This window comes from Nomascus leucogenys, chromosome 10 (genome assembly GCF_006542625.1).
Source record: "Nomascus leucogenys isolate Asia chromosome 10, Asia_NLE_v1, whole genome shotgun sequence".
NCBI classification, from domain to species: domain Eukaryota; kingdom Metazoa; phylum Chordata; class Mammalia; order Primates; family Hylobatidae; genus Nomascus; species Nomascus leucogenys.
In genome coordinates, this window is record NC_044390.1 from 75,596,194 (window position 1) to 75,738,001 (window position 141,808).

General features: G+C 47.2%; 4 protein-coding genes and 1 long non-coding RNA gene across 7 annotated transcripts in view; 2 read left to right on the top strand and 3 right to left on the bottom strand.

Moving 5' to 3' along the window:
* LOC105740388 overlaps positions 1-6,637 on the bottom strand; it is a 14,681-nt gene extending 8,044 nt beyond the window's left edge. The window contains exons 1-2 of the long non-coding RNA XR_001116417.1: positions 6,503-6,637; positions 5,954-6,138 (exon numbers count right to left, since the gene is read on the bottom strand). This is a non-coding gene — a long non-coding RNA (uncharacterized LOC105740388). The remainder of the gene's footprint in view (positions 1-5,953; positions 6,139-6,502) is intronic.
* Positions 6,638-46,431: 39,794 nt separating this feature from the next.
* FICD (FIC domain containing) lies at positions 46,432-52,462 on the top strand. The gene is made up of 3 exons (XM_003269986.3): positions 46,432-46,608; positions 48,163-48,521; positions 49,644-52,462. The coding sequence occupies exons 2-3, from the start codon at positions 48,221-48,223 to the stop codon at positions 50,717-50,719; spliced, it is 1,377 nt and encodes a 458-aa protein (XP_003270034.1). The 5' UTR covers positions 46,432-46,608; positions 48,163-48,220; the 3' UTR covers positions 50,720-52,462.
* Positions 52,463-53,825: 1,363 nt separating this feature from the next.
* SART3 (spliceosome associated factor 3, U4/U6 recycling protein) lies at positions 53,826-90,070 on the bottom strand. Its single transcript, XM_003269990.3, has 19 exons — positions 89,732-90,070; positions 79,066-79,192; positions 77,859-77,963; positions 75,102-75,286; positions 74,393-74,444; positions 72,996-73,120; positions 69,294-69,449; positions 68,413-68,551; positions 67,836-67,943; positions 67,057-67,134; positions 66,863-66,921; positions 65,706-65,815; positions 63,499-63,611; positions 62,480-62,556; positions 61,412-61,580; positions 57,369-57,823; positions 56,726-56,878; positions 55,583-55,773; positions 53,826-54,910 (listed from the first exon to the last, which is right to left on the bottom strand). The coding sequence occupies exons 1-19, from the start codon at positions 90,041-90,043 to the stop codon at positions 54,733-54,735; spliced, it is 2,892 nt and encodes a 963-aa protein (XP_003270038.1). The 5' UTR covers positions 90,044-90,070; the 3' UTR covers positions 53,826-54,732.
* A 283-nt stretch (positions 90,071-90,353) lies between these two features.
* ISCU (iron-sulfur cluster assembly enzyme) lies at positions 90,354-98,125 on the top strand. 3 transcript variants are annotated; one of them, XM_012510094.2, is made up of 7 exons: positions 90,354-91,637; positions 92,968-93,063; positions 93,187-93,300; positions 94,194-94,304; positions 96,064-96,142; positions 96,533-96,616; positions 97,587-98,125. In XM_012510094.2, exons 2-7 carry the CDS (start codon positions 93,025-93,027, stop codon positions 97,670-97,672), a joined length of 513 nt encoding a protein of 170 aa, XP_012365548.1. In that variant the 5' UTR covers positions 90,354-91,637; positions 92,968-93,024; the 3' UTR covers positions 97,673-98,125. The 3 variants fall into 3 exon arrangements, with proteins under 3 accessions (XP_012365548.1, XP_003270036.1, XP_003270035.1); XM_003269988.2 differs by lacking the exon at positions 96,533-96,616; XM_003269987.2 differs by lacking the exons at positions 92,968-93,063; positions 96,533-96,616.
* A 23,988-nt stretch (positions 98,126-122,113) lies between these two features.
* TMEM119 (transmembrane protein 119) lies at positions 122,114-130,447 on the bottom strand. Its single transcript, XM_030821321.1, has 2 exons — positions 130,299-130,447; positions 122,114-124,683 (listed from the first exon to the last, which is right to left on the bottom strand). Exon 2 carries the CDS (start codon positions 124,667-124,669, stop codon positions 123,818-123,820), a length of 852 nt encoding a protein of 283 aa, XP_030677181.1. The 5' UTR covers positions 124,670-124,683; positions 130,299-130,447; the 3' UTR covers positions 122,114-123,817.
* Positions 130,448-141,808: the final 11,361 nt, after the last annotated feature.

The window sequence follows — 141,808 nt, forward strand, 5'->3', positions numbered from 1 at the left end:
TCTGAGTCATATCTTCAACTGTAAAATGTGGATAATAATAGTACCTGCCTCCTAGGATTGTCCTGAGGATATATAGAGCATAAAACTACTGCCCCAATGTCAATGAAAAAAAGGAGCCCTTTGTGTAAGCAGACTGTGGGAAAGCACCCACAACCAAACTCTAATCAGACAAAGTGTCAGCTCTTTAGCCACTGGAGTCACCAGGAAACTTGGCCTGAGAGAGTAACCCTTCAATTCACTATTGCTTTCTAGCTAAGACAGGCTTCTCAGGGGTGCCATTGTTATCAGGGATGGGAAGGAATGGGACAGGGGACCAGTACCTTTTGATGAGGAGGAGAGTCACTGCTTAAGTACTGCTGGGGAAGTCCCAGTCAGGCAGTGAGATGCTCCAGACACTAAAAAGACAGCATGAAACGGGCACACATACCACTTCTTCACTTGAAGTCCCAGTTTCTTCCTGTATCAAATCCACAGGCTATACTGAGGGTCTAAAGTGGCTGCCACAGATTTTAAAATGTGGAGACCCTGTGAGGTGTTATCATTGCTATTGCCAACATCATTACTGCATACCCTTCTCCCCATGAAAAGCCCTTACAGAAACTCCCCCGCCACCCCCATATTTTCTCCCTCAGAGCCTCATACTATGCGGATGGATAAATAAAAAACCAATGGTTTTCAATTTCCAGGACCCTCCTGAGATCATTATTCACTCTCCAAGAGGGTAGCTTTCAATTCTGCTATAAATGAGAGGCTGGCCTTTAACTCCCCGCTCTCTGTTGTCATGGAAACTGGTGCACTAGCAACTTGGTATGGAAACAAGAAATGGGTATTCTTTTTCCACCAAGAAGAGGAAAGGCTGGGAGAACTTCAAGGTAGGAGGTGGTGACCTTGCACTCTATGTGATCTGCCTTTGAAAAGGAACCACCCAAAAGATGCCAATAAGGAAATTCTTTTGCAGAGCCCTAGAACTAACTTCAGGACCATGGAAAGCTCCCTGAAAAGTTAAAGGTTGAGCCAGGAGCAGGAGAAAAAGTGAAGTCAGTAGCTACACCATATCCTCAACTTCTACAGAAGACAAAGTATAAAAGGCGGGGACTGTGCTGCAGAGGGGAGAAGCGGGGAGGGGAGCGGAGAGGAGTGGAGAGGACGGGAGGGGACGGGAGGGAGGGAGGGGAGGGGAGGGAGGGGAGGGGAGGGGACGGGAGGTGAGGGCGAGGGGAGGGAAGGGAAGGGGAGGGGAGGGGAGGGGAGGGAGGAGGGAGGGAGGGACGGGACGGGACGGGACGGGACGGGACGGGACGGGAAGGGAAGGGAAGGGAAGGGAAGGGAAGGGAAGGGAAGGGAAGGGAAGGGAAGGATCCCTCTGGCATTAATCCTTCTTAGTCCCAATCCCAAATTCCCAGGATAAAGACTCTACATGGGGAGGTGTTTCTCCTTTAGCTAATTTGCTATGAATAGGGAAAGTGGGACCTCACTGAACACATGTGGCCAGTGGGTACACATCCCAGGGACCCTGTGGATCAGAGAGGTGCGAGGAGCAGTGTTCAAGAAGATGGGAATGAATGTGAGCTGTGCGAGATCTCATAAATTCACCATGGCAATGATAGATCCTGGACCCTAAAAATAGAAAGAATGCATTCTCTAAAAGCTGAGAAATTTGGTCAAGGAAGGAAATGAGGTCCATCCTACATGGAAGCCAGTGATGGGGATGGGAGAGTTAAGCCAAACCCATGAACTTTAAAAAGCATCCAACTTCTACTCAGTAGTCATTGAAATGGTCTCCATAAAGCTCCGAGGCAAAATTATAGATCATCATTTTAATTGAGTGAAATTGGCTATACATTAATATTCATGATTATTAGAGCAGCTAATTTTCCTCTTTATAGAAAGTGAGTGGGGGATCATTTCAGCTGCTACTTACTTTTCCTCCCTTTGATTTCTGCGGAGGAGGTGAAAGAATAAAACACACAGCACTTGGAATCAGCCATCAATTTTGGAATGTTGGATAATTATCAAGGATTTTTTAAATTGCTTTGACCTCTTAGAGGGACTGCGTAGAAGCATTCTATGAATATTAAAAAAAAAATGCACCTGCTAGCCTCCAGGCCTGGTCCCTTTGGCCAAATAAGGGCAGGTGACCTAAATGACATAAGCACCCCATCCACTCCACTGCCCCACCAACCCACCAAGGATGAAAATAACAACAACAATAACAATAATAACAGTCATCAGAGCCCATGCTGGGTGCAGCCAAGATGGGATGAGAGTGCACAGGTAGGGTGACAAGGCTGTCCATGCATGGCAGGGGTGGCAGCTGAAACAGGAGAATAGTTACATTGACCACTAAGTATAAATGGATTTCTTTTTTCTTTTTTTTTTTTTTTTGAGATGGAGTCTTGCTCTGTCGCCCAGGCTGGAGTGCAGTGGTGCAATCTCAGCTCACTGCAAGCTCTGCCTCCCGGGTTCAAGCCATTCTCCTGCCTCAGCCTCCCAAGTACCTGGGACTACAGGCGCCCACCACCACGCCCAGCTAATTTTTTGTATTTTTATTTTTAGTAGAGACGGGGTTTCACTGTGTTGGCCAGGATGGTCTCGATCTCCTGAGCTCATGACCCGCCCGCCTCGGCCTCCCAAAGTTCTGGGATTATAGGCGTGAGCCACCGCGCCCGGCCGTATAAATGGATTTCTCACGGCTGTATAAATGGATTTCTCACTGTCAGAGAAAGGAGTCACAAATGTGGAAAGGAAGAGAACCAGAATGAGCTCTATGGTGATGGACTGGAGTCAGAGGTGTATCAACGTGACTTTCTGGTTTCCAATATGGAGAAAAAATCTAATACATATAGATGTAAACATGTTTGTACATGTGTATATCCACATACACATACATGTGCGCACACACACATGTACCCCCTAGATTTGCACACTAAGAGGACCTGGAAGCAGTGCTGCCCTAATAGCTATAAACATACTTTACACCAATATCTTTGTTTCCAGATATTCTCCACTAAATTGAATCAAAGTACTTCAGAGAAATGGCTGATTCCGGGGCTGGCTCCGAGAAAAAACAAGATAACTAGAATATCTTGTGCCAGAAAGAAAGAAAACATTCAAAGTATCATAGGGGTCACAACAAGGGACACAGACGCCAGCTTGAAGTGGCTCTCACCAGTCAAAAATGAGGTGATTTGAACATCAAAATAAACGAGAATAGTAATGAATTACAGCCCACTCAAAAAACTAGCATGGAATGAGTTCATACTAATATAAATAAATGAATGAAGTAAATGTTTGATAGCGAATAGGATATTTACATAATTTCAAAGACCCTCCCCAAAAAAAATACTGCGAAGACAGAAAGAGTAATTTTAGAGTGGAGAGAAGTCCCCTGTGGGGAGGGCCCCCCAATGAAGTGACCAGAGTGAATGCCAGCACTAATCACATGCCATCCAACAGGGTTCCATGAGAAGGACGCCACATCTTTCACATGCTATTCCTGCCCAAGATGCATGACCTGAATCTATTCACCAGGGAGCATCAGACACACCCACACAGAGTGACATTCCACAAAATGCTGGCTGTCCCCTCGAAAAGCGTCATGAGAGTCCAAGAGAGACTGAGGAACACTCCAGACTGGAGGAGATCCAAGAGACAGGACAGCTAAACCCAACAGTAGATGCTGAACTGGATCCTTTCACTGCAAAGGACGTTATTGGCACAAACAGGAACCTGTGAATGGGGTCTGAGGATTAGATGGGAGTAATGTTGCAGGGTTCATGTCCTGACCTAATAGTTTTACCGTGATCACTAAGAGCATGTCCTTATTTTAAGGAAATAGACTCTATTGTATTCAGGGGTGACAGGGCATCGATTTGACAACTTATTTTGAAATGGCTTCGGAGGAAAAGAAAGTGATCTGTATTGAACTTGCAACTTTACAATAATGATCATAGTAACTGCTAATTTGAATGTCTACTATGCACAATGCACTTCTTATAACTCTGTTTCTACCTTATAATAACCTTACAAAATCATCCTAATATATCCCCATTTCATAGATGAGAAAACTGAGGTTCCAAGAAGTCAAGCATCATGCACAAGGTCATTACTTCTTTTATTCTACAAGTATGGACTGTGTCTCTGGGGACTGTGCCAGACACTGGGCATATAGTGAGGAATAAAATAAGCATGTCCTTCCCCTAGTGAGGAATAAAATAAGCAGGAATTTTAAATCCAGGATGCGCTATGGGCAAGAACCAGGAAAACAAACAAGGAAATCATTCCTGGCAGGATGAGAGCCGTGAACGTACAAACACAAGGTTGTGGTGAAAGATAATATTGGGGAGCAGAGGATGAACCCAGTCTGTGAGCATTTATATGTCTTGGTAGAATTTGGATTTTATTCCAAATCAATGGGAAATCATGGTCATGATTTGTGCATGGAAATGACATGATCTGATTTGGGTTTTTTGGGGGTTTGTTTGTTTTGAGATGAAGTCTTGCTCTGTCACCCAGGCTGGAGTGCAGTGGCGTGATCTCAGCTCGCTGCAACCTCCACCTCCCAGGTTCAAGCGATTCTCCTTCCTCAGCCACCTGAGTAGCTGGGATTAATTGCAAAGGTGTGGTACCATGCCCAGCTAATTTTTGTATTTTTAGTAGAGTCAGGGTTTCACTATGTTGGCCAGGCTGGTCTCGAACTCCTGAATTCAAGCAATCTACCCGCCTCGGCTTCCCAAAGTGCTGAGATTACAGGTGTGAGCCATCATGCCTGGCCCTGATTTGTATTTTAAAGGAACTTCCTAGCTTCAGAGAGGGATTATCAGGGCAAGAAGAGACAATGTGGGGGCCAATGAGGTGCTAAGTTGCAGAGCCAGTTTTCCCCACCCCCAGGTCTCTCTGGCCTCACTCTCTTGCCACTCCAGCAGGTCCCCTGAGTGTCCTCCCCATCCCTCCACACTTACCTCACGTGGTTGCCCTAGGCAGGTCGGCATCGCCTGGAATTAACGCTGCCTATGCAGCTGGGAAAGCATCCCTCCAGTGATGATTGTAGAAGTTGCTGGGTAAATACATATTTAGCAAAACGAGCCACTTCATAGTAGCCTCTGGGATTCCACATTGCAGAGAGATTAAGGGAGGAGGGGGTGGCTCTAGGATTAAATAAGATCTGGGTTCTAAGGCCCAGGTATGCCAGTTAGCGAGAGACAGAGGTGAGAAGCACATGGGCTCCTTAAACTAGAGCTGATAATGATTCTCCCCACTTTTCTTGTTTGAATGTCTTCCATTTTAAGTCCCTCCACCCTATAGTCTACACCAGCTTGTCCTACAGAACTTACTGTGATGACGGAAATATTCTATATCTATACTGTTCATTGTGACAGCCACTAGCCACATGGGGCTACTGAGGACTTAAAATGCAGCTGGTGCAACTGAGACTGAATTTTTCATTTTATTTAATTGTAATTAATTTGAATGTAAATAGCCCCATGTTGCTAGTGGCTACCACACTGGACAGCACAGGTTGGCACACTGGGGACAAAATGCTAAGACACAGTCCCCTGGAATGGATACCTTCACCCAGCTTCTCAGCTCTAAAGAGAAAGGCAGCCAGTGAAAGTAGCAAACCACAAACCCAAAGGTGACCTGACCTTTGCCATATGACCTTTGCCCCTGGCCGCCAGGATAATTGCCAGGTTTACCACCCCTTTGTCCCATCTAAATGATGCTGTTTCCTTTCAAAGATGCATGATTATTTTAATGAGAACATACAACACTAAATTGCATTTCTCTTTCTTCTCTCCTGACACAATTCTCCTTCTAATAAGACTTTCCCTGGCTAACCCATTTTCGCAGCAGCTATTCTAAAAAGCCATCTTCTGATTGAGCTATGACATACACAAGTCAGGTGAGAGAGCTTGAAGCACAAAGCCAGAGGGATATAGGTCTATTTTCTTACCTCCTTGGGGAAAGCCAGATAGTATAATCAAGCCAAAGACTATTTTCCTAACACCTGCTGTGAGGCCAGCTGACCGGCATTTGCCATGGTCAGTCATAATGGATGATGCTGCCAGCAGAAGGCACCTTGGCAATGGGAAAGGCAGACCCAGGCCCCACTCTTCTCTTGCAGGAACTTCTTTAGCCCTGAAAAATGAAAGTAGAGATCCATTTCTTGAGCAAAGACAAGCAGAATTTATTATCTAATATCAGATTGTATGAGGAGCTTTCAGCCCAACTCATGATCTGAAAGCTCTTCAAGTGGTGAGTGACAGGGACCCTTAGCATAGATTTTTCTTTCTCTTATTCCTTATATTCATTATCAAGTGATGGCCTCTTTAGCTCCAAAATGTAATTGAATCCATTTCTTTCTCACCACCTCCACCACTACTACCCTTGCCCAAGCACCCAGAGTAACGGCATCAGGCTATTACTCTCAATCTCTCACCCATAGGAATGAAATAACCTCCTCCAAGCTCTCCTTGCTTCCATTCTTGCCCTTAACACCCACCATTCACACACCACCCAGAGTAACTGCACCAGGTAGGATAGGCCACATTATGCTGCAATGACAATCCCCAAAAGTCAGTGACTTATAACAACCAGGGTTTACTTCTTGTTTATGCTCCATTCAGCTGGGACATCTGCTCCAAGTCCCTGCTTGCAAGATTCAGCCACCACCTGCAACATTAGTGGTTGCCATGGCCCATGACAGAGGGAAAGAGTTCTGGAGCATCTTGCATCAGCAATGCAACGCTCTAGCCTGGAGGTGACATCTATTATTTCCACTCGCAACTCGCTGGATAGGACTAGTCACATGACCCTGCCCTATAATAAGAAGGCAGTAAGTGCAACCCTCTCCCATCCCCTGAATACGGAGAGAATGTTGAACTGGAGGGGATCTAAGAGATCATCAAGTTCAACGTGCTTGTTCCAGAAGCAAGGAAACAGGCCCAGAGAGGAGAGGGATTTATCCGCAGTCACAGAGCAGGGTAAAACAAAAAGGCTTCTCTGCTCCAAATTTATGTGCAGTCACAGAGCAGGGAAAAACACAGAGCTTCACTCCAAATCCAAGTATTCTTTCATCCATCCATTAAATAGTTATAAAGGACCTACTATGTGCCAAGCATGGCTCGGAAGACAGAAACGAGCAAGACCCACCTGGCCCCTGCTCCCCAAGCTCGCAGCCTGGCCAGAGAAGTGGATAACTAAACAGGCAATTACAGCCCCCTGTGAAACATGCTGGGTGTGCATGGTGTCGTAACACCACACAGAACTCTGAGTGGCTCTCCAATGAATTCTGTTTTTTGGTCTTTGTTTTTTTGAGGCAGAGTTTTGCTCTTGTTGCCCAGGCTGGAGTGCCTGGGCAATGGCATCTTGGCTCACTGCAACCTCTGCTTCCTGGGTTCAAGTGATTCTCCTGCCTCAGCCTCCCGAGTAGCTGGGATTACATGTGTCTGCCACCACGCCTGGCTTTTTTTTTTTTTTTTTTTTTGTCTATTTAGCAGAGTTGGGGTTTCACTATGCTGGGCAGGCTGGTCTTGTGCTCCTGACCTTAGGTGATCCGCCTGCCTCGGCCTCCCAAAGTGCTGGGTTTACAGGTGTGAACCACCATACCCAGCTGAATTGTTTGTTATAATAAGGTTAGTGTTTTTGCCAACAGGGCAGGGCTGAGCTCAGAGCAGGCCTGAGCCAGGTTTCCCTTGTTTATAAAAATGAAGGTATGATGTCTTGTGCACCCTAGCATCACGGGACAGATTTCTACTAATTTCCTGACTATGGATGAGTCCACTCTCCCCTTGGGGGTAGGTGTTGGGGTGTAGAGGCAGCCACGTTGCATCCACCAGCGTCCTTTGGTTGCAGGCAATGGATTGGCAGGAAATGTAATAGGTGCTCAGTAAGTACTTACTGGATGAATAAAAAAAAGAATGGTGGCCTGGCACAGTGGCTTACGCCTGTAATCCCAGCACTTTGGGAGGCCAAGGCAGGCGGATCACTTGGGGTCAGGAGTTCGACACCAGCCTGGCCAACATGAAAAAACCCCATCTCTATGAAAAATACAAAAATTAGCTGGGCGTGGTAGCACATGCCTGTAATCCCAACCACTAGGGAGGCTGAGGCAGATGAATTGCTTGAACCCGGGGGGGCAGAGGTTGCAGTGAGCCGAGATCATGCCACTGCACTCCAGCCTGGGCGACAGAGCAAGACTCCATCAGAAAACAAAACAAACAAAAAAAATACAGAATGGAAGGAAAAGCTGAAACACCAGGCTCCAGAAAGGCAGGGGCAGGGAAGCTCGGGGAGGTGGAGGAAGAGAAAGGTGTATTAAGTGGCAGGAACCAATGGAATACATATGGGATGTTTGCCTTGGCATTAATGAACTCCAACCATTTGAGGTCTTTGTGCTCATGATCCAAATTCCTGGGAGATAGCCCCTGATTGGTCCAGCCCAGAGCCAATGCCCTGGTTTGCAGCAGATGCAAACTGCTCTCTGAGACTCCCACAACCAGCCCCCTGCACATGGGGGCAGTCCCCACTTCCAGCTTCCACCATCTGTGCTTCCTTGCGTGAGGGTGCTCTTGCCCACATCCTCAACAGAAAGAATTCTAAGGAAGCAGCATCCCCAGGAGCAGCCTTCAATCAATAACTCACAGGACGGTACATGGTATATGAATACTCCACTCCCCATCTCAAATGGGAGAACCCTGAGGGGCATACTCTATACTGTCACCCTGAGCTCCTCAGCGGGATTAAATTACACTTGCCCACAGTGGTAATGGGCTTGATGATACACATTTTATCAGCTTCCTGCCCTTCCCTGTATCACTTCTCTCCCCAACCCTGGTATCTGATATTGCCTCCCAAATAAACAATTTGCACTCAAGTCGTTGTTTTAGGATCTGCTTCCTAGGAGAGAGGTGGTAGGAGTCCCAAACTAAGACACGATCCCTCTGATGCCACCTGTACTGGGGGGAGGAGAAGTATCCTAGGATAAAGCAGAGATTCTGGTACCAAAATAATAGAAATCCTGGGTGTGCAGAACGACAAAGAGTCACATAAATACTTGTCACACAGGGTCACTGTGGGCATAAAGTAGCATCTACTGCAGAGTGAGCCCTAATAGTTCACTCTGCCGCTCTGTTCCCCAAAGCATGTGTGAGGATGGCAGGTGAGTCCCGGTTTCTAAAAGAAAATGCTGGAGTCCATCGGCATTCCCCTGCCCCCCCAACAAGCTTCCCCCAGAACCCCTGCATGCAGCAGCCTGACACAGCCCATCTTTGACTTCTTCTCCTCCGGGGCCAGGCTGTGACAAAGGTCAGGAGGCTGTGAAATTTCTCAGGGGAACAAATTTCCATTTCTGTCAACTGCATTTAGGCAGCTCCATCCAGAGAAAATAAAAACAAAGGGTCACACTCCTTCCCCAATTTGGCACACTGTCCATTTTCACGGGGAGTCCACACCAGGAATGGCAAGATAGTGAGCCCTGAGCACTGGTTAATCTAATATTTTACTTTACAGTTATTAGAATTATGAAAAGGCAGCATTTGTTGGATAGGCTGCCCTGATTTCTTTAAGTGACAGGGTCTGGCTCTGCTACTCAGGCTGGAGTGCAGTGGTGCAATCACAGCTCACTGCAGCCTCGAACTCCTAAGCCATTCTCCCACCTTGGCCTCCCCAGTAAATGACATGACAGGCACACACCACCATGCCCAGTTAATTTTTAAATCCTTTATAGAGATAGGTCTTGACATGTTGCCCAGTCTGGTCTTGAACTCCTGGCCTCAAGCAATCCTCCTGCCTCAGCCTCCCAAAATGCTGGGATTACAGGCATGAGCCACCACATCAGGCCAGATATTTTATTCTTGAAAGGAAGATTTCACACTAGTAGCAGTCACCTCATAAAAAAGATAATTTTTTTTTTCTGGCCTGGCAAATGCCTATTTCACCTCCTTATGGACAATTGTCCTAGCCAGAAAGAAAGAGATTTAAAAGGTAGATTTTTTTTTTCTAAGCATCCTGAACAGAAGCCAGAGACCTGGACTTCTCTGTGCTCTGGTCACAAGGAGAGGAGAGCAGGGATGGAAGCCACATTGAGAGGCCTGGGGTACCTGTGTGGTTGCCAATCCCAGTTAGGCCAATTATTATCTGTGTGTAACTTCAATGGTCCTCAGTTTCCCCACTTGTAAAATGAGGATACAAATAAAGTTGTCTGAGGATTGAATGAGAGAGTGAAGGCAAAGTGCCTCACACGCAGTAGGCATTCATTATGATGCAGAGTTTTCACATGTGGGGACTATTTTGGCTTCTGACATTGGCGTCTTCCTTGTTTCTCTACAAGCCAACCAACACCCTTGCTTCAGGGCCACCTCCCCTGGGAAGCCCTCATTGACTTGATTTCCTCAGCCTGCAATCATCTTGGTCACCTGTGAATCTCTGCACACTACTTAAGGCTCAACTATAAACTCTAGATAAGTCTCTAGACTAGGCTTGATATAGGAGTTAAAAAGAAATTACTTAGGCAGATAGTGAGGGTACAGAAGTCCTTGGTAATGTTTTCCTTTTAATGAAAAGCAGCCCCAAATCATTTTCTTTTCTAACAAAGAGCAGCCTGTAAAATCGAGTGGCAGACATACATGCCAGCCGTTGTGCCAATCATGTTCAAGATGGCGGCTCCATCTCCCCTTCTCTTTGTCAGCCACGTGTACAGTAAGGAGCAGACAAGATGGCGCCAGCCAAGGGGCTGGTCCATTTGCATAATAAGATTAGAGTGGGGTGGGCAGCCTTCCCCAAATGCTATGTAAACGTCACACCTAATCCAGCCAATCTGTGGTACCTACCTAAATCAGACACCACCTCCACAAGCCTGCCTATAAAATCTGGCAAACTCCACTACTGGCAGGTCTTTCCTTTTGGAAGCCCCTCCCTCTCCCTAGAGAGCTATTCTCCTTTCTCTTTCTTTTGCCTACTAAACCTCTGCTCCTAAACTCCTCATGTGTGTCCGTGCACACATGGACATGTGTGCAAGTCCGTGTCCTAAATGTTCTTGGTGCAAGACAACGAACATCCCAAGTATTTACCCCAGACAACGAAGTCGCTTCAGTCTCACCTCCCCAGCTAGACCAGAAGTGTCTCTGGAGCAAGGCTGTGATTATGCTGGAGGCTCTAGGCAAGAATCTGTGTGCCACTTTCAGCTTCTGGTGGCTCTGAGTCCTGTGGCTTGTGACTGCATCACTGTAAACTCTGTCTCCATCTTCACATGGCCTTCTCTCCTATCTCTTATAAGGACATTTATTTTTTAGGGCCCACCTCAGTAATCCAGGGTGATCTCATTTCAAGATCCTTAATTTAATTACACATAGAAAGGCCCTTTTTTCTATAAGGTTGTTTTTACAAGTCCTGGCAGTTAGGACATGGACATACCTTTTTTCTCAGAGGGAAAGGCCATTCAACCCCTATGGCTTCTCATAGTATCTTAAACCTTTCCATCACTCCTCTAACCCCAGCTGGCAATTTTATATTTATTTGTGAAACTATTTGGCAATGCCTATATCCTTAGGAAGCTGCAGATAACAAGAGGACAAATTCCACATCTGCACTGCCCACCACTCTACCCCCAGCACACAGTAGGTGCCTAGAACGTGTTTGTGGAACAAACGGACAGCTGAGCCCGGAGCTTCTGGAGAATGCTTCTTGTCAAGGACACCACGCAGGCAGCCACAAGCAAGGCCTTCAGCGAGCGATGTGCTCAAGACTTTACGGCCTCATAAATCCCATGGCTGGTGGCGTGATTAGAACTGAGTAAAAATGCAAGCAATTTAATTTCCCAGTGCACAGCCTGCAGAGCCTTATAAACTCACCCCCTAAACCAATAGCCATAAACGTTTGATAAAACACCATGTGGCTTCCTGTTTCCCAGAAATAGTTCCTGGGCCCAAGGAAGAAGTGACCTCCAGCCCCCACTTGAGGTTACTTGAGCACTGTAATTAATGTTTGATAGAGGGCTTCCTAATGGCCTGAGCTCTTGGTGGCCATATCAATAATGATGACATTCATGCAGCCAACCTGCTGATGAGTCCAGTCCAGGGAGGAAAAGAAAGGAAAATCTTAGAAGCAGGCTTCAAACACATTACAGGGTAAAGCTATGTGGCAGTGGATTTGTGCGATGCTCTGAATTTTTCATCCCATATCCATATCTTTGATCTCACTTGATCTGTGCATTGGGTCTGAGGGAAGAACAAAGCAGGAACTGCTAACTCTATTAAAGGGAAGAGGAAAAGTATAATAGCATCTGCCACAAAAGTAGACAAGAAAGGGACCTTTCCCAAGTCATGCAGCTCATAAAAGCCTCAGGACCTACACCGGGCTCTTGGGACCTCTGACTCTTCTCACACCATTAGTGGTAGTAGTGGGAAAGATAATACCATGGCAACCCTGCCTACACAGCAGCAGGAAGGAGGGAGGCCAACTTCCAAGAAGACCTTCCTGACCATGAACATTCTATGACACTCAATCATCTTACCTGGCAAGCTCATAGATTGCAAAATCCTCCTCTTCTGCAAGGTTTAGGAGAAGAGAACTCATTTTAGGATTAACTGCAATCCTGGCCAGATGGAAGAGTCACCTGGAACTCCTTGATCCATGGTATGATCCATGGTAGAGACCAGCACTTCTCAAATTTCAACGTGCACACAATCAGCTGGGGACCTTTTTCACGTGAAGTTTCCATTTCAGTAGGTCTGGGGCAGGGCCTGAAATTCTGCCTTTCTAGCCAGCTCCCAGGTGATGCTGATGCTGCTGGTCTCTAGACCACATATGAGTGATAAGTGGTGAACAATCTACTAGGATGCTACAGGCTTGGTAGCGTCATAGTTGGGTAAAAGTCCTTCTTGTGTAGCATTGGGTTTGAGCCACTCAGAGAAGCGCTGTTGATACAGAAGTTGATACACTATTGATACGGTGCCCTCCTCCTCAGATGTTTCATACTCAGGGACTTTGGGCAAATGGCCCCCATCTTCTCAAGCCTCAGTTTTCTCATCTGTAAAATGCAGAGTTGGACAGAAGATGCATAAGATCTGAGCTTTTGTCTGGCCCTAACATCCCAGGACTCTAGAAATGAAAACCATGGAGAGCCCCTGAGCTACTTCATAAGATCCATCCATAAGATCCCAGCCTGGCCCTGGAGGCGAACGTCCGTTCTTCATGTCTGCTCAGCGCCCACTCCCCATTCCTCTGGCTTCAGGGCCCCATTTCCTGTGCAGCACCTCTACCTCTCTTACCTGGTGATGTTTGGATGGGGCTAATCCTCCTCTCAACTCCAAGGTGGGCACATGTCCCAGGCATAGTCAATCAGAGTGGTTCAGGGGTGAGCATATGACTCAAGCTAAGTCAATGAAATTCAGCCATGAGACTTTTGCTAGAACATCTGCAGAGAAAGCGCTCCCTTTCTGCCAGTGTTGCTAAGCTGGTAGGATAAAGATCTGATACAACTGGTGGTCATCTTCACCATCATGTGGGGAGAGGCTGCCTGAGAGCACAGGTCAACCTAGAGGAAAGCAGAGATCAGAGACCGAGACTGAGTCACAATGCCATCTGATGGACACCTGGATTCAGCCATGCCTGAAGCCAGAACCCTAGATTTTTTTCAGCCCCTTGAGCCAGAAAATTATCTTACTTCAGCCAATTTGAGCTGAGTTTCTAGGGCTCTCACTCAAAAGAATTCTAATTCACACACTCTGGATTCTGTCCCTAAAACGAAGACAGGAAATTAGAGGAAAATCGTTTATGCTCAGACACACAAGGACATTATTGGCTTCAATAAATTCCAGAATGTCAGGGCTGGCAGAGGCACCTCATTGTACAGAGGAAGAAACGGGGGCCAAGAGAGTGACCTTTCCATGAATACCCAATATAGGGGCCAAACCAGGACTTATAACCCACGTCAGATTTCTTTTCCTTACATGCAGACAACAAACATATCCAGGTAGATGACCTGACTTAAGGGAAAACAGTACTCCCCAAACACGTACCAGACCAAAATGACCTCCCCACTTCTCATCACACTACCTGAAATGCCACCATTAGAGACCTATCCCACACTGTCTGCTGCCTCCAAGATGCATCTAACAAATGTAGAAACCCAGGGAGGGAATTTACTGTTTAAGCTTATTTATAGAATTATACAGTAAGAGTTGTGGTGAATTATCATTGGGTAACTTTACAGATGGGAAAACTGAGGCTAAGAAAGGAAATGTGACTCGTCTTCCCACTTTCATGGAGAGATCTCTCTACAGTGGTCTGAAAGCAAAGCTGCCATGTTGCTATGGTCTCAAGGGTTATGTTCCCCCAAAATTCATATGTTGAAATTCTCACCCATAAGGTGATGACATTAGGAGGTAGGCCATTTGGGAGGTGAGTAGGTCATGGAAGAGGAGCCCTCATGAATGGGGTTATGTGCCCTTATAAAAGAGCACTGAGACTGGATGCAGTGGCTCACGCCTGTAATCCCAGCACTTCGGGAGGCTGAGGTGGGCAGATCACTCGAGGTCAGGAGTTTCAGATCGGGCTGGCCAGCATGGTGAAACCCTGTCTCTACTAAAAATATAAAGATTAGCTGGGCATGGTGGTGGGTACCTGTAATCCCAGCTACTCAGAAGGCTGAGGCAGGAAAATTGCTTGAACCCAGGAGGTGGAGGTTGCAGTGAGCCGAGATTGCACCACTGTACTCCAGGCTGCGCGACAGAGGGAGACTCCATCTCAAATAAATAAATAAATAAGCAAGCACTGAGAGATCCCTCGCCTCTTCCTCCATGTGAGGACACAGCTAGAAGGCACCATCATCTATGAACCCTCACCAGAAAACAACTCTGCCCACGCCCTAATCGTGGACTTTTCAGCCCATAGAACTGTGAGAAATAACTTTCTGTTGTTTATAAGCCACCTAGTTTATGGTATTTTTTTTCTAGCATCCTGGCTAAGACATGTGTCTTTGGGAAGGACGCCCAAGGAGAAGAGGGAGGTGGGAAGACCCCAGGGTCAAAGGATGCTGACTTCCCTTTTTTTTTTTTTTTTTTTTTGGAGCTGGAGTTTCACTCTTGTTGCTCAGGCTGGAATGCAATGGTGTGATCTCGGCTCACCACAACCTCCACCTCCCAGGTTCAAGTGAGTCTCCTGCCTCAGCCTCCCAAGTAGCTGGGATTAGAGGCATGCGCCACCATGCCCGGCTAATTTTATATTTTTTAGTAGAGACGGTGTTTCTCCATGTTGGTCAGGCTGGTCTCGAACTCCCGACCTCAAGTTATCTGCCCGCCTCGGCCTCCCAAAGTGCTGGGATTATAAGCGTGAGCCACCGTGCCCAGCTAGGATGCTGACTTCTCTAATCTACCTGACCGATGGGCCAGCTGGGAGCACACAGATCTCTAATCTGACTGGGACACAGGCTCTAGACCACACTCAGCTTCCTTTAAGAGTCTAGAGAACTAGGGCCAGGCGCAGTGGCTCACACCTGTAATCTCAGCACTTTGGGAGGCCAAGGCGGGCGGATCATGAGGTCAGGAGATCGAGACCACTGTGAAACCCCGTCTCTACTAAAAATACAAAAAATTAGCCGGGCGTGTGGTGGGCGCCTGTAGTCCCAGCTACTTGGGAGGCTGAGGCAGGAGAATGGCGTGAACCTGGGAAGCGGAGCTTGCAGTGAGCCGAGATTGTGCCACTGCACTCCAGCCTGGGTGACACAGCGAGAGACTCCGTCTCAAAAAAAAAAAAAAAAGAGTCTAGAGAACTGGCAAGCTCTGTTCACTCTTTCTCTGTAGTGAGAAGGGAAGAGAACCTCATATTTTGCCCTGAAGATATGGTTGTTGACATCTCTTTATATTATTAGAGAAAATGCCCAGCCAAGAAATAAACCACCAGTTTTATTTACAGTATATTTCCCAGAACTCAGAGAAACATTGTGCTGTTTTACGTAGGCCTAAAACCAAAGTGTAATTTATAACAATACATCAAACTTTACAGTACATAAAACTCTCCCTACCTTATAAAAACATACAAAGAATTGCTCACTCTTTACATAAATTACTTAAGAACATCCCGGGTTTACACATCATGTTGAAAGAATTCACATTATGGGGAAAAGCTGTTGCTACCAGTGGTGATCTTTGCAGTGGTTTAGGGAACAACTAGAATGGGAAACACAGAAATTGTAACAAAGTACTCTGTGGGAAAGAAGCTCATACCAGAACTGCTTGGAGTAGATGAAATTAGTCACTTCCTTATCGGACTTCAGCCTTTCAAGCTCTACAATAAAACCAAGGACAATATTTTAAACCAGGGGTCCTAACCCCCAGGCCATGGACCGGGACCAGTATCAGTCTGTGGCCTGTTAGGAACCAGGCTGCACAGCAGGAGATGAGTGGTGGCTGAGCCAGCATTACTGCCTGGGTTCTGCCTCCTGCCAGATCAGCAGCGGCATTAGATTCTCATAGGAGCGTGAACCCTACTGTGAACTGCCCATGCGAGCGATCTAAGTTGTGTACGCCTTATGAGAATCTAATCATTTTCATCCCGAAACCATGCCCACCCCCAACCCCACCCACCGTCCGTGAGAAAATTGTCTTCCACAAAACCAGTCCCTGGTGCCAAAAAGGTTGGGGACTACCGTTGTAAACAGCCTAAAGGCAAGAATCATATCTAGTTTCACTCTGTTTTATCCCTCACACATAGTCAGTGTTCAGTAAATATGGGCTGGAGAGAGAGAGGTGGGAAGGAGAGAGGAGGAAAGAGGGGGTGGCATACAGCATGCAAATGTATCAGTTATCTACCACCACAATAATACTGTATAACAAACTACCCCCAAAGGCTCAACTTCAAACTATTCCTTTTATTACTGCTCACAAGTGGGAAGGCTGCCTGGCAGTTCTTCCAGCCCCAGCTGAGCTCACCCACATGTCTGGTGGTCTGCTGGTTGTTGGCTGATGGCCTCAGTTGGGTCAACCAGACTCTCTCCCATCTGTCTCTCTCTCCCACGCATGTCTTTCCTATTCCCCCAGGAAGCTGGTCTGGGCATGTTTTCCAGCTAGCCTGGGCACATTCTTATGGTGGCTGCAGAGATCCAAGCAAGCAAGTGGAAATACACAAGCACTTTCTCCAACCTCTGCTTGCATTATGTTTGCTAAATGCCATTGGCCAAAGCAAGTCACATGCTCAAGCCCAGAGCCAGAATAGGGGGCTAGGGGATTAAGAGTTATAAGACAAAGGGCATAGCTATAGGGAGAAATTAACTGGAGCTATTAATGCAACCAGCCTACCACAATAATGATACCCAATTCCCACCAGCCCCTACCCTCACCCCAAGCCCCACTCCACATTCAATTATCTAAAGCCCATGCAAAAAGAATAGAAAACAAGATTCTACCGACTCCTTTCTCCATATGGGAAAAGTGAGAGCTCTAAGTCAGGCTCTTCAATTAGAGTTATATTTATTTAAACCAGCAGTTGCAAATCTTAATACCTGCAGGGAATAGGCAGGTAATAAATTACTGAATCAGACCAGGCAAGGAACAGAGGGCACCAAGAAACACTTGCCCTCTCTCTCCAGGGGTGGTAGCTACACAGCTCAGGCCAATAGACACCTCACAAGAACGCAGGCCCAAGCTGCCACCTCATCTAATTATTTCAAGAGAAGCTGAAAATAGGTATTTTTCAGTGAAATCATATTTAAAAGTTAGCCACCAATTAAAAAATAAATAAGCACAAGCCAGGTGTGGCAGTTCATGCCTGTAATCCCAGCACTTTGGGAGGTCAAGGCAGGTAGATTGCTTGAGGCCAGGAATTTAAGACCAGCCTGGGCAACATGACAAAACTCTGTCGCTAAAAAAAATACAAAAATTAGCCAGGCGTGGTGGTATACACCTGTAGTCCCAGCTGCTTGTGAGGCTGAGGTGGGAGGATGGCGTCAGTCCAGAAAACGGAGGTTGCAGTGAGTCATGATGCCACCACTGCACTCCAGCCTGGGCAACAGAGTCAGTCCAAAAAAATATATCCATGAGGCAGAGCCAGTTTTTAGGGCTGAGTGTACTAGCTCTGATTTTAAACACCGCACTTGGGATCTTGGACCCTGTCTTGAGCTTATTGATTTTGCTTCACCATGGATGAGAGAAAATGAAGGCAGGAACTGTGTCTGTCTTGTTTAGCACTCTGTTCCCAGCCTAGAACAGTGCCTGGCATATAATATTGGTTGGAAGAAAGGAAAAAAAGAAGAGAGGAAGAGAGGGTAGAAGGGTGGAAGGGGAGGGGAGAAATTAACATTTATGGAGTATCTATTTGCATTAGGAAGCATTTTACACACATGTTCTCAATTGAACTGTGCTATCAGCAAAATTCATCTGTTGAAGCCCTAACCCCCAATGTGACTGCATTTGGAGATGGGGCCTTTAAGGAGGTAATTAATGTTGAAGCAGATCATAAGAGTGAAGCCCTAATCTAATAGGACCAGTGTCCTTATAAGAAGAAAGAGAGATACCAGATGATATGGTTTGACTGTGTCCCCACCCAAATCTCATCTTGAATTGTAGCTCCCATAATTCCCATGTCTTGTGGGAGGGACCCGATGGGAGATAATTGAATCATGGGGGCAGTTTCTCCCATACTGTTCTCGTGGTAGAGAATAAGTGTCATGAGATCTGATGATTTTATAAGGGGTTTCCCCTTTCACTTGGTTCTCATTCTCTCTTGCCTGCTGCCATGTAAGACATGTCTTTCACCTTCTGCCATGATTGTGAGGCCTCCCTGGCCACATGGAATTGTGAGTCTATTAAACCTCTTTCCTTTATAAATTACCCAGTCTTGGGTATGTCTTTATCAGCAGCTCGAGAACGGACTAATACACCAGACATCGCTCCTCCTCCCCATGTGCACACAAAGGAAAGGCCATGTGAGACATGGCGGTAAGACAGCCATCTGCAAGACCAAGGAGGCAAGCCTCACCAGAGACCTATCCTGTCAGCACCTTGATCCTGGATGTTCCAGACTCCAGACTGTGAGAAGATAAATTTCTGTTGTTTAAGCCACCCAGTCTCTGGTATTTTGTTATGGCAGCCTGTCCAGACTAATACACCATCTCATCCAATTAAAAATATAAAACAAAGACATTGAAATCCACAAATCCCCAACCCATAGACAAACACTTTACATTTGTGTATTATTTTACTATTTACAAAGCCCTGAGGCAGGGGAACAAATTATTGCCTCTATTTTTCAGATGAGAAGACTTGGGCCCAGAGGGGCCAGGAGACTTGCCCAAGGTCACACAGTGAGAAGAGAACACCAAGTCAGATCCAGATTTTGAGAGCACAGACTTTAAGAACTCTCTTTCCAGGACATCCCAGCATCTCCCACCTTAAACCAGGTCTCCCGTGGGCAACAGTGGCACTCTGCCCAGATCCACTCAAGATTCTCTGTTACCTTTTCTGGATGTCCTACCATCGACCCCAGTGTGCATTTACCTTCAACAACCAGCTCCCAGAGTCTTCTTTGGAGCACTGTCCTTGGCCACTGGAGGCTCTCCACTGGCACCTACAGAAGGCCAGAAATGCCTGAGCATTTCTCCCAGGCAGCCCTTATCCAATGAGTGATGGGTGCACATGTAAGAAATCCAGCTCCCTTTGCTAAGCATGGACTAACTCTGAGATGTAACTCACACTCCAAGCTGTCCCCTGTGGAATCAGGCTGAGGCCGCCTTTCATAGGATTTTGTTTGAGATTGCACGCTACTTGGTTTCCTCCTCTTTCCTGCCCTGCTTCCACCACTCCCTGACCTACTTTCCATGGAACACATAAATCCTTGCCTCAGGGTCTTCTTCTGAGAAACCAACCCAAAACCATCCAGGTTGATTCCACGTCTTTGCTATTATGAATAGTGGTGTGATGAACATACCTGGCTAATTTTTGTATTTTTTTGTAGAAACAGGGTTTCACCATGTCACCCAGACTGGTCTTGAACTCCTGGGCTCAAGTGATCCACCCATCTTGGGATTATAGGCACAAGTTGCCGGGCCTAGCCTGAGCCACTGCACCTGCACACATTTTCTTTATCCAGTCCTTTGAAGACTCATGTAATCCCAGCACTTTGGGAGGCCAAGAGGGAGGTATATACCATGGAATACTACACAACCATAAAAAAAGAACAACCATGAAAAAGAACAAAACCATGTCCTTTGCAGCAACATGGATGCAGCTGGAGGCCATTATCCTAAGCAAACTAATGCAGGAACAGACAAGCAAGTATTGCATGTTCTTACTTGCAAAGGGGAGCTAAACATTGGGCACACATTGACATAAAGATGGCGATAATAGACACTGGGGACTACCAGACGGAGGAGGGAGGGAGGGAGAGGGGCAAAGACTGAAAAACTGTTGGGTCCTATGCTCACTACCTGAGTGATGGTATCAATCATACCCCTAACCTCAGCATCATGCAATATACCAGTGTAACAAACCTGCACATGTACCGACTGAATCTAAAATAAAAGTTGAAATTAATTTTTAAAAAGAGCTTTTACAATTCATAAAAATTGCAGAAATCTAACAGAAAAAAAAGTCAAGGGAAAGACATTAATAGGCAATTTCAGAAGTATAAAAATGGCCTCTAAACTAGTCATCAAAAATCTACAAATTAAAACTGTGAAGTGCTTTTTCCCTCATTCATGTGTCAAAATTTTAAAGGTTAATAATATTCAACATTGGAGAACTCATGGAATGCAAATTCCTGCAGCAGCTTTGTAGGGCAATTTGGCAATCACTATCAAACTAGTAAACGGGCAAACCCTTCAATCCAGCAATGACACTTCAGGGAATTTATTCTCCAGAATAATTTTCACAACCTAAAAAGTTTTAGGTACACCAGGTGTGATGGCTCATGCCTGTAATCCTAGCACTTTGGGAGGCCAAGGTAGGTGGATCACCTAAGGTCAGGAGTTTGAGACCAGCCTGGCCAACATGGCGAAACCCCGTCTCAACTAAAAATACAAAAATTAGCCAGGCATGGTGGCAGGCACCTGAAATCCCAGCTACTCAGGAGGCTGAGGCACGAGAATCGCTTGACCCTGAGAGGCAGAGGTTTCAGTGAGCAGAGATTATGTCACTGCACTCCAGCCTGGGCAATAGAGCAAGACTCCGTCTTAAAAAAAAAAAAAAAAAGTTTTAGGTACAAAGATGTGCATTGCAGCACCACTTATAATCATGAAAACTGGAAACTGTTTTACTGAAAGCAGTGTCCTTCCTGTGGGTCATTGATTTAGGAAGGTGCTCTCAGGGAGCAGGAACGAGGGCATGAAGGGCGAAGAGGGAAAAGCCAAAAAAAGCATGAAATATCTAGTTGGCCACTACCACCTGTAATTGCATGCTCCATCTATGGGATCTTTCAAAGAGTTTGTGAAATGTGTGTCAGAACTGTCCATCTAAGGGGAGCAGGGGAAACACACTATCCATCAGCTCCTGTCTCCTATTGGTCAGGACCACCCAAGGGGCAATGGCTCCCTCCAGCTTCAAGGTAGCAAGTGCAGAGGTTGCAATCAGATTCCCAGTGGAATTCCACATTGCAGCATCTGAGAAGCCCCATGGAGGGGGCAACTGAACAGAGTTAACTGAAGCCTGCTCAGAACTGTTCAGCACAGCCGTGGCTAGGATAAGAATTATGACTTCATATCATGAACCAGAGTAACCTGGCCTTCCATGCTGATTAACTTTGATGCAGAGACTGGCCATAGTACATGGTTATCCTTATCTCTCTGATGGCTTGTCAGTGAAGAAGCTACCTCCTATGGACAAGGGCCCCTGTCATGGAAGGGCTGTGGATCTACTCAGCTGAAAAACACAATGCCTGCTGGTGGCTTCTCCTCTCCATAGAGGGGCAGAATCTTTCTCTCCTGCATTGAGGTCCAGGGTGCTCCACTGTCTTAAGTGATTAGGATTATAGCTATGCAGCTGTGTCACTCCTTTTCTTTTCTCCAAATGGGCTTCTTTGATACCATCACCTCTTCCACCCAAGTTTCTCTCATTGCCTTGAACTACTGCAGAATGAGCTGTAATCTTAGGTTTTTCCCCTTCTGCTCACCCTAAAACAGGCATAAAAGTCTTCTTAATGCCTTTGTGCTTGCTAATACCCCTGGGAGGAACTGTACTGGACACTGTGATCTTGGTCTTCCCAATAGCCTCTTTCCTTGGAAATTATCCTCCTTATTCTATGTGCTTCTAGTGGAGCTATCACAGCTTCTATAGCAACAAGTATGGTCTATTAGAGAACCCTACCCTCCAGGCCAGGCTGGTTCAGAGGTAGGCATGTGTCTCCAGCAGGACCAGTCAGAGTTCTCCCATAGTCATCCTCTGCTGGTGCCATGGAGAAGACTATATTTTGCCTCTGGGGTCATAATGTTGGAATTTTGGTCTGCCAGCCACATGTTTCTGCCACTCAAGAGAAATCTTAAATAATAACATCAACACATAAACAGAGCCAAGAAATGGAGAAAGAGTCCCAAGTACATTGTTTGATCCGTGGCTTCTGTTGTGCCTATCAATATCTTCATGCCTATCTTCTTAGATACATAAACTAATAAAAACACTTCAGGAGCTTTAGCTAGTTTGGCTGAATTTTTGTCATTTGCAACAAAAAAAGTTAAACAAAAATAGATTGGGGAATTGGGGTAATGGACCGAAAGTGAACAAGATTTCAGGACCTCTTCAAAGACCCAGACAATGTCTTTCTCTGATCTTCACAGACATATACATGGAGCTGGATCTGAAATCCTGCCTTATTCAGCTCAGCCCTTTGGTCAAGTCTTGAGAGCCCTTTCCATTTTCATCTGTGAAAGTAAAATTCATCATCTTACTTTTTCCTACTTTCTTGTAATGGAGAGGAAAAAAATATGAATACAATATCATGGTGGATTCCCTATGGACTCAAGTGAAATGGCTGATATCTTACATGAAGCTCTTTGTCTTCTGGCTTCATGCCCTAATACCATCTTAGGGATTTCCCTGGAAATGTATCCATTAATTTTATGAGTACTGTACTGGCTTCAAGAATGGCCTTGATCAGATTTCATCAAAAATAGTAATTATTATAGCAGCTAATATATATTGAGCATTTACTATGTATCAGGAACTATGCTAAGCATTATCACACCTGTCATAGCAACACTGGTAGCAAGTACCATTATTATTCCAGCAGTAGCATTCTACAGGATTGCCTCCTCAGTGCTCCCTTCTTCTCCCCCAATCTTATGTCTACAACAGGAGCAGCCATGTTGCAATGTAATCCCACCCCTTGGCCACAGCTGATTGGTTTGAAGATGAGCACCTGATCCCAAACAGGCCAGTGATACCTTTCCCTGAGAATTTTGAATGTGGCACGATGTCAAGTCAGACTCTCTCTGAATGGCTGATGTTACTTTCATATAAAAACCTGAAGCCACAGCATCTGTGTTTTCCATCCTGTACACTGAAGAGCAGAGAAAGTTCAGACTGCAGAGAAAAAAAAGAATGACATCAATGCCAAGAAATAGGCAGCAATAGGCAGTGGAGACATGCTCTACAGATCTCTAGTCCCATCTCCAGTTGGTAGGATCTAGATGCTTCCTTGCCATTCCCCTAGCTTGACTTTTCAACTCTTCTTTGTAGTCAGGAGCTTTCTAATAAATTACCTCTATTAATGTTGTTTATTCTAATTAACTTGGGTTTCTGTCACTTAGAATGAAAACATATTAACAAACACAATCCCATGCTTCAAAAGAGGGACTAAGCTCAAAGAAGTTATATACATTTCCCAAGAATACATGGCTGGAATTGGATTTAAATCTGGATTTACATGACTCTGGAGCACCTACTCTTCACAATTTACTATAACAAAAGTGGAGAAGTAACTTGGATTACAAGCGTTCATTCAGAATGAATGCTCTAAATCCCAGAATCTGCTCTGAGGATTATAAACATAAGAATTCTGATCATCTTGAAGAGCTACTCATGACCCTAGAGGATGTTAAGAGTGAGAACTATGTCAACAAGAATTTAGTCCCCATGGTGAGACTCTCATCAAAGAAGAGGCTCTGGAGCCCTCAAGTATTTCACTGGCTGAGATAAGGAGCAGGGAAATCTTCTGAGAGAACCCTGGTGTGCTGACACTCCAGCCCTACATGTTGATTTGACTTGAAAACCATCCTGTCTAACAGTTGCTCACGGAAAAACAACCTCAGAGTCATCTCTGATTCCTCCCTCTCCTTTGCCACCACACCCGTGCCCTGTTGGTTTTAGCTCCAAGGTAGACCTCACTCTATCTGCATTTCTCCATCTCCACCACTATGACTTGAGGCACCATCATCTCTCACCTCTACTCTTGCAGGAGCTTTCATTGGCCCCTATGCTGAGCATTCTCTTTTTTGTGCTCAGATCCAATCCCTACCCTTCCCAGTCTTGCTCTACATCCCAGGGAACCATATTTCCCAGGCTCTTCTGGCTTCCAGATAAATGCAACCATTGGGAGGCACCAGTGGGAGACTAGAGGGAGGGATGAAGAGAGAAACCAGGGCATCTCTGGCCCTCCATCTATTTCAGGTGGAATCCCTGGGCAATATCCACACCTCCCCGGTGGTTTCACCTCCATGATCCCAGCTCCAGCAGGGCAGCCCAACCATGGTTCTCCTTCCTGCCAAATGGTTCCAGCTCCTGGGTTCTGATAACATCACCTCCCTACTTTGTCCATTTGGCCATAAGTAAAAAGAAGTCTTGATAGTAATCATTTCTGGGTCACCTCCTTGTCCCCTATTTGACTTCTCAGCTGTTTTAACACTTGTATAACCATTTCCCCGTATTAAGTCCCCTCTGTTTGAAACACCTAGACCAGACCCTGACTGGTGCACTTCCCTCTGATTCATCTTCTACCCAACAGCCAGAATAATCTTTTTTAAATATAAACTGAATCATACTACTCCTGCTTAAAACCACTCAATGGCTTCCCATCGCTTTGAATAAAAACCAAATTCCTCACCACCAGGTCCCTCAAGACCTGTCCCCTGCCTGGCTCTCCACCCCATCTCACACACCTCTCTCCCCATCACCCTGCCTGCTTTCCAGCCCTTCTGGCCTTCAACCAGTCCTCCCACATGCCAAGCCTTTTTCTCCTCCCAGCCTTTGCACATGCTATTCCATCTGCCTGGCAAGCTCTCTTCCATACTATCAACCTGGCTCACTCACTTCTTTTTCTCCTGTTAAGTGCAGCATAAATGTCCCCTCTTCATAGAATCCCTCCACCACCACCACCACCACCACTTATTATACTTATTATTGCCTGCTGGCCTCACTAGGTTATAAGTCTACGGGGCAGACCCGTATCATGTTCATAGTTTTATATCCAGTGTATCAGTCAGAATTCTCCAGAGAAACAGAGCCTACAGATTTATGTAGCTATATAAGAGGAGATTTATCGTGGGATTTGGTTCATATGATGATGCAGACTGAGAAGTCCCAAGATCTGCCATGCTGCAGCTTGAGAACCAGGAAAACCAGTGGTGTAATTCAGTCCAAGTTCAAAGGCCTAAGAACCAAGAGAGCTGATGGTGAAACTCCCAGTCCAAGGCCAAAGGCCTGAGAACTAAAGAAGAGGAGGGAAGAGGTAAGAGGTGGAACTGGTGTAAGCCCCAGAGTCCAAAGGCCCAAGAACCAGGAGTGCCAATGTCTGAACACAGGAGAAGATGAATGTCCTAACTCAAGAAGGGAAAAAGAGAATTTGCCTTTCCTCCACCTTTTTGCTCCATCTGGGGCCCTACAGATTGGATGATGCCCACCTACGTTGGGGAGGGCCATCTGCTTTACCCAGTGTATCAACTCAAATGCTAATCTCTTCCAAAAACACTCTCACAGATACACTCAGAAATAATGTCTTACTAGCTATCTGAGCATCCCTTAACCCAATCAAGTTGTCACATGAAATTAACATCACAGCCAGCCCTGGACCTGGCACATATTAGACACCAAAGATTTGCTGAATGGAAAAATCATCCAGTGAGATCATCTGGTTCAGTGGTCATCAAGAGGGGCTTATACTGCCCCCTGGAGACTGTCTTGGGCTGGGTGCTCTAGAAGTGGACTATGATAATAATTTGTGTAAAAGTCATTTATTAGGGTGTATTCCCACGACAAACCAGTAGGCAAAGCTCCACAGAGGGCAACCTTCACTCAATCCCTCATCTTAGAGTTGACCAGGTCAAAGATTGGGGAGCTGGAGCACTCATCCCCCACCCACACACCTGTTAGTCATTGGTTAAGAGCTTCCCATGGGGGTGGAGAATGAACATAGATTCCCAGCAAAGCAAGTTCTGGCAATCTGAAGACAGTCCACCCTGAAGAGACGCAGGTGCTGGCATTTGAGGAGGGAGGGCACACTGGTGGATGATGTGTACAAAAACAGTGAAGGGATGCAGGGATGTGAGTAGGGCACTAGCTGGGTTTGCTACAGATGCATTTGGAAACGTGTGGTGGTGCTTTTTGGTTTTCAGTAATTTGAAGTGTGGCTGACATACAATGCCCAAGGACCAGGCATGCTCAACATCATACACTACCTCGCTCAGTCCCACCCAATAAAAAAACTGTCCCACCCCAAATGTCAAAAGCGCCCCAACAGATGAACACTCATCTGCTTCCAATCTCTCACTTGACAGATGAAGAATTGAGGCCCAGAGAGGGAAAGTGACTTGCTCAGGGCAACACAGCAAGCAAGTCACAAAGCTGGGGCTAGAATGCTGGTCTCTTCATAGCAGTCCTGGAGTCTTAAATCCTCTTGAAACCTAAAAGAGAACATTCTAAACGCCAAAGTGTAAAGTCCCTTCTGGAATTCTAGAAGGGGGAGCCAATTCCCTCTCTTTCCTGGGTGAAGTGGGGAGAAATCAAACTTGAAGACATCAGAGGCTACAGCCGAAAGCAGATGTGCAAACAAAGATAAGGGAGACAGAGCTTTCACCAGACAAATTCACGCCCTGCTCAGTTTAGACATTAAAATGAACTAACTTAATTTCATGCCATATGCAAATCCTTACCAGCTGTCGGCTCTGTAATCACAGGAGACTTAATGTAATAACTAAACAAGAACAAAAACGCAGCAAATACAGGCTCTGGGCAAGTCCATTGACAGCGGGTTTTATGTCCCCGAGAACTCGGCAAGTGCAGAGCGTTTATGGCGGACATCTGGAAGGAGCTATGTGCCCAAACGCCTGCCATCTCCTTCACAAAAATGCCTGCAGCGATAATAAATAATGGCTAAGGACTGATCCGGCCATTGCGTACCCTGATCTTCCATGTACTGTGAACATCTCCCTCTAGACTCTACAGCTTTTCTCCAATTGTCAGGAGCCAGCTAGGTCCAGCCATCTGGACCAAAGCTCAGAAGTAGCCAATAAATGTCTCAGGCTTCCTGAGTTCAAGTCCCCCACCCAGAACCTAAGGGGTGGGAAGATGGCTGCTGTCTTGTAGTGGGGGGCTCCTCTGGCCAGAGGACCCCACATTCCTCCAATGGCCCAAGTTAATAGTCCTAATTGCAAACATCAAATGCTACTCACCGTGGGCCAGGAACCAAGCACACCACTTTCTATGCATTATGTCCATGTTACCCAAGGTGTGGAGGATGATTTAAGGTCATTCATTAATTCAACAAACAGTTATTAAGCACTTATTATGTGTCAGGCACTATGCTGGGAATATAGCAGCAAACAAAAATCTCTGTCCTCACGAAGCTTCATTTCTTGTGGAACAAACATTTTTAAGTACAGTTACGAGGTATGTTAGATAAAAACACTTTGCAGCCAGGCATGGTGGCTCACACCTGTAATCCTAGCACTTTGGGAGGCTGAGGTGGGTGGATCACTTGAGGCCAGGAGTTTGACACTAGCCTGGCCAACATGGTGAAACCCTGCCTCTACTAAAAATACAAAAAATTAGCCAGGTGTGGTGGCGCACACCTGTAGTCCCAGCTGCTCAGGAAGCTGAGGCAAGAGAATTGCTTGAAACCAGGAGGTAGAAGCTGCAGTGACCCGAGATTTTGCCACTGCACTCCAGCCTGGGTGACAGAGTGACACCCTGACTCAAAAATAATAATAATCTCTGTACAAATGCTAGTATTAAATTATTACCAGTATTAGTGCTTCTAGCTACTTCCCCAGGAGCCACATAACATATTAGGTATCATTACTAAGAGGCTCTCTCTGCAGTTTCTGAGGTTGTTTCGCTTCCCTTTGAATCAGAGTGCAAACTGTCATTTGCCCTCCCTTCAGGTTCCAACTGAGCCTCTCTGCTCCCCTCCCACTGAAAGTCAGAAGAGCCAGCACTTGAGATTTAACACTCTATTGCCTGCAATTAAATCCAGCCATATAAAGGGAAATGTCGAACAGCTCACTTTCTTGCAGCACATTGAGGTGCTGTGGCAAGAGCATGTGGGAATCCAGCCATAAACCCTTGACTCGTCCTCGCCTGGGAGTTTCTCTCTTTCACTCGGTTGGCTTCCCAGGTTCAGTTGGAAGAACTCTGGGGAACACCCCAAGATGCATGCTAAGAACAGCGAGGGATAGCCACAGACAGGGCTTTTATAAATGGAAGCTGTAAGATTCAATAAGAAACTAATCAGCTCCCAAACAAGGTGAGCTTTTCATGCTTAAACAAGTGCTCTGGCTGGGCGCGGTGGCTCACGCCTGTAATCCCAGCACTTTGGGAGGCCGAGGCAGGTGGATCATGAGGTCAGGAGATCGAGATCATCCTGGCTAACACAGTGAAACCCTGTCTCCACTAAAAATACAAAAAAAATTAGCCAGGTGTGGTGGTGGGCACCTGTAGTCCCAGCTACTCGGGAGGCTGAGGCAGGAGAATGGCGTGAACCCAGGAGGTGGAGCTTGCAGTGAGCCGAGATTGCGCCACTGCACTCCAGCCTGGGCGACAGAGTGAGACTCCGTCTCAAAAAAAAAAAAAAGTGTTCCATTCATACTGGAAATATCTGGGAGGTTTGCACTGTGTGCAAGATCTGCACTGGGGGCTGCCGACAAGGGCTGCCCTCTTGAGCCCATGGGATGCTGGGGAGGGAGATGTGACACAAGAATTTGATACAAGAGGGATGTATGCTCAGGGAAAGAACAGCAGAGCATTCTGACCACACGGACGATGCCCTCACCTAGGGTCTGGTGAGCCCCAAGGAAGGAGCTGAAACCTCTGAGATGAGCAAGACTTTGCTATGTGAAGCAGGGATGTGGGAAAGCACATTCCAGGTGAAAGGTCTCTGTGCAGCAACCCTTTGGTGTAAAGAAAGCTGGATGGGCTGGGCGCAGTGGCTCATGCCTATAATCCCAGCACTAAGGAGGCCGAAGCAGGTGGATCGCTTGAGCCCAGGAGTTTGAGACCAGCCTGGGCAACATAGCGACATCTCCTATCTGTAAAAAAATATTTTAAAAATTAGCCGGTCATGGTGGTGTGTGCCTGTAGTCCCGGCTACTCAGGAGGCTGAGGCGGGAGGATTGCTTGAGCCCAGGAGTTCGAGGCTGCAGTGAGCTATGATCACGCCACTACACTCCAGCCTAGGTGACAGAGCGAGACTCTGTTTCTAATAAAAAAAGAAAGCTAGATGGTCCCAGATATGCATCCAGTCCCTGGACTCTCTCATGGATTTTACTGCTATTGGACACCATCCCGCAGCACATCATAGCTGCTCACAAGCTATTTCTTGAGGTAGACTGGATAATCCAGGCACCTATCTTTTGTTCCTCCTAGAGTCTGAGGAACTCTTAAGAGTCTTGGGAAGGAGGACATGAAACCAGAGGGCAAATATTATTCTGGATAACAATAATGACAACCGCTGAGATTTACTTAGCACTTGATCGGAACTTTACTTATATTAGATTTTTTTTTTTTTTTTTTTTTTTTGGAGACAGGATCTCACTCTGTCACCTAGGCGGGCATGCACTGGTGCAATCAAAGTTCACTGCAGCCTTGACCTCCTGGGCTCAAGCGATCCTCCCTCCCACCTCAGCCTCCCGAGTAGCTGGGACTACAGGTGCGCACCACCAAACCTGGCTTTTTATTTTTCTTTTTTATTTTTGTAGACACAAGGTTTTGCTGTGTTGCCCAGGCTGGTGTTGAACTCCTAGCCTCAAGCAGTCCTCCCACTTTGACTTCCAAAAGTGCTGGGATCACAGGCGTGAGCCACCACGCCTGGCCCCTTACATCATTAATCCTCGTAATAGGAGGATAAAGCAGGTCTTGTTATTGTCTCCATTTAAGAGAAGGAACAACCGAGGCACAGAGCGGTGGTGACTCTTGTATGAGGACACAGGGCAAGGAGGTTGCAGAGCTTCATCATTGCATCCCTTATGGTGGACCATGTCACTCCTCAGGCTGATGATCACCAGATCCCTACATTGGGTCTTTGAGGCCCTAAGATCTAACCCTTCCAGGCCATCTTTCTGATCACATCTCCCACCCGCTCCCCGTCCCTCATCATCTCCAGCCCCCTTTGGCTTCCTTGCCATTCCATAAGTACACCATAAGCGCCTGCCTCAGGGCTTTTGCATGTGCTGTTCCCCCTGCCTATAACACTCTTCCCTCCAGACATCCACATAACTCACCACCTCAATCACAAACCACTCCTCACGCTCTTCCCTATTTTATTTTTTCCACAGGGCTTGTCAGCCTCAAATATACCATATCATTTACCTATTTCATTTAGTGTCTCTCTCCTCCACCAGAAAGTAAGCTGTGTGAGGGCAGGAATTGAGTCTGTTTTGTTTACTGCGGTTTCCCGGGGCCCAGGATGGGGTCTCAGTGGAAGCTTGTTAAGTGAGTGTATTCTGTTGCAGTGCTTGGTACTATCGCAAAACGCTCTCTCTAGAGGGAACAACAAGGCACAGCTGTAGCATGAAGTTGGTTAAGGTTTGGCAAAGTTTTCCGGGCACCCAGACGAGAAGCCAAAACTGGAGGGGACAAGGAGGGACGAGCAGGGGCTTTTTCAGGGATTGTCAGGCCAAATTACCAAGACGGGGAGCCTGGGCTGCCAAGTGGGCTATTACTTGTATTTTAGGGGGACACAGCCCCAAGAACAACACTGGGAAAGAGAGTGCCACCTTTTCTTCCAGCCACAGGGAACGACTGAACTATCCTCATGCTGCAGGCCAAAGAGCTGCCTCCCATTTTCCGAACTTCTCACCCGGGAAGTAACCCATGTTTTACTTAATCCTAGACCCAGATGTGCCAGAAATAACCAGAATTCCCAAGTGTCAGAGCTCCCTCGAAAGTCACCCTTGCAGCATGTCAACCCTCTCCCAAAAATGGTTATCTGACCTGGAGCTGAGGCCCCAGAGAGAGCTTGAGGGTCCCGCTCTTCCTCCTCTGGCAGAGCCCACCGCAGGGGTGAGCCGTGGCAGGGCAGGGTGGGGTGGTAAACTCAGAGGTCTTTGCTCTGGGATCTGTAGAACATTGAGGGAGGCATCAGCTGCTGCTCCGCCCCCAAATAAAGCCCAGGTGCTTCTTCAAGCCTCTGTGAACCAGCACTTCTCAAACTTCACATCAGCATTTCTTGAAGAGTTCCCAAGCCACAGATTCCTTGGGGTAGAAGAGAGGTAGAGGGAGAGACACTCATTTGGAACACCTTTTTGTATACCTCTGACTCCTAGAGCTATGGAAATATTTCACATGCCCAGAAAATCAATCAATAAATAATTAAAGTCAACCAAGATGTGGGGGCTTCCCAAAGCATGGTCTGTGGACCAGCAACTTCATTGGCCTCACTTGGGAGCTCGAACCCCTGGCCTTCATTTAAATTCATTAAATTTAGCCAGGCGTGGTGTTCCACGCCTATAGACCTAGCTACTCAGGAGGCTGAGGCATAAGAATCACTGGAACCTGGGAGGCGGAGATTGCAGTGAGCTGTGATCGCACCACTGGGTGATCCAGCCTGGGCGACAGAGTGAGACTCTGTCTCAAAAAAAATAAAAAGAGTAAGAACTTTTTCTTTTGAAAAATTTAGACTCAAAAATTGAATACCTAGAGTTTTTCTATGTCCTTTACCCAACGTTCCCTAATGTTGATATCTTGCATAACAATAGTACAACTATCTAAACTAAGAAATGAACATTGGTGCAATATGACTAGTCTATGGACATTCAAATTTCATCAGTTTTTCCATTAATGAACACTTAATTAAAAAAACTAAATTTTTTGGACCATTTTCTGGTCCAGGATCCAATCCAGGATTCCACATTGCATATAACTCTCCTACAGGACCATAATACAACCATCAAAATCAAGCAATTAACACTGATCTATTACCATGTTCTCCCCAGACCCCATTTAAGTTTCACCAACTGTCCTAATAAAGTTCTTTCTAGTAAAATACAATTCAGAATCAGCCAAATACTTAATTGTCATATTTCCTCAGTGTCCTCCAATATGTAATAGTTTTGTCTTTTATGATCTTGATAACTTTTGAAAAGTACTGGCCTTTTAGTTTCTAGAGTTTCATTAAACTTGAATTTGTCTAATTTTTTCTCATAATTAGCTTGAGTCACTGCACACCCAACATCAGAGACCAGTAAGCCACCAGCTGCCATGTGTTGAGCTGTATGCGTACCAAAATCAGTTGTTTGCTGCCAAACCTATTTATGCCAGTTTCACTTGTAACTAGTTAAGTAGTATGTAGCAGGATAAAATAGAAGGGAATGGCCAGGCGCAGTGGCTTATGCCTGTAATCCCGGCACTTTGGGAGACCAAGGTGGGAGGATCGCTTGAGCTCAGGAGTTTGAGACCAGCCTGGGCAACATGGCAAAACCCTGTCTCTACAAAAAATGCAAAAATTAGCCAACATGGTGATTCATGCCTGTGGTCCCAGGTTATCAGGAGGATGGCTGGAGCCCTGGAGGTCAAGGCTACAGTGAGCTGTGATTGCACCACTACACTCCAGCCTGAGCAACAGAGTAAGACCCCGTCTAAAAAAAAGAAGAGAAAAAGAAAAGTTGTTTCTATGAAAACTAAGTGTTTTGGATAGCCCTGAGAAAAGCAAGCTTCTAAACAGAAATTGATGACGAATTAGTTGTAAGAAAAAGATGGGAAGGGGAGGAAAATTATAAAAATCTGGAAGGGTTCTGTAGGCTGCTTAGCCAGTGTCTTTAAATTCTCATTACATTTAAAATGAATCAAAAAAGGAAATCACCTGATTCATGCAGGGAAGACAATGTGAGACTTCACTCAATTAACTCATTTATTAATCATCCATTAACCCAATATTAATATTAGTATTCACAGTACAGATTAGTATACAGAATACTAGTATGTGTAAGTTAAAAGATAAGATAAAATATTCATAATGTAAGGTTTTCTGTTTCTCTATTCTAACCAACTTTTTCAACTAAGCCTCGACACCAGTCAATGGTCAAAATATATTAGGCTGACCTTTCAGCTACACACAAGAACACATTAAAATGGAAAGCCGACTAGGCGCAGTGGTTCACACCTGTAATCCAAGCACATTGGGAGGCCAAGGCAGGTGGATTGCTTGAGTTTAGGAGTTCGAGACCAGCCTGGGTAACATGGCAAAACATCATCCCTATAAAAAAAAAATACAAAAATTAGCCAGGCATGGTGATGCATGCCTGTGGTCCCAGCTACTCAGGAAGCTGAGGTGGGAGGATTGCTGGAGCCCAGGGGGTGGAGGCTGCAGTGAGCTGAGATCACACCACTGCACTCCAGCCTGGGCAACAAGAGTGAGACCCTGTCTCAAAAGAAAAAAATAAGTGAGTACTAGGAGTATTATTCAGCCTTTAAAAGGAAGGAAATTCTGCCACATGTTACAACATGGATGAACTTTGAGGACCTTATGCTAAGTGAAATAAGCCAGCCACAAGAGGACAAATACTGTATGACTACACTTAAATGAGGTACTTATGCTACCAAAATGCCAGGGGTTTGGTCTAGATTCTGCTGCTTGCTGCAGAAAGCCAATACTGAGACAATGAGTATTGCCAGGGAAGAAGGCTTTATTCAGGTGCTGCAGCCCAAGAGATAGGAGATCAATCTCAAATCCATCTCTCTGACCAACTAAACTCAAGGGTTTATATAGCAGGGAGGAAATGTAGCTACATGCAGGAAAACAGGAATTCAGGAGGAATAAGGAAGAGGAGTTGGGCAATAGGAAGCAGGTGGTCAGTTAGGTAATCATGGCATCTTATTGTCCAGATATAGTGGCCTCATGAGTTTCAGCTCCTTGATCCTATCTGTGAGACCTGATGGTTGGTTTCCTGAGAAAGGAACTCAGATAAGACAAATGTAACTTTTTCATGTTTTTAAGACTGGGAGGATCAATTTCTATGCTTATTCAAAGAAACCATAAACATCAGTTCTATGGGACAATTCGGCCAGTTTCACTTAGTGTAGTTAAGATCATAGAGAAAGAAAGTACAGTGGTGGTGGTGAGGGGCTGGAGGGACTGGGGATGGGAAGTGGTTGTTTAATGAGTACGGAGTCTCAGTTTCATGAGATGAAAAGAGTTCTTGAGATGGATGGTGGGGATGTTTGCAAAACAATGTGAATGTATTTAATGCCACTGAACTGTACACTTAAAAATGGTTAAGATGCTACATTTTATGTTATGTGCATTTTACCACAATAAAAAATTGGTGGGGGGTAAGAGAGCTAGAGTGTTTATATCCCATTTTATAGGGTGTTCCAGCAGAATTTCAAATAACACACGAACTTCACTGCCCTTCCTAATATTTCCATTGCTGTGGGTTCTAGACAACCTGATGAGGTAAAACAGACAGTTTCCCAAAGGTAGGGCTTTTGATTTGGTTTTGTTTGACAACTGAAGTTTTTTTGTTGTTGTTGTTATATGGTCTGTCTCCATTTCCTTCTAATCCTTTGCCTGAGATTACCTGAGTAACTTTAAAAATATGGAAAAGCTACCATTTGCCCTGAAAAGAGACAATGCTACTTGCCAAGCCCATACAGCCAGAGACCAGCATGTCTTACTTTGCCTGCACATGGTAGGATATCAACATATGTTTGCTGAATTAATTAATGAACAAATGAACATTTCATTTCTTGGCTGCAAAAAAGAGAAGAAAAAGCCACAGGAAAAGTTGGGGAAAAAGAAAAGGGAAATCCGAAATTTACCCCAGTACATGTAGCGAAATCATCTATTCATGTTGTATTACTTGGGTTGGAAGTTGCCTGAAGAAGACAGAAATCATTTTAGCAGAAGTTTCTTCATCAGATGCAGCCCCACGACCAGCTCAACAGGTCTCAGGGCAGATGGTGAGGGATTCACAATCAAACCTCCATTCCCAACCCCAGCACACTGCCCCCTTATTTGGACCCAGTAGTGGTGATCAAGCCCCTTGCTGGTGGGTTCTTGCTTCTTGGGAAGCTGGGAGCTGATGGGAACCCTGGTCAAGAGATCCTACCCTGGAATACAAATTAGTACAGCCACTTATGTATATTTTAAGCCTATTAGAAAAAAAAAGGGGGTCTTTCCTCTTGGAAGTCTCCTCTCAACAGAGAGAAGGCTGTTTTTCTTTCTTTTTCTTCTACCTATTAAACCTCTGCTCCTAAACTCCGCTTGTGTGTCAGTGTCCTAAGTTTTCCTGGCTCAAAACAACAAACCCCGGGTATATACCCCAGACAAAGTAGCCACTTCATATTGGGGACCGCCTCTGGTATACCAAGGTACAACATTCACTGAAACACAACATCTGGTGGAGGCAAACCAGTGTTACAGACCATCGGAATAGCTGACAACAATCAAATTCAAAATGGTGCTACAGACAGAACCATGCATGGACACGCCTTTCTTTCGAGGACCCTTAGATTGACCCCAGGGAGAACCCTAGCTGCTCTTCCCCACACAATGCTACTTGTCAGCAGAAAGTAGCCAGAAAGAGTCATCATCCAACACCCCCTAACAGCAGTTAGGGCTACCACTCCAGAGTAGGGAATGATACAGGAGTTAAGAATAAATTACTTAGGCAGATAGCAGTGGTATGGAAGTCCTCAGAAAGGTTTTCCTTTTAATGAAAAGCAGCCCCAAATCATTTTCCTTTCTAACAAAGAGCAGCCTGCAAAATCAAGCGTCAGACATAGATGCCGGCAGTTGAGCCAATCATGATAAAGACAGCGGCTCCATCTCCCCTTGTCTTTGTCAGCCACGTGTACAGTAAAGACTAGACATGATGACCCTAGTCAACTGGAAAGCCTATTCACATAACAAGATTAGGGTGGGGTGGCCAGCCTTTCCTATGCGCTATGTAAACGTCATACGTGATCGAAACAATCTGTGAGCCCTATGTAAATCAGACACCACTTCCTCAAGACTGACTCTAAAATCCAGTGCATTGGTTCCTGGGCAGTCTTTCCTCTCGGAAGTCCCAGAGAGACAGGTGGTTTTCTTTCTTTTTCTCCTGCCTATTAATCCTCCACTCCTAAACTCAAAAAGAAAAAGAAAAAAAATGGTACAGCTACTATGGAGAACAGTATTTCAGTTCCTCAAAAAACTAAAAATAGATATGACAATATGATCTGACAATTTCACTAGTGGTTATATTTAAAAGAAAGGAAATAAATATATCAAAAAGACATCTGAATTCTCATGTTTACTGCAGCACTATTCACAATAGCCAGAATATGAAATCAACCTCAGTGTCCATCAGTGGATGAATGAATAGAGAAAATGAGGTATATATACACAATGGAATATTATTCAGCCATAAAAAAGGATGAGATCCTGTCATTTGCAGCAACATGGATGGAACTGGAGGTCATTCTGTTAAGTGAAATAAGCCAGGCACAGAAAGACAAAGATCTCGTGTTCTCACTCATATGTGGGAATTTAAAAGGTGGATCTCATGAAATTAGAGAGTAGGCTCGTGGTTAACAGAGGCTGGGAAGGGGCAGGGGGGCAGGAGAATGAAGAGAAGTCGATTGATGGGTACACATATGCAGTTTGATATAAGAAATGAGACCCAGTGTTTCATAGATCAGTGGGGTGACTATAGGTTACCATAATCTATTGTATATTTCAAAGTAGCTAGAAGAGAAGAATTTGAATTTTTCTAGCATAAGGAAAAGACAATATTTAAGGTGACGGGTATCCCAAGTACACTGATTTGATCCTAACAAATTACATGAATGTATTAAATTATTACATGTACCCTGAAACTATGCACATCTATTATGCATCAGTTTTTAAAAACAAAAACTTGATTATCTGCAAAGACTCTGTTTCCCAATAAAGTCTCACTCACAGATCTTGGGGTTAGGACTTCAACATATTTTGAGAAGCACAGTTCAACCCATAACACGTATTTGCACATAATAGAGTGCTTAAGAGCTCCAGATCCCCCTTAATCAGATCAAATCCCAGCTCCACCACTTATAGGCTGATGGCCTGTGACAAGTCACTTCACATCTCTGGGCTTTGGTTTCCTCATCTGTAAAATGGGTCTCATAACTCTACCTACCTTGTGGGGCATCAAAGGATTCAACAAAATCATGTATTTGTTCAACCAATGTCGATAACACTCCTGTAGCCTTCCAGCATCAGGCACTGGGGCTGTAGCTGTGAACAAAAGACAAATCCCTGCCCCTGTGGAGCTTATTAAGGACCAAGGGGCTGCAGAGACACTTTATATTTTAAAAAATAGGCCAAGTGCAGTGGCTCATGCCTGTAATCCCAAAGCTTTGGGAGGCTGAGGCAGGAGGATCGCTTGAGGCCAGGAGTTTGAGTCCAGCCTGGACAACATGGTGAAACCCCGTCTCTAACAAAAATACAAAAAGTTAGCTGGGCGTGGTGGCGCATGCCTGTAGTCCCAGCTACTCGGGATGCTGAGGCAGGAGAATCGCGTGAGCCCAGGAGGCAGAGGTTTCAGGGAGCCGAGGTTGCAGCACTGCACTCCAGCCTGGGTGAGAGAGTGAGACCCCATCTCAAAAAAATAAATAAATAAATAAATAAACAAGTAAAATATCTAGGCTTGCAGAGGGCAAAGAGTGAGATTATTTCTATGTGCATCATTTATGGCTGAAAAATAGAAAAATGACGCAAGTGATAGCCTCAGCAAAACATCTGCATGAAGTAAAAGAGGTGGCTGTTTAGTGAATCCCCATAAAAAGAGAGGGGAAAAAAGGTCTGTAACAATGAGATTATCCTAACTCATGGGATGCTTGCAGCATGGTGCCTGGCACCTGGTGATCTTCTGCTGCTTGTGATTATAACTATCCCGAGAAAGGAAGTCACAGGAAGCATGTCCACTGTATGCCAGTGTGAAGCCCAGCCAGCCATGCTCCCAAAGGGCCACTTTTCCCACCACAGTCCCAAAGCAGCCAGGAAGGCTCAAGAAGGAACAAGGAAGGCCAGGTTGGTGGCCTTGGAGGAGTCTGCTCCCTTTCATCCATCCCCAGGCTGGGGGTTAATTTTGCAGCTGCACCCCCAGCCAACGAATTGTTCTCAAAGTTCATGGAAATGCTGCTGTTGGAAAAACTGTGAAGAACCATAAGAGGGCTTCTGAAAGAAGCCAGACCCCAAAAGCCATCATATTATAGGATTCCATTTACAGGAAACATCCAGAAGAGAAAAATCTATACAGACAGAGAGTAGATTGCCAGGGGCTGAGGGAGGGAGCTTGGGGAGAAACAGGAAATTGCTACTAAAGGGTCTTTGCTTTCTTTGGGGGTAATGAAAATGTTCTAAAATTGGGGTGATGGTTGCACAACCCTGTGAATATATTAAAAACCACAGAATTGTACACTTCAAATGGGAGAATTGTGTGGTATGTGAATTATATCTCAATAAAGCTGTCATTCAGAAAAGAAAAAACAGTTGCCTTGGCTCTAAACTTATTTCTCCAATTCCTCTGAGAATGCCAAATCACTGCCATGTCTCTGATTAGGGCTGAATTCATTTCACAATAATTTTTAAAAGAGTATTTTCTCAACACCTGAAATAGGCACTTTGATGTCTGTCCAAAGCCCTCCTGGGAATTCTTATCTATTTAAAAGAGGGAATGAGTATTAAGAGCTTGGCTTTCTTGGCTAGCCAGACACCCATGTTAATTTCCACATCTCCACGTTACTATGGCAACAGAGAGCTTCCACTGAGAGCTTTTTGGGGGGCATCAAAATGGACTGCAATTTGGACTCAGGGAGGTCCACAGCCCCTCTGCCCAGCAGCCCCCAGACCCTGGCTACCTTGAATCAGGTGAAACAGAGAAATCAGAGAAGGGGGAGGATGTAGGCTCCACTGGGTCTTCACTCCATCCTGGCCCAAACTGAGTCACCGTCCCCATGCAGGAAGAGAAGTGTTAGTCACATCTTTCAGAGGCTGTGATCTAAAACAGCGTATTGAGCACCTGAGTCAGTCTCCATGTCAACATGACCATATTTTTAGGCAGGAGTAGGCAGCTTCTTGGGCCAATTAGAGTAGTACAGCTAGAAAGCAGTCAGTAAACAGCTGGGAGAAAGGCAGTCAGCCACTGGGAGTCCACTGTTCTCACAGAGGAGTCTCACAAATGCAGAAACTCCCTGCCTTGAGGTACCCAAAGAGTCCACCACACAAGGCCCATGAGGCCTGAAGTTCATCCTGTCAGGCAGAATCAATCACTGGGACAGAGAAGGGAAGAGGCAGTGCATAAGACGGGCAGCCTCGAAGATGGGCCCCACTGATCCTCATCTCCTGGTGAGCCTTATGTAACCCCCTCATACCTTGTAACAAGATTGATCTGTGTTGTGGCCAATAGAGTACAGCAAAGGTTAAAGTGTGCCTTCTGAAGCTAGATCATAAAAGACACCGCACTCTTGGGTCATTCATGCTGGAGGAAGCCAGCTGCCATGTTGAGAGGACACTCAAGCAGTCCTATGGGGCAGCCCACATGAGAGGAACTGAAGCCCCCAGCCACCAGCCATGTGAGCCACCTTGGAAATGGAGCCTTCAGCACCAGTCAAGCCTTCAGATGATTGCAGCCCCAAACACTGTCTTGACTTCAATCTCAAGAAAGTCTGCCAGCTAGAACCATCCAGCTAAACTGCTCCCAGATTATTGACCCACACAATATAATGTAAAGCAAAAAATGTATGCTGTTGTTTTAAGCTACTAAGCATTGGGGTTATTTGTTACACAGCAATGGATAACAGACATAGGGTGGATGTCAGAAATTGTCTCGAGAAGATGACTTTATGAAGATTTTTCCTCCTTGCTCCTTCCCCTACCCTCAAAGCATTTTTACAGTAGAAGGTGACATGTTAACGGGTAGGGAATCTAGAGACTTGGATTTGTATTCTGGCTCTGTCCTTAGTTTTTCCACCTCCAAAGCTGAGGAGCTAAAATGTAACCTGAGATCTCTGAAAGCCTAGGGTCTCATAATCATCAAAACCATAAGTTTTGAGTCAGGAAGACTGGTTATGAACCCTGGCTCTGCCACTTGCTTGCTGTGTGACCTCAGACTAATTAATTTATCTAAGCCTCATTTTCAACTTCTATAAAGTGGGTTTAATAATATCTACTTCATGGCATTGTTACAAAAATGCAATCAAATACCATACAAATTACTTAGCACACAGTAAGTGCTCAATTGTTACCACTACCAAAAATGAGACAGCATGGTGGGTACGATTATTTCCACTTGTAGCTAAGATACAGGAGGATCAGAGGAGCAGTTAGAGGATTTCGCTGGTCTGGAGCAAAGCCCCATGTGGTTGTTTTTCCAAAGCTCCCCCAAATGATTCTTTGAGAAACTTTGTCCTAGAGAAACTTCCACACGTGCCAAAAAATCATACAAGTATTTCACCGCAGTCTGTGATAGGGAAAGATTGGAAACAATACAAATGCCCATCAACAGGTAAATGGGAAATAAATTGTAAATGGAATGCTATACAGCACTGTAAAATTAATGAACCAGAACTATGCATATCAGCATGAGCATAAATCTCTAAGACATAATTCTGAACCCCAAAATGCAGAAGGATCCACACAGTATATATCATGCATAAAAATCTGCATAACATCATTATATATTATTTATGGATACATGCATATGGATAAAAGCAAAAAGCCATGCATGGGGGCAGCAGCACCACCAAATTCAACATGGTAGTGACCTCTGGGAGGGAGGGAAGGGCATGTGAAGGGGAGAAGGCCCATGGGGCTTCAGTGTATTGGTGACATGGTATTTCTTAAACTGGATGGCAGGTACACGAGTGCCCATTGCACTGTTGATGTCTTTTGGATATCAGAAATATTTCATCATTTAAAAATAGATGTGGCCAGTTGTGGCAGCTCATGCTTATAATCCCAGCACTTTGGGAGGCTGAAGTGGGAGGATTTCTTGAGCCCAGGGGTTAAAGACCAGACTGGGCAACATAGTGAAACCCCATCTCTACCAAAAAATATAATTGTTTAAATTAGCTGGTCATGGTGGCATGCACCTGTAGTCCCAGCTACTTGGGAGGCTGAGGCAGGAGGATCACTTAAGCCCAGGAGGTTGAGGCTGCAGTGAGCTGAGATCGTGCCACTGCACTCCAGCCTGGGTGACAGAGTGAGACCCTGTCTCTACAAAAAAAAAATTTTTTTTAATTAGCCAGTCATGGTGGCACACACCTATAGTCCCAGCTACTTGGGAGGCTGAGGCAGGAGGATCATTTAAGTCCAGGAGGTTGAGGCTGCAGCGAGCCGAGATTGTGCCACTGTACCCCAACCTGGGTGACAGAGTGAGACCCTGTCTCAAAAATAAATAAATGTGCATAGAGAAATATGGAGAATTGTGAATGCGTATTTTTTCTTTTTTTGTGTGTGGATTCTGTATCTGTAATGATCTCATGTTGTTTTTAGGAAATAAAATAGTTGTTTAACGGGTGAAAAGCAGTTATGTTTAATTTTTTTCCAAGTAAGAAGTACCACTTCCCCAAATGATTTGCTCTGAAAACAACACTCATCTGCATGTCTGAGTTTTGAAATATTGGTGTTTTGAGACCATATGACATAAGAAACGTCCTGAGGCCAGAACACAAGCCTTTAGCCCAGCGACACTCACATGGGGTCCCCCAAGCCCTGTTTCTTGGGGATGCCTCAGAAACTGGGTCTGACCCCACCAGGTATGTCTTTTTTTTTTTTTTTTTTTTGAGACAGAGTCTCGCTCTGTCGCCCAGCCTGAAGTGCAGTAGTGCGATCCCAGCTCACTGCAAGCTCTGCCTCCCGGGTTCACGCCATTCTCCTGCCTCAGCCTCCCAAGTAGCTGGGACTACAGGCGCCCGTCACCACGCCCGGCTAATTTTTTGTATTTTTAGTAGAGACGGGGTTTCACTGTGTTAGCCAGGATGGTCTCGATCTCCTGACCTCGTGATCCGCCCGCCTTGGCCTCCCAAAGTGCTGGGATTGCAGGTGTGAGCCACCGCGCCCGGGCCCCACCAGGTATGTCTTAAAAGGAGGATTAATCAGTAGCAGGGAGAAGGGCTGTTGGGCTCTCTTTTTCAGCCACAGCATTAAGTTAGAAAGAGGAAAAAAAGGGGGGTGGGGAAAGATGAGAGAAATGAAGAAGCAAGAACAGGTGTGGTGTATTTTCTTTTTAACGAAGTTGAGTCATTCTGCAGCCAACTCAATGCGATGTAGCCTCAAGCCGGGGAGTTTTGTTTTTCCTAAGCAATAGAATCTGACTCTGCCAGCAAGAAGCGCTTGACTGCTGTTCCTTAAACATGCAGAAGGGTTTTTTGTCTTGTTTTGTTTTGCTTTGCATAATGGACACATTTCCCATGCAGCCACTTTCTGGGTTCTTTGTCATGTGTCAAGGTAAGCGTTTAGAAAACTCCTCCGTGGGCCACAGGGAGGCAATTTTCACCTAATACAGAATGCTTAAGATGGAGAAAGCCAACTTTTCAATATCGCTTCAGGGACCATATTTTGTGTATTCAACACAGCTGAATGCAGACAAAGTCAAGAATTAAAATTGAGTGTAAACTCCTGACAAGGAGATTGAAGGAGGGAAGTGATGTCAGGTGAATTACTGCCCCCTGGTGGCCACACACAGTAATGGACTCATTTTGCTGTAATAGTCCTTTGAGTCTTTTCTTCTGTGTTCCCCTGCCATCTTCCACTACCCGCTACAAAGGGGTTACACTGGCGGCCCTGGAAAGCCAGCCCTGCAGCCATGCCAATTGCCTTAAAATCTGGAGATACCGCTTTAAAAATCTAGGCCTCACATTTATTTTGAAAAATTGAAAACTCTGTCCTCTTTTAGACTGCATCCCAGCTAATAAATATGGGTTCGAGCTGAGAAGCTGCTGCCCACTTTAGACAAGGCATGTGCTCTCAAATCCGCCACACTCCCCACCTCTCCCTATTGTCTCATGGTCAGGAAGTTTTACTCATTAGCAGTTCCTGCATAGCTTCTGGATTTACTACTTGTAGCCTAAGCTAATTAAAGAGCTAACAAAGAGAGGAGGGTGCCTTTAGAAGCAGATGATTACATTGCTTTATACCTGGGTGTGGACAGGGGTCCACAAGTCCTATAATACCCAGCTCAGTGAGGATAAGTGACTTGTTCAAGGTCACCCAGCTAGCAAGCGGTCGGCCTTGCATTTCAACGCACATCTGTCTGACCCCAGAGCTTCACTGTTTTCTAACATACTGTCACCCATAAGCTGGCTGCCTACCAGGCCCTCCTCTGGGGAAGGTTTTTACAATGACATTACTACTTGGGCCATCAGGAAGTGCAATTCAGAGGACTCCAAGAGAAAAATGTTCATGACCTTGGTTGAAAAGATTAAAAACAAGAAGCCACCAAAATAATCACCACCCTGATTTTGTTCCTTAAAAACTATGGATCTTCTGGCCAGGCGTGGTGGCTCAAGCCTGTAATCCCAGCACTTTGGGAGGCCAAGGCAGGAGGATCACTTGAGGTCAGGAGTTGAAGACCAGCCTGGCCAACAGAACGAAACCGTGTCTATTAAAATACAAAAAAAATTAGCCGGGTGTGGTGGCACACGCCTGTAATCCCAGCTACTCAGGAGGCTGACACAGGAGAATGGCTTGAACCCAGAAGGTAGAGATTTAAGTGAGCCAAGATCACATCGCTGCACTCCAGCCTGCGTGACAGAGCAAGACTCTGTCTCAAAAAAAAAAAAAAAAAAAAAAAATTAGCCTGTGTGTGCCTGTAGTCCCAGCTACTAGGGAGGCTGAGATGGGAGGATCACTTAAACCCAGGACATGGAGGTTGCAGTGAGCCAAGATCACACCACTGCACTCCTGCCTGGGCAACAGAGTGAGATCCTATTGCAGAAAAGATAGATAGGTGTCACATTAGATAGATAGATAGATAGATAGATAGATAGATAGATAGATAGACAGACAGACAGACAGACAGACAGATAGGGCAACAGAGTGAGATCCTATTGCAAAAAAGATAGATAGGTGTCACATTAGATAGATAGATAGATAGATAGATAGATAGATAGATAGATAGATAGATGGATGATAGGGCAACAGAGTGAGATCCTATTTCAAAAAAGATAGGTGTCAGATAGATAGATAGATAGATAGATAGATGATAGATAGATAGATAGATAGATAGATAGATAGTTTTCTCTGTGCCAAATGTATAGACTCTCATTTCACCCTCACATAAAACCCTGTGAAGTGGTAATATCATCACATTGTGCACAGTTTACAGAAAAGCCAAGACAGATGATCAACAAGGTCAAGTCACTTGCTGAATGTGATTCAGTTTGCAAGTGGCAGAGCTGGGATTTGAACCCAGGGCTGTGTGACTCCCAACAGTGACACCCCACAACCACCACCTAGCCCTGCCTCCAAGAGCAATACATGTCACAGAGGAGGTCAGATCTTGAAGCATCAAGCCTTCTGCAAATCCTGAACTGGATGCCAAAAGCAAGGTAGGCTGTTTGTCCCCATTTTACAAGTGGGGAAAGTGAGGCTAGGAGTAACGTGCCCAAGGTGACACAGAGAGTAAATGGCAAAGTCTGAATTTGAGCTCAGGTCTCTCTGACTCCCCAGAATCTGAACTGCTAACTTCTAAATGCTTAGCGTTTCTGGGGCACCTCCCTAGATGTTTAATTTCAGTATTTGTGGATTAAGATGGAGGTTTCAATTCTCTGCTTCAAGGAAAAAATTTCTCTCTGGGAAGCCAAAAGAACTAACCAGGTCCTTCTGGAGAGGATACAAATTAAAAAGTCAGGGAGAACCAAGCGGGGTGGCTCGCGCCTGTAATCTTAGCGCTTTGGGAAGCCAAGATGGAAGGAGAGCTTGAGGTCAAGAGTTCGAGACCAGCCCGGGAGACATAGCGAGACCCTGTCTCTAAAGAAAATAAAAAATCAGAAATAGGTCAGGCGCGATGGCTCATGCCTGTAATCCCAGCACTTTGGGAGGCCGAGGCAGGCAAATCTTCTGAGGTCAGGAGTTCGACACCAGCCTGGCCAACATGGTGAAACCCCATCTCTACTAAAAATACAAAAATTAGCCGGGCGTGGTGATGCGCACCTATAATCCCAGCTACTCAGGAGGCTGAGGCAGGAAAATCGCTGCAACCTGGGAGGCGGAGGTTGCAGTGGGCCGAGATCGCGCCACTTCCCTCCAGCCTGGGCAACAGAGTGTGATGTCGTCGAAAGAAAAGAAAGAAAGAGAAAGGAAGGAAGAAAGAAAGAAAGAGAGAGAGAGAGGAAGAAAGAAAGAAAGAGAGAGAGAGAGAGAGAGAAGAAAGAAAGAAAGAAAGAAAGAAAGAAAGAAAGAAAGAAAGAAAGAAAGGAGGGAGGGAGGGAGGGAGGGGAGAAAAGAAAAGAAAAAGGAAATTCGCCGGGCATGGTGGCATGCACCTGTAGTCCCAGCTACTCAGGAGGCTGAGGTGGGATGATTGCTTGAGCCCAGGAGGTGGAGGCTGCAGTGAGCTGCAATTGCTCCACTGCACTCCAGCCTGGGCGACACAACGAGACCCTGTATTTTAAAAGAAAAAAAAAGTTGTTTAAGTCAGGGAGGAAAAGATACAGAGAGGAAAAGAGTAAAGAAGAAGAAGGAGGCAAACTCAGCAGCACGGGGTGGAGGCTAAGAACAGGGGCTGCGCAGTCAAGGAGGCTAACCGGGTGAAGAGGTGAAAAGGTGTCATTTCACAATTGGGAAAAATGAGGCACACCACAGCGGCTCCGGGACGAGGAGACCCGAGGAAGGGACCGCCGTGGAACTTCCAGTTTCCAGGCCCGCACCTAGCTTACCCCAAATCCGCACGCCCGTCGGGTTTCCGGCACCTGCTCCTCCTGCCTGTGACCTAGGCCCCGCCCCTCACGCTGCTTATTGGCTGCTACATGAACGAGACAAACGCAAGCGACAACCAATGGGAGTGGCCCACGGCGCGTCTTTCCCGGGGAAGCCGACGCGGACGCGGGAACCCGGAAATGCGAGGGAAGGACAAGTGGGGAAAGCCAATCCGCCGCGACAAGGGCTGCGGGCGGTTCAATGGCGAGTCGCCGGGGGCGGGGCCAGAGGCCGGCGGAGAAGGAGGACCCGGGAGTCGGCGGCCCCGTGCTGGGAGTGCGGGGAAGGCGGTTGGGGTTCTGAAAGCTGCGCGCGGTGAGAAGGGGGCAAGCCCTAGGGGCTCGAGAGGACGGAACCGGGAAGGGTGCGGCGGGGCCGCGAGCCCTGGGCGGGGTTCGGGAAGGGAGGCTCTGCAGTCCTGGAAGGGACTCAGACCGGTCCCCTCCCCTCTCCGGGCCTCAGTTCCCCCTTTCTAGGGAAGTGTGGGGGAGAGATTCGCGCCTCCCGGAACGCACTCCTTCCCCGCACACACCCCTGGCACCGGCGAACCTCCCCATTGCCTGTACCGCCCCGCCCAGGAGCCTGTCCCCTCGGGAAGTCCGCCCAGACCCCTGGACCCGCGCAGCACTCCAGGCGCACCCCTATTAAAGCGCACCCCAAGCCATTTCACATGTTCTGTGGCAATGGGCCAGGCTCCCCATAAGACTCCGAACCCCGTGATCCATCAGTCATTCCCAAGTCAGGACCAGCCCAGAGCATGTGCACAGACCCTGCTTAGTAATAAGGTAGAAATCGAGACCTGGGGACCGGGCTCAGAGGCCCTGGGGTTTCCTTCCGGATGCCTCTGTTTACCTCCTGTGGGCCTTCTGGAATTTAACTTAAGCTCTCTGTGTCTTGGTTTCCCTTGTCTGTAAAATGGAGCTAGGGGTAGCTCTTCCTTCATAGGGTGGCATGAGGGTGAAATGAGGCAATGCGTGGCCAGTACACTGCTCAGCACCTAGCACACCATAGTTGCTTAGTAAGTGCTTATTGTTAGCATAGTGTTTGCATACCTGGCCCCACCTCCACTCCCACTGCCAGCCCCAAGCAGATGCAAGCCGTGTTGTCACTGAGGCCAAGCACTGTGGCCCACAGCCTGAGTTCCTTTCGAGATGCTCGAACTGCTCATCCTCTTGGTGGGGTCCCTTCTGGACAGGCCAGAAACGGAAGGCCAGAGAGGGGAAGGGCACTGTGGGAGCTGTGGCTGAATATCAGGGCAAGGGCAATAAATGAGGCCACCCAACAATTGTGCTTATCAAAGATTGGGCGTCAGAACTGCTGTGGCTGATCTGCATGGGTGTTTGTCAGTCATTTGTGTCCCAAATGTTTAACATATGTCCACAAATCCAGTGTTTGTGGTCAGAAGCCACAGGGATATATGGAAAGGGGGACACTTTAGAGCCGTGGGGTTCCTGAGTTCAAGTCCTAAGGCTGTCACTTGCTCCCGGCGAGACTTTGGGCAAGGGACTTCACCTCTCTGAACCTCAGTTCCCTCACCTGGAGAGTGGGGTGAAAACAGCTCAAGTCGTTGAAGATTGCAGGAGGTGACCCATGTGAGGCATTTGGTGCTTAGCACACGGCCTGGATTATGGCAAGTGATCATTAATTGTTGGACCACAGCAGTGTTATTTTCACATTCACACTGCCCAGGTGGTGGCACCAGTCCTTCCAGGCTGGTCCCTCCTCTAGTGAGATCCAGTCCTTGGCTTGCCCCCACCCCATCTCTCTAGTGAGCTAAAGGAGCAGAAGTCTCCAAACCCATCTTCCCGACTGAAGTCACACCATGTCCTAAACGTGTCTGTTTCTCTTGTGACCCTTGGCTCCTTGCAGATCCTGCTCTCTCTCAGCTGCCTGTGGACATGCGCAAAGGGCCCGCTCCTGAGTCCAGATGATGCTCATGCCAATGGCTTCAGTGATGGCAGTGACTGAACCGAAATGGGTCTCGGTCTGGGGCCGCTTCTTCTGGGTGACGCTGCTGAGCATGGTGCTGGGGTCCCTGCTGGCCCTGTTGCTGCCCCTGGGGGCTGTGGAGGAGCAGTGCTTGGCTGTGCTCAAAGGCCTCTACCTGCTCAGGAGCAAACCGGACAGGGCGCAGCATGCTGCCACCAAGTGCACCAGCCCGTCCACGGAGCTCAGCATCACCTCCAGGGGCGTGACACTGCTGGTGGCCAAGACCAAGGCCTCTCCAGGTAAGACAGACTGGCCGTCTTCCTCAATGCTTGTTAACTGGACAGACCGACATAGAATGTGTGTCGTGTCCTGTATGCGGGGCATCGGGGTATTGTGAACAAGTCAGCCCTGAGCTCCTAGTATAGACAAGGTGACGTGACTGAGACAGTGTCACAAGTGTAGTGATGGGGAAGCATAAAGGGCTGTAGGAGCATACCAGGAAGGCTCCCTGGAGGAAGTGACACCTGGGCTGGGACCCAGTTGTTAAGTAGGAGTCATCCAAGGTGAAGGGCATCCAAGGAAAAGGACTCCAGGCAGAGACCAGAGGTTAGTTGTCATAACTGACATAACTGTCGTAAGAGAGCCTGGTGGCATTCAAGGAACTAAAGGAAGTTGAATGTGTGGGGCTGATCCTCAGGTGGCCAAGAGGGGCCAGGACAGGAGGGCTAGGGCTAGAGCAGGCTCCCCACCTCCACCAGTTCTCTGTGGTTGAGACTGAATGTGCATTGTTAGATGGCGGTGGCATCCCTGGCCTCTCCCCATGAGATGCCTGTAGCACTCCCTACACCTCCTCAGTTATGACAACTAACCAGGTCTCCAGACGTCACCAAATGTCCCCTGGGGCGCACAATCAAACCACTGGGTTAAAAGAGTTAAAGAACAGTCCCGGGATGGTGAAGCCCCCAGGGTCTAGGAAGAGTGGGGAGTTGTTAACACCTTTGGGCCTGCAGGGGCAGGAACCTGTGTCACCAGCACAGGACGAGCTGGAGATGTAGGAGAGGGCCTACACTGGGAGCTGTGGCCAACAGGAAAGGCCCAGCAGAGAGGGCCCAGGCAGAGTAAATGCCTAGAACTTTCTATGTCCAGAAGGCAGGAGACTAGGAAGCCAAGGAGATGCCTCCCAGAATACAGAGTGGCTCTGGGGACACACAGATAGTGACTGGCATACCACCACATGGCTGGGGGAACAGAATGGTATCAGGCACGTTGAGTACACACGATGTGGCTGGAACAAGCTCCCCAAGGCCAGGGACCCAGGCTGGTCATCATGGTTTCCCACAGAGACCAGCACAGGTGACAGCCTCCCTGAATGTCCTCTGCCCCCTAGCCTCCCTCACAGCACTTCTTTGGCTCTCTTCCAGCAGGTAAGTTGGAAGCCAGAGCCGCCCTGAACCAGGCCCTGGAGATGAAGCGCCAGGGCAAGCGGGAAAAAGCCCAAAAGCTCTTCATGCACGCCCTCAAGATGGACCCGGACTTCGTGGACGCACTCACCGAGTTCGGCATCTTCTCGGAAGAAGACAAGGACATCATCCAGGCGGACTACTTGTACACCAGAGCATTGACCATCTCACCCTACCATGAGAAAGCACTGGTCAACCGCGATCGGACACTGCCGCTCGTGGAGGAGATCGACCAGAGGTATTTCAGCATCATCGACAGCAAAGTGAAGAAGGTCATGTCCATCCCCAAGGGGAACTCGGCTCTGCGCAGGGTCATGGAGGAGACCTACTACCATCACATCTACCACACAGTGGCCATTGAGGGCAACACCCTCACCCTCTCGGAAATCAGGCACATCCTGGAGACCCGCTATGCCGTGCCCGGGAAGAGCCTGGAGGAGCAGAACGAGGTCATCGGCATGCACGCGGCCATGAAGTACATCAACACGACTCTGGTTTCGCGCATCGGCTCCGTCACCATCAGCGATGTGCTGGAGATCCACAGGCGGGTGCTGGGCTACGTGGATCCCGTGGAAGCCGGCAGGTTTCGGACAACACAGGTCCTGGTCGGACACCACATCCCTCCCCATCCGCAGGATGTGGAAAAGCAGATGCAGGAGTTTGTACAGTGGCTCAACTCCGAGGATGCCATGAACCTGCACCCAGTGGAGTTTGCAGCCTTAGCCCATTATAAACTCGTTTACATCCACCCTTTCATTGATGGCAACGGGAGGACCTCCCGTCTGCTCATGAACCTCATCCTCATGCAGGCGGGCTACCCGCCCATCACCATCCGCAAGGAGCAGCGGTCCGAGTACTACCACGTGTTGGAAGCTGCCAACGAGGGCGACGTGAGGCCTTTCATTCGCTTCATCGCCAAGTGTACTGAGACCACCCTGGACACCCTGCTTTTTGCCACAACTGAGTACTCGGTGGCACTGCCAGAAGCCCAACCCAACCACTCTGGGTTCAAGGAGACGCTTCCTGTGAAGCCCTAACCCTAGAAATCCTCCCTCAGTGACACAGGCTGTCCTGAGGTAGGAAAAAAAAAAAGAAACAGCATTTCTAGAAACCTAGTCACTTCCTAAAGCAAAAGGAGAAACATTCTTTACCTCCAAATGTTTTAGTTTAAAAAAAAAAAAAAAAAAAAACTAAGTTATGAAGCCTTGTCTCTAAAATAACTTATAATTCAACCAAGCTATTTATTTTCTTCTTTGGAGCAAGCTAGTCAGTGTTGTGTGGTGTCTGCTGTGTCTTGCTGGTGGCCGCGCTTTAGGGGCAACAGTGCCACCGTGTGACCAGAACACACGGTGTTCTGGAGCAGAATTTGCACTAAGGTGGAGGAGCGGCCAGGAGGTGTGGGATAGGGCCCAGAGCCACTGACATAACTCCTCCAAGTGCTTCTCTGAAACAGGCTGAGAGGTTCTGTGACTGCAACTGGGAAGTCAGACCCAAGTCGCAGCTGAGAGAAATGGTTGAAAGCTCACTTTCTCAAGGTTTAGATTAGTGGTGACTAACTTCCAAGCAAACTTCATAGAAGAGAAAATGAATGCCGACATTCCTTACCTCCAGGAAGACTTTTTGAGCCATAGTTTGCAAACTTTAGTGCCAGCGGCTGTTTTTTTTTTTCCCATATTGAGACTATTTTTCTAATTAAGAATCGGGGGTAGCCATAAAAAGCTGTATGTTAGAGGGGGAAACATGGCAGGTGGGCAGTTTGGTTTTGTGTATCGGCGTTTCTCTCACACTTCATTTGTAGCAATTCAGGCCAGATGTTTTCGTCTAAAATTCTCTAGGCTTGTCATTCCACCTGTATCGTGCTGCAAACCAGGTGTTATGCTAGTAGGCATCTGCCCTCACCCCTCTGCCTGAGTTTTCTGTAGGCAGATGTTAACCTGAGAAAACAAGTGCCACGTGGACACCAAGTAAGCATTTTTGATAATGAATTAGAGCACCAGTTTCTACTGAACGGAGCAAAAACCTTCAGCCATGGCCAGGCTGCATGCCTTTGGTCCTGGAGTTTCATCTACTTACTGCCTGGACCCCCTTTCCACAGCCTTTGCACTGTCCCATGTCCCATCCCCCTGGGTAGGCAGAAGAGATTGCCTCGGAGTGGCCTTATTTTTCTCGCAACTTGTGAAATGATGCAGTGCTATATGTAATATGGCTGAGTTTCCAAGCTGTCATCCAATGGAAGTAGAATCTTCTCTTTCAATCATATGGCACAGGTGCCAATATGACTGCTGCTATTTAGAGTCAGAGTGGTGGAAGTCACTGGGTCCCTTTCCCAGTGACAGAGCCCATGATGTCTAACACTGTACTGCACTTTGTCAGTGTGTGAGTGACGGTGAATACACAGTGCTGTCTCTTTGATTTGGTAATTCCATTCCTGACAGTAATGAGGCCACTGCTCTAAAGTAGTTTATACAGTTCTTCAGTTGTATAAATAGCACAGAGTAGTTTTTGAAAGGTTAAGAAAAATAAGTGAAAAGATATATACGATATATGAAATGGCTCCAAATGATAATTATTCAAACCTTTATAAAATATGTTTTCATACTCTTACGCTGCCAGAGGTACTTCTTAAAACTCTTCTCGTCTTGGTTTTATAAGCACACCAAGGAGGTCTGACAGATGTGCTTGCTTCTACTATAGAGCAAGAGAATTTGCACTTTAGCTATATGTGAAGGATATTATTTTAACAAGTTCCTGATTCTAATAAAGTTATTTTATTACATGAATGCTTGAGGCTTTGCTGTCTTATTTGGGAGATGTTCCCATCTGTCAGTAAGGGCAGTGGGGGTATTCTGACCTTTAGCCCTATTCATAATACTGTTCTGGGAGAGCAGCAGATCCAAGACGGTGATTTCCATGGGCAAGAGACCCAGAAGTTGGATAAACCGCCTACCTAGGTGGATAAGGATGAATTACTGATTTTTTTTTTTTACTAAGAGTGAAGTAACTGAAGTACTTTTTCACGTTTCTATTTATCATCAGTTCTGGATTTTCTGGGGAAGACACACAAACCCACTCATGTGGTCCTGGAAATCCATTTCTAGAATAGTCAACACCTGGAACCTAAATTGGGTTCTGCTCAAGCCTGAAAAGGTTTGCCCCTGTAACAAGGCTGGGCTGACATCTGCAAGTATGACATTAAGGTCAGAATACTGGTTGCAGGCAAGAAAGCCAAACCGTTAATGTGAAGCAGCAAAAAGTAAGGCCACACTCACCCATAGTGATATTCATGGCTCTTCATGTGTCAGGTCCCCAACCATGAGGGCTCCCTCTGAGCTACCCAAATCATCACACCAGCTGAACAACCGAACAGCCTTCCAAGCAGCATCACAGAGAATACTGCAGGAGGAACGCGTGGGACAGCAAAGGTTCTTGCTGTTATCAATAGCCACCGTTTGAATTTAATTCAGAAGTAAAGCCTAGTAAAAAGTTGGTTTTGTATAAAAAAGAGATGGAGGGGAACCTACATTTTAAAAGACCTAAGAGGCTTACCAACCAATAATTTGCAGGGAGGAGAGCTGATATTTATAGGAAGGTAGAAATTTGAGTGGACAGTTGATGACATTAAGGGATTACCACTAATGTTTCTAGGAGTGAAGGCCTTTCAGTCCTCCTGAGACACCTGCCACAACATTACTGGATGAGCACAATGACATCTGGAACGTGCCTCAATATAACAGAGGGTGGAGGGGAAACAGACATGAAGGAAGAGGGGCTGGGAGTTGAGGAATGCTGGAAGCTGAATGGTAGGCACACAGGAGTTTATTTTACTGTTCTGTCTACTTTTTAATTGGTTATATTAAAAAATGTTAAGTTAAAAAAATATAGAAAACCCGACTGATGCACAAAAACTTAAACTTACACAACAGATAAATGAGGAGTTGATTCCCATGACATATACAAGGCTTCCCTGACGTCTTTCTCCAGAGTGTCTTAATAAAGCAAGCTTCCCCTACTGAACTGGCAATGCTGTTTTCAAAGCAATAAATATTATTTGATAAAAGATGTGAGGTAAAAAAGCTCAAAAGCTCCAGTGTCAAACTGCTATAAACTGAACTGTATAAAACTGAAGACACATCACAGCTGAAATAATTTAAATCAAAGTGACAATGGGATTTGACTTACAAAAGTTCTATTTACACATCTATTAGGTAAAGCAAGGTACACCCACTTCAAAACACATCTGTATGTGAATGCACATCTGAGTACCATTCAGCAAGAAGTTTTGAAGAGAACTTCAGTTTAATAAAGCTAAATGGGGAGAATTGAAGTTTGCATTTGACATGGTATTAAACAAAACCAAAGGGCTGAAACTCATGTTTAGACAACACAGGTCACTAGTCACTAGGCAAAGAAAACAGTCCACGGCAGGTGGCACAAATAATTCCTATACAAAACAAATGTTGCAAATATTCTGCTTTTAGGAAACATGAAACAATGGCTGACATGTCATTTACAAATACGTAATATAAAAATGCCCAGCCCCCTTGAACAAAACTCCAGCAAATGTTTTATAGCTGACTTCCCTCAGACCCACCCCCACAAGAGGCCATTCTGGTGAATTACTAGCATCTACCATTTCATCTTTTAAAATTAAAAGAATGACGGGCACATGTGCTGTGCAGGGTGTAAGAGAAGTGTCATACAAAAAGGGGCCGGAGCTGGCCAGAAACATTTGGACAACTGTGTCTCAAAAACTGTGTGTTCTCATTTTGCTTCTGTGCCTCAGTCTTTAAGATACAAAACTATCTCAGGACACCACATCCTGGGCCCAGCCTGCAGAGTGGTCACTTTTCTGCCACTGCCCTCAATATGAGGGAGCACTGAAAGGCTCTTGACTTAGAACCCCTTCCCCTTTCTGTCTAAAGCAGAGGAGCCATCTGTGGTTGCGAGCGGGCAGCACATCAGGCCTGTCCATCCCCAGTGCACCGCTGGGTGGTGGGAGGTCCGCCGGGCCAGAGTGAAGTAAGGCATTTCCTGTCTCCTAGAGTCCCGTTCACTTTCTCAGAAACAGCTTGGCAAAATCGGCATTGGACATCTTGGGTGCCTCGGTGGCCGCTGGGGTGGCAACTGCAGGAGCCGCGGCAGGGCCGTTCTCGGCCTGAGGAGCTGCAGCACCTGGGCGCTGCAGGGCACGAGGCAGTAGAGACAGCTGCGTCCTTCCCTTCCCCCTCCTAGAAGAGCAAACACTGAATGGACCTTTTGAAGCAACAATTCGTGGCCCCTCATTTATTTGTGAAAATAAGCCAAGACAGTTTTAATATAACCAGAAGTTAAAAGGTAAAAAAAAAGGATGAGATAATCCCTGCCTCCTTAATTCTGTCTATTAAGTAAAAACTGCTTCAACAGACTTGGCCTTGTTCAGTTTTGGCAAAGATCAACCCTGAGCACCAGTCACACTCAGAGAGGATCAGTGTGACTATCACCTCTCAGACCTCACCAGTCACCCGGCAATTCCGCTATCTCCTCCTCATCCCTAGCCGGCAAAAAGCACAGCTTACGTGGATCATAGCTAGGGCTGCAGACTGGCACACACATGGGTATGAGATTTCTTTTTAAACACACAGATCCAACTGGCAAAGAGGACTTTAAAATAATCACTGCCTTTAGTTCTGTCTGAAATAAATGACAAGTGTAAATTGGCCAGTACCAGGCAGTGGTCACTGCCTAGGCTTGCATCCTGCTCTGGACACCTTGCTCCAGTGGAACCACAGTGATTACCACAAGCCATCTTGGCTTTTCTGTCCTAACAGGAAGCTAATTCATTCCAGGTTAATCCCCCCGTGGTCCATGAACTGGTGCCAGCCAGGACAAAGTTTGCACTAGTCTACCATGCAAGCACTTACGCTCCATATGTCTGTGGCAAAAGCATGGGGCCACCTGGTGCCTTCCTGGTCTCCGGCTTCTCTGGAACCTTCCTCTGAGGAGGGTTGCTGATTGCCACTTTGATGACGTTCTCTTTGATAGTCATGCCGTCCATCTTCATCACAGCCTGCGACGCCTGGGATTCATTTTCATACTCCACGTAGGCCAGGCCCTGGAAGAGGCAAGATCCAGAACCAAGTCAGATCCCACAGACCGGGGACACAACTTCCTCCCGTAGGGCAGGCACTGGGCTTCCTCCCGGAGACCAGCAGGCTAGGCCACTGCAACCGACCCACCAACAAGTTACCTTCCCCACCGCTGCATCCTCTGTCTACAGGCTTATTTCCCCACCCTACTCTCTTTCCTGACTGCTGCTACACACTGTAACTTCAGATAACCCTTCCAAGTTCAGTACACCTTGTACGTGCTGCAGAAGTAGAAAGAAAGAAGGAAACAGACAGATGGACCAGTATAAATCCAGCAAATAAACCAAGAGGTGGATGGGACACAGGGCCAGCAGCCCAGGTGCCCAGGTGAGCCCTGGTGTTTCTGTGCCTTTATCCGCTCCCTCATTTCATCCTCTTTTTCTCTCCATTAACCTGGATAAAGGGGAGGGAGAGTGGGCAGTGGGTAGACAGTAATGAAACCACTTACTACTCAAAATGGGGCACAAAAGGACTTAGCAGGAGACTGAGGGGGCAGGAAGGAAAGACAGGAGAAGAGGCACTGCAATGGAGGGACTCAAGGGGCCTGGCTGGAGGCCCCAGGGAAAGAGAGGCCTGGGACAGAGGGAGGAGACTGCAGGAGGGTGCCCACCCGAAAGCCCGTGTGCTGCGGGTCACAGGGCTTCCCCCAAGCCCCACAGCCAGGGGCCATACTGTGGTGAATTCATGATCATCTATTTCCAAATGCCTTATTCTTTTTAGTACAATTAACTACAAACAGGTTAATCTGACTCCAAATACAAGTAGAGCTAAGTGTGCAGATCTTTCTGTGAAATTAACTTTTGTTTCTCAGCAGACAAACTAGGAACCCATTCTAGAGGTTAAATCATCTTTGAACAGATACAGAAACGAAGTTTGCCCAAGCCTTGAAGACAAGGCACAATCTGCTCTGACTCTGACCTTTGGTTTGCCAGCCCGGTTGGTGACCAGCCTGAGGTCCTTCACGGTGCCATGAGCCTTACAGATTTCTTCTAGTTCCTCTTTAGTACAGGAGAAAGGCAGGCCTGAGATGAACAGCTTGTGTTTCTCTAGGGAAGTGCTGTACCTGAACACCTATAGGAAGAAGGAAGACAGAGAAAAACCATGATTCGAGTCATGACCCAGCTCACCTGACTCCTCTGACACCAGCCTTGTCCCCAGAAGCAGCCCAGCCAGGCAGACTAGAGCCAAGCCATGCTCTGAAACTTGTTAACGGGGCCACCGGAGCCAGTCACTTAACCTCTCCAGGCCTCCGTGTCTTCCTCTGTAAAACGGCAAGAATAAAAGTAGCCATTCACAGAGTCTGATGAGGAGTCAATGAGCTGCCACACATAAAGCATTCAGCACAATCCCTTGTCATTACTAAGCACCCAGCAAGAAGAAGCCATGCCATGAGTCAGACCTCAGTGAACCAGCTCAGGATGGACCTTGGCTCACAAGGAAGTTTAGATCCGAACAGAGCGTAAAACTTCCACATCTATCCTAAATATCACTGCTGCAGGAAGAAAGTGCCTGTCTAAAGCAACCACAGATGAAAGGCATTCTTTTTTTTCCATAAACCTACCTTAAAATCGGGGTTTTTGCTCTTATCCACACAGGGGGAAACAAACATTGGCCTCCCTTCTACACTTTTCCGGTCCATCTCCAGTGCCTGAAGGGCTGATTTCTCTTCTTTAAACTCCACGTAGCAGTAGCCTCGGAAATCTCCACGGTTGCTAAAGATGGGTCGGATCTGGACCACCTCCCCACAGGCCTCGAAGAGTGGCCTGAGCTTCACATCCGGCTCCTGCATGCTGTAGGGCAGGTTGCTGACAAAGACGGTGATGCTGTCCTTGCTGCTGTCGTGCAGCACCTTGGGCATGTCCCTCTTCAGGGAGGCTGCCTTCTCCTTCTGCTTCGAAGGGGGCTCCACGTCTATGGCGGCACATTTCCCAGCAGGCCCTGCTGCTACTTCTACATTTTGTGTTTCTCCAGCTGCAGGGATGCTGTTCTCGACCCTTCTGCGTTTGGAAGGCTGCTCTACAGGTTTTCAAAAGAAAAGTAGCCATGGTTAACTGTTACTTCTCTTCAGGGAGCTTGAACAGAGGGGTGAAGTGAAAGTGCTGTGACAGCTGCATGTGACACTCACTCCCTCGCCAGACTCGGAGGGGCAAGCACCACCCCTGAGAAGCCTTTTGTGATCTGCCTGACCTGTCCCATGACTTTCTGTGCCCCAATTACACTCAGGTAAGTGGGCTCAATCAAGTGGAAGTAATAACATAAATCCCCATTGTCCACTCTTAATTATACAAAAGGCCAGTGGATCTCAAAGTTCAGAAGGCAAATTCCAGGGCCCCTCTCCTACAAAGCCCAGGTCAGCAGGGTTGGGATAGGACATGAGAATCTGCACTGGAAAAACACCCTAGTGACTGATACCTGTGCCCCAGGGAGCACATTTTGGAAAGCACAAAGGGTCTGTGGTTTCTAAAACACTTTCAATATGGCCTTGTGTCCTTAAGAGAGCTTAACCACAATCTGCTACTGCAGTCTGTCCTCACCACTGCCTCCAGAGGGCCAGTACTGAAGCTCAACAGACGTCAGCCTCCGGCAAACAGACCTCCCCGTCAGTTCACCCACTGCCTTTCCAATGCAATGTAAGCCCTGCACACTGCTACTGTATTCAAGAGTGTCCCTGGGCTGGGTCCAGCTGACTGGCCCACCTCCCACTCCAGCCTCCTTGACCACTGCCCCATCCCTCTCCAATGCATCCGAGTTCAAACCCAATTATCTGCTGCTCACAGAGAATGCCAGGCTGTGCTGTGCCTTCAGGCTGTACTAACATTGGCTCCCTGTCTAGCTCAGACCTTCCCTTCTCGCTGCCAGACGGTCACTAGGTCTTCACCCTGGATGCCGCATCTCTTCCCCCACAGTCTTCCTGGTACGAAGCTGACCCACTAGTGCCTTCTTTGGCCTCCACCAGTATTAACAACACCATCTCCCACAGTCCTGATCACATGCCATGCCCTGATCACATGCTACTGCGGTCACACATCACATTTGCCTTATTCTGCTAAACTGGGAGGCCAGTGGAGCAATGGGCCACCCTCAGTCATTTAGGAAAGCCCAAACGAGGTGTGCGAGCAAGGTCAACTCAATGATGGATGACTCCATTCCCAGTTCTCTCTGGCTCACACATCTGTATTAAGAAAGTATACAGAGTCCTTTCAAGTCCAGAGACAATTCTTTGTTTTGTTTTGTTTTGTTTTGTGTTTGAGACAGCGTCTTGCTCTGTCTCCCAGGCTGGAGTGCCAACAGCATGATCTCTGCTCATTGCAACCTCTGCCTCCCGGGCTCAAGTGATTCTCTTGCCTCAGCCTCCTGAGTAGCCAGGAAAACAGGCGTCCGCCACCACGGCCAGCTAATTTTTGTATTTTTAGTAGAGGCAGGTTTTCACCATGTTGGCCAGGTTGATCTTGAACCCCTGACCTCAGATGATCCGCCCACCTCAGCCTCCCAAAGTGCTGGGATTACAGGCATGAGCTACCGTGCCCAGCCACCAGAGACAATTCTTTACCTTGACTGACTCTCTGAAATAAATATGACCCAGAGCTGCCCGTCCCTGAAATTAGAAGGGTGAAAGAAACACTGCTGGAAAATTCCACTAAGTCAGAACCATTAAAAGCAGGGCCAAGGCCGGGTGCAGTGTCTCATGCCTGTAATAACAGCACTTTGGGAGGCCAAGGCAGGAGGATCATTTGAGGTCAGGAGTTCGAGACCAGCCTGGCTAACATGGTGAAACCCCGTCTCTACTAAAATATAAAAATTAGCTGGGTATGGTGGCTGGTGAACTGTAATCCCAGCTACTCGGGAAGCTGAAGGAGGAGAATCACTTGAACCCAGGAGGCGGAGGTTGCAGTGAGCCGAGATCATGCAACTGCACTCCAGCCTGGGCGACAGAGCGAGACTCCCTCTCAAAAAAAAAAAAAAAAAAAAGTAGGGCCAAGCCTGGCAGGTCTGTGCAGGGTGGGGGCTGCAGCAGTGGTACAGGATGCTAGAGCCTGAATGGAAGGAAGAAGATGGGCAGGCATGGGGCAGTGACAGGGACCCAGCAGCCTAGATCTGGAAGCCTGAGTGAAGGAGGCAAAGGTGTCCGTGCAGGGCCGTGCCTGGTCCCGGGTGTGGGAGACCAAACAGGGTGGGGATGGCACATATGAGAAGGGGAGGCAGGGACAGGAAGTTGATTACATACCTACAGGGGCCAGGTGGAGTAAGTGAGGATGCTGAGGATAAAGGGAGCCAAGTTTCTCAAGGTCAGAAAAGGGTGTGACACAGCTGCACATGGTGGCTCACACCTGTAATCCCAGCACTATGGGAGGCCAAGGCAGGCAGATCACTTGAGGCCACAAGTTCAAGACCAGCCTGGCTAACATGGCGAAACCCGATCTCTACTAAAAATATAAAAAATTAGCCAGGTATGATGGTGCGTGCCTGTAATCCCAGCTACTTGGGAGGCTGAGGCACAAGAATCACTTGAACCCAGGAGGCAGAGGTTGAAGTGAGCCAAGATCACCCCACTGCACTCCAGCCTGGGCAACAAAGCAAGACTCTGTCTCAAAAATAAATGAATAAATTTTAAAGAGAGAAGGGCGTTGCAAGTATGAAAGGGAACCCCGTGGTGTTAGACTGGAACTGGAGGTATTGGTGTGAAATCATGACTTTCAGTATACACAAATAGTTACAGAAATAAATATGGACATAAATATGTGTACACATGCACACACGCGCGCACACACACACACACACACACTCCCTACCCTCGACCACTCAGGCCTGGGAACAATAACCAACAGCAGTGAGCACAACTAGCACCTTCTAAATACCACTTATCACTCAAAGGAACCTTGGAGAAATGATGGATTCCAGGGCTGAACTATGGAAAGTACAAGATGACCCTTGGGTATTGTGTGCTAGAAGGTAAGGAAATGATCAAAGAACAAGGGGACAGGTCAAAGGGACATAGAAGCCTGTGTGAAGGAACTCTTGCTAGCCAAACCTGGGATAAGTAGAGCATCAACATAAATAATTATCAAAAGGGTTGTCACCAGCGATGGAACAAAGCGAATCACAGTCCACCTGATGGGACTCAATGGGCAGGCCACAGGAGCACTTGTGCACTATTCCTGCCCAAGATGCATGAGGGGAATCCAATGCTTAGGGAGCATCAAACACACCCAGGCTGAGGGACACAACACAGCAACTGGCCTGCCCCCTTCCAAGACTGCAGGTCATCAGAGTGAAAGAAAAGCTCAGGAATACTCCAGACTGAAGGAGATCCAGGAGACAGGAAAACTAAACACAATAGTGCATCCTGAACTGGATCCTTTCACTACAAAGGACATTATCAGGACAAATAGGAACCCATAGCTCATTGCTAACCCTGGCTCTGATGGCTGCATTCTAGTCATGGAGAAGAGGGCCCCTTGTTTGCAAGACATACACCCTAACAGTGATCAAAGGGTAATGGGTATCAAGCTGGTAATGGTTCAGGGAAGAAAGTTCTTCGTACTGTTTTCGCAACTTCTCTAACTTTAAGACGTTTCAAAACACAATTTCTCAAGAGCTCCTTACCTTCTTCATCATCACCCCACTCTTTCTCATCGTCCTCATCTGCTCCGCGCTTCTCTGGGCCTCTGATCTTTTTCTTCTTTTTCAACGCTTTCTTCTCGGCCCGAGCTCTTTTCCGTTGTTCAGCCTTTTCTTCTTCTTGCTGCACAAGGGCTGCTTCCTTCTCTGCAGCCTAGAAAAGTGGGAAGATGATGCATCGCTGGAAGTGGCAATTACATTCACTGTACTGATTTGTCATAAAAGGGGAGAGGGAGTGGAAATTCATTACTAAATGAAAAGCAGAGATCAGGAGAAAAATGTGGACAGGCTCACGGCTGTTCCACACCAGAGCTCATTCAGGTTCTTTGGAATTCTGGATCTGATGTCTCTGTTATATTAGCAATTTCCTCACCCTAATTATTACTCACCTAAAGGAAGGGAAAAAAATCCATAAAACTGGCTGGGCGCGGTGGCTCACACCTGTAATCCCAGCACTTTGGGAGGCCGAGGTGGGTGGATCACGAGGTCAGGAGATCGAGACCATCCTGGCTAACATGATGAAACCCCACCTCTACTAAAAAAAATACAAAAAATTAGCTAGGCGTGGTAGTGGGCACCTGTAGTCCCAGCTACTCAGGAGGCTGAGGCAGGAGAATGGCGTGAACCCAGGAGGCAGAGCTTGCAGTGAGCCGAGATCACGCCACTGCACTCCAGCCTAGGCAACAGAGCGAGACTCCGTCTCAAAAAAAAAAAAAAATCCATAAAACTGAAGCCCTAAATAAGCTGGGGTGTTCATGTTCCACTCACTAGGCTAAGTGAGGCTCTTCTTTATTCTTTTTCATCAATTCTCGTAAATTTTAGAGCCAAAATTCCCTCAATAAATGAAACAAGTACTTAATATTGGGGCTGATGTTTTAAAACAATCTAAAAATGACACGACAGGTTTAAGCATTGATCTAAATATTTTATAATTAATACTGAGTAAAAGACACTTAGGAAAATGTAAAATGTCTTGACAAGAAACATCCATACCAAACTGAGCCAAAATAGCTACCAGAGGTGCCAAAGACTTCAAACAAACATTGTCGTTACCTTCATTCTCTGCTCATTGACACGAGCTAATCGGGTTTCAGTTTTCTGAACAGCTACATCCCAATCTTCTAAAGAACCTTGAAAGAAAGAGAAGCAAAACTTTCACTCTTTAGGATTTTGAAGGATACAATCACATAAACTTTTCTTGATTTCTCTATACCTCCAGAAGAGATCTCTCCCATCAAACAGTAAGAAAATGTAATCCCTGCAGGCTTGAAGTTCAGAATTCAAACAGTCCTTCTAAGTGGGTTTAAAATGTCCCTTTCCTTTCAGGAGAGCCTTGAAAACCAGAATGTGATCTATTAAGGGCTCTAGATGGCAAAGAATATGAAAACGTTCTAATGCAAAAGTACATTTATATTAAGACTGAAGAATTTTAAGAGCTACTCAAATGTTGAGGCATTTATTTCTTATTTTTTGGTGGTCTTTGATTGCCAGTTCTGAGGGGTCCAAACCCAAAATCCAGACCAATACCCACAGGTAAGTTCACATTATTTTTCTATTGGTTCTAGCTCTCTAACACTGAAGGCTCTGAAATTTAACAAGGGATGCAAAGAACACATTGAGCCATTTGCCTCTCCAAGATCCTTTGTTGGACAGACGTTGTACTAGAGCACAGCGACTCTCAAAGGAGGGATCCTGCCCATCAAGAGACATCTGGCAATGTTAAGAGACATTTCTGGTTGTCATGTTTGGTCGCGGTGGGGAAGCTGCTACTGGCATTTCAGGGCTAGAAGCCAGGGATGCCCCTAAACATTGTATAACAGCACAGTCCCCCCCTACAAAGAATTAGAACCCTGTGCTACAGTGACATCACAGTCCTCCTCATAGCTTGCAGAATTTGAGAAGAGCTGCAGGAGGACTCATTTTCAGGACACTTGTGACAGTCTAATCATAGGGCACCACCTAAGTTGGCAGCGTAAACACAGTCTGTCCCCAGACTGTAACCAGATGCTCCTACTTGAGACCAAACAGCAAATGGGTTAGGCTCCAAGCCAGAAGAGAGCCGGGGGTCCCACCTTCTGTCCTCTCCATGGTGAGTAACACTTCGCAGACGTGCTCTGGATAGTCACTGGTGCACTGGACGGCCCGGTGCAGAGCCTTCCGGCAGTGCTGGGTGTCACCATGCGCTCTAAGGCAGAAAACAAAAAGTTGCTGCCACCAGGACACAAAGTGGAAGGCACTCGAAGGGAGAGGCCGTCCTCTCCCAGGCAGAAACTCACTCTTCAGTAACTCTAGCTTCTGAGAAGACCTTAGCTTTCAGATCTATCCATGATGCTTTCTCCTTCCAGTCTCTACAGTCACCTACGAAGGATTTCCCTGAAGCACTCTCTCCCTCAGCCATGTAGGGGCTACTGGAAAGCGTACCTGACAATGTGATCTGCAACCAGCATTCTGCCTTTACAGCATTCACGTGTGGCATATGTGATAGAATTCAAGCTTTCAAGTGAAAATTAGAATTTTGGAAAACTTGTATCTGCCACCACAAGTCTGACAGCTTCCTACTTAAAATACTTTTCTACTAAGATCAATACAGATATGAACAAATACGATTTTTTAATACTATAGGATGAAATATGTCAACATTGGAAGAGCTGCATGATTTAGTGAACTGGGATTTTTCCAAATGTCGTAGAATTATGGCATCATGTAAAAGATAAAATAGACAAATGGGTATTACTGTAACAGAATCTGTCAATATGGTTTCAGATTCCACATGCAACACTGAAGTTTTGCTATAATATGTATGAAAGAAGAATACCCACAATTATCTGAAAATGCTTCTAAAATACCTTTCTTTTCTAACCTCTTATCACACTCTTCAATGAAAACAACAGATCACAACAGACAGAATCGGTAACAGACATGAGAATTTAGCTGTCTTCTACTAGGCCAGGCTAAATATATTTGCAAAAATAGAAAACAATGCCACTTTTCTCACTATTTTATTTTGGGGTCTGGAAAACAGTCACTGCTCAAAAAAGATATTAGTGTTAAATAATGTTATATTTAAATGAATTTAAATGTTCTTTAGATTTCTCAATTTATAAATTATAAATATCAATAGATATAACTCACATACATGAAAGTTTTTTGGGATCCTCCGATTTTAAGAAGGAAAATGGATCCTGAGACCAAAAAAATTGTGAACTGCTGATCTAGGGGGATATTCAACAAGCTTTAACAGTGGTTATCTCTGGGGTGGGATTATAAGACACTGTCACTTTTAGCTGGATACGGTGGCTCACGCCTGTAATTCCTACACTTCGGGAGGCCGAGGTGGGAGGATCACTTGAGGTCAGCATGACCAACATGGTGAAACTGTGCCTCTTCTAAAAAAAAAAAAAAAAAATCCAAAAATTAGCCAGGTGTGGTGGTGCATGCCTGTAATCCCAGCTACTCAAGAGGCTGAGGCAGAAGAATCGCTTGAACCCAGGAGGCAAGGTTGCAGCTGAGATTGCGCCACTGCACTTCAGCCTGGGCAACAGAGTGAGACTCCCCACCTCCCCCGAAAAAAGAAAAGATTAACTGTCACTTTCTATCACATATTTTTGTAAATATTCTGACTAATTTGGGCACACAGTGTTTTTTAAATAGGGAAAAAATCTTCAAAAAAAAAAACCCCAGCAATATAGCAATGTTATGCAATGAACAACGTTCAAGACAGACTGAAAAGTTGGTCACATTCTTTATGTTTTCCCCATGTTATAAATATTGTTAGGCCTATCTTATTTCATTCAAATAGTTTTAAAGGCTTGTAACACATGTATGCTATGATTGCATTTTTATTACAAAAAAATCTAAACATAGAAAAGTCTCAAAGAATGGGTCATGGTTATGACTGGGTCAGTAATTTGAGTTTTTTTTCTCTTAGCTTTTTAGTATTTTCTACTTTTCTATAAAAGCAAATATAAAAAACAAATAGCTCCAAAAGGTCAAATAAAATATCATGCCCAAAAATCAAAACAAAAACAAATTAAAAGATTTTAATCTTTAAAATTTATAGCCGTAAAATTAAAACAGCTATAAGAGTTCCAGGCACAAAATATCATGTCTGGTTCTCTAGCCCTGCCCATTAAAAATGTACCCACTACTGAAAGAGACAGAATGAAAGAAAATAGCCCAGTTCTAAGGAGCTAGTCCAAGCTGGTAGGAGTCAGCCAGGAGTGAAGACAGGTGCACAGCTGACAAGCACTGCCTCCCTCCCCACCCCGAGATCAGTTACCTTTCCAGGTTGTAATACTCTAGCCACATGTTGGCATACTTGGCATTTCCTCTGGTCATGATGCTATCCCAGAGTTCCCGAGCTTTCTGCATGTTATTGCACAGTCGAGCCTAAAATGCATCAGCAGGCTGTTAGGAGACCTGAACTTTAGGACGTTGACACCCATCATACAACATACTTCCAACAGACACACATAAAAAGCACCCCACAACTATTAGTGTTACAGATGTCCCTGGACATTCCCCAGGCCTCCCTCCAGTGGTAAACAACCCAGCCCAAACACTTGAGCCTTTCTGCAGCCACAAGCTAATCTACCTATATTTCCTGAGAACCGAGAGAGGGAGCGCACGGTACTTACTCGACAGTACTGGATAGTCATGTTTTTTATTTTTATCAAGCTTAACTACAAGTGTTTGAGAGACAATGTTAAAAAAAAAAAAAAGGACTGATCTAGTATTAAATGCACACTCTGCTACTAATACTTACAAACTGTGACTTGGGCAAATTACTTAACCTGTAATTCTCAGTTTTCTCATCTTTAAAATGGTTAAAAGATAAGCATCCCATATAGAAACTACCTGACAAATGTTAGTTTCTTCTATCTGACGCTCCCTCAGAGGAGAAAACATGATTAGAATTGTTACAACTCTACCTGCTGATCAAGGGAGGTTCTGTGTCTTACTGACCTTGGTGTCCCTGACCCAGTAATGACATTCAAATGATCATATCCTCTAATTACTTGTCAAATCATCTGTCTTCTACATTAGATAGAAGCCTTACTAGCACAGGAATTCTATCTGTCTTATTCCCACAGTACCTAGTACAGTGCTGACAAACAGTACACGCTCACTGTGCTCTCACAAATGAAGCAAAGAGGCAGAGACAGAAGTAAATGAGTGAATACCTAGCATTTAAACATTTACTGCATAACTTCTAGCTGGGAGCTAATATTTTCACCAACACATTTACAAATATGTGTCAAGCTAAGTAAATAACATGAATCCTTGTAGAGCCTAGATCATTACCTAGGTAAATAACATAAATCCGTATACAGCTTGGGCCATTATCTGGGATTCTGACTCAATTTTAATTAAGGTTTAATAGGATGCTATTAAACAATGGTGGATGGAAGTGATAGATTTGCCAACAACATTTACCTCAATCCTAGCCCAGTTCTGCATAATCACACAGCTTGGATCACCACTCTCATTGAAACCTTCAAAAACAGAATTAGTAAAATTAGAAAGGAACTTGGAGACAAATAGCCTCTGGCTGAAAAGGTACATCAACCAGGAAATAGTACAGACCAGGAAATACAACTGGGCAAAACCACAGGCTGGGGCATACTTACGCTCTTCCACCTCCTGCTTCAGATACTCCAAGGCACGAGTAAAGGCAGCCCTCAACTCCTCCAGCTCTTTACTGGAGTCTAGTGGAAAGTGCAAAAAAAGGCTTTAGGAAACCACATAGCCTGGCTTTGTTTGATTTTTTATCCTATGCTGAAACTGCCTGGAGACCCATTATATACCTGGCATCATGCAAGGGACACAGAAATAAAATTGCCAATTCCTGCCCTCATCACATAGTCGGGGAGAAAGAAATTAGAACAGAATAGAGTATGGACAGCGTGGTGAAAAAGGCGAACACAGGGTGCTGTGGGGGGGAGTCTCCACCAGCTGGGGTGACACAGGCAAACGGGAGAATGGCTAAAGGCTACCTGTATGAGGTGACAGCTGACACGAATGTGCAAGTACAAGTTAGGGGTTTTCTGGTTGTTTTGGGGGGACATGAAGGGGCAGAGGATCCCACAGAGGTACAAAGATTTTTCTAAAACACAGCAGTCTCATTTCAAGAAGTATTTAGGATAAATAAAAAGACCTGAAAGGAGAAATGAGAGCTAAGACTAAAAAGGCTGGCAGGAGCCAGTATAAACAATTACTCTCTTGCTTTACAATCCACACCATGACTTGTTAAAGACAGAAACTGCTAACATTTCTGGGGGAAAAAGTCACCAATACCTCGTCTACATCACTTGCCCAATCACAATGTATCTGGGGAACTGGGACATCTTGCCAAAAGCTGTATTAAGAACATGTTCAGCTCTAAAGTGAAAAACATGTGCTTAAATACCTTGTTTGAAATCAACCCTTCTCCTCAGGTAATCAAGGTATGCCTGCCAAATCTCCACATAATCAGTGGCCTGGATGAAGCCGGCATTCAAAGCTTTCTCGAAGGTTACTGGAGTTGGAGAAAAAGTCAGGATTTCTTACCAATTCAAATGGAAACTAACAGAAAGTTACTACATTCTACTGACTATAAAACACTACATGACTTTAAAGACTAATAGATGCAACAGAATGAAATGAGCTAGACAGGAATGTTGAAGAGAGAAGTTGCTACAGCACTCTACAGACTGTGTTCTAGAAAAAACTTCTTCCATAAGACGCCCTGCAAGAAGAGTTCCAGATCAAGGAAGTTTGGAGAAAAGACTACAACTTCTTAGAAAATACAATGAATATAGCATGTTAAAAACCTCTAAGAAGTCACAAATATAACCAGTTCATCTCTCACTCAGAGCCCTTTTTGTCACTACACCCCATAACCCAAAGAAAACCCCAGGGAACACTGATGTAATGACTTTGTCACTGCTCTCTGTTTTTCACTTGGGACAAATAGCTTAGAAGTTCTCCCACAAAAACATCCGCACCAGAAATTACTTGATGATCAACTCCATGTCTCTCCATGGCCAAGAGGTACCGACTCCATAAGGCAACTGTCCAGGGGCAGTTTCTAACAGCGCGGTTATGTACAGATAAAACCAAATCCTTTACTTTCAGTTGTCGATCCTATGATAAAGAATTCCAGAGTTAGGAAATTAAACTTTATTAAGCATTCACCATCAATAAGACACTGCCAGCACAACCAAGTGACAAAAGAAATGTCCTTATAAACGTCTCTTGTGACCTGGTTTCCTCAACAACAACAAAAATCACTAAGGGGAGTGGGGGAGAAGGAGAGGAGCAACTTACAGGTTAAAACAGCCTTAAGAGACGTCAGCCAATCCTACTGGATAGACCTCATTTGGATTCTTTTATACATACATACTGAAATATTTTATATACACATACAGAAATATTTACCAACAAAACATCATTTCTGGATTTGCTTCAAAGTAACACAGAAGGGACAAGTAGGTGAGACTACAGATCAAAGTAAACTAAAGCTATAATTGTTAATAATTGTTGAAGCTGGGTGAGGGGTGCCGAAGTTTCATTTTACTGATCTGTCTTTTATATGTTTTTATACTTTTATATGTTTACATTTTTGCCATAATAAAAAGTTAAAAGAAAAATATCAATTTGTTATAAGTCCTCAACACAGACAATATGCTAATTTTACTTAGAGTTAGTGACCATTTTTAAATAACTTGAAACACTAAAACTTTCTAAACGAGCTGGCAAAGACGAGAAAAAGCTGATGGAGGAAAAGCAAGAGTAGGGCCGTATGCAACAAACTCCTGGCACTCTTACTGATTTTAAGTAGATTCTAAATTGGAAAAATAAAATGAAATTAGAACAGTGATCTTACTAGGTACTGACTGTAACGGATCCATAAGTCTGGGACAAGGCAGTTCTCGACCAGGGCACGCTCAAAGATCAACTGAATGCGAGCAGGATCGCCAATTTTCATCTCAAAATCGATATATGCTTGATATTCTGCCAGCCTTGGTGCCTCTGCCTGCAACTGGAGTACGGGTAAATTGTATTAAAGTTGAATTAGTTACTGGCAGGAAGCAAAACACATCTGCAAATAAAATAAATTTTGGCTAAACTGGCTACATTAACTACGAATCGCCAAATCCTCACTCTCAGAACCACTCCACTACAGCCTCTACAACTTCTTGAGCAAAACAAGAGTCTTCTCATCTGGTCCAAAGTGCCAGTTCATGGCAGTCACTACAAAGCCTCCATAAACCCTTTTCTAAATCCATTCCTAGACCACAGGGAATTAAGTGGCCCATCAATCAGGAACTGAGTGCCAGTGACCACTGTTAACCACCCTTCCAAACCAGAAGTCATGTTCTTGGGCTACTGAGTAGAGTTAATACAACCAAACTGGAAAATTCTGGTGCCTGATGCTATTTCAGGTTTCTTATTCCAAATATCAGTTCCTGGGAGAATGTAGGAAAATGCAGAAGACAGATGCAGCTGTGCTGAATGTTTAATGATCCAAAGACATACAATCAAATTCTTTTTAGAAGAAAATCTTATTCAACATGTTTCTCTTCAGGCTGATGTTTGCTGATGGCCATGACATAATTGAATGATTGAAGTTTTGGGAAGCACAGGTACATGCAAATCATTTACACATGAAAAAGAAAGGAAGAAGTAGTGCAGGAGAGTAAGAAAACACACTGACTCCGTACATAGAAAGGGGGTGTTTCAGAGCCTCCATTTCCAGTAACGAGGAAAAATTAGTTACCCAGACACACTGTACCATTCAAAACAACTAAAACTGCTAAATTAAATATAATATCTTCTTAAAAGTCATCAACGAACTGGCAAAGAAACAAGAAATACTAAGGACTAAGGACAAAATCTAAATGAGGGTGGCAAGCTAAGTAAATGTTAACCTTTTTTTTTGCTGGCTTGACGTATATTAAGAATTTGACCTTCACAATCCTATTGTTGGCAAAGAAAGATAGAAAAAATAGAGTCAAGAAGCCCAAAAAACCTCAAGCCAGTCCACACACGGACCTACTGCAATGAAATTAGAGGACAGCAAACCAAATCAATGAGATCTTAAAAGCAGTCAGAAGAAAAAACAGTGACTACCTCTGAAGAAGCAAGATTTATACAAACGCTGACTTCTCAACAGCAACAACAGACATCAGAAGACAGAAAGATACAATCAATTGCTGAGAGAACACGTTGTCCATCTAGAATTCTTTTGCTGTTGTTGGTCTAGAATTCTATAGCCTAAGAAAATAATTTTCAAGAAGGGAAGCAAAGACCTTTTCAAACAGAGAAAATCTGTTACCAGCAAATCTCCCTCGCAGGGGGCTCTAAAGGTCAAGTGTTGAAGACACTGGACAAATTTATATTATTATAAAGCTTCACAGAAAGACAAGATATAAGTAGCAGAAACCTATACTATGTTCATAGATTGGAAGATGTAAATTCTTCCCCAAATTGATCTCCAGGTTCAATGCAATTCCAATTAAAAAAAAAGATTTAAAAAATATAACTAGAAAAGCTGATTCTAAATCCGATGGAAGCACTGAAGGCAAAAAAAAAAAAAAAGCCAAGATCCTCTTGAAGAGGAACAATGTGGATGGGACTCACCCCATCCAAGAGCAAAACATAACTCTCATCATTACAACAGTGTAACACAAACCAGTGGGACAGGATAGAAAATCCAGAAGAAAGACCCACACATAAATGGACAGCTAATCTATGACAGATGTGGCACCAGCCTGGCCAACATGGTGAAACCCCGTCTCTACTAAAAATACAAAAATTAGCGGGGCTTGGTGACAAGGGCTTATAATCCCAGCTAATCAGGAGACTGAGGCAGGAGAATCGCTTGAATTGGGGGGCGGGAGTTGCAGTGAGCCGAGATCACGACACTTCACTCCAGCCTGGGTGAAAGCGAAACTCTGTCTCAAAAAAAACAAGTGAAAAGACAAACAACAAACTGGGGAGAAAATCTGCAACACACACAGCCTAAAATAAGACTTAAGACAAAGCACTCCCACAAATCAATTAGAAAAAAGATACATCAAAAGGGAAATTGGTCAGACTTTTTTTTTTTTTTTTTTTTTTTGAGACAGAGTCTCACACTGTTGCCCAGGCTGGATGGAGTGCAGTGGCGCTATCTCAGCTCACAGCAACCTCCACCTCCCGGCTTCAAGTGATTCCCCTGCCTCAGCCTCCCAAACAGCTGGGATTACAGGCGCCCGCCACCATGCCTAGCTAATTTTTTGTATTTTTGGTAGAGACGGGGTTTCACTATGTTGGCCAGGCTGAACTCCTGACCTTGTGATTTGCCTGACTCGGGCTCCCACAGTGCTGGGATTACAGGCGTGAGCCACCGCGCCCGGCCCAAAGACATTTTTTTAAGAAAGAGCGTTTTGCTTTGTCGCTCAGGCGAGAATGCAGTGGCATGATTACAGCTCACTGCAGCCTTGACCTCCTGGGCTCAAACAATCCTCCTACCTTCGCCTCTGGAGTAGCTGGGACTACAGACACAAGCCACCAAGCCCGGCTAATTTTTTTTTTTTTTTTTTTGGTAGAGACAGGGTTGTGCTACATTGCCCAGGCTGATCTCAAACTCCTAGCCTCCATCAATCCTCCCGCCTTGGCCTCCCAAAGTGCTGGGATTATAGGCATAAGCCACTGTGCCCAGCCTGAAGACTTTAACGCACACAAAAATTTGAATGGCCAATCCACATGAAAAGATGCTCAACTTCATTAGTAACCAAGAAAATACAAATTAAAACTACAATTTCAAATTCATCAAATTAAGTAAAATTTAAGTATGTCCAATATCCAAGATTGGCACAAGAAACGAGAACTCTCAGATACTGCTGGCAGCAGTGCAAACTGTTAACCTGGAAAAACACTAACATCACCCTATGATCCAGCAAAGTCATTCCTAAGTACATATTCTAGAGAAACTCTTTTTCGTGTGTACAAGGAGATACACCCAAGAATGTTCAGAGTGGCGCTGCTCCTCCTCTTAGCAAAAAACTGGAAATGACGCAACTATCCAGCAACATGAATAAATACATTGCAGTACACAGACAACTTTACAGCCGTGAAAACAAATGCACCGGAACTATACTTAGCAACATGAGTAAAACCCAAAAGCATGTTCAATGAAAATAAAATATACAGCATGATTCCAATATATAAAAGTTCAAAAGCAAGCAAAATTAAACAATATATTAATTAAGGATACTTTCATAGCTTGTAAAACTATAAAGAAAAGCAAGGGAATGATTATCACAAAAGTCAGGAAAGTGATTACCTCTCGGGAGAGGGAGGAGGAGGCAATCGGAGAGGGGCACATAGGAGACTTCTAAGGTACTGGCATTGTTCTATTTCTTAACCTGGGTGGTAGGTACATGGATGTTCACTTTATTATTAGTATGTAAACTGTATGTATACATTTATACACTCTATATATTTCACAATAAAACATTTTAAAGATACTGTTTAACTTGCAACTATCCATCAGGGAAAGGTTTGTAGAGAGACGTTTATTATAAAAGAAGCCAACACTTACCAGTGCTTCTTCATAGGGTTTATATTTCTCCAGCTGCTGTAGTGCTTTGTTATAGTTCTGAATTACTGACTCTGGTATTGGGTCTTCTGACCATTCTTCATACTCTGCAAATGTGGCCTCCATATCTATTGAAAGATGGATTCAGCCCCGTGGGTCTTGCCATTGGGCTTTATCAACCCAAACACAGATTAAGCCATGAGACTCAGGTACCACTAGCCCCTCCCACATCTGTGGCATGGCAGCTCTTACTGATCAAATTCTGATTTCTGCTGAGCCCAAACCTGCCTGTAGAATCTGTCTCAAAACAATGTCCCAGGCAATGCTCCCAGCTAATTAATCAGTCAATGACACTAGTAGCAACAATTTAACAACACTTACCCAGTGTTACCTATGTTCTACCATTTCACATCCATTAACTCATTCAGTCAACTCCACTCTACAAGGTAGTCTATTGTGATCCTCATTTTGCAGTTGAGGAAACTGAAGCAGAGGGTTCAGTTGCTCATCTACCATTAATGGTAGAGCAAGGCTGCGAACCCAAGCAGTCTGGCTCAAGTTCACATTCCAATCATTATGCTAGGCTGGTTCATGCTGGCAGGTGAAATCTGCAAGCTGGCTCAGCTCTAGTGTTTTCTGCATGATACCCAACCATTTGATTAGACGACTACTTTATAACTTGTTAAATCCAATAAACCATGAAGAGAAATAACGTGGGCTCCAGTAAAGTTGCCCAGAGGTTCTGAGTATGTACAACACATGCCCATGTCTAGGGAACAAACATAACAGCCATGCCACACTCTTCCCATACTCAGAAAAATCCTCCCAGCACGCACACACTCACAACTCCAAAGACTCAAAGGCTTAGATTGCCAAAATGTATTTACCAAATAAGGCAACTCTTTACCAAACCCCAAGAAACTCACTTATGAGTACTTCCAGTCAACTGCCCTTCTGAACCAAATCCCTCCCATAGAGGAATGATCTCAACCCATGTAAAATTCCTGCTGTTATGGAAGAGGTTACTTGTGAAGAGAAAATGATTATAATGGAACTCTTGTTCAATGAAGTTTCCCCCAAAAATACAGTGTCATTCACTATTCCTTTCAGAGACCCTAACTCTGCCTTTCCAACTAGGTCTCAACGGAGAAAAGAGCTCTCACCTGGGAGTCAGGGAGTCTGGCTTCCAGTTCTGCCTCTGACCCTCACAACCCTCTTAAGCACTAACATTCAAGACGTTTTTACCAAGGACCTCATCCAGAGAGACAATATCCAAGGAGAGTAAGACCACCAGCTTTACCTGCCTCACAGGATGGTGGGAAAGGTCTAACTACATGTCGTTCCCCAAAGCATTTTAAAAACCATAGAGAGCTGGCTGTTGACATGTCAGTTTCTCTTACCATAGAGTGGGATCGCCAACTGTCGCCGGAAAAGACTGTGGACTTTCTCAAGCTGTGAATCAAAGGTTTGTTCCCGGTCAAAAGGGGAAAGGAAGCCAGCTACGGGCTAAAGAAGCAAATTAGTAGTAAATGACAAACTGTGGTTCTTTCTTTTTCTTTTGAGAAGGGTTCTTGCTGTCACCCTGGCTGGAGTGCGGTGGTGTGATCACGACTCACTACAGCCTCACACTCCAGGCTCATGCAATCCTCCCACCTCAGAGTCCTGAGTAGCTAGGACCACAGGCATACGCCATCTTGCCCAGCTAATGTTTTAGTTCTTGTAGAGATGGGGTCTCACTATATTGCCCAGGCTGGTCTTGCACTCCTGAACTCAAGTGATCCTCTGGCCTCAGCCTCCCAAACTGCTGGGATTACGAGCATGAGCCACTGCACTTGACCAACTCTGGTTCTTGCTACTTCAAAAAATATCTCAACAAATTTTCAGTTCAAGCTAAAAAAATTTATACCTCTTCCATACATATTGTATCAAATGCTAGAAGGGGTATAAAAAAAGGTTATCTATCACCCCACCACTAAGGGATTGGCAAAGACCATTTTGTTAACTATATGAACTGCAAGATTCATCTTGGACATGTGTTTCAAAATAAGCCTTCCAAGGAGACTTACAAAGACAGCCCCAGCCCGTTCAGATACAACCACAGGTACTCACCCGAGCAGCTTCCACGATCGCACTTTCAAACTCTCGGTAAGCCTCCCAGAGGGCGAGTCCTTTGGTCATATGTAAACCGACAGACGAGAGAGCCCTTTCAAACACGGAGCGAACTTTCTCAAGGCCACCTTTCTGACCAATCCCACCAACTGAGTACTGGCCATACTCTAGCCAAATGTTAGGACCTAAAAATAAGAAGTGTTCAATTAGTTTGGGATATAAAATACCCAAATATCAAAACTGATGCATAACAAAAGAAATGTGCCTACCAAAAAAGTACTGAGACAGCAGCACTAAATGACAGTGAAGGCCTAACAGCAGAGATGACCATAAAGGACTAAAAAACATTACAGTCTGGGGAAGACCATAGATCCTCAGAAAAAGATAACTGGTGCTATTAACAATGGCTGAGAGAGAGCAAGAAGGGGGTAACAGGATCATAAGACATCATGGGAACACCATGCACTGCTAAAATTATCAGTCGTTCTAAAAGAAGATTCATGGGCCACAGAGCAGACATACAGGTATAGTTTTTAAAAACACATTTGGCCAGGTGCGGTGGCTCACGCCTGTAATCCCAGCACTTTGGGAGACTGAGGCGGGAGGACCACAAGGTCAGGAGTTCAAAACCAGCCTAGCCAATATGGTGAAACCCTGTCTCTACTAAAAATACAAAAATTAGCCGGGCATTGTGGCAGGCACCTGTAGTCCCAGCTACTCAGGAGGCTGAGGCAGGAGAATCGCTTGAACCTGGGTAAGGGGGAGGTTGCAGTGAGCGGAGATCGCACCACTGCACTCCAGCCTGAGCAACAGAGCGAGACTCTGTCTCAAAAAACACACACACATGTAATATAGTTTTATATTCATAAAACACCTCTTATTTTCATTATTCAGATTATAAACCAAAAAACTGTGAATTCTTCTTGGCTTGTAAAGATACACAAAAAATTCTCTATCTCAGAACAGTCTATCTGGTAAGTAGCAATGCTTCTCACAAGGGGGACTGCTCCCAGTGGGAAGTCAGCAAGGAAGAGGATACGAAATCTGAAAGGGGAAATTGTTTGTTTGTTTGTTTGTTGAGACACAGTCTCATTCTGTCACCCAGGCTAGCGTGCAGAGGCATAATCTCGGCTCACTGCCCCCTCCGCCTCCTGGGTTCAAGCAATTCTCCTGCCTCAGCCTCCCAAGTAGCTGGGACAACAGGAGCGTGCCACCACGCCTAGCCAGTTTTTTGTATTTTTAGTAGAGACGGGGTTTCACCGTGATAGCCAGGATGGTCTCGATCTCCTGAACTTGTGATATACCTGCCTCAGCCTCCCAAAGTTCTGGGATTACAGGCGTGAGCCACTACGCCCAGTCTGAAAGGGGAAATTTTTTTAATGCTTTTTTTTTTTTTTTTTTTTTTTGAGACAGAGTCTCACTTTGTCGCCCAGGCTGGAGTACAGTGGCACAATCTCAGCCCACTGCAACCTCCGCCTCCTGGGTTCAAGCAATTTTCATGCCTCAGCCACCTGAGTAGCTGGGATTACAGGCCTGCATGCCACCCTGCCCGGCTAATTGTATTTTTAGTGGAGATGGGGTTTCCCCATGTTGGGCAGGCTGATTTCAAACTCCTGGTCTCAAGGGATCCACCTGCCTTGGTCTCCCAAATAGCTGGGATTATAGGCATAAGCCACCATGCCTGGCCTTAAAATGCTTTTTTTTTGAGACAGAATCTCGCTCTGTTGCCCAGGCTGGAGTGTAGTAGCACAACCTCAACTCGCTGCAACCTCCACCTCCCGGGTTCAAGTAATTCTCCTGCCTCAGCCTCCTGAGTAGCTGAGATTATAGGCATGTGCCACCATGCCTGGCTAATTTTTGTATTTTTAGCAGAGACGGGGTTTTGCCATGTTGGCCAGGCTGGTCTTGAACTCCCGACCTCAAGTGATCCACCAGCCTTGGTCTCCCAAAGCTCTGGGATTACAGGCGTGAGCCACCACACCCAGCCTTAAAACGCTTTTTAAAAGCATTTTGTCCACAGCATTGTCTGACGTGGTCCCCAATTCACATACAGAAAATATTTAAGACAATTATACTATATACAGGGGATGGTAAAGAGACTTAAAGGGAGGTGAGTCTTCTATACTCCACTTGCACTGGTAAGATGTCAATACCAGCAGGAGAGGGAGGTCTCTGTGGGGACAGAACGGTTCTGTATCTGGACTGCAGCAGTGGTTAGATGAATCTACACATGTAATAAAATGTCTTTTTTTTCCCATTGTTCCAAGGTCAATTTCCTGGTTTTGATTTTGTACTACAGAAACAAGATATTGGAGGAAACTGGGTGAAGTGAGTATACAAGACTTCTCTGTACTATTTCTGCAACTTCCTATGACTCTATAATTACTTCAGAATAAAAAGGTTTTCTTTTAATGTTTCAATCTTTTTTTTTTTAAAGCATCCTGTCCAAAACCTCTAAAAACCTATTGAATGTATAAAAGATCAGCTAGAAATACCATGTAAGTTCTCACTGTCAATAAATCCTGAGTGTGAGTGTATTCATTCCCTTACTACAAGTGCTTCTTCCACTTTTATTTTAAGACTAAACTTCCTCAATTAAAGACCAAAGACAATGATAAGACGACTGAACTTAAATCTTGCTAATTGTGAGACTAACGTTCCCTTTTCTGGGTAGCAACATCTCATGATACAGTCCTCAACAGCAGACTGATCTACATGACATTGCCAGATATCCAAAAAAGGTCCACGGGAACTTACAAATGTAATCCTTCACGGCTTTCTCAAAGAGGTCATACACATGTTCTCTGTCCAGGCCATCCTGGGCCATGCTGATCTCGTCGTGCAGCCACTCCAGCCAGAGCTCTACGAGACAAAAGTACTTCCTGCATTAATACCAAAGGGTAGGCTGAGTGCAGGGACTTTTCTAAGAGACACCAGCACGCAAATGTTTCATCCATCTTACACAACCTGGTGTTGTTTCCAGAAATTCACTTCTTAAAACCTGAACTAAGCACATAGGAGGTTTTATGCTTCCAAATAAGTTCAAATCACTAAAATCATAATATCCTCCACCTGTTAGGCATTTTATATTTTGCAAAGCACTTTTCTCATTCAGTCTTTATCATAATCCTGTAGAGTTGGTGATAGTAATACTAATAATAATGACATCTATCTAAGGATGACGACATGCCAGGCATGTGTTAAGTGTTATACGTAGTAATAGCTAATCCTATTCTGTTATACATTACAAGGCAGAAACTACTGTTGCCATCATTTAACTGCTAGAAAAACTGAGCCTTAGAATGTTTACATAATTTGCTTAAGGTCACACAGCTAGTAAAAGATGTAGCCAGGAATGAATCTAGGTCATCTGACTCCAGCATCTACACTCGGCAGTTATGCTTTGTAGAAGGGAAAAGGGGTAGAGTGGGATCTAGGACCAAAGTGTTCTAAGTACTGCCCAAAGATCACTTATTAATATTAATGAAGATTGAACTACAGAGTTGTTCAGTGCAATTATGTTTCTAATAAGCAAATAAGTAGAAATAACCTAAATGCCCAACTATTCTGGAACAATTAACGTATGAAACATTTACATAAAAAACTGTCTGTAAAAGTTTAAATGTATTTACAATTTTCTGGTTTCAAGAGAATGGGTTAAATACATAAATAGTGAAATGGGAAATACAGAAATGGAAGCCAAGTTTAATTACATTACAAATGTTTACCATAACGTTAGAATAAAGAAATCAGAATTCAAAATCCGTGTTATATGATCATAACTACATTTTGCAAAAAACTACAAGGTAATAAACTAAAAATAGCTAACTCTGATGCGTTTTCTTCTTTCCACTACACTGTACGTTCCAGGTTTTCTACAAGGAGCATGTCCCACTTTCAACATTGAAAAAAATGTACAAGCCTTGCTTCTGTTTCTAAAAGCAGCCTGACTGCTGAAGCTTACCTTCAGTCAAGGGAAAGATCTCACTCATCTTCTGGCGGGCCATCCTCACCTTGGTAAGCTCCCCTTCCAGCCGGAGCAGTCTGATCAAGTCCACGTGGCAGTTGTAGTCATAGACGTTGATAGACAACTAACAGGAAAAGAAACAAGTTGAAATTTAAAACGCCATCATCAAGTAACTTAGCTTTTGTCACTACTGGTAACTACACATATACCTGCCACAAACAAAATAAATGTGCTGTCTGAGAAAACCACTGAAACAGCAACCCAGCACGTACCCACAGGCAGAAGGCAAAACAATAAAAGAGGCTTCTGTAACAAACATAAAGCTCCCTCAAATCTGTTACAGTTCCTGTTAGAAGACATTTGGGTTCTCTTGGAAATAAAGGAGGCATTCTAATGAAACAAATAAAAAGTATGTGACCTTAGGTAAGTTATTTCCTTTCCTAAGCCTCTATTTCCTCATCTATAAAATGAGGACACTACTAGTTTCTAGCTCATGCCAGGTCTTCCAAGGATTTAAAAAATTTCTACTATTACACTGGTCTTTAAGAAAAACTAAAAAATAAAAAGGTAATTTCATAACGTCCTTTAGCATATGTGAGGTACACTGTAAGACCTCTTTTATTTTACTAAATAAAAAAGATGGAAGCCAGTTGTGGTGGCTCACGTCTGTGATTCCAGCACTTTGGGAGGCCGAGGCAGGTGGATTGCTTGAGCTCAGGAGTTCGAGACCAGCCTCAGCAACACAGTCAAACCCTATCTCTACCAAAAACACAAAAAATTAGCCAGACATGGTGGCATGCGCCTGTGGTCCCAGCTACTTGGGAGGTGAAGTGGATCACCTGAGCCTGGGAGACAGAGGTTGCAGCGAGCCGAGATCACACCACTGCACTCTAGGCCTGGGTGACACAGCAAGACCGTATCTCAAAAAAAAAAAAAAAGATGGAAATCCCTATTAGAGAAACAAGAGTGGCAGCAGGTTGGTATCTGTTGATGCTGAGTGACAGGTACATAAAGTTTTATTTGTACAGTTGGAACTTTTCAAACTGAAATTATTTTAAGTTACCATATATCTGAGACAAAGAAAAATGAAAAAAATGTCACGAGCAGACCTACCCTTGAAGAATAGCTAAAGGAAGTTCTTCGAACAGAAAAGTTAAAAGAAGGAATCCTAGAGCATCAAAAAGGAAGAAAGAACAGGAAGAGCAGAAATACGGGAACTACGACAGATAATCCTCCTCTCCTCATGAGCTTTCTAAATCGTATGTAATGAAACAAACATTGTAAGAACTTCTGATACCCAACACAGTATTATTCAAAAGTGGGGATGGAAAGAGAACTGAAATGGAAGATTCCCACACTTCATTCAAGTGGTAAAACACTGATACCATGTAAGTCAACTCTGTATATTTTAATACCCAAAGCAACCACTGAGAAAACTATTCAAAGCAATTACACTAAAAATCACTTTAAATAAATCAAGATGGCCAGGTGTGGTGGCTCACACCTGTAATCCCAGCACTTTGGGAGTCTGAGGCGGGCAGATCATGAGGTCAGGAGTTCAAGACCAGCCTGGCCAACATGGTGAAACCCTGTCTCTACCAAAAAATACAAAAAATTAGCCGGGTGTGGTGGCATATGCCTGTAGTCCCAGCTACTCAGGAGGCTGAGACAGGAGAATTGCTTGAACCCGGGAGGCAGAGGTTGCAGTGAGCAGAGATCCAGCCTGGGTGACAAAACGACTCCATCTCAAAAAAATAAACAAATCAATCAAGATGAAAATCTAAAAAATATGCAAATAATCCACAGGACGGCAAGAAAGGAGAAACAGAAGAATGAGAAACAGAAAATAAACAGAAAATAGTAAAATGGCAGGCTTTGGTCTGAATAAACCAACAATTGCCTTAAATGTGAATGGTGCATATATGCTAATTAAAAGGTAGATAATAGTAGAGTGGATAAAAACATAACCCAACTATATGGTGAGTACAAGAAACTCACTTCAAATTCAAAGACACATGTAAACTGGTTGAAAGGAAAAGGACAGAAAAAGATAATATGCAAGCATTAATTAAAAAGTTGAAGCGGACATATTAATATCACATAATGTAGACTTCAAAGCAAAGAAAATTACTAGACATAAAAAGGATTATATTATATAATGACACATAATAATAAATGGATCAATCTACCAGGAAGACATAACAATCCTAAATGTGTAGGAACCAAAGAGCGCTTGAAAATTCATGAAGCAAAAACTATTACAGAGCTGAAAGAAGAGACACAGCAGCAATTACATTTGGGAACTTCAACATCTCCCTTTTCAGCAACTGATAAAACTACTAGACACTTGAATATGATGAACCTGGTCAAAAACAAGATGAATAAAAGAAAAAGAAAATTAGAAAGACAAAAGAAAATTTAAAAATTTTTAAGTTTTTAAAAAGGAAGAAAATTGTTTATTTTTTTTAAAACTAGGCAGAACAGGGTTGTAGAAGAACTCAATAACGCCGTCAACAAACATGACCTAATTTATATAGAGAACAGCCCACCCAACAATACAGAATATGTATTTTTCTCAAGTACTTATAGAACATTCACTGAAGCCATATCCTTGGCCATAAAACAAACCTCAACAATTTAAGAGAAATGAAAACCATACAGAGTATGTTTTGTCACCACAATGGAATCAAATTAGAAACCACTAACAGTAAGAAAATCTCTGAACACTTGAAAATTAAGCAATACACTTCTAAATAATCTACAGGTCAAAGAGGAAGTCTCCAAGAAAATTTACAAATTAAAAAAAGTGAATGAAAATGAAATTGCAACAAATCAAAATAAGTAGGATGCTACTAAAACAGTACAGAGGAAAATTTAAAGAATTAAATTCAGTGTATGAGAAGAATTATACACCATGACCAAGTGGTATTTATTCCAGGTTTGCAAGGTGAATTCAACATTTAAAAATCAATTACTGTAATCCAGTGTATCAAAAGGCTAAAGAAAACTTATGGTATCAATAGATGCAGAAAATGCACGTGACAAAATCCAACAATCATTCATGGTAAAAACACTCAGCAAGTTAGGAATAGAGGAAAACAACCTCAACTTGATAAAGAGCATCTATAAAAAATCTATCCCATAAGTTGGGATATAGGGTTACCTTAACATCATTCCTAATGGTAAAAGATTGAATGCTTTCCTCCTAAAATCAAGAACAAGGCAAGGATGTCTGCTCTCACCACTCTTTTCCAACAAAGTCCTATAAGTTCTAGCCTGTTCAGTAAGACAAGGAAAATAAAAGGTATACAGCTCGGAAAAAAATAAAACTGTCCTGATTTGTAGATGATATGGCTAAGTAGACAATCTTAAGGAACCAATTAAAAAAAAAACACTCCAGGCCGGGCGCGGTGGCTCACGCTTGTAATCCCAGCACTTTGGGAGGCCGAGGCGGGCAGATCACAAGGTCAGGAGATCGAGACCACGGTGAAACCCCGTCTCTACTAAAAATACAAAAAATTAGCCGGGCGTGGTGGCGGGTGCCTGTAGTCCCAGCTACTCGGAGAGGCTGAGGCAGGAGAATGGCGTGAACCCAGGAGGCGGAGCTTGCAGTGAGCCGAGATTGCGCCACTGCACTCCAGCCTGGGCGACAGAGTGAGACTCCGTCTCAAAAAAAAAACACTCCAAAAACAGTGAACTGAGCAAGGTCACAGAATACAAGATAAACATACAAAAACAAAACCAAAAAAAGGAACATGTGGAAACCAAATTTAAAGACATAGCACCACTGACAATCACTCCAAAAAACCTAAATAATTAGGTGTATATTTAAAAAGTTTACAAAATCTGTACGCTGAAAATTACAAAATGCTGAGGAAAGAAATCAAAGACCTAAAAAAAGAGACATTTCATGTTCATGGATTGAAAAACTCAACATAGTCAAGAAGTAAATTCTCCCTAAACTGACTTACAGGCTTACTGAAACTCCAATTAAAATCCCAACAAGGTTTTCTGTAGACCTAGACAAGCTTATTCTAAAATGTATATGGGATGGCAGAGGCCCTAGAAAAGCTAAAAATGATCTTGAAAAAGAATAAAGTGGGAGTAATCACTCTACCTGATTGATACTAAAACCTACAATGTAGCTACAATGATCAAGGCACTGTGAGAATGGCAGAAAGATACACAGATGAAGAGAACAGAACCCAGTAACAGACCCACACAAATATGCCCAAATAATTTTTGACAAAAGCAATGCAACAGAGGAAAAAAAAAAAGGCCTTTTCAAAAAATGATGCTGGAGCAAATGGATATCCATAGGCAAAACAAATACACCTTGACCTAAACTTCACGCCTTACAGAAATAACTCAAAATGGATCACACTTAAATGTGAAATGTAAATATAACATCACAAAATGTTAGGACAAGAGAAAAATTTCAAGGCAACATCAAGGATCCTTATGGTGATAGAACTGATCTGTATCTTGACTATATCAATGTCAATATCCAGGTTATTATATATTATAGTTTTGCAAAGTTTTATCATTGAGGGAAACTGGGTAAAAAGTACACCAAAAATCTTTATTATTTCTTACAAGTGCATGGAAATCTACAATTATCTCAAAATAAAAAGGTGAATTGTTTAAAAAGCTTTTGTTGGGATATAGGGATAATTTAAGTCTGTACACCAAGACTTCATTAGTATCTACTCTTCCAACATCTGCCACATTTTAGGAATATTTCCCTCTCCAGAGATAAAAGATTACCTATACTTCATTCAAATTACACTCTACCATCTGACAACATACCCTAATAATCCAGGTACTAGCTATTTAATTAAAATACAGAAAGACAGCCAATGAATATGATTACTTGAACTTGAGGATAAAAATTTTAACAATGAAGTAGCCAGTGAACCTTTAAATGGAGTGGGGACAAGGACCAACCATTCAGAGAATACAAATATGAAGGATTACAATGTGACTATACTTAACACTACTGAACCATACACTTAAGAATAAGATAGCAAAGTTTACGTTATATGTTTTTTACGATAAAAAAATTACATTTCTATAAACCAGCAAGCTTTAAAATGTAATTTTAAATAGGATAGCATAAATATCAAGCACTATAAAGTACCTAGAAATACATCTAACAAAAATGTGTGAGACCTGTATGGCAAAATGTTTTTAAACTTGATTGAAAGATATTAAAGACTTGGCCAGGGGCGGTGGCTCACACTTGTAATCCCAGCACTGTGGGAGGCTGAGGCAGGTGGATCACTTGAGTCCAGGAGTTCAAGACCAGCCTGGGCAACAGGGCAAAACCCTGTCTCTACAAAAATTGTAAAAATTAGCTGAGTCTGGTGGCACATGCCTGTGGTCCCAGCTACTCGAAAGGCTGAGGTGAAAGGATCGCTTCAGCCCAGCAGGCAGAGGTTGCAGTGTGCTGAGATCATGCCGCTGTACTCCAGCCTGGGGAACAGAGCAGGACCATGTCTCAAAATAGAAAGAATATTCAATACCTAGACGAATGGAGTTATATGCATATTCTGGGTTAGAATAATCATTACGGCAAAAACGTCAATTCTCCCCTAAATAATCCATAAATTCAATACAATTCAAATAAAAAAACCAACAGGGTTTTTCACAGACCTTGACAAAATAATTCTAAAATTTATATGAAAGAGCCAAAACACCCCGCAAGGAAAGACAAAAAGCAGGTAGGAGGATTTGTCTTACCAGATAGCAAGCCTTAGCAATAAGTTAATCAGTGGAATTGGCACAGGATAGACAAACTGGAGAGAGAGCCCAAAACAGACCCATGCAGTTGAAAAACAGTATGGCTCAGGTGGCACTGGCTGTTTCAGCTAAAATAAATTCAAGACCTACGACTGTGACCCCCAGGTTGAAAAACAGTGACTTTGAGAAATTCTCTTTTTTTTTTTTTTGAGACAGGGTCTCACTCTTACCCAGGCTGGAGTGCCGTGGCACAGTCACCAATCACTGCAGCCTCAAATTCCCGGGCTCAAGTGATCCTCCCGCCTCAGCCTCTTGAGTAGCTGCTACTACAAGCTCACGCCACCAAACCCGGCTAAATGTTTTAAATTTATTTTTTGTAAAGACAGGGTCTCACCATCTTGCCCAGTCTGGTCTCAAACTCCTGGGCTCAAGGGATCATCCTGCCTCAGCCTCCCAAAGTGCTAGGACTACAGGTGTGAGCCACTGCATCTGGTGAGAAACTCTTGTACATGATGTGAACTGCTTTGTATTTATCAAATTACATGCCAAAGGTAATAATCAATTACAGATAAGAACATGATCTCTCAGTTTTAAATCTTAAGACTTTTAGCAATGTTCTCCTGTTTATGATTCATAAAACCTGACAAGCTGAACTCATCCGATGATCACATGATAGGCTGAAAAGCACTGCACCAGATCAGGACACAAGTGTTCTAATACCCACTTGTTGTGTTTCCTCATCTGTACCACGAAAGAGCTGGGCTAAAGCTCTGGTTCTTAAATGGGCTATCATGACACACTAATGTTTCAAAATCACCTATCAAGTGTGTCACACAAAGTAACCGCAGTTTGGGATGTTTCAGAAGTGAAGTTTGAAAAGGATACACTTTCTTCATTAAAGAACATTCAATCCCTGCCACATCACCAGTCTGAACTCACTAGAGTGTGCTTGCGGAGCACGAACAGGAGTGGGAGAGCACTTGCTAGTCAGTGTCACCAATATCTACGTATGCAAGTGCCCCTCACATGAACACCACGTGTAGATCAGCAGAAGAAAAAGGTATAAAAGTCGCTAAAGTCAAGAAGTTGCCTTTAAGGTGTGGCTTTTGGTGTAAACTTCTGATTTTTAGGGTAAAATGATGAAGATACTATATATGGACAAGTACCCTGAAAGTACATATATTAAATACATACTGAAATGCACTTAAAAGAGCTATTTCCACATAGTTCAATCTATACTGATAAATGAGTACATATGCTGGTCTATTCTGGTCTTAGAACATCATTAATGACATAGATTTTTTCTTCTTTTTTGAGATGGAACCTTGCTCTGTCACCCAGGCTGGAGTGCAGTGGTGTGATCTCAGTTCACTGCAACCTCTGCCTCCCGGGTTCAAGCGATTCTCCTGCCTCAGCCTCCCGAGTAGCTGGGATTAATAACATAGATGCTTTAAAGGAAACTTAACCAATCACAAAATGATCTGCTAACTGATTTAACTCCCTAGCAATGTGAAAAATGTGTTACACCTAGCTGTACTAGAATGGGGGAGAAATAACAGAGAGGACTGATGGAAAGAAAACAACTGGTGCAATCAAGGGAAAGGCAGGGAAGGGAGAATGGAGCAGCACCTATTATGCGCCAAACTGTGCCAAGAGCTTTAGGCACATTGTGCCACACCCCACAACAGTCCCATGAGGAAAGCACTATTACAACCTTCATTTTACTAATTGGGACGCCCAAGGCTCTGCGAGCTGAAATAACTTGTACAAGGCCTTTCCACTACTCAATGGAAGGCTTGGGTTCACACAGGGTTGCAAAGCCATAGTCTCTGTACTGCTGCACTGACAAATCTGCCGAAGCCACCATGAAGTGCCACTCTTAGTTTCAGCGCACAAACACATACAGTGGAAAATATTTGCTTTTGTTAGACAGATACCACAGCAAACTGCCAGTTTCCATAAAATATAATCAAGGCCACGTGCGGCAGCTTGCACCTATGATCTGAGCGCTTTGGAAGGCTGAGGCAGGAGGATCACTTGAGCTCAGGAATTCAGCACCTGCCTGGGCAACATAGTAAGAACCCATCTCTACAAAGAAAAATTTTTTTAATTAGCCAGGCGTGGGGGCGCATGCCTGTAGTCCGAGCTACTTTGGAGGATGAGCTGGGAGGATCACTTGAGCTTGGGAGGTCCCAGCTGCAGTGAGCCATGATCACACCACTACTCCAGCCTGGGCAAGAGTGAGATGCTCTCAAAAATAAAAAATAAATAAAAATAAAAAATAAAAAAAAATAAACACTCAGGGGTGAGAACCAGAACTCTCAAATATGGCAAGGCCAAGTTTCTCATAGACCTATTTGGAAGCAATTCATCATTATGCTCCGCCATAAGAGCAGTTACAGCAGGAAGAAGCAGCTGTGGGATCAGGATGAGGTGGGTGGGAGGCTTGGAGAAATTGGAAAAGTCCATTTCTAGACCGCAGGACAAAGAGGATAAGGCCAGAGCGTCTTCAGTTCATCACTTGCCAGGTCCTATCCTGTGTGGTCACATTCTAAACTCCATCCCATCCTTGGTGATCTGTGGCATGACAGGCAACTGCAGAGTACTAGTGGCCAGAGACCTCTGCTCTCCCCTTTCTTGCTCTTTAGCAAGCTGTGTACCCTCACCAAGGACTTAACCTCTCTGGTCCCAAACCTCTCTTTCCCCACCTCACAGAATAGGCTCATCGAAAGGCCCAGGACTAGCAGTCTGAAGAAATATCGACAAGGGCAGGGACACAGTCAATCTGGTACCCAGTGTCACGCTGTGTTTGCTGAATGAGTAAGACTAAATTAGCTTCAGCACACTTATTTATAAAAAGTAAAGGGCGGGCGCGGTGGCTCACGCCTGTAATCCCAGCACTTTGGGAGGCCGAGGCGGGCGGGTCAGGAGATTGAGACCATCCTGGCTAAAACGGTGAAACCCTGTCTCTACTAAAAATAGTAAAAATTAGCCGGACGTGGTGGCGGGCGCCTGTAGTACCAGCTACTCAGGAGGCTGAGGCAGGAGAATGGCGTGAACCGGAAGGCGGAGCTTGCAGTGAGCCGAGATTGTGCCACTGCACTCCAGGCTGGGCGACAGAGCGAGACTTAGTCTCAAAAAAAAAAAAAAGTAGAAATGGTAACCACCTGCCAACCCCAACTGGTTCCTCTGACAATCAAATGTAATGGGTGGGACAAGCTATACCAATGGATGACATCACTATCTCATAACAAAAATATCAGTGCCAGAGAGTATTATAAGGAAACTGACACTCAGTAAGGTTTAATGAGTAAACTGGATTCGCAACTTCACATTCACTGAGTGATTTCACATCCAGTGTGGCATCTAGTCCACATTTTAAGTGTAAATCCCACTATGAATGACTTAAAGCAAATCATTTCATCATTTGTTCTGAACCCGTTTCTTCATCTGTAAAAAGAGAATGTGGGCCGGGCGTAGTGGTTCACACCTGTAATCCCAGCACTACAGGAGACCAAGGTGGGTGGATCACCTGAGGTCAGGAATTCAAGAGCAGCCTGGCCAACATGGTGAAACCCCGTCTCCACTAAAAATACAGAAATTAGCCGGGCGCAATGGTGCGTGTCTGAATCCCAGCTACTGGGGAGGCTGAGGCAGGAGAATCGCTTGAACCAGGGCGGCAGAGGTTGCAGTGAGACGAGATGGTGCCATTGCACTCCAGCCTGGGTGACAGGGAGAGACTCTGTCTCAAAAAAAAAAAAAAAAAAAAAAAAGAGAATGTGCTCCATCTCTTCTGTTTGCCCCCTCCAAAAACACCCTATCCTCTCCTCCCTGCCCTGTGTCCCCGAGTATAGACCTCATGTACAGGTTTCCTGGCTCTCCAGCTTCCAGATGGGTCTGCCCAGCAGGAGGCACCAGCATAAGTTTGGTGGGAGGAAGAAAGAGAGGTCAGGGTATTTCTTCCCCCACCCCAATCCTTGACAGGAAACTGGGGCTGCATCCCTTGAACAAAGTTATCAGCAGGTCTCAGGTGCCCTCTCCACACAATTCAGATCACACCCTTCACCCCTTCCGTCCCAAAGATGGACACCAGGTTCTGGAGTTACTAGCCATGGAATACTAAACCTTCACTCCTGATTTCCCTACCCACACCTTTATTGACTTTCTCTCAGATCATCCTAATTTAAACGTGCCACCTATTTCCTGCTGAGATCCTGGATTATACAGTAGATATCACCACCTCATAAGGTTACAAATGAGAGGCCATGTTATGACTAGATACTAGGCACTGAGCTATAGTTACTGTTACAAATTATATTATACAGAAATTGTTGCTCCCAATCTGCAGATAAGGAAGCCAAGAGGCTCAGAGAAATTAAGAAATTCTTACAAGCACATACAAGAGTGCAACAGCTAGAACTGAGGCCTTAACCTCCAGAACCAGAAACCTTTCCATTTCTATTATCACCATCGCGGTCAATATTTTTCCTACCACAAGTTTCATCATCGCCGTCATTCCTACATAACAAAATAACACTCTCTTGCGAATGAGTTTATTTCTACTGTTGGACGTGTGGTTAAGAGTGGGAGTTCTCGAATGGGATCAAAGTACAAGGCCTGACTTGCGGAAAGTGTTATCTTGAGCAAGAAACTTTCCTCCACGAGCCTCAGTTTCCTCCAGTAAAATGGGGATAGATAACAGGGCTTCCTTCACAGGGTCGTGGCGAAGATTCAATGGGATAACGTTTGCAAGGCACTGGGCACGCAGTAAGCACTCAAATGACAGGAGCTACGGTCATGAAAAGCGGGTTTGCAGCCTTGGCGGCTTTATCGCCGCCGAGGACTAGGGAGGCGGGCCAGGACACAGGGACCCGAGGACCTGAAAGACTGGAAGATGCCCGCTGCCCACCCCCGGGCCCACCTGCTCCTCCAGTCTCTCAATCTCCAGCTGGTTTTTCTCCTCCTCTTCGTCATATTCCCACTCGTACTCCCCGGGGGAGCTCTCCGCGGAGGAAGCCATGGCGTACTCATCCCCATCGCTCTCGCTCACGCCTTCCTCCTGCTGATCCCACCCTGGCCCCATGGTCTTGTATGTCGCAGCGGCCACAGCCCGCGATAACACCTTCCTCCTTGTCCTAGCCGCCTTAACCTCATCCTCCTCTCCGTCAGCCTTGGGCCCAGCCTTCGACTCAGCCTCGGGTTCTGAAGCCGAGGTTGCGGCCGCAGTCGCCATCTTGCGCTTCTAATGACTCTCGGGTCTTCCCGCGGCCGCCAAAGACCCGCTGAGGCAGAAGCTGCCCGCGGCGCGCGCCTTATCAAAAGCCCGCTTTCTTGCCATTAAAAGGGAAACTGGGAACCTTAGATAACGGGAAAATCTCCAAATACACTAAATTCATATTATTTTATACCCTTGTAAAAGCTCCCACCAGATAAAAAAATTCATTATCATGGCATGCGTTCCGTCACAACTTCGGACAGAAGTTGGGTCTTTGGGCAGGAAGTGGAGGCCATAGAGGAAGTCATGGAGCGAAAGTGATGTCTGTAGTGAAGACTTTGGCGCCATCTTGAGAAGGTCAAAGTGATTCTTCGAATAAATGCCTTACTTATCGCCTAGTGTGACCTGGCGCTTGGGTTTAGTCTCCCCAGCAACTGCGCCTCAAACGCAAAGAAAACTGCGTGAAAGATAGATTTCACCATTCAAGAGAAAAATCCATTTCCCAGATTCCTCCCCTTAATGTAAACGTCTGGTACCTAGCAGGCATTAAATACACGTGAGTTTTCCGGTTTTATAAGATCACATACTGCAAACCAACAGTAAATGATTACATTAATACGCATTTCTTTAGAAATTCTTAATTGCTAGGCACTGACATATAAATTGAGTTTGCTGTTGTTTTAGAGAGAAAAATAGACATATATTCTTTTTTTAATCAGGACGTGGTATTCGTTTCCTTCTTAAGCGTCCCATTTTTGAGGTAGGAAAGTATTGGTGTGTGTCTCTCTACCTTGCTCCCTCATTAGCAAGCTTAATGGGCAGGAAGTATGTCTGTTTTGCTTTCCGTTGGATCCCCGGGTTTAGTAGAGCGCCTCGACACATAATAGGTACTCGACACAGATGCTGGCTTCATGATGAAGCAATTGTCCTCGAATTGATATAAAAGGGAAAATTCAAACTTAGCAAGCCGGTGCCATTCGTCTAGGGACACACAGCCAGGAAGGAATCGAACCAGGATTCTAACCCAGGATTACCCAAGTTCGAATTCTAATTGAACATAAACCCTTAGCGTTCCAAGAGTTACCTAAGTAACTCCTTGGACGGAGTTACTAAACTGCCCTGAATCTCAGCTTCCTTAGCTGCAAAATAGGGTTAGGAAAAGTGGACTCGGTGGTCCTCTGCGCCGCATTCCCGCAGCGGGCTTTGTGAAAGCGAACTTGAGCCCCACACTGCAGAAGCCTGAGGTCCTCTCTCAACTAGAATTCAGCAACCAGGACAAGCCCTCCCCCGACTTCAGACCTTCCCTCTCCCGACCCCGCCCGCCCCCGAGAGGCGTGGTCAAGGCGGGGCCAGAAGGCAGACGCGGGCACGGAGCTGTAAGGCGCAGGCGCAAAGCTTCGGTGACGTCAGAGAGGCGCGCTCCCAGCTCGGAGCCGACTCGCAGACGCGTCCCGCCCCTCGGCGTCGCTCTGGACTGGCGCAGGCGCAAGCCGGCAAGATGGCGGCGGCTGGAGCAGGCCGTCTGAGGCGGGCGGCATCGGCTCTGCTGCTCCGGAGCCCCCGCCTGCCCGCCCGGGAGCTGTCGGCTCCGGCCCGACTCTATCACAAGAAGGTAGGGACAAAAGAGGGGACGCGCGGAATGCCGACTCGGCGGAGGCCTGGGCTGGAGGGGCGGCCGCGGGTTTCTGCGCAGCCAGGACTAGGAGCTGTCCCCTCCCACGTCTTTGCCCTGACTCACTTTCCCTTGCTGCGCAGTGAGGCTCACCGCAACTGATAAACAACAGTTACCGCTCATCGGGCGGCGACTTCCAGCGGGCCCTGCCGCTAGCCGCGACTTCGTGCGTCCCAATTTTAAATTCGCCAACAGCCCAGGAGGCAGGGTCCTGTTGGGACTTGTCTTTCTGAGTCCAGGGACAGACACACCCCCGGAGTGGGCTCCGGCTTCAGCCACGCCGCTGCCCTGGCCAGATGACCTTGGGCTGTTCACGCGCCTCTCAGCCTGTTTCCCCAGGTGTAAATGGGGGGCTCTCAGTTGTCCCTTACAAAGGATGTTACAGTGCGTGGAGTCCTGGCATGGTTCCTGGCACATAGGCCCCAGCACGAGGAGACCGTTTCTGTTACTGCTTTAGGAGTGCATAGGGGAGTCAGGCTTGTAAGCAACATGCCTAATGTTTTTGTTTTTTGGGGGTTGTTTTTTTTGGCGGGGAAGGAGGGATAGATGCATAGTTTGCAGCCCCTTGCTGTCTGGTGGCGCAAAGTCCCCCAGACGTGAGACTCCCACTCGAGAAACAACTAAAGAATGTCATAAATCAACGTGGCACAAAAGGCCCCTACGTTAGATACTATCCTGTAGATCCCTTTTACTTAGAGTCAAAATCCTTAGTCAGATGGGGAGGAAAAGGGGACTGGAAGATCGGCGTGCTTACTACTAACCAGTAACCAAACCTCAAGGTTATTAAGGCCTTCTGTGTGCCAGTTCGAATGGATGTTTATTCTGATCTGGCTTCTGCCCTTTCTCCAAGGGCTTCTTCACTCCTCCCCCTCCCGGGGGGTGTGTTTTGTTGAGGTTACACCCTGAAGAAACTTGGACTAGCAGCCTTTCAGCAGCCAGGGTGCGCTGCTGCACCAGGGTGATGACAGGCTCTGAAATACGGTAATGGCACTGTTTTTATTTTAAGAGACACATAAACGTACACATTCCATAGCATTGTTCCCTGTGTAACAGTCACCTTAAGGCTTCTAAGAAAGCTTTCCCTCCCTGGGCCATGGTTATTTTTAGAATTTTTAAATAGTAATCATCCTTTGAGGATGGATTTTATTTGAAAATAACAAAACGGCTGTTTGAGCCCAAGTCTGGTGATGTAGGTGGGTAAAAGTCAAGTATTTTTGTAAAAACCCTATGGAACCAAGACATGATTTCACTGATTTTTTTTTTCTTCTAGGTATCTCAAATCTGTGAAGTATTGTAGAGGAGACACAAAAGGAATTGGGGGTCACAAATGGTTCTCATTGACATGAGTGTAGACCTTTCTACTCAGGTGAAATTTGGTATTTAGTGATTGCCTGCCAGGTTCAAGATGCTGACCGAGGAGCTTACCCCCAAACCAGAGACCAGTACCAATAGAGAGTGAACATGATTTATCTTAACCCTGTCATTTTAGGTTGTTGATCATTATGAAAATCCTAGAAACGTGGGGTCCCTTGACAAGACATCTAAAAATGTTGGAACTGGACTGGTGGGGGCTCCAGCATGTGGTGACGTAATGAAATTACAGGTATGGCTAGTCTTTTAATGGTGATAACAATAATCCCTTTAAGTTAACAAGGCACTTGCGCATACAGCATTTCACTTGGTCTCCATCTTTATTCCTGTGAGATGAGATGAGTCCATGTTAGATATGACTGGAGCAGGGCCTCAATCGTAGCTCTCCTGCTAGGCTAGTGTACTATGCCAACTTTTTCCAAAATAGAAAAGTAATCTCATTTTTGTACTCACTGTATCAGTTTAAATTCCAACTTCAGCCAACTAAAGAGTTTTGTGAATTTTACTGATCAAAGGAAAATCCCAGTGAGCTAGCAGTCCCCAATGAGACAAGAAACGCAGTAAATTAAACCTGTCCCCAGATTGGGGGAAACATGAAAATAGCGTCCAGTGCTTTGGGTAAACTGTAGTTGTAGCGCCAATCTCCTGCTTCATGGTGAGTGGGCAGCTTGCCAGAGGTCTTCATACCTATCTTGGAATACAGAAACAAAACAGGAGGAAACCACTAAGTGTAATCTGCTGCCCAAGAAAAAAGTATTAACCAGAGACCTTTATTGTGGACTCTCTGTGTTTAAAGAGGCAGATTGCCCCAGCAGCTGTGAGCAGACTTCCTCAAATAGAAGTTCATAGCCAAAATGCAGGCCAGAGTCACAAAACAAAAGAATGTTGGGGTGGAGGGACATATTTTTCAGCTGATCTTTGTCAGTTGGGCCTGGATAGTTGTCCCTGCATTTCACTTTGCATCACTGAGCTCTTTGAAACAAGGCAAAATCAGTAATTAATGCCATCACTTAGTGTGGAAAGCAAGCCCAAAGCCCTTGGGGAAGGCCCCGGTGAACCTTCGTGAGTGCCAGGTTCCAGAGGGTGGTCGCAGGACTCACCACTTAACTCTTGTCTCTTTTCTAGATTCAAGTGGATGAAAAGGGGAAGATTGTGGATGCTAGGTTTAAAACATTTGGTTGTGGTTCCGCAATTGCCTCCAGCTCATTAGCCACCGAATGGGTGAAAGGAAAGACGGTAAGGTTGCTCGCAAATCTAATGGGTCAAAAACAAGTAACCATGACTTTTTTTTTTTTTTTTTTTTTTATATTCTAAATTTTTAAAATTTCTCCTACACAGATGTTGATTATATTATCAGTTCTTCAAATTGGGAATTATGGATCATTCTACTAGGTGGTGTTTGGGTTTTTTTCTTGTTGATCATTTTTATTTTTTTGTTTGGGTGTTAATTACATACAGAAAAGATCCTCACTTGTCCCTCTAACAAAATAGAATTTAAAAGAAATCTTTGGCTTTCTCTAAGGTTACCGATGCTCTTATAATTTCTCAAGTCAGTTGTTATAAGGTAGTTATTTTCTTGTTTATTTCCTCTCATGTTTCAGGAAGGGTTCTAGGTGGCTTATAAGAATTGGTGAAATAAACTAGCCTGTGTTAACAGAGGGATTAAATAATCAAAAACACAGCAAGGGTGGGGGCAAAGTGAACAAGGAAATCAGAACAGTGATCCAGGTGGCTGATCGCAAGCCCTCTAAAGACAGAGATAATAAAGAGCTAGAACTTCTTTTTCATCCCTTTGTCTCCCAAGTGTCTTTCCCTGGTAGCTGCAGAGATGAAAGGTCCCAAACACAGTGAAGAGCTGGACTTTCTAAAATCCAGTTGCTGTTAAAACCTCTCAGAAAAGCCAACCAGCAAGGCACTCATCTTTGCTGCCCCAAGGGACCAGGTTCAGGGAGCTGAGTCATGGAGGAGCATGCTTGGGAGCTGGCCAGCTCCACAGCAGAGCAGTTTGCCAGGCCACGTGCCACCTGCTTCCTGTGGCTCAGGGCCTTCTGGCTGGCAAGCTCCTGGGGGCCAGGAAGCTCAGACCTAACCTGCTCTGGCAGGAGGTAGCTCTGAAGTGATTTGTCAGGAACTGTCCTCAGGTGAACGAGAAATGAGACAAGGCACTTTTGCTCTCAGAACCTAGCCCTTAGGGGACTGTGAATTGTGATCAGAAAATGGGAGAGAGGACATTTCTTTAACCTTGAGATCTCCCATCTGAGTTTCAGGAGCAGAACCTGAATCAACCAAGAAGAGTTAACAGAATTGGGAAACTGAGTGATAGACATAGCCAAAGAGTCCGGCTGTTGGGAAATCTAGTTTTCTGTAAGGCAGTGGGGCACTGTTCTTCATGGGCAAAGATCTGCCTGCCTCACATTATCCCCCAGGGCTCTCAGCCAGACCCCAGGCATCCTCTTCAGTTGATCTGGAGATGCTCCTACAGGCAAAGGGGACACCAAAGAGAGCATTCGGCCTGACTTGGCTGTGCCACTGCCACTGTGCTACTTACCTGACATCTTCCCAACCTCTCTGATGCCATTCGGCACTTCTAGTCAAAAGGATTTATTCTAACATTTCGTATGAGGACATCGGAGGAGCTGATACTCACAAAACCAGCATAGGAAATCACTACCTTTTAAGGAAAAGATTCCTGTTACAGGCCACAAGCAGATCCCTAAGAGACTTCTCACAGGTTCCACTCCTGGCTTGGAAAAGTGTCTGGGCTGTCTTTGCTTACCCAAGCCAGGCAGTGCAGCTGTGTATACTTCATGCTTGAGAATCCCAGCTGCAGCTTTGATAAAGTGGGAGTCCTGAGAAGACCCTCAGCCCTTTGAGTTATTAAACAGAAATCATCCCTACCAACACTGAGGGCCTCTTTGGCCTCCCTTTTTTATTGTCTGGTCCTCACAAGATAAAGCATTGCTAAAACTGCCCATCTTTCCATTATGCCTCTCAGGTGGAGGAAGCCTTGACTATCAAAAACACAGATATCGCCAAGGAGCTCTGCCTTCCTCCCGTGAAACTGCACTGCTCCAGTAAGTCTCTGCTTTCCATACCAGTCAGCTGGGACATTTGGCAGTAATTTCAACTTGCGTTTGCAACAGTCCTTTTAGGTCATGGAGCCCATGTTTATAACCCTCAGAATTAGAGCTCATGAGTCTGTCCTTATAACCTGCAGAGGGTTAGAGCCCCCATGGTCTCACATTCATCCCTAAGAGAATCATGTCAGAAGGAGGTATGCACCAGCCATCATACTGAGCACTTGATGGGCGTAATTTCTAAACCTCACAAATATCCTTGAGTGCACACTAGGTGCCATTACTTCCCTCTTATGGATGAGGAAGCTAAGGCTTGGGTTGAGACACCCATGTCACATGGCTGATAAGTGGAAGAGCCAGAATTTAAGCTCCAATCTTTGATTTCAGAATCTGGGAGAAAACTCAGCTTTCTCCATAATCCTGTTTCCTGTGTATTTCTTCACTTCCTGTCTGGATGCTATTCCTGTCGGGGTCTGCATCTGTATATACGGAACAACTAAGCCCAGTTGTACAATGTCCCCCTCTCTGCTATCCTAAAAAAAAGCCCAGATGCCTTATCTGGGCATTGATGGAGGTTTACTAACCAAATTAGTTAAAAATCAGCAGAGAGTCAGGCCTCTTGCCAGGGTAATACTCACAGGAGAAGAGCCAGGTGCTGGGGCAGACACACTAACTCATTCTTCAGGAAGCCTGGTCAGACCCAAGTTCTTTCCACTTGATCTGGAATTTTAAGTACCCATAAAGAAAGGTCATCACTTGTAAACATTTTCACATGGTTTCAGGAAATCCCCAGCCCTTTTATTAGGCCTTTTTAGGTACTGAAACCTTTAGCTGATGTTCTCTGTTATTTGCTTGCTTTCTGCTGTCATTCCAGCTCTCTCGGTTTTTATTTTCCCCGTAGCCTCACTTTGAATATTGACTCCTAAATAAAAGTGGTCAAACTCTCGATCACTAGAGGGTGATGTGGCAAATGCCATGCCATCAACAGATTGACATGATCTTTTCTCCAAAGGGCATGTCAACTTTTTTATCATGACAAGATTTTGTCCAAAGCTAGACTTTGATGGGAGCAGGCAAGAACTAACATTTGCTGTGTCCCTACTATGTGTCAGACATCTTCTGTAAATCCCCACACTATCCTGGCAAGAAAAGCGTGATTATCCCAGTTCTATAGAAGAGAAAGTAGGGTTGAAGAGGCTAAGGAACTAGCCTGGGATCACAGATTTTTAACCCTAGTCTGTCTGCAGGATCACCCACAGGAGTAACTCTGCTCAGGAAGCAGCTGCTGACGTGCCCGGCAACTCCTCACCCCAGCTTTCTGGCTTGGTTACCCCATTAGTCCCCACCAGCACCACTTCCTCCCAGCTCTTAAAGATTCTATTCCCAAGACCATTTCTTTCGCATCTAGAAACTTAGGCTTCTTTCCTTCTGTTACTTCCAGTGCTGGCTGAAGATGCAATCAAGGCCGCCCTGGCTGATTACAAATTGAAACAAGAACCCAAAAAAGGAGAGGCAGAGAAGAAATGAGCCCTCCCTCGGCGAAGCCTCCAGCAGGCCACACCAGCTGTTTCCCACCTGCCGTGCAGTCACCTTAGATGTTCAGAAGCCGCTCCCTCTCCACTGAAGAGCTATGAGATACGCACAATACTTGCTGTTCACGTTATGACTCTCATGCAAGCAAAATACACAGTTTCATTGTTCTGAATCCTGTGGTTTCTTTCAGCCCACTTTTATCGCCTTAACCTAGTTAATGTATATTTTGAATTGTGTGTATGACCTCAGAACTGAAATGGATAATGAAGTCGCAAGTTTTGATAGCCCGTGAAGTGCATAAGTATCTAATTTTACCTGAATTGATTTGGGAGGAAATTACCAGTAGAATGCCTTGGTCTGAATATTTGATAGAACCAATTGTTGTACATAAAACAGATCTGCATATATATATATATGTATAAAAAATAATAAAATAATGGAAGATGATGGTGTTCTCTAGTAAGCCTTGTCTCTTGGGCCCATCATTCACCTCGAAGTGGTGCCCAAAGCCCCTTGGGGTTCCCAGAGGTTGGACCGCAGTGACATACACAGCTCTCCAAGCAAACAACAGTAAAGGTCATGTACAAGATTTTTTCCAAAGACAAATATACATAATATTTTTTGGAACAAGGATGAAAGGAGATGATTATCGCTTTTCATTGTTCTTTGTGAGATAATAGTTGACAGCTCAAAGTAAGTCTTGAAGATTCTTTCTGTAATTTCACTGGTTGCTCAAATCTAAGAAGCATTAGCTTGGCACCCTAAAGCGGTGGACCAGATACGTGAAGAGCACCTCAGGAATGAGTTTAAAATGCGGATTTCTAGGCCTAAGTTTCTGACTTCTGTCTGGGCAGGTAATTCCAGAGCCCCTGACTTTTAAGAACCTCTTGGGTTTTTTGTGGTCGTAGATGAGCCAAACGTTAGGGAAGAAACTTCTGAATGCTCTGTTCTGCATAGGTGTAGTATCTTAAGTGGTTCATTCTGAACTATCTATCTGTACCTGCATAGTACACCTAAGGTTGTTTAAAAAACATCCAGCCGGGCGCAGTGGCTCACGCCTGTAATCCCAGCACTTTGGGAGGCCGAGGCAGGCAGATCACTTGAGGTCAGGAGTTCAAGACCAGCCTGGCCAACATGGTGAAACCCTGTCTCTACTAAAAATACAAAAAAAATAAGCCGGGTGTGGTGGCGGGCACCTGTAATCCTAGCTACTCGGGAGGCTGAGGCAGGAGAATCACTTGACCTGGGAGGTGGAGGTAGCAGTGAGCCAAGATCACGCCAGTGCACTCCAGCCTGGGAGACAGGGCAAGACTCCGTCTCAAAAAAAGCCAAACAAATATTCATCCCTGGCTTGGGCATAAGTCTAAGGACGGGCCCTCCTACCCTGATGTCTCCCTATTCTTAGCCTCCCATAGTCATGCAAATCTCAATAAAGGATGCCCTATCTTCTCGTGAAAATGGATTATTGAAATATTGACTACCATAGTCTCAAATGTTCAGCTTCAAAAGTAAGATGTGTTTGTTTTTTCTGGTGGTGGTTTTTTTGTTCAGGTATAGGCTGGCTGCCTCTTAAATATACCTCCCTTGTTTTTGTTTCTTGTTTTTTTGTTTTAATGCTCTGGGTTCTGGTGGAGGGCACAGAACTTCAAAGACTGTTCCCTCTGTAGTCTGTGAAGGCAGCCACAGACCAGGGCCTTTATAGGAATCTCAAATTAGAACCCTGGGTAGAACCATGTAAAATTGTCCTGTATGGCATGTTCTGCAATTTAATTCACAGTCCCTCTAGACTGAGCTTGTCTCTCCCTTCTTTATTACATGTGGCACCACCACAATTCCCCACCACTTTTCTTTGTGATTTTTTTAATTTAAATGAGACATTTCTGTCCCAGTTAACGTCCTCAGAGTTGAACATCAGGAGGAGCTTACAAACAACCAAAGCAATATTCCCAGAATAGCCCAAGTCTCCAAACATGGTTGTGCTGCTAAAACAAATGGATATTTTTTAAATTCACATTAAAGACACCCTTTCCCCAAACAAATCTAGTTTGAGCCACATGAGGGCATCATGTGCCCTTCAGTGAGCTCAAGTCTAGGGGTTTTTGCAGCCTCCAAATAGGTCCTAGCATCTCTAAATAAACCCGTCCATGGAAAACCTCCACAGATAAGTTAAAATGGTCCGTCAAGCACCTGTGCTCTGCTCCAGGCCCTTACATCTGAATCCTGTTAATTCTCATGACAGCTGCCTGTGGTGGGCATTGTTTCAAACAAGGACACTGGCTCAAGAGGCCAACTGACCCTCAAGCCAGCTGGCTTGATTTGAGTGGCCCAAAGCCCATTCTTCTGCCTCACCCCTCCTGGCAGAACACACCAGGGATTCAAACTGCACATCAGAGGCTCACCTGTGCCTTGAACAGTCAATGAAGAACCTGAACCAACACAGGTTGAGCCTGATGCATTCACTTGGCCAACTGGCTGCCAAGCACCATGGCCCTCACGCCAACCCTGGCTCCCACCAGGAGCCTAATTAAATCCTGACGCCAAGTTAAATCCAATGCTCTGGAGGTGGGGCCTGGGCACTGGCATCACCTGATGGGCTGGGTGGGTTTATGGGCAGATGGATGGATGGATGGGGAAGCAGAGGCTCTGCAAGGTGAAATGACTTGCCTCGAGGCACACAGCTAGGAAGTGGTAGAACTGAGCTCTGGCTGAGGTCTTCTGCCCACCTCCCACTCTCCTGGGTGCCACACTACAGCTATGACCACATCTCAGATGTAACCTTTCCTAAGTGCGATTCCTGGACCAGGGCCACCCAGGACCACAACCAAATGCACAGTTCTAGAACCTCACATTAAGCATTGTCCTGTAAAAACTGCTTGGCCCTAGGATGAGTTTTCTTAAAAAGACAAACAAATGAGGCACACTTCTCGATACTTCAGGCCCTTTGAACTTGAGGCAAGAGTGCAGACCTTGTGTCTATCCTCAAGACAGAAGAGAAGACTTCTAGGTCCCACCAAGTTTTGGTGGTGTTAGAGGGCCCCTACAGATGAGTTCCAGCCCCAACCAAAGACGGACGTGGAGCACATCCCCTGCCAATGGCTCTTTGTGGCCTGTCTGCTTGCTTTCCCCGCCCTCCGAGATGACATCGGCCAACCCCTCAAAAGGCCACCTCCCCAGAGAAGATCATCTCCACCCAGGGAGGAAGCAGCAGGGCAGAGATGAGCGAGCTTGGAGTGTTGAATCAAATGCTGGCTACCGCTGTGTGACCCTGAGCAAAAGGCTCAACCTCCCCAAGCCTCAGTTTATTCATCTGCAAAATGGGAACGATAATAGTACCTACCTGGTCAGGTAGACCTGACAATTAAATGAGATAATACATGGAAAGCACATGGCACATAGAGTTCATTGTTGGCCAGGTACAGTGGCTCATGCCTGTAACCCCAGCACTTTAGGAGGCCAAGGCAGGAGGATTGCTTGAGCCCAGCAGTTAGAGACCAGGCTGTGAGGCAGGATAGGTAGTCAAGGAAGTGACCATGTCCTCAAGATGCAGCATCCGTGGTGACTATACAGTCAACACAATAAGCCTCAGCAATCGCATTGTAATTGAGCTCACTCAAGCAAAGCTAGCTTCAGTAGGGACTTTCCCCTCTAGAGAGCATGCACACTTTGATTTAGCTGTCCTCAAACTGACCCTCTGCTCATTAAAAGGGTAAACAACACACCCCTAGGTAGAGATTTAAGATGCTAATGAGACATGCAACATATGAACAAGCACGTACAGCTACAGTGCATGGGCACCGAAAGGACCACCCATAACATGCTTACTAGTAACGCCTCTCTCAACCCCTTATGAATAATCATGTAAAACCCCCACAAAGGGAGTCTCCCAGCAATAATCAATGCTGTCCTATGAGCAGCCTGCCCTGAATCCTGTCTCTCTCAAGGTGTCCTGTCCTTTCTGTACCTAACTTGCAAAATGTTCTTTTTCCTCTGCAATAAATTACTCTATGCTGCACCTCCCCTTTGCTGTGTGTCTCTTGTCTATATTCTTTTAAACTAAGAAGGCAAGAACTGAGATCTCGCAACAATTGTCAATACTTGGGCAAGATGGCAAGACCCCATCTCTACAAAAAATAAAAAAACTAGCTGGCTGTGGTGTCATGCACCTGTAGTGCACAGTACAGTGTCATGCACCTGTAGTCTCTGCTACTTGGGATACTGAGGTGGGAGGATCCCTTGAGCCCAGGAGTTCAAGGATGCAGTGAGCTGTGATGGCACCACTGCCCTCCAATCTGGGTGAGAGAGTGAGACCCTGTCTCTTAAAAAAAAAAAAAAATAGTTCATTGCTGTTATGGTGGTTCTCATTATTACAGGTAACACTTCAGCCCTGACTACATACTAGGCACTGTTGCTGGGTGTTTTATATAGATCAGCTCATTTGCCTCCCAAAATCCTAAAATACTATCAATATCCCATTTTACAGATAGAGAAACTAAAAGATAAAGTGATGTGTCAGCAAATGGTAAGATCAAGATTCTAGCCCAGAGCTGTTTGATCTCGAGCCCAAGCCCCTGCATGCTATGGCTGTATTTTCTCTACTGCTGTTTTCACTATTACTATTTGCATTGGTATTATTACAGGCACACCTCAGAGATGTTGCAGGTTCGGTTCCAGATAACTGCAATAAAGTAAATGCTGCAATAAAACGAGTCACACAAATTTTCCCAGTGCATATAAAAGTTATGTTTACACTAAACTGGAGTCTGTTAAGTGTGCAATAGCATTATATCTAAAAAAACCCAATGTGCATACCTTAATATAAACATACTTTGTTGCTAAAAAAAGAAAATGCTAACAGTCATCGGAGGCTTCAGTAAGTCATTACCTTTTTGCTGGTAGAGGGTCTTGCCTCAATTTTGACAGCTGCTGACTGATCGGGCTGGGAGTTGCAGAAGGTTGAGGTGGTTGTGGCAATGTCTTTTTTTTTTTTTTATATGGAATCTCGCTCTGTCGCCCAAGCTGGAGTGCAGGGCTGCGATGGATCTTGGCTCACTGCAAACTCCGCCTCCCAGTTTCAGGCAATTCTCCTGCCTCAGACTCCCAAGTAGCTGGGATTATAGGCATGCGCCACCATGCCTGGCAAACTTTTTTTATTTTTAATAGAGATAGTGTTTCACCATGTTGGCCAGGCTGGTCTTGAACTGCTGACCTCAGGTGATCCGCCCTCCTCGGCCTCCCAAAGTGCTGGGATTACAGGCGCAAGCCACTGCACCCAGCCATAATTTCTTAAAATAAGACAACGGTGAAGTTCGTCACTTTGATTGCCTTTTCCTTTCACAAAAGATTTCTCTATAGCCTGTGGTGTTAGTTGATAGCATTTTCCCATGGTAGAACTTCTTTCAAAATTGGAACCTATTTTCTCAAACCCTGCCAGTGCTTCACCAAATTTATTTATTTCCTTCCTTCCTTCCTTGCTTCCTTCCTTCCTTTCTTCTCTCTCCTTTCTTTCTTTCTCTTTCGTTTTCTTTCTTTCTTTCTTTTCCCTTCCTTCCTTTCTTTCTTTCTTTTCTTTCCTTCCTTATTTTGAGTCAGTCTTACTCTGTTGCCCAGGCTGGAGTGCAGTGGCACAACCTCGGCTCTCTGCAACCTCCGCCTCCTGGGCTCAAGTGGTTCTTGTGCCTCAGCCTCCCAAGTAGCTGGGATTACAGGCATGTGCCACCATGCCCAGCTAATTTTTGTATTTTTAGTAGAAATGGGGTTTCCCCATGTTGACCAGGCTGGTCTCAAAGTTCTGTCCTCAAGTGATCCGCCTGCCTCAGCCTCCTAAAATTCTGGGATTACAGGCATGAGCCACCATGCCAGGCCCACCAACTATATTTATGTAATGTTCTAAATCATTTATTGTTCTTTCAACAATGTTCACAGCATCTTCACTGGGAGTAGATTCCATTTCAAGAACCATTTTCTTTGCTTATCCAGGTAAGAAACAACTCCTCATCTACAGACTCTAGTTCTAATTCTAGTTCTCTTGCTATTTCCACCACATCTGGCATGTGGATTCTCCCTCTGTCGCCAAGCCTGGAGTGCAGTGGTGCGATCTTGACTCACTGCAATCTCTGCCTCCCAGGTTCAAGCAATCCTCGTGCCTCAGCCTCCTGAGTAGCTGGGATTACAGGTGCATGCCACCACACCTGTCTAATTTTTGTATTTTTGGTAGAGACGGGTTTTTGCCATGTTGGCCAGGCTGGTCTCGAACTCCTGACCTCAAGTGATCTGCCCGCCTCCACCTCCCAAAGTGTTGGGATTACAGGCATGAGGCACCGGGCCCAGCCAAAATGTGTTGTTTAATTTTAATAGAGATGGGGTCTCGCTACGTTACCCAAGCTGGTCTCAAACTCCTGGCCTTAAGCTATCCTCCTGCCTTGGCCTCCCAAAGTGCCAGGATTACAAGTGTGAGCCACCACACCTAGCTGAAAATTTGTTGTTTAGTGTAGCCATCTTCGTCAGTGATCATAGCTAAGTCTTCTGGATAACTTGATGTGCTTCTCCATCAGCACTTGCTGCTTCCCCTTGCACTTTTATGTTATGGAGATGGCTTCTTTAAACTTCATGAACCAATCTCTGCTAGCTTCCAGCTTTTCTTTTGCAGATTCCTCACTTCGGTCAGTCTCCACAGAATTGAAGAGAGTTAGAGCCTTGCTCTAGGTTGGGCTTCGGCTTACAGGAATGTTGTGGCTGGTTTGATCTTCTCTCCAGACCACAGTGATGTGCAATCCACATCAGCAATAAGGCTTCTTTGCTTTCTTTCCTTTTTTTTTTTTTTTTTTTTTTTGAGACAGAGTCTCGCTCTGTTGCCCAGGCTAGAGTGTAGTGGCATGATCTTGGCTCACTGCAACCTCCCCCTCCTGGGTTCAAGCAATTCTCTGCCTCAGCCTCCCGAGCAGCTGGGACTACAGGCACGTGCCACCATGCCCAGCTAATTTTTGTATTTTTAGTACAGACGGGGTTTCACCATCTTGGCCAGGCTGGTCTTGAACTCCTGACCTCATGATCCACCCACCTTGGCCTCCCAAAGTGCTGGGATTACAGGCATGAGCCACCACATCCAGCCAGCTGTTTTGCTTCTTATCGCTCGTGTGTTCACTGGAGTAGCGCTTTCAGTTTCCTTCAAGTACTTTTCCTTTGCATTCACAACTTGGCTAACAATTAGGTGCAAGAGGCCTTCCTTTCAGCCTGTCTCAGCTTTCAACATGCCTTCTTCACCAAGTGTAATGATTTCTAGCTTTTGATTTAAAGTGAGAGAAGTGCAACTCTTCCTTGAACACTTAGGAAGCCATTGTAGGGTTATTAATTGGCTAATTTCAATATTTTTGTATTCCTCTAGGAATAGGGAGGTTACAGGAGAGGGAGAGAGGGGAACAGCTCATTGGTGGAGCAGTCAGAATATGCACAACATTTACTGATTAAGGTCACTGTCTTACATGGGCACGGCTCGTGGTGCCCCAAAACAATTACTGATGCATGATGAAAAGGTTTGAAATATTATGAGAATTACCAAAATATGACACAGAGACACAAAGTGAGTATACACTGCTGGAAACACAGTGCTGATAGACTTGCTCAAGACAGGTTGCCACAAACCTTTAATGCATAAAAAACACAGTATCTTGGAAGCACAGTAAAATGAGGTGGGCTGCAGATTACCATGACTAATACTAACTATTGGTCCTATTACTACTACTGTTGCTACTGCTACTATGAACTATTTTTAAAATACGATCACCCAAGGCTTCCAAGCTCTGGTGTCTTTGGCATAGAACCAACCCTCACAGTCCAGCCTCCAACATTCTGCAAAGCTATGGCCTGTCTGCATCCATGCAGGAGACACCCTGATATGATTTCTGTCACACATGGCTTGACAGGCAAGCTCATCCCACAGCGAGTGGCCAACCACAGGCCACAGCTATTCCCCAGACCCATTCTCTAATACCACCACCCCGCCCAGCTATCTTTGGAAATGTCACATTAGACACTCCAGCCCATGGCCTCACCTCAGAGAAACCCAACTCCCAGAATAACTCCAAAAGGCTCCCCAGGTGAGAACAACTTTATTATCCTGGAGCTGCTGGTGCAAAGGGACTTCCAGGGGCCTCCCATCCTGCCCCCAGGACCTCAGTCCTATCCGTCAAAGGAAGCCCCAGTGGGGAAATGGGGCTGGATTCCCTTCTGCCCCAAACCTCCTCAATAGGCAGCCCTATGTCACTGGCCCCTTTGGGCAAGAACACAGGACATTAGGGAACAACTTTGGGCAAGGTCTTGGGGGCTCAGGTTCTGATCCTAGCTCTGCTGTGATCTCTCCATGTAACCTTACACAAGTACTTAAGCTCTCTGAGCCTTGGTTTTTCTTTCTGAAAAATCAGGAGACAACTAGCTCCTAAGTTGCAGATTATTGTGAGGATTAAATAAATTATCCCATGTAAAGTGAAACAAGCACAGTGCCAGGCATGTAGTAGGTGCTCAATAAATGTTGGCTATCATCACCATCACCACCACCACGATTACCACCATCATCACCATCCTCACCATCACCATCATCACCACCACCATTACCACCATCATCACCATCACCATCATCACCATCACCATAAAAAATCATCAGCTCTGCTGTAGTTGTTATTGCTATCAATCCCTGCTATGCACTAAGGTATATCCTCTCAAAATTCTTATGTAGAAGCTTTAATCCCCAATGTGACTATATTTGAAGAGAGAGTCTTCAAGAGGTAATTAAGGTTACATGAGTTTATAAAAGTGGCATCGTCATCTGAAAGAACTGGTGGCCTTTTAAGAAGAGGTCTGGCCCGGCATAGTGGCTCACACCTGTAATCCCAACACTTTGGGAGGCTGAGGTGCGAGGATCGCTTGAGGCCATGAGTTAAGGACCAGCCTGGGCAACATAGCAAGACCCCATTTCTGAAAATGAAAATAGCTGTGTGTGGTGGTACAAGCTGGTAGTCCTAGCTACTCAGGAGGCTGAAGCAGGAGTATTGTTTGAGTCCAGGAGGTCAGGGCTGTAGTGAGCTATGATTATGCCACTGTACTCCAGCCTGGGTGGCAGAGACCTTGTCTCAAAATAACAAAACAAAACAAAAAGGAAGTCTCTCAGTGTGCACTCACATGAAAGGCCATGTGACATGTGAGGACAAAGTGACCATCTATATGCCTGAAAGAGGAGGACCCTTCACCAGAAACCAGACATGCCAGAACCTTGATTTTGGACTCTATTGTGTAAGCTACTCAGTTTGTAGTATTTTGTTATGGCACCTTGAACACTAATACAATCACCATCATCATTATCATCATCATCACTATCATCATCATCATCATCACGAACATCGCCATCACCATCACCATCATCACCACCATAATCACCACTCCCATTATCACCAGCCCCATTATCATCACCACCACCATCACCATCACCATTAACACCCCCATTATCACTACCCCCATTATCACCACCCCCATTATCATCACCACCACCCCCATTATCACCACCCTGATTATCAACACCACCACCATCACCACCACCACCACCACCACCATCCCCATCACAATTGTTATAGGGTGGATTCCCCAGGAACTTGACCCTGAGATGGAGATTAGCAGGGAGGTGTTTATTTGGGAATGTTCCTGGGATCAGCACCTATGGAAGGGGTTTAGAAACCAGGATTGGGCAGAGGGAGGAGACAGGATGCAGTGTAGTCCCAACAAAGTCTTCATCAACCCCATGGGGAGCTCTAACTCAGATGGCCCCTCCAAGTTGTCTTGCACTGGGGCCTCTATCACTTACAACCTATAAAGTTTATCACTCTATTGGGTTCAGGACATCATCTTCCCACTCTTTTTCCAAAGGAGATTTGCACTTCACAAGAAGAGGAGCTAAGGACAATGCTTACACCAACGAATAAACCACTGGAATTCCAGGCATCTGTTGGGCTCACTGGGGGCAAAGAGTTTGTGGGAGCTTCTCACACTGTCCCATTGGCCCTTCAGCCCCAGAATCTTGCTCACTTTCCCACAATAGCAGGGCCCCTGGGGACCATCTCCCATCAAGGGGGTGCTCATCAACTCCAACCCCCAATGACTCTGGACAGGGTAGCCCTGCTTCCTGGCAAAAACTGCTCGAGCAGTCACCAGGCTGTGAGTCTCCTCTTGTCGGTTCCCACCCTTTTTCTCCAAAGAGCTGACACAGAGGACAAAATGCTGGTGTGGGCAAGTCCCTCTCTGGCTGAGCTAACCGAGCCGAGGGCCTCAAGAGAGAGGGTCTGGGTCAAGGATGCCTGCACTGAGTGCCTGCAGGCAAGCACGGGCCTCTCTCACTTGTCCTTCTTGCTTGGACAACCCAAGGGGTTGTTTGCACGAGTAAAGGAGAGCATATGGAGAAAGTGCCCGGCACAGCCATGCACACAGCAGGTGCTTATGATGCTCATTTGCCGGCAGGACAGGCTCTTACCGTGGTGCAGGGGAAGGAGTCACGAGCGGGGCAGTCTCCTGCTCAGTGCTGAGCAACGGCTTTCCACGGAACCTCTCTTTTTGGCCTCCAAGACCTGACCTGACCAGGCTCTGCCCACCTCTGTCCTCACTCAGCCCCCTCCTATCTCAGCAGCCTCCCTGCTGTTCCTTAAATTCACCCAGCTCAATCCCATCTCAGGGCCTTTGCACTTGCTGGTCCCACAGCCTGGAGCCCTGTTCCCCAGAGCTTCACAAGGCTGCCTCCCCCGTTCAGGTGTCATCTAAATGCCATCCCCCAGTTAGGTTCCCCCAACCATCCAGCTAAATAGAGACACATGCCTAGTCACTATGCCATCACACTGTGCATTTCATTCACGCCACAGATCACGCTGGATTTATCTGGCTCAGGGAGAGAGCACCTCTGAGGGGTCACTATTAAATTTCTGATGCCTGGGAGAGTAACTACATAAAATAACAACACAGGAGGTGCTCCTTATACAATAACAACACAGGAGGTGCTCCTTATACAATAACCCAGGAGGTGCTCCTTATACAATAACAACACAGGAGGCGCTCCTTATACAATAACAACACAGGAGGTGCTCCTTATACAATAACAACACAGGAGGTGTTCCTTATACAATAACACCAGGAGGTGCTCCTTATACAATAACACAGGAGGCGCTCCTTATACAATAACACAGGAGGTGCTCCTTATACAATAACAACACAGGAGGTGCTCCTTATACAATAATAATACAGGAGACGCTCCTTATACAATAACAACACAGGAGGTGCTCCTTATACAATAACACAGGAGGTGCTCCTTATACAATAATAATACAGGACATGCTCCTCATAGAATGATAGGGAGTGCTCCTAATACAATAACAGCACAGAGGGTGCTCCTTATCCAACGGCAGCACAGGGAGCAGAGTGGAGAAGGGTGATGCTCCTGAAAGTCTCTTGTTTGCCCCGGCCCTCAGCCATAGTCAGGGGCCTGGAGAAAGCTCAGAGGCCAGAGATCCATTTCTAATTCCCTGAGCAAATCTCTCTCCCTCTCTGTATTTGCAGTTTTCTCTACAAACCGAAGGGACTGCATGTGATGAACCATGTTTCCTTCCAGCTCAAACAAAAAGATTCCACAGACTTGGATAACTTCTCATTTTAGCCAATAACCAGCTCAGGCCAGAACATGATTCATCTCTGCTGATTCTGCCTAGCAACCAGGCCTTCTCCCCACATCCCAGATCAACTCTCCCCCAAGAAAAATTCCTCGCCCACCACACACCCGCCCAGCCCCCAGCGTCCCAGAGAGGAATGCAAGGCTTCAAGATCCCCTCCTCGCCTGTCTGCCAGCAGCATTTTAACTCAACCTCAGAATGTCTCCGACTCTGTCTGGAACAACTGGGGGAAGCTGTGCCCCTCCTGGGATTAGCACAGGAAACAGCAGCAGAAGTGAGGCTGGTGAAAGCGCTGACCCTGCATGCGGAGATCATTTCTATTCTGATGCCTCACCCTCCTCTTCTGCTCCGTTCCTCAGGCCTCTTACAGTGTCTGCATTTGAGGGAGGGAGGAAGAGATGGGCAAGTGAAAGAAAGGAAGGGAGGTTCCATGCTTAAGACAAAACCCGCTGGTTCAGACTGCCTGAGGGTGTTTTTATCCAGTTTCCCACAGTGAGGGAAAAAAACTATCATCATTTTAGTAGATTTGGGTAAACATTTGATCAACTTCAATACCCATTTGTGACAAAATTTTGGCAATCTAGGAAAAGAATGTCCTTAACTTGATACAGGACATTGACAAGAAAACTACAGCAAACATCTTGCCCACTGGCAAACCTTTGGAAGCATTCCCATTAAGATCAGGAACAAGGAAGGGTGCTCACAACTACCACCACCATGACCACTATCACCACCTCCACTACCATCACCATCACCATCACCATCACCATCTTCACCACCACCACCACCATCACCATCTCCACCACCACGTCTCCACCACCACCACCACCACCATGACCACCACCACCACCACTACCATCACCACCACCACCATCACCACCACCATCACCATCTCCACCACCACCTCCACCACCATGACCACCACCACCACTGCCATCACTACCACCATTTCCACCACCACCACCACTACCATCACCACCACCACCATCACCACCACCATCACCATCTCCACCACCACGACCACCACCACCACTGCCATCACCACCACCATTTCCACTACCACCACCACCACCATCACCATCTCCACCACCACGTCTCCACCACCACCACCACCACCATGACCACCACCACCACCACTACCATCACCACCACCACCATCACCACCACCATCACCATCTCCACCACCACCTCCACCACCATGACCACCACCACCACTGCCATCACCACCACCATTTCCACTACCATCACCACCACCATCACCACCACCATAACCACCATCACCACCACCATTTCCACTACCATCACCACCACCATCACCATCTCCACCACCACGTCTCCACCACCACCATGACCACCATGACCACCATCACCACCACTACCATCACCATCACCACCACCACTACCATCACCATCACCACCACCACCACTACCATCACCATCACCACCACCACCATCACCACCACCATCACCATCTCCACCACCACCTCCACCACCATGACCACCACCACCACCACCATCACCACCACCACAACCACCATCACCACCACCATCACCACCATCACCACCACCATAACCACCACCACCACCTCCTTCTCCATCTCCACCGCCACTACCTGTTTCACCTTCACCATCACCACCATAACTTCTACCACCCACCTCCACCATTACCACCTCCACCACCATTATTACCACCACCTCTACCACCACCTCCACCACCATCACCATCACCATCACCACTGTGTCCACCAACATTACAACCATTTCCACTGTCACCACCTCCACCACCACCATCATAACCACCTCCTTCTCCACATCCACCATCGCCTCCACCACCACCACTTCCTTCACCATCATCTCACCACCACCTCCACCTTCACCATCACCTCTACCACCACCACCATTAACACCATTACAACGATCACCATGACCTCTTCCACCATTACCACCTACACCACCACACTATCACAACCACCATCTCCACCTCCACCTCTTCCTCCACCTCTACTACCAATATTTCTACCATCACCACCATCTCCATCATCACCTCCACCATCACCTCCACAACCGCCACCATTACTATCTCCACCTCCATTACCACTGTCTCCCTCCCCTTCATCATCACTACCTCCACCTCCACCTCCACCACCACCACAACCAGCACTCTATTGAATTAGACGTTTTAGTGATTACAATAAAGCACATAAAAAAATAAATGAAGTGAAAAGCATAGAAAGGAAGTGATAAATCTTCCTTTCTGTGGATGCTTCGATCATCTACCTAGAGATCATTCTTGAATGAGCACTGGACAGAGTCAGGTGACCTGGACTAGAGACCGGCCTTGGCCATGATCTTTCTGGGCAACTTGAGTCTCAATTCCCCATCCATAGAACAACTGTTTGCAAACTATGCTTCACTGAGCCTGAGGCCCCTACGGGGGCAAAGGGAAGTGAGCCTGGGTATCCCATCCCTTTCAAGGATTTAGCTCTACTTTCATTTGACTTACATATTAGGATTCCTTTATGTGAATCCTAGGGTTCTCTGCCTCAAAAAAGTTGAAAATCACTGGATACACAACCAGTGCAAGTATAGACTACAGATAGAAACAGGTAGTTCACTGGAGAGAAGCCAGAGCTCCATAAGAGAAAGGCCCCTGGCCGGGTGCAGTGGCTCACACCTGTAATCCCAGCACTTTGGGAGGCCAAGGCAGGAGGATCACTTGAGCTAAAGAGTTTGAGACCAGTAGGATAACATAGCAAGACCCCATCTCTACTAAAAAGAAAAAAATATTAGTGAAGCATGATGGCATGCATCTGTGGTCCCAGCTACTCCGAGGGAGGCTGAGATGAGAGGATCACTTGGGCCTGGGAGATTGAGGCTGCAGTGAGCAATGACTGCACCACTGCACTCCAACCTGGGGTGACAGAGCAAGGCCCTATCTCAAACAAACAAACAAAAAGAGTCAAAGCCCTGAGCCTCTCACTGGACAAGATGACTGTTTCTTCAACCCCACTACACTGATGCACACACAGATTCTTTCCTTTTTTTTCCACTTATTCTTTTTTTTTTTTTAAGATGGAGTCTCGCTCTGTTGCCCAGGTTGAAGTGTAGTGGTGTGATCTCAGTTCATTGCAGCCTCGACCTCCCAGGTTCAAGAGATTCTCCTCCCTCAGCCTCCCAAGTAGCCAGGATTACAGGGTCCTGCCACCACACCTGGCTATTTCTTATATTTTTAGTAGAAATGGGGTTTCACCATGTTGGCCAGGCTGGTCTTGAACTCCTGACCTCAAGTGATCCTCTCAGCTTGGCCTCCCAGAGTGCTGGGATAACAGGAGAGAGCCACTGCACCCAGCCTAGCCCTTTGTTTTCACTTATTCTAAACAACACTAGCATGAACATCCTTGTGTGCCCATCTTAGCATCCAAACACAAGTATTTCTGCAGGCAAGTTCCAGAAAAGAATTTCTGGGTCAAAGGGCAGCACATTTACAACACTAGGTGCATGCAGCCATGTGACTCTCCAAGAAAGACATTTATCTCCATCACAGTCTGCTCCAAACCAGACAGCACAAAGAATCAGATCTGGACAAGGACGAGATGTTCTTATCTTATGAGAGGTCATGGGAAGAATTCAAGAGTGTTTCTAACTGGCTCCTCAATAGCTGGCCCAGTCCTCCAGCCAGAGCTGTGCTGCAGGCCAGAATGTGGGGAAGCCGGCCTTTGGCCCACCCTGCTTGACTTAGGTTATATAGCAGAAAGAACTTCCAGAGAGTGAGGGGTTGTGAGATCACGGAGAAAGGACCAAAGGAACTAGGTTTCTCCCAGGAGTCTCTTAAAATAGGGGGTGGGCAGAGGAGTTGATCCCTCTGGGATGGATTAAAGTGAGGAAAGAGTCCAGTTTCTCCTGAGACCTTGTGCAAGAATTGAGTGATTTTTTTTTTTTTTTTAGATAGGGTCCCACTCTGTCGCCAGGCTGAAGTGCAGTGGCATAACCACAGCTCACTGTAGCCTCAACTTCCCGGGCTCAAGTGATTCTCCCACCTCAGCCTCCTGACTAGCTGGAACTACAGGCATGCGCTACCATGCCCGGCTAATTTTTGTATTTTTTGTAGAGACGGGGTCTTGTCATGTTGCCCAGGATGGGCTCGAACTCCTGGGCTCAAGCGATCTGCCTGCCTCAGCCTCTCAAAGTGCTGGGATTACAGGCGTGAGCCACCATGCCTGGCCCAGTTCTTTTTATTTAGGGAAAAATGCCATCCTGTATCTTTTTTTCCTCCAGTGCTAACCATAATACTGCCCTGGAACACAGGGTTTGGGACCCACCAGCTCCCTGAAATCCAGCACAAGCCTCCTTCTTCCCTTCCTCTGTCCAGCTGTGGTCCAGATAGGGCAAGTAACCTGCCCCAGGCGGCACAGCCAGGGAGGGGGCAGGGCCGGACCTCCACCCTGGGGCTTCCAACCGAGGGCCAGGACCTGCCCAGGGACCCTGCCCACCCCCCACCTCCATGTCGGATTCTGGAGAGCCCCAGGGCTGCGGGCCTGGACTCCAGACTCCGTGGACACTCAGCACCTCCCACATGCAGCGCCTGCAGCAAGAGGAAGAGTCTGAGTCCAGCAAGCCTGGCGTGGTCACGCACCAGCCACGAGCCCCCGGTCAGGCCACTTCAGCCGCCGTGGGCTTCCCGCGCTGTAAGATGGAGATAAACAGCAGCCCGTTGGGTCATCCTTCGCGGCGCTGGGATGCTACGCGCCCCACCAGCTTGGGTTCTCCTTCCGCGCTGGGTGCGCGCATGCGCCGTTTGTGAACAGACAGGAAGGGCTCAGCCCAGCAGAGGCGTTTGTGGTCAAAGCCTCCGGGCTGCTGCCAGCTGTGGGGCCACTCAGACGTTGGATACATTAGCTTTGGGCCCCATCCCCCGTTCATTCATTCATGCATACATGCATGCATTCATTCATTCATGGGATTGCAGCCATGGTGGAGCAGTGGTTAGTGCTGCAGGGTCCAAGAACCCCAAAAGGTTCAAAGCTGGGCGCAGGCACTTTCTGGCTGTGTGATCTTGGACAAGTCACTTCACCTCTCTGAGCTTCTGCACCTTCCTCTGTAGAAGGTGGATAACAGCGGTGTTTCCCGCAGCTTTGTGAGGACCCGATGTATAGAAAGTGCTTAGTGCCATGGCTGGTACACAGTGGTGCTCAAGAAGTGATAGAAATCCTAATGGTGAGATTTAAACGCTGAGGAAGGACAGAGGTGGGAAGTATGGGGGTCGAGGGGGTTTCCCTGAGCTCCTCATATCACAGCCACCCCCCGGGGGCAGGAGCAGAGGAGATATCCAATGCCTTTGATGCCATGCATCCCCTCTGCTCCTCATTCGAGGGCCCAGCCTTGAAAAGGGCATAGCACTCCCTTCCCAACATTTATTGAGCACCTACTGGGTGCCTAGCTCCACACTGGACTCTGAGCACTAGGACTCGGAGGAGGAGCCACCCAATCTCACAAATCAGAACTGCCCGAGGGAGGCAGCGTGCTCTTTAGAGCTTCCTGAGGGCAGGGGCAGCAGGGATCATTGGAACTACCCTTATTCCATACTGGGCCCTGGGCCACGAACCCCACCAGCGTTTTCTCTTCGGGGCCCCCAACGGGGCAGGACCTGTGGGTTCGTAGGTGAAACCCTGAGGCTCCAAGAGGAGGCCGAAGCTGCTCCACATCACAGCCTGGATGTGGAATTTGAAGGCTGGGATTTGAACCCAAGTCTTCCAGGAGGTGAGTCAGATGCCTTGTGCTCTTCCCCCACTGTGCCTGGAGGATGTTGCTACCTAGGGTCCATGCTGACAAGTTTATATAGATGGGAACATAACAGAGAGAAGGCGGAAGTTCCAGGTCACCCAGTCATTAGCCCAGCTGGGTCCCCCTTCTCCTTCCGCCCAGAAATAGCCCTGGCGCCTGCCCCAGACCAGCCCTAGCCTCTGGGTTCCCCCACACTTGTCACCAGTTACATCTCCAGCCACACTGGCCCAGACAACATCTAAGCCCCGGTTGTGACCGCCGCACCCCAGAGGAAGACAGGGAACAGCTGAGGCATAACCCCTCACCTCACCGGGTGCACAGCCCCCGCAGAGGCATGCACAGATTGGAGGGCCTTTTTGCCACCCAGAGAGAGGGTAAAGGGAACCTGTCTGTTCTCCAGCCACATCCTTCACCCTTCCCTGGGGTTTGCAGGTCTTCCCTGGCTCCTGGCCCTGCTCTGGCCTCTCCAACACTTCCACTGCCCTGCCCCCTGTGAAAAGATGTTAAGACTGTAAAGTTTCAAGCATCTGAGAATACTGATCTTATGATTCTGCAGCTTCTAAACTAGACCTGGAAAGAAAAGGTGACTCTAGAACAGCCGGATGTTTAGAGATAGAAGTGTCCCCCTTTCCCCTTCTGCGGGCGCTGCACTTCACAGTTCACAGCTAACCACAGCGTACATTCCCACAGGGAGCCCGTTCCAAGCACTTTAAGTAAATGAACTCAACTCTCACCCACACTCCAAGGTAGGTACCACCATTATTGCCATTTCACAGATCAGGAAACACAGGCCTACAGGAGTTAAGTGATTTATCCAGGGGAGAGAGTAGAACTAGGATTCCAGCCCAGGTCATCTGAAACCTGCACCCCTAACCACCATACACACTTCCGAGAACATTTGTAAAGTGCACCCATTTGGGTGCCTTTACCGCATTCTGGGGGAAGAGGAGAGGCAGGGCAGGGGCTGTGGCCCCAGTGCCCTTCTACCTCCCTCTTCCCTTTGCTGTCTGTAATCTTTGACCCCTATGACCCCTGGAGGGGGAAGAAGAAGGATGCAGTCCCCATCCCTCCTCTTCCCCCTCCAGATCTGCCAGTTGGGCCTGACTCCCCAAACTCTAAGGGAGAGGCTGCAGGTGGTCACCCCCAAGCCTGGACTCTCCAGCCTTCCAGGGCACCCCAGGTGTCACTACAGAGCCCCAGTGGGTGGTAGACATCACAGGGGCCTCAGTGGCCAGAGTGGATTTACCAGCAGGGCTGTTATTTGCTTTGCAGCTGCCACCATAAACCCTGGACGCCCCTGGGGAGAGGGAGCAGCTGCCGGGAAACCTCCCGGGCCCTGGAGCCATCAGCAAATCCCTGCTGCTATTTCTGAGCAGCCAAAGGAATCCTGAAATTAAAACCTCCTGAAAAAATGGCAATTCCCTGTCCCACTCCAGACAGATGAATATACTTCTCCCAAAATAGATGAAGAACCAAGGAGGAAGCCGTGCAGAGCTGGACACAGCTCAAGACTTCCCACAAGAGACCTGATTCCTGCCCAGCTCTGCCCTACGCGAGCCCCTGTCTGGTCCTCACATGCCCAACTATAAAATAAAGGTCTGGGATCCTCAACTTTAGTACATCAGAATCACCTGCAAGAGCTAAAGCAGCACTCGGGGGTCCCAAGTGATGCTGATGCCCTCTGAATCTTAGAAGTTTCCTGAAAGTCACTTTCAGCTCACACATCCCCACTCTTTAAGGTTCAACACTCCATCTACTGGCTGTGTGATGTTGGATGAGTCACTTGACCCCTCTGAGTCTCCATTCTTCTCATCTGTATAATGGAGAGAAAGACTGATCATCTCATCTTGAAGGCTGTGAGGAAAAAATCAAATAACATTAGTAGTTCATAGCAACCTTCTTTGTAATATCCCAAAACTGGAAACCATCCAAATGTCCATTAGCAGGTGAATGGATAAAGAAATTGTGGTACATCCATATGACAGAATGCTACCCAGCAATGAAAAGGAGTGAGATATTGATACGTACAAAAACATGAATACATCTCAAAACATTTATGCAGAGTGAAAGAAGCCAGGCAGAAAAGACAACACACACTGTATGTTTCCACTTGTAGAAAATTCCAGAAAAATTAAAACCATTCATAGTGACAGAAAGCAAATCAATAGTTGCCTGGTCATTAGGGGAGGGAGGAAGGATGAGAAGGAAGAGTAAGAAAGGATTATGAAGGGGTACCAGGGAGCTTCTGGAGGTGATAGAATGTTCATTATTTTGATTGTAATGAACGTTCTGGTGTAAACACATGTCAAAAATCATCAAAATGTACACTTTTGTTTTTTTGTCTTTTGTTTTTTTTTGTTTGTTTGTTTGTTTGTTTTGGAGACATAGTCTCACTCTGTCACCAGGCTGGAGTGCAGTGGCGCGATCTTGGCTCACTGCAACCTCTGCCTCCTGGGTTCAAGAGATTCTCCTGCCCCACCCTCCCGAGTAGCTGGGACCACAGGTGTGCACCACCATGCACAGCTAATTTTTGTATTTTTAGTAGAGATGGGGTTTCACCATGTTGGCCAGGATGGTCTCGATCTCCTGATTTCATGATCCACCTGCCTCCCTGATCCACCTGCCTCGGCCTCCCAAAGTGCTGGGATTACAGGTGTGAGCCACCACATGCAGCTGGGTTTTTTGTTTTTGTTTTTGTTTTTTTTCTGGGAGGGGGGGGTTGGGGTTTTTTTGTTTTGAGACAAGGTTTCGCTCTGTCACCCATGCTGGAGTGCAGTGGTGCAGTCACAGCTTACTGTAGGCTCAACCTCCTGGACTCAAGCGATCCTCCCATCTCAGCCTCCCAAGTAGTTGGGACCACATGCAAGCCACTATGCCAGCTAATTTTTGTATTTTTTGTAGAGATGGGGTTTCACCATGTTGCCCAGGCTAGTCTCAAACTCCAGGGCTCAAGGGATCCTCCCACCTCAGCCTCCCAAAGCACTGACATTACAGGCGTGAGCCATCAGCATCCGGCCCTGGCTAATTTAAATTTTTTTTTTGGTAGAGATAGGGTTGGGGGTGCTCACTACATTGCCAGGCTGGCCTCAAGTGATCCTCCCGCTTTGACCTCCCAAAGTGCTGGGATTACAGGCATGAGCCACTGGGCTTGGCCAAATTGTACACTTTAAATATGTGCATTTTATTCTGTGTCAGTTAACCCTCGGTAAAGCTGCAAAAAAATATTATTGGCAAAGCGCCAGCCATGTGCATAATAGCCCTTTTACAAATGGCAGCTATTTCTGTTATTAATCACTGTAGCTGCGTCTAGATCATTCTTTGATTAATTTTCATCTGTTCCACTAGAATACAGCTTCAGGTCCGTTGTGCTAACACTGTGTTCCCAATACCCGGCATATAGTAGGTGCTTATGAAATAGTCGTGGTTGGAAATCAGAGAAGCTATGAACCTGCTACTTTCTCCTGGGCCACCTCACAACCAGAGGATTAATTAATCCCAACAGGAGCAGATTGGATGATTCTAGGCCTGTGTGAATGAGACACACAGGACAGGCAAGACACACAGGACAGGCGTGACCCACAGTCAACACCCCCAGGAGAAGGAGGACAGGGGAGGTCGAAACAGGGATGCAGGACCTATGATGAAACACACACCCCACTGCACCGATAGTGGAAGGCTTGGCCTTTAGACCATAGATATGTTCTAAAATGAGGCAGCTGAAGAGCCTTGAGGAACTAGACAGACCTGGGTTCGAATCCCAGCTTTGATGGGCTGTGCGACCTCAAGCAAGTCACTGCAACTCTCTGAGCCTCAGTTTCTTCATCTGTGCAATGCGGGTACTGATATTGCTCAGCTCTCTGTGGGGAATGCAGTGTGGGTTAAATATGGTTATGGATATATTGTTATGGATGTATGGTACACTGATTCATATGCCCTCCTTCAGCCTTACACACTTGTACATGCACACACAAGGAACCCCTACTGTGTGCCAGGAACCATGCCAAGCGCTAGAGAGGCAGTGGTGGGCCAACCCCCAGGCCTCTCTCCTTGTGGACTTTGCATCTTGGCAGTGACAGTTGCTCAGCTGTATCCTCAGAGAATCTGATGTCATTGGTCTAGGTGGGGCCCAGGAGCCAGTATTTTAATTTTTTAATTTTTTAATTTTAATGGGGTCTCACCATGTTACCCAGACTGGTCTCAAAATCCTGAGTCCAAGCAAACCTCCTGCCTCAACTTCCCAAAGTACTGGAATTACAGACATGAGCCAGCATACCCGGCCTAGATGTCAACTTTTTTTGAGACAGGGTCTTGCTCTGTCACTGAGGCTGGAGTGCAGTGGTGTGATCACGGCTCACTGCAGCCTCAATCTCCTGGGCTCAGTCAATCCTCCTGCCTTAGCCTCCCAAGTGGCTGGGACCACAGGTGCCCACCACCACTCCTGGATATTTATTATTGTTATTATTATTATTATTATTATTTTAAAGACAGGGACTCCCTATGTTGCCCAGGCTGGTCTCGAACTCCTGGTACAAGTGATCCTCCCGTCTTGGCCTCCCAAAGTGCTGGGATTATAGGTGTGAGCCACCTAGCACCTGGCTAGGAGCCAGTGTTTTGTTAAACTCCCAGGTAATCCCGATGTGCAGGTGGAGACCCCTGCTACACGGGGTAGGGTCATTCCCTCTTTACACACATGAAAACGGAGGCCCAGAGAGGTGAGGCGACTTGCCCAAGGCTCCACAGCTAAGAAAGAGTGGAGCTGGGACTGAACCCAGACAAGGTGACCATGAGACCAGAACCACCTTAAACATCACAAGAGGGTTAAAGACAATGTGCCCAGCAGAGATGTGCCCACTGACCGATCTCACTCTCACCTTCGACTTGGCCCCAGCCAGGGAAGGCCCAGCCCTCCTGGGCTGATCAGAGCAGAGCAAGGGGCTGGGAAGGGGCCCCACTTCCAACCAGTGGCCCTTTAGCACCCTCAGCACCCACACAGTTGACCAGAATCCCCCATCTCTGCCCTGAGCTGGGGTTGAGGCCTTGGGGTAGTTTTGCTTCTCCTCCCCCTCCCCCTTTAGAATGACAGCAGGCCTGGCTCGGGGACAGACTCACAGGCTGGTGGCAGCTGTGCCATTTTACAAGCCCAAAGACAGTGGGGAACTGTTCAGGCCCTGGCAGACTCCTGGGCCCCTGAGAACAGTGGAACCCTCTCCCCCAGCCTCAAGCCCAAATCTCCCCCAATCCTGCTTACCCCCCGGCAACCACCATCTCCCTCTATGGCTCAGTGTTCACTGGTGCCCAGCCAGATGTGTGCATAAAATGCCCCTTCTAGGTAACTCCATCTCAGATGTAAGAGCAGATTGGAGTGGCTTTAAGCAGGAGAGGAGCCCTGCTGCCCCCTTCCCAGGGATTCATTCATTCATTCATTCATTCTTCAAAGAAGCATTAGAGCCCAGTGGAGAATTCAGATGCTGGAATCAAATTGCTGGGCTGGAATCCTGGCTCTGGGACCTGGGCAGCTGACATCATCACCTCTCTGGGCCTCAGTTTCCACATCTGTGACATGAGAATAGTAACAGTGCCCACCTCAGAGGGCTGCAAGTCTCAACGAGTTAATGATGCCAAGTACTGAGAGCAGGGCCTGGCACATAACAGGGGCTCATTAATTGGAAGCCATTATTATCATTGAGCCAAGGGACTGTGGAAGGGGGGTGGGGTGGAAGCTATCAGGGAAGGCTCCCAGGAGGAAGGGACATCTAGGCCAGAAGCTAAAGGATAAGGGGGAAGTTAGCAAGGCAGCAGGGTGTTGGGAGGGGTGGAAAGGTGTCACAGGCAGAAGGAACAGCAGCTGTAAAAGCTCGGAGGTGAGGAAGAGGTGAACTGCTCTGTTGCTCGGAACGCCTCCTTCATTCACCCCCCACCAGTCTTGGGGGTCACAGGCTATGGCTGAGGTCATGGACTCCATGTCCTCTGGAGGGTCCCGCTGAGCATTAGTGGAAGGCTGCAGACTGGAGCCGCTGATCAGGGAGCTCACCCCCGCCTGCTCCCCCAGGGTCTCTAATGATTGCCTCTGTTTTACTAGATTTTTGTGTATTCAAGGGAAGCTTCATGCACTTCCCAGTCACGTCACAACAACTAAGACCCCGCAGGAGCTTGAGAACAAGAAGAAAGCACAGCCCGTGACACCCAGCGAAGTTGAACGATTAGGTCACAGCCACGCAGCACACACAGGTATTCCTCTTCCACCCTCCTGCTGTTCTTGGCGGGCCTGGCTGGACTGAGAAAGGGAGGGCCCTTCCCCACTGAGTGAGACAGAGGCCATTGTGTGTTATGAAACCCAAACCTCTGGGGCCCCCTCCGGGTGGAGGTGGGGTCGGTGGAGGGGAGGGGCTGCAGGGGATGGCCCACTGCCCCCCAGCCCCAGGGACCCAGCACATGCTCCCAGCCCCAGCCACATCTGGATTCCAGCTGGCAGCTCCTGAGGCCCAGGGTGCGGGGGGAAAAGTCGCTGCAGGAACTTGCCATCAAAGACCAAGAGGAGTTTTGTGGGTGGGGAGACAGAAGGCAGAGGCCGACTGCAGGGCCAGGGCTGCCTCCTACTCCTGATCCCGGCCAAGGGTGCAGTGAGGGAGGCATTGTCCATGAGACCCGTCCCAGTCCTCAACCACCTGCAGGGGAAACAGACAGGCGAGTGATTCTCTCACGGCCACAGTCAGTGGCAGAGCTGGGCATGGAACCTGGGTCTGCGTGGCCACAAGTCCAGAGCTGGTGCTCCACCCCTGGGGACATGAGTTCCAGCCCATTCCTCGGGATCACCAGTCTTTCCTTTCTTTCCCACATCAATCTGTCCCTTCACCCTCCAGGGCTGGGCTGATGTGTCTCACCGGAAAGTTGTCCCCATCCCCATGCAAGAGCCCCTCCCCAGCAGGCTCATTCCCCCCACCCCCCAGAAAACTGGTGAGACTTCAGGCCAGAATAAAGGTTTATTGTGCTGGTGCATTATATCTCAGCACCTGGAGAGCTGTGCAGAGGTTGGGGGAGTCCCAGATGGAGGGATGGGGGAGAGGACCCCCCGCCAGAGCCTCCCTAAAGCAGGACGGAGCCCAGGCTCCCTGTCGAGGACTGACGAATATTGTGGACACAGGCTGCCAGACAATGTGCGAGCGACGGGGGGTGGCCAGGGCCCCCCTGCTCCAGGCTGGGCGTCAGAAACCCTTCCCCAGCCCCTCGGACTTCCCCAGGGTGGAGGTCCCCTCAAACACAGCCCCTCAGCTTCTAGGCTGCTTTGGAGGCCAGATAGGAAGAGTTCCATTCATTCACCCTGATCCCAGCAGCAGTAGCGGGATGAGAAACTCACCCCCAGGCAGGGGGTGCTTGGGAAGCGCTTGAGAGGGTTTAAATGCCCTACACCCCACATCCCTAATCCTGGACCAACCGGAAACAGGGGGCCACCTTCAGGAAAATTAAGAGCAGTATTTTCCAGAGTGGGTGCTGCAGGATTTTACCCTGCAGCTGTTTTAAAAAGTAGTTTGGGCCGGGGCGGTGGCTGACGCCTGTAATCCCAGCACTTTGAGGGGCCGAGGCAGGTGGATCACCTGAAGGTCAAGAGTTCCAGACCAGCCTGGCCAACATGGTGAAGCCCCATCTCTACTAAAAATACAAAATTTAGCTGGGCGCAGTGGTAGGCACCTGTAATCCCAGGTACTGAGGCAGGAGAATCGCTTGAACCTGGGAGGCAGATTGCACTGAGCCAAGATTGCACCAAGATTGTACCACTGCACTCCAGCCTGGGTGACAGAGCGAGACTCCGTCTCAAAAAAAAAGGAAAAAGAAAAAAAAAAAAATCTTGCTTCTGAAGAATGCCTCGGGGAACCTAGTTTGGGAAATACTCATTTAGGGACCTGTCGTAATGTGTGCAGGGGTCCTCTCACAGACGTGTCCTAATTAACCACACCCACTTCTGCTGCTGGAACTCTGAGCACAGGCAGAATGACACTAAAATATTCAGCATTGAAAGGACACAAGATGGGAACCATTTGCAGTTCCAAAATACTGCTTCACGCCAGGCTGCATGTTGCCTTATGAACGCTGGGCACCTCGGCATCTCTCATCCAAACTCTTCCAAAACTCCCACTTATTCTTTACTCCCTTGATGGAAAAGTAGTGATGTTTGCCGCACGAATGACCTGTGACATATGATTCCCAATTGACGTGGCTGATTTAGTGGACTGTTTTTTGTTTTTATAGAGATGGGTCTCACAATGTTGCCAGGGCTGGTTTTGAACTCTTGGTCTCAAGTGATGTCCGGACTTGGCCTCCCAAAATGCTGGGATTACAGGCGTGAGCCTCCACACCCAGCCTTGAAGGATGTTTTATCCTGGCTGTCACAGGGACACGTGCCCTCCCTCACTTTGTCAGGGGAGCTGTGCTGTAGGATGTAGCCCTTTGGGGCTGCTGAGGTGAAGGATGATGGCACTTGGTAAGATTCCTCCGGGGGACTGGGGACCAGCATTTCTGCCTGCTGTAGAATCAGCACATGCTGGGATTGGCACCACAGGGCGGCCAAGGAGGGAGTGTCAGGAAGCAGTCAGGGCCGAAGGCCTTTTCATACCCCGGGAGGTGACCACTTGGGGCCCCGACGGTCAGGGCTGGCAGCCCGGGAGGACTGTTAGACACTGGGGTGGATGCTGCTGCAAGCACAGGGGCTTTCGGGGGCATCTTCTGGTCGCTGGGCTTCCTGGGCTAACAAGAGAGACCCTTCCAGCTCCCCTTGACCCTCACTGGCCACCAGAGCCCCCTCAAGCACCCCTGAGCATGGCTCCTCCTGCGCCTCTGGTATCTCCACTGGGACCCCATGTCCCTGGACTTCCTGGTCCCCCTCCTGGCTGCCCTTCTCCTCTTCCTCTGCCCCCCTGCCCTCCACCATCCTGGCTCCGTCCCCACCGCCCAGTGCAGCCCTGGTTGGGGACTTGAGGTTCTGAGTGGCGGCCAATATGTCGGCCTGGAGCTGCCGGGAGGAATCCAGGGCTTCCTCAGGCCGGCTGTTGGGGGCTCTGTCGGGGACTTCACTGAAGGCCCGGGGGCCCCCGGCCCGGTCACTCTGGTCCACGTACTTCTTCTTGGGGAAGGATGACGGGTAATAGGCCGAGGCCTTGTGCTTCTGCCGGGTGATGACCGCGGCACAGACGATGAACATCAGCAGAAAGGCCAGGGAGCCCACCACAGCAATCAGCATCACGTACTGGCGGAAGAAGTCCACGATCCCATCCAGGAAGTTGGTGGGGGGTGATGGGCCCCCCAGGGTTGTGGGCTGGGGCCCCATCGATGTGGGGCTGAGGGCCGGGGTCCAGGGTGGCGGAAGGCTCGGGGAGGAGGCCGACGAGCCCTCAGCCTCCCCACTACCCGCCACATCCTCCAGGAACGTGGCCTTCAGGGGCACAGAGTGGGTGTCAGTAGTGGGCACAGACCCCAGGAGCAGCAACAGAGGGATGAGGAGGCTGGGGGCTGCCGCCGAAACCATGGTGCCCCCAGGACCTGTGAGACAGGAGGGAGGAGAGAAGTCATGGCGGGACTCTAGAGTGTCAGGATTCAGAAACAGGCTCACCAGCCCCCAGGAGGAACAGGGAGCATGAAACACCTTCTAGCGAGTCCCTTCCATTCCCAGGGCCTGAGCCTGGCTGGTTCAGCTGTGGAGTACAGATGTGCTCCCCCACTTCCCTGGAGGTCCCGGAGGTCAGGGGCTGAATCTTATTCATCTGGGCCTCCCCAGGGTTTGGCCCGATATCTGGTATACAGTAAGTGCTCAATAAATGTACCGATTGACGTGGCTGAATTAATAATGATAACTTACACTTTTGTGGCTTTATGTGTCAGCCACTGTTTTAAGTTTCTTACATGGAATTTCTCAATGAATCCTGATCGCTGCCCAGTGTGGGAGGTTCTATGATTAGCCCCATTTTGCAGATGAAAAAACTGAGGCTGAGAGGGACATGGTGACTTGCCAGAGAAGAGTTGGGTCTGGATCCAAGCAGAAAGGGAGAAATGATGGCAGGGCTGAGTAAGTGAGAAACCGAGTGAGTGACTGAGGTTGCTGAGTGACACCTCACCCCCTACCCACAACTCTGGGACCCTTCCCTCCAGCCCCCATCCTCTCTGTGGTCCCATTCCCCTCAGGGTCTCGTCCCATGCACTGGGCGGCCAAAGTGGCTCCACGCGGCCACAACCTGGTGGTTCAGGGGCTTTCTCAAACCTTCCGCCAGCCCAGCTCTACCTTATTCTGCAAAAGATTCCTAGCAGGGCGGGCGCAGTGGCTCACACCTGTAATCCCTGCACTTTGGGACGCCAAGGTGGGCAGATCACTTGAGGTCAGGAGCTCGAGACCAGCCTGGCCAACATGGTGAAACCCCATCTCTACTAAAAATACAAAAATCAGCCAGGCATGGTGTCGTGCCCCTGTAATCCCACCTACTTAGGAGGCTGAGGCAGGAAAATCGCTTGAACCCGGGAGGCGGAAGTTGCAGTGAGCCGAGATCGCGCCACTGCACACTCCAGCCTAGGCGACAGAGCGAGAACCTATCTCAAGAAAAAAAAAAAGATTCCTAGGGTTTGAAGCCTCCAGGTCTCTGAGCTAGGCAGGGGTCATGGATGCCAGGGGCATGCATAGACAGCCCCCTGTGGCTGCCCTCACCCCCAGGCTCCAAGCAGGAGCCAGGATGGGCCCCGGGGTGGGGAAGTCCTGGTTCCCGAGACAAAGCTGAGCTGCCGATGAGCCCCACCTCCACTAGATGGGAACCAGATGAGCCGGGGGCCTCCCTGCCCCGATGGAAGGCTGCTCCCGGGTGAACCCCAAGACCCCACCTGGCCCAGACAGCCCGGCTGATGAATTAATTCCTCATAGCCAGAGTTGATAGAGGAGCTGAGTTTCAAAACACCATCTCTCCCAGCCGATGTGAGCTGGGGGCTCCCAGCTGCTCAAACCCAGGGACAATTCACTGTGCTGTCCTCTGAGAACCCCTGCCCCGCCCAGGCTCAGGTCCCGGAAGCTGGCTTGGGTCTAAAAGCTTCAACACGGAAAAGCCTTAGGATATCCTGTCCTGAGGCCTGAGGGAACTGAGGTGGAGAGACAGAGGCCCAGAGAAGGCAAAGGGCAGGCCCAGGGCCACACAGCAAGTTCCGGGCTGGAGGAGGAAGCCAGGTTCCCAAGGCCTTGGCTATGGTCACATCTCCAGCACCTGGGCCTCAGGGCCTGCTGGGTGAAGCAGAGGACGCTACCTTCCCCACAGGTACCATGAGGATTCTGGAGGTGAGGTAGGAACCAGGTTGGGCCATTTAGGGGCTTGTTCCAGGTGACCTGAGGCTTCTCCGTGACATGGCTTTCATTGAAATTAATTGCATCAGCCGGGTGCGGTGGCTCATGCCTGTAGTCCCAGCACTTTGGGAGGCCAAGGTGGGAGGATCATCTGAGCTCAGGAGTTCAAGACCAGCCTGGTCAACACGGCAAAATTCTGTCTCTACTAAAAACACCAAAAATTAGCCAGGCCTAGTGGCACACACTTGTGGTCCCAGGTACCAAGGAGACTGAGGTGGGAGAATCGCCTGAGCCCGGGAAGTTGAGGCTGCAGTGAGCGGAGTTGGCGCTGCACTCCAGCCTGTGTGACAGAGCAAGAACCTGTCTCAAAAAAAAAAAAAAAAAAGAAAAGAAAAGAAAAGAAAAAAAGAAATTAAATGTGAACAAACTGGCTTAGATGGCAAAAAATAAAACAATAATTCCAGGACATAGAAAGAGGCAAAATTGGCCAGGCGTGGTGGCTCACACTTGTAATCCCAGCACGTTGGGAGGCCGAGGCTGGAGGATTGATTGAGGGCAGGAGTTTGGGCAACATAGTAAGACCCCACCTCTACAGAGAAATAAAAAAGTAGCCAGGCCTGGTGGTGTATGCCTGTAGTCCCAGCTACTTGGGAGGATCGCTTGAGCCCAGGAGTTCAAGACCAGCCTGGGCAATGTAAGGAAACCTCCATATCTATGAAATATATTAAATTATTTCAATTTTTAAAAAAAGAGACAAAGCTTCTCAGGGGCTCATTTTAAATGAGCTGGTCACCCGTGCTTTCCTCGTGGGTACTCATCTAAGCCCTTTTCATGCCTTTAATCCTACAGGAGCCCTGGGGCAGCTTCATTATCCCCATTTTACAGATGAGGAAACGGAGGTTGAGAGACAGTGACTTCCCCAAGGACAGACAGATGGTGAGTAGCTGAGCTGGGATCTGAATCTTCCTCTGTCTGATCCCAGGAGTTTACACGCACATTCACACACACCACACTCACACTCATACACAGCCATACACACACATGCACACCCACCACACACACAACCATTCACACATGCCACACACTCACACACACATCCCCAAACACACCCCACACATAATCATGCACACACATGCCACACACACACACACCCATATACACACATGCACAGACTACGCACACAATCATACACACACATGCACACACCCCACATGCAACTATGCACACACATGCCACACACACACTCACCCATATACACACATGCATATACTACACACACAATCATATACACACATGCACACACACCACACACACAAACATGCACACACACCACACATACCCATATACACCCCACACACAACCACGCACACACATGCCACACACACACACACCCCTATACACACATTCACATACTACACACAATCATACACACATGCACACACTACACATATATGCATACACTCCACATACACACAACCATACACATACACCACACACACTCACCTACACAACCACACACACATGCACACACCACACACTCTGAGCCAGGAATGGCTTGTTCCCGCTGGTGGACATCACCTGTCAGATGCTAAATGAGGAAAGGACCCCCTCCCCTCTCTGGCACCTGTTAGCAAAGGTTCCTACAGACAACCTTGAGCTTTGGGGTCTGTGACCTGCCAGTCCCCTCTCTGCCTCCCACCCCCAGTCAAGCCCAGGAGAGAGCTTTCGTGGCAACAACTACCACTTCTCACTGCAGAGGGCAGCTGGGACCACCGGTGGCTGGAGACCCACTCAAGTTCTGGCTGAGTCAAGAATCCCAGCTCCATCGCATCCAGCTCTGTGGTCTGGCTCCTGTGGGCCTCACATTCCACATCCATAAGTTGGGACAGGGTGACCACAGGTAGCACCTCTCAGAGCTGTTAGGGCCAAATGAGACAACTTTCAGAGAGTGCCTGGTGCAGAGTAGCTGAGCCCCGAGGAAAGATGGGGTCTGGGGTAGCTGAATTCCTTCCCTAGCCGAGCTCCAGGTTCAGCCAGCAATTTCCCACCCTGAGTCGACAAATGAGCACCGTCGCCGGATGGGAACACGCGCTCACTGTCTGTTCCGGCCGCCACCCAGGGAAAGACCAACCTTTTCACCCCGTTCTGTGAAACCTCTTCAGCTCTGGCCGCCGAGGAATGCAGAACCAAACACACACATGCACACACATACACCTACACATGCACACATACACCTACACACACATACACATGCAACACACACACACAGACACACACACGAAGTTGGAGGCAGAGGGCAAGAAAGGAGAACACGCAAACTGCCACTGGCTCTTTAAGGCTGAGACCCTGACTCTCAGAGTCCCCTGCACACCACGACCCCTCCTGGCTTCCAGGGAAAGGTGGGGGCAACGTGTGGAGGACCCAGCCCCACCTGCAGTCAGCAGAGCCTCAAAAAAGATGGTTGTGTGGCCCTGGACAGTCCCTGCCCTCTCTGGGCCTCAGTTTCCCATCTGTGGAATGAAGCACTGTTCTGGACAGCTCTGAAGTCATTATTCTGCCTACCAGGTACCCCCCACCTCCCCCCGGACCCTGATTTTTTCAAGGGCTCAGAATCTCACAGGCCATTAGGAGCTGGGATCAGGCGCAACGTTTCTTGCTTCACCTTAGAGGTAACTCAGGTCCAGAGACTGGAAACAGCCTGCCCAGGTCACACAGAAAGTCAGGGGTGAGCCCGGCAGAGCCCTGGACAGAGAAGCCTGTCTTGGTATATCCCAGAGGAGGTCACTTCCCGGCTATGTGTCCTTGGGCTGGGCATGTCACCTCTCTGAGCCTCAGTTTCCATATCTGTACAATGGGGATAAGAGCCACATCCCTGGACTGCTGTTAGGACAAGATGCGGCCATGCCTGGCACATAGTGGGTGCCAATTAGCAGGTACCACGTGATTGCCCAGGACTCCCTGCCTGGGGACATGTCAGGCAGGGCTGGCCGTGTGTAAGTGTGACAAATGCCCTAAGATGGTCCTGAGTATGTGGAGGAGTGCAGATCCACCCCTGAGGCCTGGGGACCCCAAGACTTGAAGCTAGGGGACCGGGGGCTGCCCCACCCCCACCCAGAGACTGGTGGCCTTTGGGGGAGGGGCGGCCCACGGAAACCTGGCTTCAATTAGTGGCCTTGTGTGGGGGAGGGGGTTCTGGTTGGAGCACTGCACATGCCCCCAACCCCAGGGCCAGCCAAGGACAGGGACCTGGGCCCCTGGAGGTCTGGATGGGGAAGGGGGTCCTAGGGGAAGGGGGTCCTAGAGGCACAATCCCTCTCCACACACACACACACACACACACACACACACAGAGCAGCATGGACACACAATATAAAGACACACAACACAGGCACACCGACTCACACAGCACTGAGACACCCGACAGCGCTCTCATGGCCTATGCACACAATACACAGAGAACACACACGGACACACAACACATACACATACACAACCCCCTGACACACAGCCAATCCCTGCACACAGGACGATACCATCCACATCACCCTCACACAGATCCTGGAAGCAACAGCCTGGCGTCCACTTGCAGAGAAGTGGAAGCAACACACCCCCTATACCAAGGCCCCAGCCGCACACACACAAAACTCTGGCCCACCCTGGCCCACCCCAGCACCGCACATGGGACTCAGATTCCACCACACTCATGCACACAACACCAAACACACACTCAAAGCCCACACACACTTAGAGAGGCCCCCCAGAGTGCTCCGACAGTCCCCAGTCCCTAAGCTCCAAGATAGCTCCAGGCTCTCAGGACAGAGGAGGGGACCCCAGGACTCACCAGTTCCTTGGCGTACAGGACTGGGTGCTCCTGCCGAATGGAGCAAGAGTGGGGGGTGCCTGGGCTGGAAGAGGCAGTCCGTGCTGGTGCCCGGGGCTGCTCTGGGCTGGCGCCTGCCCGCCCTCCCTCCTCCCGTCCCTCCTCCCGTCCCTCCTCCTTCCTCCCTCCCCGGCTGGGCCGCAGGGCCAGCTTGATTTCATTAAGAGGGTTTGGGGTGGGGACAGGGGGAGGGGAGGGGCTACTCTCGGGCCACACGCAATCCCACCCTTGCTCACACTCCCGCTCTGGGGAAGACCAGATGCGGCACTTCCTCCCTGACCTCGGGTCCCCAGGGCAGGCTGAGACAGACAGACAGACAGACAGACAGACAAGGCTGTCCTGCAGCGCTCCCCCAGACAGTGAGCTGGGGTTCTGCCCACCCTGCTGCGCAATACCCTCCAAAGGGGACAATGTCAGGGAGGTTCAGAGGCCTCTGGAAGTGGGAAGGAAAATTCCCCGTCCTTGTGTGGCTCAGGCTTCCAGGCTCAGGGTGCAGCGTGGCAGCTGGGATTCGTTTTAGAGAGAGGCCTGATGGTGGGTCCAAGCCTGAGACAGGGAGCCCAGCTCTGTCCTTCCCTCTCCAGACATCAGTTTCCCATTTATAGCGATGGGCAGGAAGCTTTCTGGGCTACCCCTGACTCTGATGTTCTGGGATCTGTGGCCTGTGCACAATGTCCCCAAATAATAGTAGCTTGAATAGGAGTTGGAGCCCCATTTCAGAGGGGGAAAGTGAGGCAGGGTGAGTTTTAATGGTTCAAGCAGGGTCCTGAGGTGAGTCAGTGGCAGGCCTTGGAACCAGGACATCTGGCTGACCTGAGGAGTCCTGTGGATTAGCAGCCCCTTGCATTCATTCATTCATTCATTCATTCATGCATTCATTCAGCAAGTGCTCAATGAACACCTGTAGCAGGCCACGCACTGTGCTAAGCAGGTTCCAGAGGTGAATCAGGCACAGCCCAGCCTTGGGGAGCTCACAGACTCCCAGGGAGAAGGACACCGAGGTAAATTACTTTTTTGCCAAACAGAAAAGGGTCAGGTCAAGGGCTCAGAGAACCCCAAGACAGAGAGATCAATCCCCCAAGGGAAAGAGGCAGGACGCCATCCTGGAGGGCATGCCTGTGAATGAGCAGGAGCGGGAAAAGCAGGCCCTGGAAAGGCATTCTGCATGGAATGACCAGCGTGGGTAAAGGTATGGTGGCTGGGAATGCCACCACGCACAAGCCACCTCAATTAGATTAGGCTGGAGCATGGACCAAAGAGAGGATCACGTAGTAAGGGTCGGAGACATTGACAGGAGCCGGGCTACAGTCTCGGAAGGTTGGAGGCAGTACGGAGCCAGTGAGGGTTTGGAACAGGGGAGTGCATGAAGGATGAGTGCGTGCACTCGGGGTAGGAACCAAGCCTAGATTATCATTATTCCCTGCAATGGTCCCAGCAGCCCTCACTCACCCCCAGAAAACTGGGACACTCATTTGCTTGGGATATAAAATCAGAGACTTTCCCATCTTCTCTGGAAATCACCCCAAACCCTGCATCTTACAGGGAACAGGGGACCATCCACCAATACACGCACACACACATTCATGCACACACATGTCCCAGGGGCAAGTGGCCACCCACAGACATGTTGTAGTGGCTGCGCCCACTTTAAGGTGGCCAGGGGTGTTCCAGTCCTACCTGACCTGTCTTAGACCAGACATGGGGTGGGCAGGGGCAGCCAAACCTCCCCCAGGGCCCACCAGCAGGGGACGAGGCCCTTACCCAACATTCTGAGGGCTGCAGTCTGGGGACCCTGGGACGTCGAGGAGCAGGGACACAACCAACCCAAATAGAGCCTGCTCCCTGTACAGGTGGCCCCGGAGGCCCAGCCTGAGGGAAGCTCTTGGAGTCCCCTTCCCCTCATTCTGTGCTTCTCCCTCCTGGGCAGAGCATCCCCCTGAAGGAGGGGTAGTAAGGGTTGGAGACATTGGCAGGAGCTGGGCTACAGTCTTGGAAGGTCACCTAGGAGGCAGTAGGGAGTCAGTGAGGGTTTGTTCTGGGATCTGTGGCCTCACAATGCCCCCAGTGATAGTAGCTTGAATAGGGGTTGGAGCCCCATTTCACAGAGGGGGAAAGTGAGGCTGGTGAGTTCTAATGATTCAAGCAGGGATCTGAGGTGAGTTAGTGGCAGGCCCTGGAACCAGGACGTCTGGCTGACCTGAGGAGTCCGGCGGATTAGCAGCCCCTTACATTCATTCATTCAGTCATGCATGCATTCATTCATTCATTCATTCACCCAGCAAGAGGCAGACAGACCCACTTCAAATCCTGCCTCCACCATGTCCTGCCCCACATGGAGCCTCTGTTTCCTCCTCTGTAAAATGGAGATGGAGACTCCCTACTACTCGGAAGCTGGCGGAGGAAGGCAGAGGAGCTAGGGAGCATGCATGTGCTCAGCAATGTCAAAAGCACAGGCCAAGGCCAAGGGTATAGTTCCCTGTTGCTGCTGTAACAAATGACCACAGATTAGAGGCCAGAAGCCACTCACATTCATGGTCTTGCAGTTCTTGTGGTCAAGAGTCCTAAACGGGCCTCGTGAAGCTAAAAATCAAAGTGTCAACAGGGCTTGCGTTCATTCTGGAGTCTTTGGGGGAGAATCTGTTTTTTCACCTTTTCAAGTTTCTAGAAGCTGCTGGCATTCCTTGGCTCTTAGGCTTCTTCCTCCACCCTCCCGGCCAGTGGTAGCAGGCGGGGTCCTTTTCATACCGCCATCTCTCTTCCAGTTCCCTTTCCCACATTGAAGGCCCCTAGTGATGACATTGGCCCCACCCTGATGATCCAGGATAATCTCCCTGAGAGCCTTACTTAACCATATCGGCAAATCCCTTTTGCCAAATAAGGTGTGACACACTCAGCTGGGTGCAGTGGCTCACACCTGGAACCCTTGCTACTCAGGAGGCTGAGTGGTAGGATCACTTGAGGCTAGGAGCTCAAGACCAGCCTGGGCAATCTAGTGAGACCCTGTCTCTAAAAATTTTTTTTAATTAGCTGGGTGCGACACATCCCTATGATCCCAGCTACTTGGGAGGCTGAAGTGGGAGTATTGCTTGAGCCCAGCAGTTCAAGGCTACAGTGAGCTATGATCGTGACACCGCACTCCAGCCTGGGTGACAGAGCATGACCTCAAATCTTAAAAAAAAAAAAAAAAAATGGTAACATACTTCCAGGTTCCAGGGATTAGGCTGTAGGCATCTTTATGGGGAGGGGCATTATTCTGCCTGCCACCCCAAGTTGAATATTACTATTACTGGCTCCCTATGGGGCTGGAATCATCCACCCGCAAAGCACTGGGTTTTGCTCCCCCAGCACCGTGCCTCAAACACAGCAGGCCCCTTATGTGCTTGTGGGGAACTGAATGAATGCAGGAAGCCCACTTGGTGGACACAGAAACTGTGGTTCATGCTGGTGCGACCTGCCCAGAATCAGTTAGCATGTTGGGAGGTCAGAGCCCTTTTTTTCTGCAGCAGCCCCCGTGTCAGAAAATCTGAAAATGGAAGGCCGGGCGCGGTGGCTCACATCTGTAATCCCAGCACTTTGGGAGGCCGAGGCAGGCGGATCACGAGGTCAGAAGATCAAGACCATCCTGGTTAACACAGTGAAACCCTGTCTCTACTAAAAATACAAAAAATTAGCTGGACAAGGTGGTGGGTGCCTGTAGTCCCAGCTACTCAGGAGGCTGAGGCAGGAGAATGGCGTGAACCCGGGAGGCGGAGCTTGCAGTGAGCCGAGATTGCACCACTGCACTCCAGCCTGGGCCACAGAGCGAGACTCCGTCTTAAAAAAAAAAAAAAAGAAAATCTGGAAATGGGACCACCCCCCTCCCAAGGGGCCCATTCCCCAAAATAGGGCTCCTACCTCCCTCTGTCCTGTTGAAGGGCTTTCCCACCATGTCAACACACCACACATCACACACTACACACACACACACACACACACACACAGCCTGTCCTTAAACTTGAGCATCCCTACCCATAATCTGAGGACAAAGCAATGACAATGTCAGTCACTGATCAGAAGCAAAAAAGGAGCCCCAAGTCCCAGCCCCAGCTCTGGCAAAAACTGTGGGCAACGGAGCAAATCACTGCCTTTCTCTGGGCTGCGACTAAATGTGGGGTTAGACTAGATGCTTGGCACAAACCTGCCAGCACTAAGACTCCAATGCTCTGGTACTCTAAATTTCATTCATTCTACAAATATTTCTTTTTTTATGTCAATATATTTTAAAATTTCTTTTTTTTTTTTTTTTTTTGAGACAAGGTCTCACTCTGCCACCCAGGCTGCAGTGCAGTGGTGCAATCACAGCTCACTGCGGCCTCGACCTCCTGGGCTCAGGCAATCCTCCCACCTCAGCCTCCCAAGTAGCTGGGATTACAGGCATGAGCCACCACACCCAGTCAATGTATTTTTAAATTTCTAAAAAAAATTTATGGACACATAATAGTTGTACATATGTATACAAATATTTCTTTTGACCTTAATTGCACACAGACCAAGGTCAGGCCCTGGGAGGCAGTGATGGACAAACAGAACAAAGAGTTTACAGAGTAGCAGGGAAACTTGCAATGAGCAAGTAAACAAACAAATGAATATCTAACTGCAAAGTGGGCTAAGAGTTGGAAGCGGTAGTTCAGGGGCCAAAAGAGCACTTGCCTGGGAGGCTAGTCTGGCCCCGAGCCTCATAGGGGCCTCCATGAAGAGGTGACAGTAGAGCTGCTCTTAAAGATGAGGAGGAGGCATTTAGAAAGGCAAGGACACAAGGGGGTGTCCGGTCACCATCAGCCCATGCAAAGGCCCCGAGGTGGGCGGCAGCGCAGCCCCTTCTAGGCAGCTCCTGAAGATTATTGTCATTGCAAGAGTCCAGGAGCCAGCTCTTCAGGCACCAGGAGCTCTGCCTGTTTTGTGAACTGCCATAACTTCGCCATCCAGGACAGTGGCTGGAACACCGTGGGTGCTCCATTAATGCTTGTTGACGGTGTGAATGACCACTCTGACCTCCACGCTTGCATTTTCTTTTTTTTTTTAAGTTATACTTTAAGTTCTAGGGTACATGTTCACAATGTGCAGGTTTGTTACATATGTATATCAACACCGCATGTTCCCACTCATATGTGGGAACCGAACAGTGAGAACACTTGGACACAGGGTGGGGAACATCACACACGCTTGCATTTTCAGGTTTGCACCAGGTAGCGCTCTGAGGGTCTGCTCCAGCGGCTCCTCGTTCATCCTAAGAGACTCTCGTTCCACGTTCTCTAGTTTGGGGGGCCTGTTGTGGGGCCCAGCCGGTATGTTCCTTGTGGACTGCACTAGCATGGTTCCCAGGGGCGCAGGCAGGCCTGTGGCACGGAGCAGGCTGTGCCACTCACTTGTAGCCTGTAATTTCAGAGGCATAGAGTGGCACCTGGGCCCTCTGCCCGGCCTAGAAGGGATTCAGAGACCTCACCCTGTGCCCGCCGTGCAATTAGCCGCTGGGGTCCCCACCCTGGTGGGCAGGCATGGCTAGGGAGGCAGGGAGGGTGAGGGGAAAACCCACCCCACCTCGGTCTGTGCCAGGGTCCTCCCCATCTGCTCCAGGGGCGGCCACCCTGCCCACCACAGCCCCTAGCTCCAGCCCCTCGTGGGTGCAGGGTCTCTTCTAATTACACAGCCCCAGTGGCCACTGGAGCCTGTCCTCTGGGCAAAAATAGGCCAAGCCTTTCATGTGGCAAGAGAGGCCTGGGCTGTGGCCCCATTACAGCACAGGCCTGGCCTTTGGAGGGACACCCGTGGAGTGGCCTCCCGCCTGGCACTCCAAGGAGGCAGAGTAGCCTTTTCCCTGAGGACGCTGGCAGAGTGTGGGGTGGGTTTTTCTCCCAACCTCCCTGCCTCCCTGGCCATGGCTGCCCAGCAGGGTGGAGCTCTAGGTGTGTTGTGAAACCTCCTTGGGCCTCAGTTTCCCCACCTGTAAACCAGACATTTTCACTTGTTCCCCAACTGTTGACTGAGCACCTGTGTGTGCCAGGAACTGTGCTGGGCACAGAGAGACAGCAGTGAAGGAGGCAGATGCTGCCACACCTTCTCTTGGGCTGTTCCCCCTGCCTGAAGCACTGTCCTCCACAGCCGCTCCACTGTCCTCCACTGTCCTGACCACCCCTACGCACCCTGAATCTATGTCATCACCACCTCCAGGAAGCCCTCCCTGCATGCCAGCCTCTGGAGAGGGAGAGCAGCAGCCTCCTCTACACTCCTGTACCCTCTGGGCTCCTGGCTTTGAGCCCTGAGCACACTGGGCTGTAATGCCCTGTTTACGTGCCTCTCTAGATTGGGAGCTTCTCAGGGCCAGAATCCAGGCCTTTACTGTCACTCTATCTGTGTCACCCACGCCTGGAATATAGTAGATGCTCAACAAATGCCCTCCCACTAGCCAGTGCAAACTGCTCATGCTATAGATGGGGAAACTGAGGCTGAAGGAGGAGACAGGATTCACTGGGGATACATTGATATTATTTTGCTTGTTTGTGGGTTGATTTAACCAATATTTGCTAGGCAACTGCTCCACAGCAGCTCCTGCGTGGACACTGCAGGGCAGCCAAGAGCAAGACAGATCAGACTCCCGCCTCAGAGAGCTCCGGGTAAGGGAGGCAGACAAGAAATAAATCAACCAGCAAAGAGGGAAGGTAACCCGACACTGTGAAGTGCTGTCAGGGAAACGGAAAGGACCAGGAGACAGGGAGTAGCTGGGAAGCGGGTGGGGCGGGTGCCCGGGCAGCTATTTTAGCCATTGTGCTCAAGGATGGCCTCAAGAGAGGTGTCTGAATGGACACCTGCAGAATCAGGAGAACCAGGTATGCAAGAGCAGGAGGAAAAGCTTCCAGGCCAAGGGGACGACAAGTACAAGGACCGTGAGGCAGGAAAGGGTTTGGCAGGAAACCTCCTCTGAGGAAATAAGACTGCGCACTGCTGATCCGTTCTTACCAGGGGGCAGTTCGAGCTAGGAAATTGGGAGACTGACATTAGCTCCTGGCTCTGCCCCTCCCACACTGTGATCTGAGCCTCACTTTCCCTTCCTATACCAGGAAGGGTCAGAGGAGGCATCCGTAAGCTCTGACGTTCTGTGATTCTTAGTAAATTTTCCACTTGTTTCAACAACCATCCCTTCTCCCACCCCCAGCAAATAACAGGATGCTCACCCACTGCTGGTGGGAGAGAAAAATGGCACAGCCACTTTGGAAAAATGGTTTGGCGGTTTTTATATAGTTAGCCATCCACTTCTCATCTGACCCAGCAATCTCACTCCTAGGCATTATCCAAGAGAAATAAAAACACACATCCACACAAAGACACAAACACAAAAGATAAAAGTGTCCATGGCAGCTTTATGCATAACAGCAAAAAACTGGAAGCAGCCCAAATGTCCATCAACAGGAGAATGGATGCACAGACGGTGCCATGCTATGCTTGCATGATGGAGTACTACTCACCAGTGAACAGGAACAAGTGTGGACGAATGCCACAGACACGTGGAGCAAAAGAACTCAGTCCAAAAGAACACACGTCTCCATGAAGTTCTAGAACACAGGCAAAACTAATAGGCCAGGCAAGGTGGTTCATGCCTGTAATCCCAGCACTATAGGAGGCAGAGGCGGGGGAATTGCTTGAGTTCAGGAGTTCAAGACCAGCCTGGGCAACATAGTGAGATCCCTGTCACTACAAAAAAATGTAAAAGTAGCCAAGTGTGGTACTAATCACCTGCAGTCCCAGCTACTCAGGAGGCTGATGCTGGAGGATTGCTTGAGCCCAGGGGTCAAGGCTGCAGGGAGTCATGGTCATGCCACTGCACTCCAGCCTGGGCAACAGAGCAAGAAAACAAAACAAAACTAAGCTATGGGGTCAGAAGTCAAAAGAGCAATTACCCTTGGGGAGTACTGCCCAGGAGGGGCACAAGGACCCTTCTGGGGGTGGACCTGTGTAAGATCTATACCTGGTTAGTGGTGGTTAGGTGGGTAGTTAGTTGGTGGTTAGTGGTGGTTAGGTGGTTAGAGGGGTGGTTAGTGGTCATTAGGTGGGTGGTTAGGTGGTTAGGTGGGTGGTTAGTGGTCATTAGGTGAGTGGTTAGTGGTCATTAGGTGGACGGTTAGGTGGTTAGATGAGTGGTTAGTGGTCATTAGGTGGGTGATTAGGTAGGTAGGCAGTTAGTGGTCATTAGGTGGGTGGTTAGGTGGGTGGTTAGTAGTGGTTAGAGGTGGTTAGGTGGGCAGTTAGGTAGTTAGGTGGGCGGTTAGTTGTGGTTGGGTGCTTAGGTGACTAGGTGGGTGGCAGAGTGGTTAGGTGGGTGGTTAGGTGACTAGGTGGGTGGCAGGGTGGTTAGGTGGGTGGTTAGTGGTGGTTAGGTGGGGGTTAGTGGTGGTTGGGTGGGCAGTTAGTGGTGGTTAGGTGTTTAGGTGGCAGATTAGTGGTGGTTAGTGTTGGTTAGGTGGGTGGTTAGTGGTGGTTGGTGGTGGTTAGGTGGGTGGTTAGTGGTGGTTAGGTGGGTGGTTAGTGGTAGGTGAGTGGTTAGTGGTGGTTGAGTGGGTGGTTAGGGGTGGTTAGGTGGTGGTTAGTGGTGGTTAGGTGGATGGTTAGTGGTAGTTAGGTGGGGGTTAGTGGTAGTTAGGTGGGTGGTTAGGCAGGTGGTTAGTGGTGGTTAGGTGGGTGGTTAGTGGTGGTTAGGTGGATGCATACATGGAAAAATCAAGCTATAGTCTTCAGATGTGTGCCCTTCATGTAGGTTATGACTCCCTTAAAAGGTTTTTTTAAATAATAAATCACCCTGCATCCCTTTCTTCTGGGGCGAGTGACCCCCCGGCTGAAGGCCAGGGGTCTTAGAGCTTCCGGTGGCTGCAGTGGCCCAGCCGGCTGCACACTCCATGTCAACATTTATATTCCCCAGGGCCTAGTGTAAGATGTGGCTTCATCAGCCCAGCATGGAAGCCAGATGGGCCCGGCAGGAATGTAAACGCTCACCGCACTGCAGACCCGGCTCTGGTGCCCTGCTCTGCCAACTGTTCACTGGTGCCCTTGGGCCAGTCACTACCAGGAGCCTCACTGGCCAGCAGGAGAAGGAACAGAGGCGATGCTTCCGAAGATGCTTTACAGCCATGGTGGAAATGGGGGCCCTGTCTGTCTTTGAGTCCTTGAGCAGGAGAGGGGCTAGTGGAGAATGAGAAATAGTGAAGGCTTGAAGCTGAAATTAAGGGGCCCTGAGCTACCCAAATTCTCAGGTAAGTCACCTCACATTTCTCCTGCTCTCCCTCCACTTCCTTGCTTTACATGAAAGCCATTTCTTCCCTCTTCCTCTCCCCTCCGCTCCCTTCCTCCCCTTCCCTTCCTTTCTCTCTCCTCCTCTGCCCTCTTTCCCTTCTCTTCCCTTCCCTCCCTTCTCCTTCCTTCCCTCCTCCCATCCTCCCCCCCTTCCTCCCATCCTTCCCGTCCCTCCTCCCCTCCTCTTTCTCTCTCCGCCTTCCTTTCCCTTCCTTTATTCCTCTCTCTTTCTCTCTCTCTGTCTCAACAAATACTTATTAAGCACATACTATGCGCCAGACACTTTCCAGGCAAAGAACAACACAGATTAAAAATCTCTATTCTAGTGGGGTGCGGTGGCTCACGCCTGTAATCCCAGCACTTTGGGAGGCTGAGGTGGGCATATCACCAGAGGTCGGGAGTTCAAGACCAGCCTGGGCAACATGGCGAAAACCCGTCTCTACAAAAAATACAAAAATTAACTGAGCATGGTGGTACGCACCTGTAGTCCCAGCTACTCGGGAGGCAAAGGTGGGAGGATCACCTGAGCCCAGGAGGTCAAGTCTGCAGTGAGCTGTGAGCATGGGTGACCTAGCAAGACCCTGTCTCAAAAAAAAAAAAAAAAAAAAAAAAAATTCCTGTCCCAGCCAGGCACAGTGGCTCGCCCGTGTAATCCCAGCACTTTGTGAAACCGAGGCAGGAGGATCTCTTGAACCCAAGAGTCTGAGACCAGCCTGGACAACATGGCAAAACCCTGTGTCTACCAAAAAAAAAAAAATAGCCAGGCATGGTGGTGGGCACCTGTAGTCCCAGCTACTTGGGAGGCTGAGGATGAAGGATCACTATAGCCTGGGAGGCGGAGGTTGCAGTGAGCTATAATCGCACTACCCTGGGCAATAGAGCAAGACCCTGTCTCAAAAAAGAAAACAAATGAACAAACACACAAAAAATTCAGGTCCCTGCAGAGGGACCCTGCAGAAGGGGGCCGAGCATTGAAAAGCTTGCTTCATGAGGCCACGAGGCGTGGAGGAGGTGGGAGTCAGTATGGAGGTAAACAGAGCAGGGGTGGGCGGCCTCCATGCAAAGACCCTCAGGAGGCGGGACAGCGAGCAGGGAGTTGCTCAGAGGAGGAGCCCCAGCAGCGGGAAGGGCAGTGCTAAGATCCTCAGGTGGGGGCGCCTGCGTGTTCTTGGAGTGGAAGAGAGCCTGGCATAGCTGGAACAGAGTGAGTTAGGGGAGAGTGGGAGAATGTGGGGCCCCTGTGGGCATCAGCAGGGGTTTTGGCTTTTTACTACGAGTGAAGAAGATCAACCGTGGGTCCCTGAGTGTGTAAAGCTTCACCACTCCCTTCCTCTCCTTGCATCAAACCCCCTCATCCCCATCCTCACTGCCCCTGCCCCCATTCACACACATACACCCTCTTGGGACCCTGATCAAGAGACAGCGCAGAGCCCCATCTCTGGGGAATGGAAGAAGCTCTACAATAAGACCTCACGAAGGTGACCAGCCTGGCCAACATGGTGAAACCCCGTCTCTACTAAAAATACAAGTTAGCCAGACGTGCTCGCTTCAACCCTGGAGGTGGAAGCTGCATTGAGCCGAGATTGGGCCACTGCACTCCAGTGCAGTGTTCGAGACCCTCCAACCAGGTGTCTCTTTCCAGTGTGGAAACAGAGCAAGACTCTGTCTAAAAAAAAACAAAAAACAAAAAAAAACCACCCCATGCAGGCCATGCAGTACCCCAGACCTCCCTTGGCCCCTTCCAAACCTGAAACCAGCTTCCAACCCAGCTGTGGCTAAAAGCTTGGCACCCAGGGGTTCCTGACCAGCCACCTCCTCCAGGCAGTTGCCATGAGTCAGACTTCTGCCCCTGGGCCTAGGGACAGCCTCACAGACAGGGTCTTCCACAACACCCAGACACACCCACCAGTGGGAAAGGGCCACATCGGGGGGTGGCAGCACGGAGGTAAAACCGTCAGGATGAGCCAAGACCACCTGCCCTTCTGGGACCTCTGAGTTCTGCTGCCTCTGAGCTGGATGACCTTGAGCTAAGTTACTCAGCCACTCTGACCCTCAGTTTCCTCATCTGTTAAAATGGAGGTAATAACCCTCACTTCTCTGGGTTCTTGTGAGAATTCAGTGAGCCCTTGGCAACTGGCACTTGATAAATATGC

Coding starts and splice junctions, on each gene's coding strand:
- FICD (XM_003269986.3), top strand. CDS start 48,221: ATGATGCTCATGCCAATGGCTTCAGTGATGGCAGTGACTGAACCGAAA. Junction 48,522..49,643: donor CAAGACCAAGGCCTCTCCAG/GTAAGACAGACT, acceptor GCTCTCTTCCAG/CAGGTAAGTTGGAAGCCAGA.
- SART3 (XM_003269990.3), bottom strand. CDS start 90,043: ATGGCGACTGCGGCCGCAACCTCGGCTTCAGAACCCGAGGCTGAGTCG. Junction 68,552..69,293: donor TCCGTTACAGTCAGTACCTA/GTAAGATCACTG, acceptor TCTTTATCATAG/GATCGACAACTGAAAGTAAA. Junction 63,612..65,705: donor GAGTATTACAACCTGGAAAG/GTAACTGATCTC, acceptor TTTCTGCCTTAG/AGCGCATGGTGACACCCAGC.
- ISCU (XM_012510094.2), top strand. CDS start 93,025: ATGGTTCTCATTGACATGAGTGTAGACCTTTCTACTCAG. Junction 93,301..94,193: donor GTGACGTAATGAAATTACAG/GTATGGCTAGTC, acceptor TCTCTTTTCTAG/ATTCAAGTGGATGAAAAGGG. Junction 94,305..96,063: donor AATGGGTGAAAGGAAAGACG/GTAAGGTTGCTC, acceptor TATGCCTCTCAG/GTGGAGGAAGCCTTGACTAT.
- TMEM119 (XM_030821321.1), bottom strand. CDS start 124,669: ATGGTTTCGGCGGCAGCCCCCAGCCTCCTCATCCCTCTGTTGCTGCTC.